The following is a 144,179-nucleotide window of genomic DNA, read 5'->3' as shown; positions in this document are numbered from 1 at the left end:
TTGTAGGTGTGTAAATACCCAAAACATAATAATATTATAGTAAAAATAGAAATGTTTAGCGTCCCGCCCGCTTCCTTTTTACAGGACACCTCTTTTTTTTCTTAAGTTTTTTTTATGCACTGAAAAAGGGTTATTTTAAATGATCTCAGCAAAAAAATAAAATCTGAATGTCTTGTCTGAATGCCCTTGACCAAACTGTTTCATTAATGTTTTGTGCATTTCAGCAGCAGAAAAACAGTTGATATTTGACATTCATGGCGGCCATCTTGAAATAAAAAATAAAAAGCCCCTCCTCCTTCCTTTTTTTGAGAAACCCAGACACTAAACATGTTTCTTATTTTTACTCGGCCTTATTGTAACAAGTGTAAGCCATCAACAAAAAAATACAGGATCAAAATTGTGGGTGTTTAATATTCACATTTTAGTTATGAAACGGATATTTAAAATAGGCCTACCTCTCAATTGCACCGCTTGCTTCAAAGAAGAAGAAATGGTCTAGGCAACCTTTTTCGCTGGCCATTTGTTTGCTGTAGTAAATTTCTCTGTAGTGCATCTGACCATGGATGTAGAAATTTCTACCTCCATGGTCTGACTTTGTGTTTACGGAGCTATTGGTCTGCGTTCAGACCACCACGTATTTAACAGAACTTTGTCACATCCTGCATGCACTCTCTGTAACCGCAAAACCACAACAAACATTTACCGCCACTACGATCGCGCGCGCGTTTCCACGCATTTTTCATGTTATAGTCCACATAGGGCCTACTGATATGAATAAAAGTTTCCTTTTTACGACAGCATTTTATGCAGCATTAAACGATTTATATATAAGGCCTATAAGAATATACTTATCTCTGATTTCATATGGGGGGGCAAGAGGGGGGGGGGGGGGCAAGGGTTCTGAGCGGGGGGCGGGCCCCCCCCCCGCCCCCCCCCCCCCCCCACCCCCCCCCCCCTGGTTACGCCACTGACAAACACATCGTACGAAATGACATTGAAATGAGGAAATTCTCACTCAGCGCGCACTTTTGCATGGTCTCACCAGGCCACCGTAGAATGCATTGCAACACAAAACGTATGGGGGTTTTCCAGTTGTGAGAAATTGCTACCATTGCATTGCGCACGGGATGCCGATCATTATACGTTGTACTGTATACATTCACATCGGTGTCGAGTTGGCAAAGAGTTACACTGCTTTTACGATTTGAACGTTTTTGTGAACGATCAGAATCCATTACTGTTGCAGGCAATCGTCCACTTCTGATTCACCAAAGAGGTTCAAGTGTACGCAGTGAGCATTAGTCACAGCTACAGCTTGAGGTAGGACTTTACTTGCTCCTTGCGGTACTAGGGTCCATAACCATCTATAGACGTGTAATATTAACTGACAAGTTCATCATCATTTATAATTAGGCGGTCGCAGCTTTAGTAGGACAAAAATGAGAAATGTTTTAGAATTTCATGTCTTTTTAGCAAATTTAAACTGTAGTGTATGACATCCCCTAAATAGTCTTTATTCATTCATTCATTCATTCATTCTTTCATTCTGTCATTCATTCATTCATTTGTCACACCAAGTTTCACGAGCCAGAGCTGTTCCTAATTGCCCTATGCACAAACACATCAGCCATTGACATGTGAGGAACACATTATGATGTAGCACACACTATTGCAATGGTTGAAATAGGCGCACCTATAATGCAATACGAACCTTTGTACCATCGAACCATGTCGAACACAATGTGTGGTTAGGGTATGTGGGGTTTTCCCAGTTGTAAGAAACTACTACTACAACCATGGAGGTAGAAATGTCCATGCTACAACGCATACCGGCCGCATGGCCGTGTGGTTTAAGCCCAACCATGGCCCAATTGCGGAAGTACAACATTTTGTGGATTGGCGAAGGAGGTGCACTGTTTTTGTTATGTAAACTTGAACGTTGTTTATCGTACAAAATCTATTACTGTTGCCAGTCATTTTCCACTTCCGATTCATCAAAGAGGTTCAAGTGTACGCAGTGAGCATTAGTCACATCTACAGCTTGAGGTAGGACTTCACTTGCACTAGGGTATTGTGTCTTAATGCACATGATCAATACTTGTGTGTGTATATGTAACAGTACATGAATCAGTTCACACAAACCTTTTTCGAAAGTTTTTTTTTCAGGATCAACACAAACAATGTCATTAACATCCTATTTACTAGAAGTCCTCTTTTTCATTCATTTGTTTATATTTAGTTTGTAATTGTTGTGAACAATTATGAAGTTATCCGTCTTGCAGTGTGCATAATTATAAGAATGGAAAAAATATATATTTTTCAATTCAATTCAAGAATACAATTATTTCCATACTCTCATAGAAGCATAACGGCAGTTACATTACGGAGTAAAGAAAAACATTATTTAAGTAATTGTATTGGTGTACAGTATCAATACTTCAGTTTAATATAAATGTAGCCTCCATTTTAAGAACCCAAATTTTTAAAATGTACTCATGGAAATTATAAATGCCTTGAAATACACGCAGGCCATGGTTTCAGTTGTCCCTGGTCATGGCCTTGGTGCCCCTTCAAAATATTTCAATAAACTTTTGAGACTTTCCAATGGAAGTGCCCTTTGTGAAATTTAAATGGACTTGCCCTCTCAACGATGAAACTCCAGGCTTGTATTCATAGATCACAAAAATACTAAAACAAGCTGCAAAACAAATAAATAAATAAATATAACCGACAGTGGACCAGCCAGTAAAGACTAAAGGAAAACTTCAACATTTTAGGCTTTGAAAACAAACAGCTTTAAAAACCATGCAAAGTGTCGTCTATTATCTTATGTACTTAAATTTATAATGATAGATAAAACGGATTTGCAAGTTTACGAGTTGTATTAGTTTGTGAGGAGAAAATTGACGAATCGTTTAAGATCACTGAGGCATGACAAGGGTGAGTTGAGTGGAACTTGACCAAAGTATTACCAAAGTAATAGTTGCATTGTTAACATCCCTGTTTAAAGACAGTGGACACTATTGGTAATAATTGTCAAAGACTACTCTTCACAGTTGGTGTATCTCAACATATGGATAAAATAACAAAGCTGTGAAAATTTGAGCTCAATCGGTCGTCGAAGTTGCGAGACAATAATGAAAGGAAAAAACACCCTTGTCACACGAAATTGTGTGCTTTCAGATGCTTGATTTCGAGACCTCAAATTCCAAATCTGAGTTTTCGAAATCAAATTCGTGGAAAATTACTTCTCTCTCGAAAACTGCGTCACTTCAGAGGGAGCCGTTTCTCTCAATGTTTTATGCTATCAACCTCGCCCCATTACTCGCAATCAAAAGTAAGGTTTTATGATAATAATTATATTGAGTAACTACCAATATAGTGTCCACTGCCTTTAATATTTAAGTCTGAATTCCGTAAAGGCCAAATCTAAAATATGGGGGTCAGTGGGTCGAATGTTCGAGTCAACATTAAACAATGATTAAACTCAGATACACTACAGTTGCATAATAGCTGGTCAGTTTGACCCTGATAACAAAAACTCACTGACTCGGGTCAGTGTAGAGTTTTGATCATGCTAAACACTGTGATTGCCCGCTGGGTGTTGTTGTTATTCTTGGTGTAAAGTATAAAGGAAAAGACAAGAGCAATTTTTTCAACACACATCGTGTCCATGATGGCATACAAATGCCACAATTCCTTTAAATGTATGTGAGTCGTAAGTCAACTGTTCTAAAATTATGGGCATGGGCACATTATAGGCCTACCGTACGAAGTAGCCTGAACGTATGACGTCACACTTCGGGGCTCGTAAATAACACCAGATATCAGCCTGACCGAATGTTGCCAGATGTACCTTTGACCTCGCAATCATTTCACACTGAGTTTCGCGGTCAACTCACACCTACATTATACCAAAATTAGCGATGTTTAGAGTTTGTGTGTTTTAGGATCAACACAAATAATGTCAGTGTCATCAGACCCTATTAGTTAGAAATCCACTTGTTCATTCATTTGTTTATTAGGTGTTCGGGCAACTCTTTGATATTGTTCGGGTTTTTTTCTTTTTGGTTTTTATTCTTCCTCTCGATTAAATTGTGCATGCAGGTAAACAATGAACAGTAGATGATACAAAAGTTGTTACGTCACGATGACGTCATCAGTTGTTTAAATATACTAATCCAAAGTTTATTATTTAAAAAAATCGTAACTCAAGAAGTACAAAAGCTATTACAACAATTTATACCTCATCGGAAAGGTCTTGTAAAGAGCTTTGAACGCTTCACAGACACGACCCCACTTTGACCTTCACTTCAGGTTCAAAACATTAGTTGAAGATTTAACAAATCTATAGCCGACGCCTGTAGTATGCGCCTACATATAGCACGAATGAAACAGTAATGAGAATGTCGTCTGTTTACACTGTTGTTGTGACTACGTGCGTATTTACTAAAGTGGCGTGATGCTGTATTCCGTTTTACGCAGTGCCGATGACCAATGCATATTATAAGTTATCACACAAGCGCGGGAGGAATACTGAAAAATATAGCGCTTATATCCAAGGTAGTGATATTAGCCGTGCAATATAGTTTTGTATCACCACTCCATTCTGCGAATCTGATTGGAGGATTAGCGCGTACTTGAAAATAACATAATATGGCGGAACTTACGCAACGGAAACGAATGCATGTTCGGCGTCAAATTGTTTCCTTTTTGCCCTTCTGATGGCATAATGGTGATGGTGGAGTTGAAGACAAAGTTTCGCTGAGATGGCCACCTACTTCAGTGGTTCGTAAGACTTTTAATTACGTGAAAAAATACAAGCGGTTGTGTTGATCAACGGGAATAAACAAAAATCAGAGGAATGGTTTTGGATCCATCGACAGACTTCCACTCGCTTTGTTGCATTCCTTATTTCCATGATACACCTTACAGGTAAAAGTAGTACTTAACTCAATATGTTTTTAGTCAAAATTCACGAGGGGCTTAGGTTTGCCGTTTCCTCGATATGCCTTCGTTTTACATTTTTATTAAAAACAAGTGCCCCTTTCAATAGTCTAAAGTTAACAGCCCGCTCGTCTGTAGGAAAATCATTATCTTAAAATAAAGCAAATATCCTTAAATTTAATGCACACACTATTCTTGACTTAACGATATCATTACTAGACATCAATGTTTCATGCACCGAAACTTGATGAATATTCAAAGTTTAAAAGCAACAGAACTTTATAATTGTCAACATATGGCATGGCTTATTTTGAAAAATATTCTATTATAGCTTCATTGAACGTGATACAATGTACATGTACTTGTGAGTAACCCTAAGGGCAGTTTCGAGATCTGCAGCGAAGATGATCAAAAGGAAGTCGAAAAAAATATTGCTCTGTATGATTTATGATTATATGGACCCTTTCAATTCTGAAGATAAATTGAACAAAATCTCCCGGCGCCTTGATGAGCGGTTTAAAGTATCTGGACTTCCGACAAGTTCGCACTGTATGAAATAAAGTTTGCCCCATCTTTTAAATTTACAGATATTGACGTGAACAAATTAATATTTGCTTTCGTCTGCTGACAACATTTTTTGTGTAAGTTTACTAAGTACGTAATTCAAATCAAATCTCTCGATAAGAACTTAGCTATGACGTCGTAAGTTAAGAATTCTGTTTATAACAAAAGTTCATTGTTTTGAAAAATTCTATCATGAGCAAAATGATTTTCAGCTTGGCTTTTTTGTGAATATTCGTTGTATGCATGTTGTTTATAGTTCCCGTTGAAACTATGGTGGAATGTATAAAAATGTATAAAAGTAATCCGTTTTCATTTTGATTTCTTTGCATTTTGACGAGCAATTAACAAGTTATTCTTTTCATCAATTCCAACATTGACCCGACGATACCCGAACACTATAGTGTTTGTTTATGAAAACACTAAATTCTAGTTTATTTGTCATTTTTGTTTTGAACAATATGAAGTTATTAGTCTAGCAGTGTGCATAATATTAAGAAAATAAATACATAAAACATCAATACTTGAGTTTTTTAATTTAGCCTCGAAGAAGTTTTAAAAATGTACTGATGGAACAAATACTAATCACATGCCTTGAATTACACGCATGCCATGACAGTGCCCGGTCATGGCCTTGGTGCCCCTTCAAAACATTCTCATAGACTTTTGAGATTTTCCACTGGAGTACCCTTTGTAAAATGAAAAAGGCCTTGCTAAACATTGTGATTGCCCGCTGGGCGTTGGTGTTATTCTTGGTGTAAAGTATAAAAGGGGAACAATTTAAGGAAATTATTGTTAACCTACTCATTTCCATCATACAAATACCACATCAAGTCGTGTTAGTCCATTGTTCAAAATTCCTGGGCATGGTCACTTGTTTTTGAGTATACATACGAACTAGCCTGTCTGACGTCACAATTCGAAAACACTGATCTTTATTAATTATACTGATCAGTGTTCGAGGCTCGTGAATAAGCCAAAATACCAGCCTGCACGGATGTTGCCTAATGCACCTTTGACCTCGCATGCATTTCAAAGGGAGATTCACAGTTAACTCACACGTACATGTACACATTACATAATAAATAAAACAACGGCGTACATACACTATGCACACTCGGAAGTGCAAGGATCGGAAGTGCAAGCTGACATACTAAATCACCTCGGACCATTGATAACACACTCATATCCAATGCTATCATGATATATAATGTAATCAATGGGTTTATAAGACCAATGCCTGTCTTTATCCTAGGAGGCAAATTACCCAGTTATTGTGCTGCCACCTAGCGTTTAAAAGTCTCCATCATTGTTCACTCCCTGATTGTAAAACGAACACGTCCTTGTTTTATTTCATCAGGTAACAGGAGCCCATTCTCATCAAGATGGCCGAAGCTGCTTTACACACTGAGACCACTTGCAAGATTAGACATGTACACATCGAATGCCCAATCTGCCTGAGTCGGTTCACCGATCCGAAGATACTGGACTGTCTTCACAACTTCTGCTTAAAATGTCTTCAGGAACTTATAGACAAACAGGATCCGAAGACGGATCTTATTATTTGCCCAATGTGTAAAAAGGAAACATCAATCCCAGATGGGGGATTGTCGGATCTTCTTAGCTGCTTTTTCTTGAGCTCGCTTATCGATGACGTAATCAATCTTGAAGGTCCGAAGGAGGACATTATTAACCCTCCTGTCTCGACATGCGAAGGATGTGACGAAGGTCTTGAAGCCGTCTCACGGTGTGTTGACTGTGATGCGAATTATTGCAAGACATGTCTGGATCAGCACTCAAAGTTAAAAGCTATCAGACATCATCAAATCATTGATGATGGCGGTTCTTCAAATGAGCGACCCAAAGGCAAGGACAAAACTGAAACACCAAATTGCCGGAAACACACTGACCAGGAACTGTGTTTCTACTGCGACACTTGTGAATTACTTGTATGTCCTAAATGTGCGGTGCTCGATCACCGAGCGTCCAACCACAATCTCTCTGAAATCAATGATTCCATTCGATCTTATCGTCGAGCTGTTGATGAAGCCTTGCAGAAGTTTGATGAGTGTCGCAAGCAATTCCAAAAAGTGGATGACTTTATCAAACACTCACAGCGAAGTTTGCAGCTCATGGTCGACCAGGCTCTTCGAGATATTGTGGCTAAAGAGGAAGAGGAAATCACTAAGATAAGAAATGCATCTCGCCTCCTTCAAGAAAGAGTCACCCAAATCGGTCAAGAAAGAGGTGAGGGATTTGAGAGCATACAGAGCAGCAATCACGATAAGATGAGCCGTGCAGAGCAGATCGTAGCTTCAGTCAATGACTTGATGCAACATGCTGATAACTTTGAGCTGCTGGACCTCAAGCCAAAAGTTATGCACAACTTAGACTTCCACAAAGAGCTTCAGTTTCAAACAGTGCAGCATAGCAAGACATTCATCCGGTTCAAAGGTCATGATATCGTCACTGATGCAGATCTCGGTAAAATACTAGAGGAAGAGAAATGGGAGGTGAAGACAGAGTTTGGTAAACATGGGTGGGGTGATGGGGTTTTCATTGTTGCAAGGGACGTTGCTTGTTTTAGCAACGGTAACATTGTCGTTATTGATTCAGCACGGTGTATATTATCCACATTTACATCAAAGGGTAGTTACAAATCTACAGGTGTTCAAAGTGGAACAGAGGACGGTAAACTAAAACAACCTTTTAGTGTTACCGTGACCTCTGATGACCTGCTTCTGGTTACTGATGGACAGGATGTAAAGGTTTATGATAGAGAACTGAGATACATTCGTCAGTTCAGACCCTCACAGAATCAAGTCGAGGGGCAGTCAAAGAGTCTACTTCGTGGTATTGCTGTGGACCGGCAAGATCGTATTGCAGTGGCTTACTGTAAGAGAAATGTAATATCTCTCCATAATATGGATGGATCCATCATTTCCACAATACATCATGACGATATTAGTAGCAACTGCTTTCTATCTGTAAGCAGCAAGGAGCGTCTGGTCTTCACAAACTACGACAAGAAGAAATTAGTTTGTGTGGATTTCATGGGAAACGAGGTGTTCAATATCAGCACCTCCTTTGGCCGTAAGCCTGCCAAACCTTGTGGTGTGTGCTGCGACGATGCTGGAAACATCTATGTGTCTGTTTATTGCGGTGGCTTAGTGGGAACCAATAAGATACATCATTACGATGCATCAGGTGAGCACATCGGCTGTGTAGCTCGTTGCTTGTGCAATCTTCAAGGCATGACGTTTACTCCTACCGGTGACCTCATCGTGGCTGGTTGGCACTCGGTCAAGGTCTTGCATCGTCTGTGAGTGTCGATGACGTCATGGTCGAAAACGATACAATAATCTGGATGACAACTTGAAATTAACAACATCCAATAATAAATAATGACTAACCAAAACCAAGACATTCTCATCAAGAATATGAACAATCTGTCATTCCAACAAATCCACAGTCAACTATTATTCTAAACGTACCAATAACTTTATACAAAAAAACAAATTGTTTGACTTTCGCTTTACATTGAGTCACCTATCGTCGCATTTTTCTCATAGTGACGAATCGGGAAAAAGTGCATTCTGAGTAAATCCACTTTGAAGTTTTGACGCGTATGCTTCCGTTGTTTTCATATTTTTGTATCATACATCATCACTTGCAAAATGGAAGGTATGTTTCTTAGAATGTATAGAAGTTATTTGTTTCTTTTATTTAAAATGAAACGATCTAAAATAAACATTTTGAGCCTTTTTAACCTATTCGTCAGTATGTAAAAAAACATTGTTCTCGTTTACGCGCGTATTCGTCACTTTTTGTGCCCGATGCGTCGGTATGTAAAACAATAAATCTACGCGCTTGGGCTTATTCGTCAGTAATATCACCATTAATGCACGTAACTTAACGTGTTCTTATTCTTCATTTGCGTTATACATGATATTTATCTGTAAAATCTCGAGTGATTCACTGGTCCATAATTCCTTCTGTTTTGGGGTGGAGAGGAGAGAATGGGGTGGATGGGGTCAGATGGGATGGGTGTTGTTGGCACTGTGTGGATCGTTGATTCAGACCGGGTTTATAAAAAAAACAAAAAACAAAAAAAAACAGAAAAAAACTTCCATCTATTAAAAGGGAGAACACATGAAATTTTTCATTCCATTTTTGCCTGGTTAACCTCCAGATATCACTTTAATTGGAAGGTATGTAATTTTTCCAAGTTATTCCTTGTACTAATCGGCATATGATTTTGTGTGCACTACTTTCGAAGGATTTCATTTAATATTCAAACTCTGTTTATGACACCAATAAATTATGGTATATGCTCCAAACATTTATTAGTAAAACCATTAATATTACTGTCGAATTGCTTTTATCCAGACTCTAGGCTTCACTCAATGTTGCTACTAATTGTAATTACAGTATAAGCATAATTTCATTCTCCAAGTAAAACAAATCCTGACTACAAAAAGTACTCATCATGAGCAAAATATTTTGGACTTGACCATTAAACGGGTATACAATGCCAACAATTCCCTTTTCTCGGCACGATAGGTTCCTGAATTACCAAGATTAGCTTGAAGATTGAACGGACTGAATAATACAAACTAATTTATTACGTCAGTTTATAATAATCTGTCTTTCAGAGCTATGCTTACCTAAAAATAATGTTCCTTGTATCTAAAATTACGTTTTAGCTTCGAATGACCGATGACCTCATATCAGAGAAACCGATGGTACCTGGCATACCATTGATACGTCACTCATAAATGGAGTGGTTACCAGCGCATTTGCCTATTCGTCACTATGTAAAAAACAAAACGGTATATTTATGTGTTTACGGAGTGGCGAATCACTTATTCGTCAGTATGTCAAGAAACATTGATTAGCCTGCAAAATATTCGCCAACTTTGTGTCTTTATATCTTAAAAAGGAGACATTATTTCGGTTCAAAACCTTCAGAAATGAATTCAGAGCACAAACTAACCCCAAAACTGCAAAAACCTCAATTTGCTCAAAATTGCTGATTCGCCACTATGAGAAAAACGCGACGCTATGATTTAAATTCCGCTGGGCTGGTTTACCAAACTAAAAGGTGGTATGATGTAAAATCATAACAATAGACCGATTGCACTACAGACGTCACGTGACCTGAGATAGGTATACATATGAACAAACACGGCGTACTGCGTATCAACGCGCGTTAAAAAGACATGGTTACTGTTGCAATCTGTTTGTTCAATCGAGGCTTTTCTTTCTCGAAATCACTGAAGAATATTTTGGAGCTGGTACCATGAGACCTTACCGGTGGCTGAACAATGCCAGTTGTAATGGTTACACAGCCCACCAATATAGGAAATTCTACGAGAATGTTCACCGATGTTATGTGTTTGTTCACGGAAAGTGTGGTTTTACATTGCCCCCATTGTAATGATTTTGCTGCCAATATTTTCAATAAAATTCTGAAGCTGCAAATTCCTTTATTTTCGCCCTCAAATTATTTGACTAGAAGGGGTAGCTGTCAGCTAGAGTCTGACAACTTCGTGGTCTCCCTTGACACAGCCCGACTTCACGCCGTGCACAACGCAAAATCCACGGCTCGTGAGCTCACTCAAACCACAGTAAATTAACGTAGTCTAACCATACTCTAAACCTCTTGTATATTGTAGTAGAAAACTTGGTCTATCAAACAGCATTTATTTAAATAATGTCACAACATTCAACTGAAAAGGGCTTCGTATTTTAGTGAACATGAACGTCAAAAATTGTGTTGTTGAGGTCACCACTTTGGGCATATTATTGGCGAGGTTTAGCTGCAAGCTGCACAGTACGCGGGCAAATACGTGAACGTGAATGTCATCAACTTGTGTTGTTTCGGGGTGACCTCGCCACTTTGGGCTTTAATAATTCATGCTCACGTATGACGTCTGTGCGCACGTTTGTACCTGACGTGAAAAGTGGTAACTGCACGTATGCTAAAACTTGAGATTTAACGACACAATTGTTTGACGTTCACGTTCACGTTGCTCGCGGAACGTGCAGCTAAACCTCCCTAATAGGTCTGAATCACATTTAAATTGTTGACAGCAAACTGTAGCATTGATACAAGGTACTAACAAGGTTGTAGGGATCCCGGATCCGAATATTGGCCGATGGTGTCAAGTTGGCATCGAATTTTTGAAAAGTGAACTGTGGAAAAAGAGATAATCAAAATTATCTTAAAAAGATTGCTATTCGCCAACCATTAGCTTTTTTGGAATAAACGTACTAGTGCTCTTCTACCCCCTTTATGGTTCACAGCGGATGGCCTCAGCATAAAATAAACTTGCCATGTGTTAAATCAAAAGAAAAATCTGTTGGTGATAAGTTTACATTTTAGAATTGAAGTAACTGCTGATCCAATTCTTCGAAATTTCGATATAATTTTGCATAAGGTACCGTTTGACTTCAGACATGTCGTGGGAAACAAGAGAAATGCTAGGCCACCACCTACAGACAGAACAATAAATTAGTCTAGATAGAATAAGGCTATCTATAATAAATAATATCAGCTATAATTTGTAATAAGCGGACTTTTGTAAAAGGCTTTTGTAAAATCTGGTAACTCTATAAAGAGCTTGTAAAATATTTTGTTTGCGCTACTATAAGTTTTGGACTAGTTGTATAACATGAACTAACGAATTTTCAAAGGAATTCAAATTAGTTTCATTTCAACTCTATATTGGGTGTTTGGTATAGATAGTGTCGGGCTTTGTTACAAAATGATTTTGTTTGATTTTAAATAAAAAACGGTATAAATACCCGCCTATTCTGTTTTGGTTAGTTTGGTAGACATAAGTATTTTCGTTGTTATACATAAAAGAGAAAAATTCCCAAAATCATCTTAATGGTTGCTACCCGAAAACTCTTTACGTATTTTTTGTAATCTTTCACAGCTTTTTTCAACTAAATAACAACAATTATTGCATACGTGCATGTTCAATAAGTGACAATTTTGCTTAAGACAATGGAAGATATTAACCATTCATAAATACCTAAGACAGTTTATGCATTCTGAATGGTCGAGGGGGCATCACGGATGATATAATTAACACCAGTAAAAAGTGTTTAAACATGGGGGTGACACGCGAGCTAGTCTTGGTGCAAGACGTTTCTCGTTTTCCTTTCACGCACAGTGCCGCCAACTCACCAACAGCGCCCGCACCGACTCACCTGACTTAGTCCACCCTCAGTAATTATCAGCATCCAGACTGCAACCGGTTTATTAACTGTGTCTACATGTAGGCCTGGTATTGCTTCGTTCAATCTGGACCCCACAACTGACTCTCTTTTGAAAAGAGAATAATAGAACCAGATGTTTGTTGGTACTCGATAAGGTACATGAATGTGCGAAAGGACGCTATCAGACGAAATTTCCATAAAATTCACTAAAAAGCCCGCTCATACTTCATGCAAATGCGAAGCGAATTTTGACGTCACAGCTCCCCACTCGATGCGAATATTTTGCGAGAGTTGAGCACATTCCAACCCTTGCAAAAAACCTTGCAAATATTGGCTACAAATTAAATCGTGACTTCACAATTTGCTTCGCATCCGCAGGAAGTATGAACCGGGCTTTAAGGATGGGGAAGAAGACAAATAATCTTTGCGCGACTGAATTTCCTGCCATACCGGCACGATTTTACAGGTTTGAATCCCTTTCTAGAAGTTGAGTTTTCTTTTCTCCGAAAATTGAATTGAAATTTACTTCTAGTCGGTGTCCCTTGTGCATTGTCCATTGTTCATTTGTTCCACTTTACTGCTTCTGCTACACTAGTAATAGTACACCCGTTTATCTAGTAATGAGTTGTCTTTATTAGCCTTCAAGAAAGACTCTGTTAGGGTCGAAACGTCAGGCCACTAACTATTTTTTCATTGTTTTATAGTACCATAATCCTTTTGGTGAAATCCCCTTTTTTCACCATTATGTCTTTTCGGTTGGTTTGAAATGTGCAACAGCTAATTATATTTTCCCGAGGATTTACTTCCTGAACGTCGGATGTTCTCATTTTTCCTGTAGAACAGAAACCGAATGGACATCACTTCCCGCTACAAAACTACAACAGCACCTATTAAACAGGCTGTCGCTAACAAGTATGACTATCGGGGGGGGGGGGGGGTTGAGTTGCGGAGTTTGAGTTGGCAAGCCAATTCTCATGAGAGTATAGGCCAATCCTGGCAGATGTTTGACGGCCACAATTATCTGCGTTGGAGGGATGCTTCCTCGGGATGGACCGCTCTCGTGACGCAGCATCCTCCTTATCTCTGCAGATTCTGCACTGGCATCCTCAGCTGACGCTGCCCCACTCTTGGTTAGTGAACGCCATGTGGGCCTCTCCTTGGCCATGTCTTCCCAGGTGATGGTTGGAATGCCAGCTGCTTGGAGATGACGTTTCAGACAGTACTTGAAACAAAGTTGAGGGCGGCTTATGATGACGAACCCCCCTCCGCCTGCCCAGTTCTCCGTACATCTCCTCACCTCAGCCTGATCCCGAAGGCCGGCGCTATGTGTTTATAGTGCAGCACACGTTAAGATGTAGCGACACTCTCTGGGACACTCTGGATTCGAGTGGTCTGTATCCAACGGAGAGCCTGGGCTCGACAGCTGGAGAACACAAGAACTGCCCCGCATGTAGTGTTCAGAAGACGGAAACCCCTTCCACTAAGGTAGTTCCAACCATGCCATTGACCAACGTACTAGTAGTTCATCTGCCATGAAGGGATACCAAAACCACTGCTGCCTGGTTTGGGGATTAATGAAAAGCATCATCCATCAAAATTAGAGCAGATAAAATCTTTCAACCAACTTCTTTTGGCGCAAATCGAACTTCCCCAAAAGATCATCACTCAATTTATCTAGCGCTCTCTTTGAAAACGAACACAACAAAGATTGGCTGGTTGGTTTCGAGACGACTCTATAGCTAAACACTCTTTTTAACTTTTGAGGAACCCGTCTAAAACAGGTGTTAATAGACCCTTTCTTGCAACGTCACTACTAGCCCGAACTGTTGTCAACCCAGGTTGGAAAAGTATGGAAAGTCATAAAATATGCAAATATAAAAACAGACTACTACTGTTAACTGCTAGTAACAATGTTACAAAAATATTCAAACCTTGTGTTGGTTTTGTTGAAAACAAACAATACGGGAGGTATTTTATTTAGTTAAACATAAGTATTGTTTGAAGTTTGGCATGGTGTGGAGAAATAAGATGAAACTATAAATAAATAGTAAACTTGCCGGGTACAATCATGTGTAAATCTCTTAGGGTGAGTGTTGGCTCTCGGTTAAAACATCCGTTTTACTTTAAAGACACTGGACACGATTGGTAGTTGTCAAAGACCAGTCTTCTCACTTCGTGTATCTCAACATTATGCATAAAATAACAAACCTGTGAAAATTTGAGCACGATTGGTCGTCGAAGTTGCGAGATAAATGAAAGAAAAAAACATCCTTATCACACAAAGTTGTGTGCGTTCAGATGCTTGATTTCGAGACCTCAAATTCTAAACCTGAGGTCTCGAAATCAAATTCGTGGAAAATTACTTCTTTCTCGAAAACTACTCCACTTCAGAGGGAGCCGTTTCTCACAATGTTTTATACCACCAAGCTCACCCCATTACTCGTTTCTAAGTAAGGTTTTATGCTATTTTGAGTAATTACCAATAGTGTCCACTGCCTTTAAAGGAACACGTTGCCCTGGGTCGCTCGAGTTGGTCTTTGAAAAGCGTTTGTAACCGTTTGTTATAAAATGCATATGGGTAGAAAGGTGTTGTAAAAGTAGAATACAATGATCCACACAAATATGCCTCGAAACTGCACGGTTTTCCTTTTACCTCGTCGACTAGCACGGTCGGCCAGTTATGGGAGTCAAATTTTTGACTCCCATAATGGCCGACCGTCTTAGTTCACAAAGTAAAATGAAAACCATGCAATTTCGAGGCAAATTTGTGTGGATCATTGTATTCTACTTTTACATTATCTTTCCAACCATTTTCATTTTAAAACAAACGGTTATAGACGTTTTTAATAGACCAACTCGTCCGGCAACGTGTTCATTTACATTTGAGGAGGAACGCTGTGCGGCTTCATTGCATTCTAAAAAAAAATCAAGCTCAATGCGGGACGCGTATTTTTTTCCCAGGACAGATGAGGCCACTTGCCATAAATGGGCGTGTTTTACCTACTTTTGGGTCTGTTTCCCACACAGATGAGGCCACTTAGCATTCGCCCATTATGGTAAGTGGCCTCATCTGTCCTGGGAAAAATACGCATGCCGGACGCCCAAGGGACGTCAACGAAGAACTTTAGCACCCTGTCAAAACCTCAAGGTAAAATAAACCACTGGTGAATGGTGTCAAAATAGTGGGGAGATCGCCAACATAGTGCTATAGAAAGCTCAGTTGAAAGAGCGCTGGCATGTTGATCCTGAAGTCGTTGGTTCAATTCCCGATCTAGTCATTGTTTTCTTTTATTCAACCCCAAATCAGATTCTGAACAAATAAACAAAACTAAGAAATGTATGGAATCGATCACAAGGAGTATGGTAAGAAATTTTAAAGTTTGTAAACAAAAGACCAAAGTATCTCCAAGTGGTTCAGCGTTGATATCAGCTGATGGTGTCCAAGAAGGAGGGTGATGATGATAATGTGAAATCTATTATTGGTAGCACAAAACGCACACTTAAGCCGTGTCCGAAACGGCGACTTCGGCTACAGCTACGGCTGGATCGCGCGCGTCTGCTATTCTTTAACACTGGTGGACGCGCTGATCTAGACGTAGCTGTAGCCGAAGTCGTCGTTTCGGACACGGCCTTTTGAAGATAATGATGATGGAAAGCTTTCCTTAAAATCTTACTTGCTGGGGTGCTAGAGTTTTTTAGAGTGAGAAAAGCAAGTCACAAATAATGTTGGTCTCATTTTCTCGACTGTTCAAAGATCTGAAACTGCTTAACATTATTATATCCACAACTCCAACAAAATATTTCATGTAGGCTACAGTCACAACGACTAGAATAAATATTGTCGTCTAGTTACTTAATCACAATTTCTTGATTAAATTGTGCAATTCATAGTCATAGACGTTAAACCAATGTTTGTATGAGAGAGGTTGGTTATTGCCAGCTTGGTGTTTATATCCCCTTGTGGGAGTTTGCCGAGTTCCCTTGATGGGAAGATCATCTAAACAAACAAACACTAACAAACTGCAACAAACAACTTCCTTATAGACCTTATGCATTGACGTCATCCAGCCGCCATCCTAGAGGAAAAACGGTGACGAAACAATCGAGACGCACGGATTTGTACGCGCGGCGCACATTATTGGCCAATGACGACCTCCTTTTGACCTCTAGGTGAGGGCGCCCTACTGAAATGACGTCATGTGCATACGGTCTATTACTGTCAAACTTTCTGTAAATTCGGTTATAATGTACATTAATTATTACAGTACTAGTACATCCTCAATAAAAGTACATCTCTCAATCTACAGGAAATTGTTTCAGCACAATGATTATTCTGAAATCATTCCCAATCTCTCAGCTCATTCTACGAATTTAACTCTCTAGATAGGCCTGCATAGTTTCATTACTACGTTTTCGTTATATTTTACTCGTAGCCATGCTGGGCCCAATTTCATAGAGCTGCTAAGCACACAAAATTGTTAAGCATGACACTTTTGCCTTGATAAAAATAGGATCACCAACCAAATTGTCACGTGATTTTCAGAATAAGCAAATAACAGCTGAGTATACCAGTAACAAGCAATATGCAACACATGGAAGTTTGGTTGGTAATCCTGTTTTTAACATGCTTCGCAGCTCTATGAAGTTGGGCCCTGATTGTTTGTTAAGTGTGTTTTTGTTTCTTGTTCCCGTTATATTTTGGTTAAGTCCAGTCATTTTTCCTAATTAGTAAGACTTACCCCAACCACAAGTAACTGCTTAATCAGGATTTGCCTTTATTTCTCTAATAAATGTTTTATTATAACTTGATTTAATGTTAATTGTATGCGTATCTTTATTGTATACCATGTATACCAGTGAAATGGAAATACATTTATGGAAAATTGAAAAGTCTCTGAATTTTAATTGAATTTTTGAGAAGATCGTGATGACCACCAACAAAACCTATCTAGCGCCCTCGTACGGTCGCCCTCATCAACAACAAACTGACAGGTTGGTGTCTAGACGAGTTGGGAGTAACTCTCATACGAACTAACCATTAACTTTAAAAGCACCCGACTAGTATATTTGGCCTGCGGATGCCATGTGGGCATCATTCTGCCTGCAACTGCAGGTGTTCGTTCATGATTTTATGTTTGCAGGGTTGGTTCGATACGACGAGTTTCAATCCTCTGCCCAAATAAAGCCTCAAAATGCGAAAACACCTAAAGTCTGAACTTCTTAAATGGCTGCTTTCTCTTCACGATAAAGTGAGTTGAGTGACTGTGAGGGGTGATGAACAGGTAACTGGAGTCTGGGACTGGAGTGGAAATGTACATGATTCGGTTCGCACAAACCAGTATTTTGTATTGCATGTACACGCTCTTGCATTGAAACTCGATCTACAATTGTTCGCAGCTAGCAGGTAGTGAGACAAACAAGATTGATGTTTTGTCTTGGAAAATCCCCTAAAAGGTTTGTATGTATTCATTCAGTCATTTATTTTGTCACATCAAGTTCCACGAATCATACAGCTGTTCCTATACCCTATGTTCCTTCAGCCATTGACACTATCGCAATGGTTGAAATAGGTGCACCTATAAAATATTGCAATGCGAACCATGGAACCATGACAAACACAATATGGTTAGGGTATGTGGGGTTTTCCCATATGTGAGAAACTACTACTTTTAACGCATACCGGCCGTGTGGTTGAGCCCAACTGGCCCCAAAAACCAACGATTTGCGGAAGTACAACTTGTAGGTTGGCGAAGGAGGTGCACTGTTTTTGTTATGTAAACTTGGACGTTGTTTATCGTGCAGAATCCATTACTGTTGCGGGCCATTTTCCACCTCCGATTCATCAAAGAGGTTCAGGTGTACGCAGTGAGCATTAGTCACATCTACAGCTTGAGGTAGGACTTAACTTGCACTGAGGGTCTATTGTGCCTTAATGCACATAGAACCATCAAAGAGGTGTAATCGGCGCGGTTCACACCAACAGTGTACATTTATCTAAACAGTACACGCTTTAGTTCCAATCCTGATCTGACAAACTGTTTGAACAAAGTTTAGCGATGTTTTTTAATGTTGTCTTTTTAGGATCAACACAAATAATGTCATTGCCAGTTCCTATTAATTAGAAGTCTTCATAGGCCTATTCATTTATTTGTTTATTTATTTTTCATGTTTGTGTTGAACAATGCGACGTTATTCGTCATGCAGTGTGCAGATTAGGAATCTAAACTATACATACAACATCAATACTTAAGTTATCAATACTTAAGTTAAGAAGTTTTAAAAATGTACGGATGGTCATAGTAATCACATGCCTTGAATTACACGCAGGCCATGACAGTGCCCGGTCATGGCCTTGGTGCCCCTTCAAAACTTTCCCAATAGACTTTGAAGATTTTCCACTGGAGTACCCTTTGCAAAATGAAAATGGCCTTGCTTAACATTGTGATTGCCGGCTGGACGTTTGTGTTATTCCTGGAAATAGAATGTTTGTTCTTCACAAACATAACAGTTATGTTTATAAACAATAAAACATGTTTTTATTAATTGTTTGTCACGATTTATATGCTTAAAAAACGGATAAAGTTGTTTGGGGTGTGGTGTGACTCCGCCCATACCCTTTTGTGACGTCAATCGAGGCAGACTTTGCCTAGATCAAACATCGACCCCCTCGAATTTGCCTGCAATGCGTAGAGTAAACATACGTGCAAGTACATGTAAGTCGTGAGTTTATACGTTTCGAAAAAAAGTTTTTTCTTGCATTTTTCCGACAATGCCGACCAGGTGTATTTCTGCTGGATGCAGCAAAATAACTAAAGATGGGGTCAGTTTGTATATGTTTTCTGCAGGTCCCAAGTATAGGTGGTTGTGGGCCGCGGTTGTTCCGACGTCTTTTTCAGCGCTGTGCAGCGAACACTTCGAGCCTTCGTGCTTCGAATCCGAAATACACCACACATTCATGAAGAGAAAGTTGTTCTAAAACATGACGCCAAACCAACAATTGTTCCAGCTAGTGGGAAGTCGAAGAAGGTACCTGAAATACGTGATGAACCTAGACGAGCATTTGCCAAACGTGAAAAAATTCGAGTAAAAAAGTTTGAACTTTGAGGGCATGTGTTTAGCTTGCCCCAAGCGTCACGGTTTTTGGTTGGCACTGCATGCGATTCACCGTCAGAGTAATCCGAGTGGACCGTCTTGCTGCTCCGTGACCGTAGTTCTGTACGTAGGCAGGCTAACACAATTTTACAACCCAATTGGTCACTGAAAGGTCACCTAGAAAATAACGGCAATAGCTTTTGTAAAAAATCACTAGGCATTCAAGTTTCAACGTACGTATGTGTGTGTATAATTTCTTAAGTAGAATCGTGTCTAAATTTGTTGTGATGTGCCGTGTTCGTCGAGACCTTGCTATAGCTTATGCACATACAGGTCCTGCACGCCACACAGCATACGCATCATACCGATCAGGTACCCAGACGTAGTGTACGGGCCCACACTACACATTTTCTTTTCGCGCCTCGATTGACGTCACGAACAGCGCCCTCTTGGTTTGGGGCCAACTCTTCAATTTGTATAAGTAAAATAAAATTTAGAACCTTTTAGTTAACTGTTTTTTCACATTCCACTCATTAAAACACAAATCTTAGTGACAAAAGCTTTATTCTTAGAAAATACCACTTCCAGGTGACTTATTTTCGAGTGTACGTACGAACTAGCCTGTCTGATGTCACACTTCGAAAACACTGATCTCTATTATACTGATCAGTGTTCGAGGCTCGTGAATAACCCCATACACCAGCTTGACCGGATGTTGCCTAATGCACCTTTGACCTCTCATTCATTTCACATTGAGATTCACAGTCAACTCACACGTACATGTACACAGTACATAATGAACAAAACAACAGCGTGCACACACTATGCACACACTGCATGCAGACGATCGGAAGTGCAAGCTGACATCACCTCGGACCAATTATAACGCATTCCTATAAATTATCCAAGGCTATCATATGATGGCCCTGAAGGGACATCGCACATCGCAAATATCTTTGCAAATATTTGCGATATCGCAAATATCTTTACAAATATCTTTGCAGATATTTGCGATATCGCAAATATCTTTGCAAATATTTGTGATGTCGCAAATATCTTTGCAAATATCTTTGCAGATATTTGCGATGTCGCAAATATCTTTGCAAATACCTTTGCAAATATTTGTGATGTCGAACATTTTATCGCATACCTTGTCGCATACTTTGTCGCATAGTTTGCATGGGGTTGTTTGGGTTCCAGCCTTCATTCCATTAACATGTACACACGGGTGGATAGTCGGATACAGTCCGCGCGTGTGTTTTTTTTTTTTTTTTTTTGTAATGCCATTACAACTTGCACTAGCCTTTTTGTTGCGGCAGCCATTAAATCCTCGGGATCGTTCAATAAAATTGACAAATTTGGCTCCTTTGAGGGCGTTTTACTATTAAGAACAACAGTCTTCACCTGATATATCACCCATGAGAAGGCGAACAGTTTGCATCAATGATATTAAGGTAAGTTTTGATATAAAATGTAATTTTTTTTATGACAATTTACTTCGCGTTAAAAATGACGGATACAAGTACGTGTGACCGATAAACTTAGTGCTGCATCTAATTCGTGAAAATTGTCTTTTGGTTTTATTCTCAACATTTACTGATAAAGATAAGCTACATTCGGGAATTATTTGACAGGATAATATTTGTGAAATAACTAATTTATGGTTTTATTTTTCGTTGGCAGACATCAAATTCTTTGTCTGCTGATTGAAAACGAACGTTTTTGATTATTAATAAATATAATCCCCAGGCCGCGAGCTGGATAGTGATAAATAATGCGGTTTCGTTTAAGCCGAACCGATTTTTTTTCCAACATTTCATTGAACACTGTTGTTATATACTTACGAATAATATTTCACTTTGTTTCCTTTTTTCAAGAAATGTTTTGTTGTAGGCCTAGGCCTACTATTTCAATAATAATATTTCATAATGTTTACTTCTGACTGGGTATTTAGTAATTTATTTAATTAGAGTTTTCTGAAGGAAAATACATTTCTTGGCAACTTAAAAAAGGTTACATGATTACATAAATTTAAATATTGCCCATGAATGAATGAATGATGATACATGTACACCTGCATCAATTTATCCAGCAGGGGCTATATGGGTTGGGTGTTGGGGTGGGGGGACTTTGCTAGAAGAATACCTTTTGCTTGTGAATTAAGGATTCCAACTTTTATTGTAGAAGAGGACTGGCATTCATCAACATTCTTACTTGTATTACCTCTCATTGTTATATTTTATCATGTAGGCCTACAAGTACAATGTAGAGTTGGAAGAGTGACTTTGATGTGAGGAAAATCACCAGGCCGAGGTTCAAGTCCAATAGGGGTAAAAGGATACTTGAACTTTGCCCATATCTGTCAGGTACGGTATGAATCACATATTTGGTTTTTACCCATATACACCGATGTGTGTTATATAAGCACTGTATACTCAGTACTTACCCAAGTTCTGTGAAGAAAAAAAAATCACAGGTAAATTACTCAGGTGGGATTTGAACCTCCAACCTTTGCAATTCTAGAGCAGTTTTATGCTAAACTAGACCACCGAGTTTGCCCAGAGGCTGAGGCAGTTCCAATCTCAAATTTTAGCAGAACAGCGGGTACTGCAAATGATTTAATCGATATTAAAATTGCACCGGGTTAACCGTTAAGAGTAGGTGTATATGGGTAAAAACCAAAATGATTACTATAAATATCAAGTCTGTGGCATTATTCACTCCCAAAAAGACGACGGTCTTAACCCACCGCATACACTGCGCGTAATGTGTAATCACACCGCACGACCCACCCGTATACACTGTCACATTGCTAAACACTCGTCATACGACTACTCTGCACAAGTCATCCGCACTCGTACCACTAACCGCATGCGGAGGCCGTATACGGAGGGCGTCGTGTCATGCGATGTGGTTAATTTTACGCACAGTGTACAATGTATACGGGTGGGTTTTTACAGCGGCGTTTTTTCGGAGTGAATAATTTGACTGCCTTAGCAAGGCTTAGCAAGGCTAAACCGACATCCCTTTGAGATGTTTCCGATAATCAGTACTGATCTGGAGTTTGAGAGACTTCCAAGTCGATCCCCCCTAGAATGTTAAGCTTTGTTTTTTTATATCTAAAGGGGGTGGGGGGGGTAAGAGAAAGAAAACTCTCTAAACCAACATTAAATCCCAAGAGCTAAAAATCAATTTTGTTTAAATACAATGATCACCCATATGGTGCTATAATTTTGCAATTTATAATGTTGCATTGATTATTTGATCGTACATGTACTCAAGCATTGATTATTTGATCATACTTAAGCATTGATTATTACTCGAGCATTGATTATTTGATCATACTAATAAGATTGTATCCTCTTCTCATTTCAGTTACAAGGATCTGCAGAAAAGCGTCAATGTGAGAAGCGTAACATCTGCTATCGCATCAAAGCAAAAGACATGTTAGTTCATTTCAGAACAAGATAAGAAGTCATTAGTAGGCCTGGGCATTAAGTGAAGTTTACTACTCATCTAGTGTCAAATACATTGTAGTCACGACTTTGACACTAGTCGCGACTATTGTAAACTCCTAGGACAGCTTAATGGGAGAACACAAACAATTATTTATTAGCACCGTCTTTGTAATCTTAAAAGAGTTATTTAAAAAAATGATACTTCTTTTGTTTTAAGGTAACTCAATTGATGATAAAATAAAGTTTTCATTGTAGTACAGTAATGCTTTTATGCAGTTTTTACTTGATAGTCAGAGTATGTTATTGTTTTCTAAAAGGATAGTTATCTGTATACTCCAGTTTTCAAATAACAGAACTTACCTTTCTAAATTTCCCTGCTTTCCAGTTTCAATGCAAGGCATGTTGTTACCATATTTTACAACAAAATAAAGTTCGTTTTGTTGTTGATGAAAACAACCATCATTTGTTGGCTTTCACTAAAATAAATCGTTTTTCAATCAAGTGAAGATAAGAAAAAAAAGAACAGTGAGCTGTTTTTATAATTATTACAAGTTATTGAGGTATTTTAACAAAATTAAATCATCAGCAAGCGAATATGCACGCGTATGTTACAATACAAATGGTATGATTATGTGTTTTGTGGTGGTGTTTAATTTTTTTATTTTTTTTTTTACAATCATAATAATTATTATGCCTCATACATAAAAAGCAGACGACGCCACGTTTGTTCTCGTGCATTATTTTTTTTCCCATGATCCACCACGCGGGCCACATGAACCCGAAGCCCGTGCAGCCGAAGTGTTCGAAACAAATTCGTCGCCATTTTGCTTATTGTGCAGCCTGAGCCTCACAGAGCCGGAGCCTGAAAATCCCAAGCCTGAAGCCTCAAGCTTGAGCCTTCGATTCGTAAACACTCATAGTACAACTCGCTGTGTACATAGTAATGGAATGAAGGCTGGAACCCAAATAACCTTCGAGGCTCTTGAAAAAATATCGGACACAAATATGCAAACTATGCGACGAAGTATGCGATCAAGTATGCAATAATATTTGCGACATCACAAATATTTGCGAAGATATTTGCAAACATATTTGCGACATCACAAATATTTGCGAAGATATTTGCAAACATATTTGCGATATCGCAAATATCTCCAAAGATATTTGCAAGGATATTTGCGACATCGCAAATATTTGCAAAGATATTTGCAAAATATCTGCAAAGATATTTGCAGAGATATTTGCGACATCGCAAATACCTGCAAAGATATTTGCGACATCGCAAATATTTGCAAAGATATTTGCGACAAAAGATATTTGCGACATCGCAAATATTTGCAAAGGTATTTGCAAAGACATTCGCGACATTGCAAATACCTGCAAAGATATTAGCGACATCGCAAATATTTGCAAAGATATTTGCGACAAAAGATATTTGCAAAGATACTTGCGACATCGCAAATGTTTGCAAAGATATTTACAAAGATATTTGAAACATCGCAAATATTTGCAAAGATATTTGCGATGTCCCTTCAGGGCCACCATACTATCTTGACATATAATGCAATCAATAGGTTTATAAGACCAATGCCTGTCTTTATCTTAAGAGACCAGTATACTTTTACGAACTTACCCAGTGCTGCCACCTAGCGTCTAAAAGTCTCAATGATTGTTTGCTCCCTGATTGTAAAACGAACACGTCCTTCTTGTTTTATTTCATCAGGTAACAGGAGCCCATTCTCATCAAGATGGCTGAAGCTGCTTTACACATTGAGACCACTTGCCAGATTAGACATGTACACATCGAATGCCCAATCTGCCTGAGTCGGTTCACCGATCCGAAAATCCTGGACTGTCTTCACAGCTTCTGCTTAAAATGTCTTCAGGAACTTATAGACAAACAGGATCCGAAGACGGATATTATTATTTGCCCAATGTGTAACAAGGAAACGTCAATCCCAGATGAAGGATTGTCGGATCTTCTTAGCTGCTTTTTCTTGAGCTCGCTTATTGATGACGTCATTAATCTCGAAGGTCCAAAGGAGGACATTAACCCTCCTGTCTCCACATGCGAAGGATGCGACGAAGGTCTTGAAGCCGTCTCACGGTGTGTTGACTGTGAGGTGAATTATTGCAAGACATGTTTGACAATCCACGCGAAATTAAAAAGTCACAGGCATCATCAAATCGTTAATGCTGTCGGCGTGTCAAATGAGCGACCCAAAGACAAGGACAAAACTGAAGCACAAAAATGCCGGAAACACACTGACCAGGAACTGTGTTTCTATTGCGACACGTGTAAATTACTTGTGTGTCTCAAATGTGCTGTTTTTGATCACCGAGCGTCCAACCACAATCTCTCTGAAATCAAGGATTCCATTCGATCTTGTCGTCGAGCTGTTGATGAAGCCTTGCAGAAGTTTGATGAATGTCGCAAGCAATTCCAAAAAGTGAATGACTCTATCAAGCACTCACAGCGTATATTACAGCTCATGGTCGACCGGGCTCTTCGAGATATTGTGGCTAAGGAGGAAAAAGAAATCACTAAGATAAGAAATGCATCTCGCCTCCTTCAAGAAAGAGTCACTCAAATCGGTCAAGAAAGAGGTGAGGGATTTGAGAGCATACAGAGCAGCAATCACGATAAGATGAGCCGTGCAGAGCAGATCGTAGCTTCAGTCAATGACTTAATGCAACATGCTGATGACTTTGAGCTGCTGGACCTCAAGCCAAAAGTTATGCACAACTTAGACTTCCACAAAGAGCTTCAGTTTCAAACAGTGCAGCATAGCAAGTCATTCATCGGGTTCAAAGGTCATGATGTCGTCACTGATGCAGATCTCGGTGAAATACTAGAGGAAGATAAATGGGAGGTGAAGACAAAAATTGGTAAATATGGGAAAGGTGATGTGATCTTCAAGTCTGCCGTGGACGTTGCTTGTTTTAGCAATGGTAACGTTGTCGTTATTGATTCAACACGGTGTCTATTATCCACATTTACATCAAAGGGTAGCTACAAATCTACAGGTGTTCAAAGTGGAACAGAGGACGGTAAACTAAAACAACCTTTTGGTGTTACCGTGACCTCTGATGACCTGGTCCTGGTTACTGATGGACAGGATGTAAAGGTTTATGATAGAGAACTGAGATACATTCGTCAGTTCCGACCCTCACAGAATCAAGTCGAGGGGCAGTCAAAGAGTCTACTTCGTGGTATTTCTGTGGACAAGAAAGATCGGATTGCAGTGGCTGACTGTAAGAGAAAGGTAATATCTCTCCATAATATGGATGGATCCATCATTTCCACAATACATCATGACGATATTAGTAGCTACTACCAGTTATCTGTAAGCAGCAAGGAGCGTCTGATATTCACAGACTATGGCAATAAGAAACTAGTTTGTGTGGATTTCATGGGAAACGAGGTGTTCAATATCAGCACCTCCATTGACGGCAAACCTGTCAATGTTTATGGTGTGTGCTGCGACGGTGCTGGAGACATCTTTGTGTCTGGTTATTGCCGTGGCTTTGGCTTTGGGATACATCATTACGATGCATCAGGTGAGCACATCGGCTGTGTAGCTCGTGGCTTGAACTATTATCAAGGCATGAAGTTTACTCCTACCGGTGACCTCATCGTGGCTGATTCGCACTCGGTCAAGATCTTGCATCGTCTGTGAGTGTCGATGACGTCATGGTCGAAAACGATACAGTATCGTGGATGACAATTGGAAATTAACAACATCCAATAATAAATAATGACGAACCAAAACCAAGTCACTCTCATCAAGAATATGAATAATCTGTCATGATTCCAACAAATCCACAGTCAACTATTATTCTAAACGTACCAATAACTTAATAAAAAAATTGTTTGATGTTCGCTTTACATTGAGTCACTTATGATTTAAATTCCGCTGGGCTGGTTTACCAAACTAAAAGGTGGTATGATGTAAAATCATAACAATAGACCGATTGCACTACAGACGGCATGGGTCATTCCATGTCAAATCAACCAAATTTCAGAAAATGTCCCAACTGATCCTCTCAGATTTTCTTAAAACTTTGTCAAACTCTGTTTCATACTCCATATCGTTTACGAGATATTGCCTCACGAATTTTGCCCAAACCTCCTTTTTTTCGTCGCGAAAACACGTCGTTGTGCTTTTATCAAACTTTAAGAGCCTATAATTTTAAAACGTAAACAGCTATAAGGCAGCAAGTTGTTTAAATTTGTGTACCAACTTACTTTTGGCCCTTGATTCATAATCTGACCTTAAATAGTACATATCTCATCTTATTTCAGAGTTAATTGTCCCCAAAGTGGGCCTTTTAATCAACGAGGAGTAACTTTTGATGATTTCCGGGGTATCGAATTTTTGAAGAGGGATCTGTGGGAAAAGAGAAATATTATCAAAATTTTCTTAATATGGTTGCTACACGCGGACTATTACTTTTGAATTATTTACATCTTTTAAATTTATGAGTAATTGCCTTTTGATTGATGTTATGCTTCACGTCGGATATCCTTTTTATTACAACCACTCCATGTTTTAAAATAAAAGTAAATCTTACTCGATATGTGAATATTTAATAACTGATTTACCTGTTGATATCATTTTTCGAAATATCAATATTTTGCAAAACGTGTAATTTTACTTCAAACATGCCGTCGGATACAGAGGTAATGCTAGGGCGCCACCTACAGACATGACAGTAAATAATGTTGTTTATAATAACATAATGTTACCTATTATCAGCTATTCATAAATACCTCAGACAGTTCTTGCTATTCCTTTTGGTGAAGAGCGCGTCACGTGGGTGTGTATAAACCTTTGTTTATGACCAGTTAAAAGTGTTGAAACATAGGCGTGACACGCGAGCTTGCACCTGTTCTTGTAAGACAGTTTCTTCATTCCTATTGGTCGAGAGCAACGGCTGAAACAGTTGTGCCACATCACGCGATACGCGCGACGCGCACAGCATTCCCTTATAATGAGTTGTTTACCCGAGGGTGGCGGAGGGCTTTTCCATTTCATATTATCTGGAGGGGTGTTGTGTTGAAAGAAATCATTGAAAAATTTTAATTTTTGCATTTATTTTACTTTTTGACCAAAAAATGTTGATGTTTTTGACCGAAAAGGTATTTATGAATGGGAATTAAAGTGTGTTGAATCGTTTTTCAACTTACTAGTGGTTTAAACCCGCCGAGGCCTGGTTCTTGATAATTTACCTCGACTGCGTCTCGGTAAAATTATCAAGAACCAGGCCTAGTTGGGATTAAACCACTAGTTGAAAACCTCTTCACACCATATTGATTCCCTGTTTTGTAATAAACAGAAAACTTGCTTACTATTGTAATATCAAGAGCTTGTAAGCTGCTTATTCGTTGCGCTTTTTTTTTTTTTTTGACTTACTATTCAAATGTAAATCACTCAATCGGTGATTAAGAGAATTTCATTTAAAATCTTGTTTTTTTTTAATTATAATACTGAAATTAATAGTTGTTTACTCTGTGTTTGGAAGTTGAGTATGGTATTTTCTCTTTTACTCTAAAGTCAAATCATTAAGCATAATGTAGTTATTTGTAAACTGGGAACATTTGTAAGAATCAACGGCAACTGTTTAATTCCCTTTATTTAAATTTTTAGCTTCAGATTTTAAGAATAAACCATCAAAGTAAGTGTTTTCGGGAAAAGTTTATTCTTCAATTCTAAAATCTTTATCGTGGTTTTCATAACTACGGCCAAAAATAATGATTAACACATTTGTTTTCCAACACATAGTGCGCTGAACCATGTATGAGTTCGTTGCATATATCTTGACTATTATGACAAAAGTAATAGAAGAATGGACTTTACTATATTATTATTAGTAAAATACAAAGGTTCAATTCAATGAAGTATCAACAATATTAAAACCATTTCCGGGGAAACCAAAGACACAAACCACCAACATACATTATTGTCTTATTCCCAAGTCTTCCTCAAAAGGATCAACTACTTCACTATACGTGACCTCTAATCCCATAAGTCAGAACCCCCCCCCCCCCGCCCATTAAAAAGGGGGAGGACCAATAAAGTAACATTACACATAAACGGGATTAATTAAACACACTCAACCCGTCACCGTCCACCAGTGGCATGAGACACTTGTTTCTATCAAACCAAAATGAAGCGAAGTATAATGGGCTTGGGTATTGTTTCAATCCGAATCCCTTATAGCACTGTGCATAAACAAATCTATTGAACATGCTGTTGAAGAGCGTTAGGAGTATGCCCAAATACTCGAGAATAATGGGCTGAAGATGCTTTAGGGTGGCCACACAAATTGATAGTCGGATTCAGGACAACCAAGGCTAACTGCAGATAAAACAACTGTCTCTCTAGCTTTTACACCTTCGAAGTATGGTTTGGTCAGCTGTGGGTGACGGTTCTTTCCGGCTGCTACTGTTTCGTTCTCAACACCCTTGGCCCTCGATCTCTCAGTGAAGTCTTCTGGGTGTCCTTTTTCCCCGGCCCCTCGTAACCTCATCCCATGGACCCAAACTACATTTCTAGAGAGCCCTTGAGTTTGGCTTTCAGACAGTCAGTGCCACAATAAAACCTAGTCGGTGATGTATGTTGTATTTCACTATTCACCTTCATATTTAGAGACGTGTTAGTATGATGTATATCCAGGAGCGTAACTAGGGGGAGGGGGGGGGGGGGGGGCAATGGTACGCGCTTGCACACTCATCTGTCACGCCCCCCCCCCCCCCTAGAAAAATGAGTATTTTTTTCTGGTTGCCTGGTCCTTTTGGGCATGTTGAAAGCAACAGCAACACGGATCTTCTGATTTCAAAGAACTGTTCTTTACAGTTGCCATAATGTAACCTTTCAAACAGGAATACAATACCCAATGCACGCAACGAAAAACTTGTACATCTCAATGGAATGCAAGGACGCCATTGAGAATGGGTTTCAAGAGAACATGTAGCGAAAGCAAACCAAACTGAGTTGTGCTTGTATTATCATTAGTCAAGTGGTTTACACCATTTAATTTATTTGCACAACAACAAACACGATTTTGGAAGGTCATGTTCAATGCACACAGTTCATGGCGTTGTGATGTTAGGTACGGAGACTAAAGTCAGAAGTTACGGGGTTTTATATATGCCACGTGCGCAGCAACAATTAAAAGGACAATGTAAAATGCGGTTTATAACAGAAAAGTAGTTTTTAAAAGATAATTTTTTTTTTTTTACCATTTCCATCGTTTTTCCTGAGCACTTTGTTTTTAAGTTCATTATAATTATTTATTTTGTTTTTTAAGAGTCACTTTTCCAGTCTTCCGTTTTTCTATAGAATGTATTTAAAAAAAAAAACAATCAAAATATTTAACAGATGTTAAATTTGCATCGGGGATAAAAAATATTAATGAGAGAAATCGATACCATTGCATTGCATTGCGCACGGAATGCCGATTAGATCAATACGTTGTACTGTATACATTCACATCGGTGTCGAGTTGGCGAAGGGGTGCACTGCTTTTACGATTTGAACGTTGGTTAACAACCAGAATATATTACTGTTGGAGGCAATCTTCCACTTCCGATTCATCAAAGAGGTTCAAATACAAGTACATGTAAGTCATGAGTTTATACGTTTCGAAAAAAAAGTTTTTTTCTTGCATTTTTCCGAACAATGCCGACCAGGTGTATTTCTGCTGGATGCAGCAAAATAACTAAAGATGGGGTCAGTTTGTATATGTTTTCTGCAGGTCCTAAGTATAGGCGGTTGTGGGCCGCGAAAATGGTCCGTTCCGACGTCTTTTTCAGCACTCTGCAGCGAACACTTCGAGCCGTCGTGCTTCGAGTCCGAAATACACCACACATTCATGAAGAGAAAGTTGTTCTAAAACATGACGCCAAACCAACAATTTTTCCAGCTAGTGGGAAGTCGAAGAAGGTACCTGAAATACGTGATGAACCTAGAGGAGCATTTGTCAAACTTGAAAAAAATTCGAGTAAAAAAGTTTGAACTTTGAGGGCATGTTTTTAGCTTGCCCCAAGCGTCACGATTTTTGGTTGGCACTGCATACCGTCAGAGTAATCCGAGTGGACCGTCTGGCTGCTCCGTGACCGTAGTTCTGTACGTAGGCAGGCTAACACAATTTTACAACCCATTTGGTCACTAAAAAGTCACCTAGAAAATAACGTCAATAGTTTTTGTAAAAAATCACTAGGCATTCAAGTTTCAACGTACGTATGTGTGTGTATAATTTCTTAAGTAGAATCGTGTTTAAAGTTGTTGTGATGTGCCATGTTCGTCGAGACCTTGCTGTAGCTATTGCACATACAGGTCCTGCACGCCACACAGCATACGCATCATACCGATCAGGTACCCAGACGTAGTGTACCTGGCCAGACTACACATTTGCATTATCGCGCCTCGATTGACGTCACGAACAGCGCCCTCTCGGTTCGGGGCCAACTCTTAAATTTGTATAAGTAAAATAAAATTTGATTTTTGGGGTTGAACAAAGAATTGACTAGAGTGGGATTCGAACCATCGACCTCCGGATTAACGTGCCGGCGCTCTACCAACTGAGCTATCTAGCCCTATATTGGCGGTGTCCCTATTTTGTCAATATCTTTGTTCGGGGGTGCCAGTCAGAAGCCATACAACCGTTAACCGTGTAGCCAGGGATCACACCCAAATTACGATACAACCTGGGAAGCGGCAGCCAGAGGATCACCTTAATAGTAACCCAAAATAAGCAATAATTGCAGCACATCTTGGAAAAAAATTGGAAAGAAGCTGATTTCAACTGATAATAGTAGGTATGGGTGTCAGTTACCACCAAAAAAAGTAAGGACCAATTGGGGTTGGGGAAATCGTGGGTTTTTACAGCGGCGTTTTTTTGGAGTGAATAATTTGACTGCCTAAGCAAGGCTTAGCAAGGCTAAACCGACATCCTTTTGAGATGTTTCCGATAATCAGTGTTGATCTGGAGTTTGAGAGACTTCCAAGTCGACCCCCCCCCCTTGAATGTTAACCTTTGTTTTTTATATCTAAAGGGGGTGGGGGGGGGGTAAGAGAAAGAAAACTCTCTAAACCAACATTAAATCCCAAGAGCTAAAAATCAATTTTGTTTAAATACAATTATCACCCATATGGTGCTATAATTTTTCAATTTATAATGTTGAGGGAAGCATTGATTATTTAATCATACTCAAGCATTGACTATTTGATCATACTCAAGCATTGATTATTACTCGAGCATTGATTATTTGATCATACTAATAAGATTGTATCCTCTTCTCATTTCAGTTACAAGGATCTGCAGAAAAGCGTCAATGTGAGAAGCGTAACATCTGCTATCGCATCAAAGCAAAAGACATGTTAGTTCATTTCAGAACAAGATAAGAAGTCATTAGTAGGCCTGGGCATTAAGTGAAGTTTACTACTCATCTAGTGTCAAATACATTGTAGTCACGACTTTGACACTAGTCGCGACTATTGTAAACTCCTAACATACATTGCGGCAAGTTGTTTGCCGCAGGCCCAATAAAGAAAAAATTGTGCTAAATAGATTGAAGTTGTTGGGAATAGTCAAGAGCGACACAATGGGAGACTTTCCAACGCTAGGTGGCAGCAGACTTACCGTGTGAATATCCATTGTTTACGTATTTCTGAGCTTGCGCATAATTCTGAGAACAATGGCTTTACCCGGTAAGTCTGCTGCCACTTATCGTCCTAGAAAGTCTCCTAGTGGTTCACCAAGCAGTAGTCGCGACTATTTTTGTAGTAGTCATGGTAGCACTTCGACTATCTGAGTAATTGAAAAATGGTATTTGTAACTCGACTAGGCAATAAATAGTCTCCACTTCGACACTTGCCACATTAGTCGCTCTGGCTTAGTCATCGGTAGAGGAAATATCACCTGTGATTCAGCAGAAGAAACTTCACCAGTGTCGATTAAGATATAAAGCTCAATTCTAACTCTGTAAAAGTAACATAAAGCAAACTGACGTACCTGTCCTTATTTGCTAATTTTTGCTAGCAACTATTCTACAGCTAAAAAATACATTTAGAAAAAGCTTGACAATTCCGAAATACTAACCTAACAGTTGACGAAATAATCGTGTTTCTTGACTTGAGTGGAGATCATCATAATTGCAATAAACTTAAAAGTTGTTAAGTAACTTAACAATTCGCCAGCTTAATGGGAGAACACAAATAATTATTTATAAGCACCGTCTTTTTAATCTTAAAAGAATTATTTAAACAATCAAGCTAATTAGCTGTTCCGACCGTCCGTCGGAACAGGTTTTGTTTTCGTCGAGATTTTTATTATTTTTATTAATATTAGCTGTTCCGACCGTCCGTCGGAACAGGTTTTGTTTTCGTCTAGATTTTTATTGTTTTTATTATTATTCTTTGTTTCTCCCCTAAATCCCATAGCGTTTGTACACGTTTTTGTGGCAGCCTAATCTCCTAAACCATAATACGAAAGAGTGAGTTTATTATACCAAATTGAAGCTTAGAACATAAGCTTAATTCTTATCGTAAAAAAATATTAATTTTTAATTTTTAGTTAGTAAGCCGTAATTAGGCTTATGAATATTTAATTAGCAAACCTAGTTAACACCATATCTCAAAAAGTAGATCGCCGATCCTGAAACTTTTTTCAGCTATCCACTAGTCAGGTCCTATTAATGTGATATCCGACATAAAATTCTGGACGACGTCACCATGACGTCATGTATTGTACGTTGTGTGTCTGTGCACAAACCAGTGGCTCTTGAAGTGTAAACAAACCCATGTTTCGGAAACATGATTTATTCGATTAAAATTAAATTACATGTTGTACACTTCCCAAAACTGCCTTAGATTAAGATATATTTTATTGATGGTCATTTTAAAAGCATCGGAACTTATAGAAACAGTGTAATTATTTTTAAAAACCTGTATTTCCGGGGAAGTTTTTTCAAAGATCATGGGTACGGCGTAAAACTTGATTTGAATAGTCAAAGTTGTAAATTGTTAACTTGACCAAGTCCTTTTTCCATTTTCGACCGGTGTTATTGCGTTTTTTTGTTCAATATGCATAGATTTCTTAAGGTCACCGACTAGCACAAGTCTAAACTTGTTCCCAAAATTTGACAAGCCTGAGCATGGTTCGTCGTAGACCGGGTTCGTTTCAGGCGACCAGCGTGGACGACGAAAATAGACCGCCCGGGATTTGGAGTTATTTACGGGTAAAGTCACCTTGTTCAAGCCGGGGACCATTTGCCTAAACTAATTCTAGTATTTCGCGTTACGTTCGGAAATTAGACCGTGACAAACAAAAACTCTTTGACAGGAATACAAAAGCAGAGATTTTATTATGGTGACGTTTCTATGGTGGTTGAGTGGCTCAGTTTAATAGAGCTGCTTATAATAAACAGGGAAAACATTTTGCTTTACAAAAAGTGCAGAAATTGAGCAGAACATCTGGATTCACAACTTGAACATGAGGCATGGTTAAGCTGCTTTTGTGTTTAAAAAGCTATTATGTAGTTTGGTCCAGGGCCAATGGCTTTTAAAGGAAAGAATTGCAGTGCTTACGTAATCAGGGAACTGTGCTTACGCTAAGCGTATTTTACAGCTTAGCAGGGAATGAGTTCCTCACGTCACAATTCGCATCAAAAAATTTGCTACAGTTGACCAATTGTGCTCAACTCCTGCGAAACTGTCACTGCGAAAACAGTGACTTAAAAATTTGATTTGCATTCGCAGGAAAAACCGTGCTTTACTTTAGACAAAAGTAGGCAGGGGCGACTAGTGTGCTTGGTGTTAAAGTCGCGCCTACAAATTATTATTTGAGTCGCGACTACTGTTTTTCTCTACTCCTGTTACAATCGTGTCCACACATCGAAATTTGTCCCGACTACCTTTTTGGTGAACCAGTTGTGTTGCTTAAATTAATATTGCCCTTGCGGCATGGCTGCACAAATCTTGAGAATCCGTACTTTATCTCGACGTGTCATAGTTAGGTTTGAAGTGCGGCTAGTCGAGTAGTAAATTTCACTAGTCACACCCATTCGCAACATAATTAAAAATTTGTCCCGACTACTTGTTTGGTGAACCAGTTGTGTTGCTTACTACTATTCGCAACATAATTGAAATCGCCCTTGCGGCATAGCGGCACAAATCTTGAGAATCCGTACTTAATCACGACAAGTGTCGTAGTTAGGTTTGAAGTGCGACTAGTCGAGTAGTAAATTTCATTAGTCACACCCATTCGCAACATAATTAATATTGCCCTCGCGGCACATAGCGGTACAAATCTTGATGAGAATCCGTATTTTATCTCGACAAGTGTCGTAGTCAGGTTTGAGGTGCGACTAGTCGAGTAGTAAAATTCACTAGTCACACCCATTCGCAACATAATTAATATTGCCTTTGCGGCACATAGCGGCACAAATCTTGAGAATCTGTATTTTATCTCGACAAGTGTCGTAGTTAGGTTTGAGGTGCGACTAGTCGAGTCATGATGCGAACTTGCTTAATGAAAAAGATTCAGTGCTCTGCAGAAGAATTGAATTTTGCGCTTACGTCAATCGAAATAGACTGCTTATAGCAGGGATTTCTTTTGTTTGTGTGCTTTCCAAGCTTGCATATTTCACAGCTTAGCAGGGATATTTTTGCTTGTGCGCGGGGAAGCTTTTCATATGTAATCTTTGCTTTGAACTAATTGCACAGATATTTCAGCGCCTGAACAGTAAGCGAAGAATGGTGGTTGTATAATAAATGGGCAGAGTTTGGTTGAAGCAGATAGAGCCATAAAACTGGGCCGTGTTCTATAGGGGAAATTGTAGCTTGACATTTTATGACAGTTTTGGGCTTTGCGACGTACACATACAAATACAGAGTCGGATACAGACATTACCGTGCACAAATCGTGCAATTGAAACGTCTCATAAGAGCGCCCCCTATCGGCAGGAGTAGGAAAATAAAGGAGTATCCTACAAATTAATTATGTGTTTTTAAACACGTAAAATAATATCAAATGGAAGCTTTAGGATGTTTAGCTTAATTCCTATCATAAAACATATTAAAATTCTTTATAAATTAACCACCAGTGACCCTCATTTGCATATTAATTAGGAAATCTTTGCAGCATCATATCTCAAGAACTTCACGGCCGACATTTCAACTGTTTGTTCTTAAAGATTGCTTGGGGGTTGGAGATTAATTTGAAAAAAACTGTGACCTCAAGTTGACCTCTACCTCCGCGTCAACCGGAAGTGTCACCATATCTCAAGAACTATACAGCAGATTTTCAAAATATTTTCAGTTATAAACTCCTTAGGCATAAAATATTAACTTTAAAAAACCGTGACCTCAAGTTGACCCCTTCTTCCAGGTCAACCGGAAGTGGGACCATATCTCAAGAACTATACAACAGATTATCAATTTTTGTTCAGTTATAGACTCCTTGGGCATTCATGATTAGTTGAAACAACTTTGACCCCATGTTGACCTTTACTTCCGGGTCAACCGGAAGTAAGCCCAAATCTAAAAAAGTAAAAAGCTAATGTTCAAACTTCAGTTATAGACTCTAAGGCAATAAATATTAGCTTTGGAAAACTGTGACCCTATGTTGACCTCTACTTCTGGGTCAACCGGAAGTGGGACTATATATCAAGATCTTCCCAACCGATTGTTCTCACTTTTTCATTTATAGACTCCTTGGCATTGCAGATTAGTCTTTGGTAGCTGTGGGCAATCATAATAATTATTTTACAATCATAATAATTATTATGCCTCATACACAAAAAGCAGACGACGCCACGTTTGTTCTCGTGCATTATTATTTTTCCCATGATCCACCACGCGGGCCACATGAACCCGAAGCCTGTGAAGCCGAAGTGTTCGAAACAAATTCGTCGCCATTTTGCTTATTGTGCAGCCTGAGCCTCACAGAGCCGGAGCCTGAAAATCCCAAGCCTGAAACCTCAAGCTTGAGCCTTCGATTCGTAAACACTCATAGTACAACTCGCTGTGTACATAGTAATGGAATGAAGGCTGGAACCCAAATAACCTTCTAGGCTCTTGAAAACATATCGGACACAAATATGCAAACTATGCGACGAAGTATGCGATCAAGTATGCAATAATATTTGCGACATCACAAATATTTGAAAGATATTTGCAAATATATTTGCGACATCGCAAATATCTCCAAAGATATTTGCGACATCGCAAATATTTGCAAAGATATTTGCGACTTCGCAAATATCTGCAAAGATATTTGCGTCATCGCAAATATTTGCAAAGATATTTGCGACAAAAGATATTTGCAAAGATATTTGCGACAACGCAAATATTTGCAAAGATATTTGCGACATCGCAAATATTTGCAAAGATATTTGCAAAGATATTTGCGACATCGCAAATATTTGCAAAGATATTTGCAAAGATATTTGCGACATCGCAAATATTTGCAAAGATATTTGCGATGTGCAATGTCCCTTCAGGCCACCATACTATCATGACATATAATGCAATCAATAGATTTATACGACCAATGTCTGTCTTTATCCTAGGAGACCAGTATATTTTTACGAACTTACCTAGTAAATGTGCTGCCACCAAGCGTCTAAAAGTCTCCATCATTGTTCACTCCCCGATTGTAAAACGAACACGTCCTTGTTTTATTTCATCAGGTAACAGGCGCCCATTCTCATCAAGATGGCCGAAGCTGCTTTACACATTGAGACCACTTGCAAGATTAGACATGTACACATCGAATGCCCAATCTGCCTTAGTCGGTTCACCGATCCGAAAATCCTGGACTGTCTTCACAGCTTCTGCTTAAAATGTCTTCAGGAACTTAAAGACAAACAGGATCCGAAGACGGATCTTATTATTTGCCCAATGTGTAAAAAGAAAACGTCAATCCCAGATGAAGGATTGTCGGATCTTCTTAGCTGCTCTTTCTTGAGCTCGCTTATTGATGACTTCATTAATCTGGGAGGTTCGAAGGAGGACATTAACCCTCCTGTCTCCACATGCGAAGGATGCGACGAAGGTCTTGAAGCCGTCTCACGGTGTGTTGACTGTGAGGTAAATTTTTGCAAGACATGTCTGACAATCCACGCAAAATTAAACAGTAACAGACATCATCAAATCGTTAATGCTGTCGGTTCGTCGTCAAATGTGCGACCCAAAGACAAGGACAAAACTGAAACACAACGTGTCGGACACACACTGACCAGGAACTGTGTTTCTATTGCGACACGTGTGAATTACTTGTGTGTCTCAAATGTGTGGTGTTCGATCACCGAGCGTCCAACCACAATCTCTCTGAAATCAATGATACCATTCGATCTTATCGTCGAGCTGTTGATGAAGCCTTGCAGAAGTTTGACGAGTGTCGCAAGCAATTCCAAAAAGTGGATGACTCTATCAAACACTCACAGCAAAGATTACAGCTCATGGTCGACCAGGTTCTTCGAGATATTGTGGCTAAGGAGGAAGAGGAAACCACTAAGATAATAAATGCATCTCGCCTCCTTCAAGAAAGAGTCACTCAAATCGGTCAAGAAAGAGGTGAGGGATTTGAAAGCATACAGAGCAGCAATCACGATAAGATGAGTCGTGCAGAGCAGATCGTAGCTTCAGTCAATGACTTGATGCAACATGCTGATAACTTTGAGCTGCTAGACCTCAAGCCAAAAGTTATGCACAACTTAGACTTCCACAAAGAGCTTCAGTTTCAAACAGTGCAACATAGCAAGTCATTCATCCGGTTCAAAGGTCATGATATCGTCACTGATGCAGATCTCGGGGAAATAGTAGAGGAAGAGAAGTGGGAGGTGAAGACAGAGTTTGGTAAATGTGGGGAAGGTGATGGGGAGTTCAAGGATGCAAGGGACGTTGCTTGTTTTAGCATTGGTGACATTGTCGTTACTGATTCAAAGAGGTGGCTATTATCCACATTTACATCAAAGGGTAGTTACAAATCTACAGGTGGTCAACGTGGAACAGAGGACGGTAAACTAAAACAACCTTTTAATGTCGCCGTGACCTCTGATGACCTGCTTCTGGTTACTGACGGACAGGATGTAAAGGTTTATGATAGAGAACTGAGATCACATTCGTCAGTTCAGACCCTCACAGAATCAAGTCGAGGAGCAGTCAGAGAGTCTACTTCGTGGTATTGCTGTGGACAATAAAGATCGTATTGCAGTGGTTGACTGTAAGAGAAAGGTAATATCTCTCCATAATATGGATGGATCCATCATTTCCACAATACATCATGACGATATTAGTAGCGACTGCTGTCTATCTGTAAGCAGCAAGGAGCGTCTGATCTTCACAAACTACGACGAGATGAAACTATTTTGTGTGGATTTCATGGGAAACGAGGTGTTCAATATCAGCACCTCCATTGACGGCAAACCTGCCTATCCTTATGGTGTGTGCTGCGACGATGCTGGAGACATCTATTTGTCTGTTCATTGCGGTGGCTTTGGAACCAATGAGATACATCATTACGATGCATCAGGTGAGTACATCGGCTGTGTAGCTCGTGGCTTGTACTTTCCTCTAGGCATGACGTTTACTCCTACCGGTGACCTCATCGTGGCTGATATGCACTCGGTCAAGGTCTTGCGTCACCTGTGAGTGTCGATGACGTCATGGTCGAAAACGATACAAAATCGTGGATGACAATTGGAAATTACCAACATCCAATAATAAATAACGACTAACCTAAAACCAAGGCACTCATCAAGAATATGATTAATCTGTCATTCCAGCAAATCCACAGTCAACTATTATTCTAACCGCACCATTAACTTCATACAAATTTGTTTGACTTTCGCTTTACATTGAGTCACTTATGATTTAAATTCCGCTGGGCTGGTTTACCAAACTAAAAGGTGGTATGATGTAAAATCATAACAATAGACCGATTGCACTACAGACGTCACGTGACCTGAGATAGGTATTACATATCAACAAACACAGTGTACTGCATATCAACTCGCGTTAAACAGACATGAATATTGTTGCAATTGTTCGTTCAATTAAGGCTTTTATTCTCTAAATCACTGAAGAATATTTACCGGTGGCTGAACAATGCCAGTTATAATTGGTTACACAGCCCACCAATATAGGAAATTCTACGAGAATGTTCACACGATGTCATGTGTTTGTGCACGGAAAGTGTGGTTAAACATTGTCCTCATTGTAATGATTTTGCTGCCAATATTTAAAAGACAAAAACTCTTGAAGAAGCTGCAAATTCCTATATTTTCACCTTCAAATTATTTGATAAGAAGGGGGAGCTGTCAGCTAGAGTCTGACAACTTCGCGGTCTCTCTTGGCACAGCCCGACTTCACGCCGTGCACAACGCAAAATCCACGGCTCAAGCCTCAGTAATTTACGTAGTCTAACCAAACTCTCAAAAGAAACCTATTTTGTAGTAGACAACTTGGTCTATCAAACAGCATTTGTTTAAATTAATGTCACAACATTCAACTAAGAAAGGGCTTCGTTTTGAGTTTAAACTGTTATTTATCGAAATTACAGCCGATTATGGTCCATCAGTACGAGTCTTCCCATGTCTTTACTGTGTAGCTGTGTTTTTCTATACCCATCTCAGGTCACGTGATCACATGTAAACAATGATGGCGCAATCGGTCTACTATTATTAGGTACATCACAGCCAGATACTGCTCAGAGGGAACTCCAAGCTCCTTGTTCAGATCCAGCTAGGAAAACGTGGTTTTAAGACTCCATGTTCTTGTGTTTCATAATCTCCACCTAGATTACAAAGAATGTAGAGCTATGCGTAGTGGTTAATGATTAGCAGCTCGTATGTAACATGTAAATACCGTACTATGAGAAGGCAACGGCTCCAGTAAGAACCGTAACGCGAGGTTTAGCTGCACGTTGGGCTTATTGCATGCTCACGTATGACGTCTGCGCGCATGTACCGGACGTGGAAAGTGTAACTGCACGTATGCTAATAACTTGAGATTTTAACGACAATTTGTTGACGTTCACGTTCACGTTACTGGCGGAACGTGTAGCTAAACCTCCCTATTAGTCTAACAAAAACTCTTGTAGATTGTTGACAGCAAACCGAATCATTGATACGAGATACTAACAAGGTTGTAGGGATCCTAGTAAATCAGTATCAGATTTGACTGACAATGAGGGAACTATTCCCCCGAGGGACTTTGAGTGACCAGAAGAGGGACCAAATTATCTAAAACTTGTTGCTACCCGCAAACTTACTTTTGAATCATTTGCAGCGTTTAAATTTATAATTTATTGCCCTTCAATTGTTTTTATGCTTCACTTCGGATGGCATTATTATTATAATCACGCCATTTTTTAAAATAAAAGAAAGATCTTTACTTGATACGTTGGATACAGAGGCAAGGCTAATATATAAGGCGCCACCTACAGACATGACAGTTTATAATGTTGAGTATAATATAACATAATGCTACATGTACCTATTGTCAGCTATTTGTGATATATTTTTAAAGTGGAAAAATTGCATGACTATTATAAAGAGCTTGTAAATTGCATTTGCTTGACGCTCACTCAATTGATGATCAATATATATTTTTTAAATATGTGTGTGTTTCGACTTTAAAATAAAAAATGAAAATAATAGCTGTTTACTCTGTTTTTGGAAGTTGATAGAGTATGTTTTTTGTTTCTCTTTTATCGTCCATCCATTGATCTCAAAATGCATTTTTTTTTTGTAAATTTAAAACATTTTGTAGATTCAATGGCAACTGTTTGATTCCCTAAAGCTTTTTCAAATTGAACTTCAGTGTTTTCAAAGAATAAACCATCAAGATAACTCTCCACGAAAAAAAGGTTGCTCTTCAATTCTTAAAGCTGTATCGTGGTTTTCATAAAAAGGGCCAGAATAATCAACATGTTTGTTTTCCTGCCCATAGTGCGCTGAACCATATATGAATTCGTTGCATATTATCTTGACTATAGGGACTTCACCATATTATTATTAGTAAAATACAAAGGTTCAATAATGAAGTATCAACAATAATGAAACTATTTCCGGGGAAACCAAAGACACGCATTACCATTGTCTTAATCCCAAATCTTCATCAAAACGATCAACTGCTTCACTATACTTGGCCTCTAATCACAATAGGTCAAAACCGACCCAGGGGGATAAACAAACTAAAAGATAAACAACAACAACAACATTGGTTGAACACATCACTTCGTAACTCCTCCCACCAGTGTCACTGATTCCATCGAGCTTTTGCTATTTCACACTAACTACAAAATAGCCCCAATAACAATGCATCTAATTCAAAGCTTTACGCGCGCGCCCCAGTATTTGCGAAAAGGTCTATTGACCCCTTGTACTGCATGATGACGTCACATGCAGCTACTGTCTTACACGCGAGCCATGTGGGGAGTCAAATTTCCCGTAATTTAAATTATGAGTATGATAACATACTGTTTAAGAACGTGATTCAAGTTTATGCCCACATAGGCCTACTGCAGAATATGAGCTGAAGATGCTTCAGGATGGCCACACAAATTGATTGTCGGATTCAGGACAACCAAGGCTAACTGCAGATAAAACAACTGTCTCTCTAGCTTTTATACCTTCGAAGTATGGTTTGGTCAGCTGTGGGTGACGGTTCTTTCCGGCTGCTACTGTTTCGTTCTCAACACCCTCGGCCCTCGATCTCTCAGTGAAGTCCTCAGGTTGTCCTCTTTTATTTCCCCGGCCCCTCATTACTTCTAGATTCGTCCCATGGACCCAAACTATACATTTCTAGAGAGCCCTTGAGTTTGGCTTTCCGACAGTGCCACACTTGTCCCAAACCCACCACGATAAAACCTATTCGGTGATGTGTTGTATTTCACTGTTCACCTTCATTTGAGAGACGTGCGAGTCTGATGTATAGCAAGTGGGACTAAGAGTGGGGGGGCAGCAATCCCCCACCAATGTTGATGTCATTCTGGGCCTTTAAGCGGGCCCCGAACCCCACGCCGCAATGGCTACGCGCTCGCATACTCCATCTAATTTCATCTGAAGTGCCCCCCCCCCCTCCCCCTAACATTTTTCTGGTCGTTTGTTTCTTCTTTGTTAAGCATGTTGTAAGTAACAACAACACGGATCTTCTGTTTTCAAAGAACTGTTCTTTTACAGTTGACATATAACTTGTGAAAATAGGAATAAAATACCGCACGCAACGAAAAAACTTGTAGGCCTATATCTCAATGGCATGCATGGACGCCACTTTGACAATTGGTTTGCCGAGAACATGTAGCGTAAAAAGCAAACCAAACTGGATTGTGCTTGTATTATCATAAGTCAAGTGGTTTACACCATTTGATTTATTTGCATAAACACGATTTAGGAAGGTTATGTTCAATGCACACAGTTCATGGCGTTATGATGTCGGAAGGTACGGTGTTCTATATATACCACGTGCACAGCAGCATTAAAAGCACAATTTAAATACAGAAAAGTAGTTTTTAAAAGATAGATATTGTTTCTGAGCACTTTGTTTTATGTTCACTATAATTATGTTTCTTGTTAATTTTTTTGAGTAACTTTTCCAGTCTTCCGTTTTTCAATAGAATGTATTAAAAAAAAAATCAAAATATAATTTAACTTTACAACACTTGACTCAAATACTTCCATGTAGTTGTTGTGTCATTTGCATTAATTGAGACCAGTCCTTTGTGCTGTGCAATTGTACTGCGATCTTAATTGATATTGTATAAAGTATTGTACAAACGGGATTTGTTTGATCTGCATCTACCCCTTCAGAATGCCCCGCCCCCTCCCCTCCCAAGAAATAAATTACCCCCACAATAACACATCAAGCACTCGGAGTGAAGTTTCTGCTTTGGTGAAAATTGAGAAGCTTTTCAATGAGTCTTTATACAGGAACAACAATCTTCAAACTTATATTTCAACAACAAGTAAGTGTTTCAAATAAATTTATATGTTCTACGTGGAATTTGCGGGGAGGGGTGATAAAAGAAAACGAAAACTGAAAGGTAACTGCCTCAATTAGCGTGCATGAAGCTAGAATTTTGATTCGTCGTGTCATGTTCATTTTGGAACCTAATCTGACTACAGCCAAACAATCAACCAGTTATTCAATGTTCAACCAACCAAAGTATTTAATATTTGGGGTCAATACTTCAGACTGCAAACGTGAAGTTCCACAAACACATTTCAGCTACGAAATGTCATTGAAATGACTAATTCAGCGCACACTATCGCAATGGTTGCAATAGGCCACCGTAGAATGCAGTGCAACACTATACGTGTGAGTTTTTCCAGTTGTGAGAAATTGTTACCATTGCATTGCGCACGGGATGCCGATTAGATCAATACGTTGTACTGTATACATTCACATTGGTGTCGAGTTGGCGAAGGGGTGCACTGCTTTCTACGTTTTGAACGTTGGTTATCTTACAGAATCCATTACTGTTGCCGGTAATCTTCCCCTTCCGATTCATCAAAGAGGTTCAAGTGTACGCAGAGAGCATTAGTCACATCAACAGCTTGAGGTAGGACTTTGCTTGTACTAGGGTCTATGTTGTCTTAATAAACATGACCAGTGTATATAACTGACAAGTTGACTGTGTGTAAACAAGGGAATAAAAGACAGGGTCGAATTGCCGTGTGATAAAGGCCCGAGCCGAAGGTGAGGGCCTTTAGCGCACGGCAACGACCCTGTAAGGTTTTAAACGGACGTTAACGAACGAGTCACTACTCTTTTATTCCCATTCATAAACGCCCTTTTGTTAAAAAACGTTAAAAACAAAAAAATTACAGACACTTTGACAGTTGAACTTTCAAGGTTTGAAATATTTTTGTTCAGACACGTTCTGAAGAGTCTGTTGCGCGTGGGTTGTGTGTACGCGCGCGCGCTTAGATATATATTACGTGCTGTTACTAATAGCTACGACTTGCGTTCCGTGTGATAAACTTGCGCGCCTGACACGCGGAAGCGAGCCGGTTATAAACACTGGTCATTATCTACCGTTTAAACACCCCCATGTGACGAGCTCTCCACCAATAGACGCGCACACCAATCTCCTTAGTTGTTTACCAGAGGGCCTTTCCATTTCATAGCTGGAGGGGTGTTGCGTTGAAAGAAATCAATGAACAATTATAATTTTCGCATTTTTTTTACTTTTTGACCAAAAAGTTTTGATGTTGTTTGACCGAAAAAGGTATTTATGAATGGGAATCAAAGTGTGTTGAATCGGTTTTAAACTATTGGTTTAAACCGCCGAGGCCTGTTTCTTGATAATTTAACTCGACTTCGTCTCGGTAAAATTATCAAGAACCAGGCCTCGGCGGGTTTAAACCACTAGTTTAAAATCTCTTCACCACACATTGATCCCCTTATTAGTCAGTTCTTACAAACCAGTATTTTGTATTACATGTAAACGCTCTTGTATTGAAACTCGATCTGACAAGTTGTATGCAGCTAGTGAGACGAAAATGAGCGTTGTATGTCTTTTTTAGGAAATATACTATAATGATAGTTTACGACATCCCCTAAAAAGTCTTCATTTATTCATTCATTCTTTCAATCTTTCATTTGTTTTGTCGCATCAAGTCTGTTCCACGAACCATAGAGCTGTTCCTAATTGCCCTATGCACAAACACATCAGCCATTGACATGTGAGGAAAACATCATATGTAGCACACACGCAAAGGTTGAAATAGGTGCACCTATAATGCAATACGCACCTTTGTACCATCGAACCATGACGAACACAATGTGTGGTTAGGGTATGTGGAGTTTTCCCAGTTGTGAGAAACTACTACTACAACCATGGAGGTAGAAATGTCCATGCTACAACGCATACCGGCCGCAAGGCCGTGTGGTTTAAGCCCAAACATGGCCCAATTGCGGAAGTACAACATTTTGTAGATTGGCGAAGGAGGTGCACTGTTTTTGTTATGTACACCTGAACGTTGTTTATCGTACAGAATCCATTACTGTTGCCGGCAATCTTCCACATCCGATTCATCAAAGAGGTTCAAGTGTACGCAGTGAGCATTAGTCACATCTACAGCTTGAGGTAGGACTTTACTTGCACTAGGGTAAATTGTGTCTTAATGAACACTTGTGTGTGTACGTGCAGTACAATAATCAGTTCACACAAACCTTTTTTGAAAGTTTATTTCAAGATCAACACAAATAATGTCATTAACATATCCTATTAATTAGAAGTCCTCTTATTCATTCATTTGTTGATATATAGTGTCATGTTTGTTTGGAAGTGCCCTTTGTGAAATTAAAATGGACTTATACCCTCTCAACGTTAACGATGAAACTCCCGGCTTGTAATCATAGATAACATCAATACTAAAACAAGATGCAAAACAAACAAATAATCAAATAACAACAGTTTGGGCTTTGAAACAAACAGCTTTAAAAACCATGCAAAGTGTCGCCAATTGCCTTCTGTACTTAAGATTTAAAATGATAGATAACACGAATTTGCAAGTTTACCAGTTGTATTGGTTTGTGAGGGGCAAATTGACGAATCGTTTATTTTACATTGCATCGATGCCAAAATAAAAATGAATAAAACGCTCACTGAGCGATAAACTCCAAATGCGAAGTAAGATTATTTATTTCTCATCAAATATGACATTTCAGACAGAAATATTTCAAGGGATGTTTTCTACTTACATCAATAATAATAACAATAACAATAACAATAACAATAACAATAACAGTAATAGTAACAGTAACAGTAACAGTAACAGTAACAGTAACAGTAACAGTAACAGTAACAGTAACAGTAACAGTAACAGTAACAGTAACAGTAACAGTAACAATAATAATAATAATAATAATAATAATAATAATAATAATAATAATAAGACTTGTAATGCGCACATATCCACCCTGCTGGGTGTTCAAAACACACAAAACAAAGAAAAACAGACACAACAAAATTAGTCATTGACAACTTTTTTTTGGGGGGGGGTTGAGCAAAGAATTGACTAGAGTGGGATTCGAACCAACGACCTCGGGCTTAACGTGCCGGCGCTCTACCAACTGAGCTGTCTAGCCCTATATTGGCGGTGTCCCTATTTTGTCAATATCTTTGTTCGGGGGGGGTGCCAGTCAGAAGCCATACAACCGTTAACTGCCGTGTAGCCAGGGATCACACCCAAATTACGATACAACCTGGGAAGCGGCAGCGAGGGGATCACCATAAGGGGATGCGACTTTTTGTTTCAGATATCAATATAAACCACAAGGGAAAATATAACCCCTAAGTTCCGAGCTTTCAGCGAGGGAGCTATCCGAGCATTGAAAAGTTGTGACCTAAGATAAGTTTTGAGAAGAGACTTGAATTTTGCCGTACAAAGACAAGATCGACGATTAAGAGGTAGAGAGTTCCAGATGCGTGGTGCGGCTGAAGAAAAAGACCTGTCACCCCATGAGTGTCGAGACTTGGGTTCAATGAGGAGAAGCACAGAACTTGATCGAAGATTCCTTGATGGAGTGTAAACTTGAAGCAGTTCAGAAATATAGTGGGGAGCCTTGCCATTAAGAGCTTTGTGGACAATGAGCATCAGCTTGAAGATGATTCGTTGAGAGATAGGGAGCCAGTGTAGTTGTTTCAGAATGGGGGTGATAGCACAGAATTTTCTAGACAGTGTCACAATGCGGGCAGCAGTTGAAGTCGGGAAATCTGGTTGTTAGGAAGACTGTAGAGAACAGTATTGCCGTTGTCAAGACGAGAAGTAACAAATGCGTGAATGACCTTTTCAGTGGCACTTTTGTCCAAGTACTTGCGAATCTTACCTATATTCCTGATGTGATATGATGATAAACGAACAATGTTGTTGATGTGTGGCTGAAGTGTCATCGATGAATCAAAAATAACCCCTAAGTTCCGAGCTTTCAGCGAGGGAGCTATCCGAGCAGCACCGATTGAGATGTATGGCACTGAAACCTTAGTTAACTGTTGACGTGACCCAAATAGAATGAACTCTGTCTTATCATCATTTAACTTCAGGAAGTTTTGTTGTGTCCAACGTCGAATCTCTTGGATGCAGTTCTCAAGTCGTGCAATAGATGCATTGGCGTTTTCTTGAGAAGATTTAAACGTGATGTATAGCTGAGTGTCGTCTGCGTACACATGATAATTCAGATTGATACAGTAAATCACGACATACTTGTCAGAAAATTGGAGCACTATGGAGTGAGAGGAACAGCCCTTGGCTTACTCAAAAGTTACTTGTGCAACAGAAAGCAATATGTATCATTTGACTCTGAAAGTTCTACCAGGCGTGACATAACGTGTGGAATAGTTTAAATGATTCTCTTAAATCTTCACCGTCTTTATCTATGTTTGTTAAAAACCTAAGAGCTCAGTTCCTTGACTCTTATTCATAGTCTCAAAAGGTGTAACTTGTAAGTTGTGATGGCCTTGTCTCATATTGTCTTGTCCGCTTCCTTTGTCCTTTGTCCTGTCACGGTTCCGTGGTTTTATGTTTGTTTGTCCATAGCTTATGGTACAAAAGCGTTCTGCTTCACCTTACTCCTAAATGTTGTAATTCTGCCGATTATTATTGATTCATTGTGCACCAAATATATTTATTATCTCATGTTACTGTGCTACTTGGGTAATTTCAACTTATTGTGCTTTTGTTGTAATGAATTGCAGCATTGAATAAATGTTACTGAATGAGATTAAATTTCAGGATGATGTCACGAATCGGTATTAGCGTAAACCACTGCGGGCCGAGTACCGACCCCTGTGGCACAGAGTAGTTCAAAACAACAGGGTCGGATATTGCGGTGCCAATACATACATACTGAGTTCTATTGTAGAGATACGATTTGCACGATGCTAGAGCTTAGACCGTGCAAGTTTTATGTAAATCTGTGATCTTCATTAATTTTGTTTCCTACCAATTCTGTAACGTTCCTTTAACATCACTGTTTAATATTTAAGTGTCAATTTTGTGAGGGCCAAATCTCAAATATGGGGGTCAGTGGGTCGAATGTTCGAGTCAACATTAAGCAATGATTGATCTCAGATACACTGCAGTTTTGCAAAATAGCTGGTCAGTTTGACCCTGAAAACAAAAACTCACTGACTCGGGTCAGTGTAGAGTTTGGTTCATGCTAAACACTGTTATTGCCCGCTGGGCATTAGTGTTATTCTTGGTGTAAAGTATAAAGGGAAATACAAGGGCAAAATCAATTACAACACACATCGTGTCTATGATGGCCTCCAAATGCCACAATTCCTTTAAATGTATGGGAGTCGTAAGTCAACTGTTTACAAAATTCTGGGCATGGACACATAATAGGCCTAGCGTATGAAGTAGCCCGAACGTATGACGTCACACTTTGACGTATGACGTGTACCTTTGACCTCACAATCATTTCACACTGAGATTCGCGGTAAACTCAAACCTACATTATACCAAAAGTATCGATGTTTTCAAAGTTTGTGTTTCTAGGATCCACAATGTCATTGTCATCAGACCCTATTAGTTAGAAGTCCTCTTGTTGATTAATTTGTTTATTGGGTGTTCGGGCAACTCTTTGATATTGTTCATTTTTTTTCTTTTTAGTTTTTATTCTTCCTCTCGATGAAATTGTGCATGCAGGTAGACAATGACCAGTAGATAATACAAAAGTTGTTGCGTCACGATGACGTCGTCAGTTGTTTAAATATACTAATCCAAAGTTTCAAAAAATCGTAACTCAAGAAGTAAAGCTATTACAACAATAGCTTTGGACACCCAGCAGGGTGGATACCTCCGCATTACAAGTGTTATTATTATTATTATTATTATTGTTGTTATTATTATTATTATTATTATCATTATCATTATCATTATCATTATCATTATCGTTATCGTTATCGTTATCGTTATCGTTATCGTTATCGTTATCGTTATCGTTATCGTTATCGTTATCGTTATCGTTATCGTTATCGTTATCGTTATCGTTATCGTTATCGTTATCGTTATCGTTATCGTTATCGTTATCGTTATCGTTATCGTTATCGTTATCGTTATCGTTATCGTTATCGTTATCGTTATCGTTATCGTTATCGTTATCGTTATCGTTATCGTTATCGTTATCGTTATCGTTATCGTTATCGTTATCGTTATCGTTATCGTTATCGTTATCGTTATCGTTATCGTTATCGTTATCGTTATCGTTATCGTTATCGTTATCGTTATCGTTATCGTTATCGTTATCGTTATCGTTATCGTTATCGTTATCGTTATCGTTATCGTTATCGTTATCGTTATCGTTATCGTTATCGTTATCGTTATCGTTATCGTTATCGTTATCGTTATCGTTATCGTTATCGTTATCGTTATCGTTATCGTTATCGTTATCGTTATCGTTATCGTTATCGTTATCGTTATCGTTATCGTTATCGTTATCGTTATCGTTATCGTTATCGTTATCGTTATCGTTATCGTTATCGTTATCGTTATCGTTATCGTTATCGTTATCGTTATCGTTATCGTTATCGTTATCGTTATCGTTATCGTTATCGTTATCGTTATCGTTATCGTTATCGTTATCGTTATCGTTATCGTTATCGTTATCGTTATCGTTATCGTTATCGTTATCGTTATCGTTATCGTTATCGTTATCGTTATCGTTATCGTTATCGTTATCGTTATCGTTATCGTTATCGTTATCGTTATCGTTATCGTTATCGTTATCGTTATCGTTATCGTTATCGTTATCGTTATCGTTATCGTTATCGTTATCGTTATCGTTATCGTTATCGTTATCGTTATCGTTATCGTTATCGTTATCGTTATCGTTATCGTTATCGTTATCGTTATCGTTATCGTTATCGTTATCGTTATCGTTATCGTTATCGTTTTCGTTATCGTTATCGTTATCGTTATCGTTATCGTTATCGTTATCGTTATCGTTATCGTTATCGTTATCGTTATCGTTATTGTTATTGTTATTGTTATTGTTATTGTTATTGTTATTGTTATTGTTATTGTTATTATTATTATTATTATTAATTTATACCTCATCGGAAAGGTCTTGCAAAGAGCTTTGAACACTTCACAGACATGACCCCCCCCCCCCCCGCGCCACTTTGACCTTCACTTCAGATTCAAAACATAAGTTGAAGATTTAACAAATCTATAGCCGACGCCTGTTGGTTGGATGCGCCTACATATAGTACGAATGAAACAGTAATGAGAATGTCATTTGTTTACACTGTTGTTGTGACTACGTGCGCATTCACTAAAGTGGCGTGATGCTGTATTCCGTTTTACGCTGTGCCGATGACCAATGCATATTAATAAATACCTTGGACGGTTTCAAGTCTCTGATTGGTCAAAACCCGGTCACGTGTGAGAGTGTTAACGGTGGTATAAAGACCGGCTTTGGAAAATAGCGAATAAGTGGCCACTAAATCAGCATACATTGTGTAAACCTTGCGCGTTGCACTGTATCGCACGCTTATTTATATCCCTGTAAGTTTCATTGCAACTTCGCGCACTTTTGCGTACGCGCGCTGAAAATGGTTCAATTTTTGAGTGCGCGCGTGTAACATGTGCGCGCGTATAAACTGACGCCGAGCTCATGCGCGCGTTTTAATGCACAAAGAACAGATATCGTCCAATCATTTGCCTCCTTTGACCCCAGTGAAGGCGCTGAACAGATCATTATTTAAAAGAGTCACTGGTCTCAAAGATCAGTAATGTGATTAACGCACGAAAGAGATGGGAACCATCAAAAGCTCAAATATGGCCCCTGAACATGTCTGGAAGTATCGCCAAGAGAAAAGTCACACAATTTGGACAATTTTAGCCGTTTAATTCGCCCAAAAAGGTATTTATTAATGGGAATAACAGTGTTCGTACACGGTCTTCACTGCGTGGTAATGACCACTGTTATTCCCTAATTATAAGTTATCACACAAGCGCGGGAGGAATACGGAAAAATATAGCGCTTATATCCATGCAAGGTAGTGATAGTAGCCGTGCAATGTAGTTTTTTATCACCACTCCATTCCATTCTGCGAATCTGATTGGAGGATTAGCGCGTAACATAATATGGCGCAACTTACGCAACGGAAACGAATGCATGTTCGGCGTAAAATTGTTTCCTTTTTGCCCTTGTGATGGCATATGGTGATGGTGGAATTGAAGACAAAGTTTCGCTGAGATGGCCACCTACTTCAGTGGTTCGTAAGACTTTTAATTACGTGAAAAAATCAGTTGTGTTGATCAACGGGAATAAAAAAATTCAGCGGAATGGTTTTGGATCGAGTGACAGACTTCCACTCGCCTTGTTGCATTCCTTATTTCCATGATACACCTTACAGGTAGAAGTAGTACTTCACTCATTACATGTTTTTAGTCAAAATTCACAAGGGGCTTAGGTTTGCCGTTTCCTCGATTTGCCTTCGTTTTACATTTTTATTAAAAACAAGTGCCCATTTCAATAGTCTAAAGCTAACAGCCCGCTCGTCTGTAGGAAAATCATTATCTTAAAATAAATCAAATATCCTTTAATTTAATGCACACACTATTCTTGACTTAACGACATCATTACTAGACATCAATGTTTCATGCACCGAAACTTGATGAGTATTCAAAGTTTTAAAGCAAAAGAACTTTATAATTGTCAACATATGGCACTTGTGAGTAACCCTTAGTGCAGTTTCGAGATCTGCAGCAAAGATGATAAAAAGGAAGTCGAACAAAAATATTGCTCTGTATGATTTATGATTATATTGACCCTTTCAATTCTGAAGATAAATTGAACAAAATCTCCCGGCGCCATTGTGAGCGGTTTAAAGTATCTGGACTTCCGACAAGTTCGCACTGTATGAAATAAAGTTTGACCCATCCTTTAAATTTACAGATAATGACGTGAACAAATTAATATTTGCTTTCGTCTGCTGACAACATTTTTTGTGTAAGTTTACTAACTACGTACTTCAAATCAAATCTCTCGATACGAACTTAGCTATGACGTCATATTATGTTATTTTCAAGTACGCGCTAATCCTGTTTATAACAGCTTTTTCTTGTGAATATTCGTTGTATGCATGTTTTTCATAGTTCCCGCTGAAACTATGGTGGTAGAAATACAAAAATTGAAATGTATAAAAGTAATCCGTTTTCATTTTTATTGCTTTGCATTTTGACGAGCTATTAACAAGTTATTCTTTTCATCGATTCCAACACTGACCCGACGATACCCAAACACTATAGTGTTTGTTTATGAAAACACAAAATTCTAGTTTATTTTTCATTTTTGTTTTGAACAATATGAAGTTATTAGTCTAGCAGTGTGCATAATATTAAGAATCTAAATACATAAAACATCAATACTAAAGTTTTATAATTTAGCCTCGAAGAAGTTTTAAAAATGTACTGATGGAACAAATACTAATCACATGCTTTGAATTACACGCAGGCCATGACAGTGCCCGGTCATGGCCTTGGCGCCCCTTCAAAACATTCCCATAGACTTTTGAGATTTTCCACTGGAGTACCCTTTGCAAAATGAAAAAGGCCTTGCTTAACAGTGTGATTGCCGGCTGGGCGTTGCGCGGTGTTATTCTTGGTGTAAAGTATAAAAGGGGAACATTTTAAGGAAATTATTGTTAACATACTCATTTCCATCATACAAATACCACAATAAGTCGTGTCAGTCCATTGTTCAAAAATCCTGGGCGTGGTCACTTGTTTTTGAGTATACATACGAACTAGCCTGTCTGACGTCACACTTCGAAAACACTGATCTTTATTAATTATACTGATCAGTGTTCGAGGCTCGTGAATAAGACCAAATACCAGCCTGAACGGATGTTGCCTATTGCACCTTTGAGATCTCATTTATTTCACATGGAGATTCATAGTCAACTGACACGTACATGTACACATTACACAATGAATAAAACAACGGCGTACATACACTATGCACACTCGGAAGTGCAAGGATCGGAAGTGCAAGCTGACATACTAAATCACCTCGGACCATTGATAACACACTCATATATCCAATGTTATAACACCCCTTGCAAGTATTGTGCCTGCTCATTGGTTTAGAGCGCGTCACATGACATGTCTTAGTTTTGCTAGACGACGGCCGTGTGATAGAGCGTCGGTTTGCCATGCGCTAGTCCGAAGACTAGCACATGGCGCCGTGCGCTAGTCCGACAGACTAGCACACGGCGTGCAGTACCCAGACGTCCGTTGCGTGTACGAGGATGATAAATTAATAGTCTGTAACCATTTCGGATTGTCCGACACTACATGCAACACAGTAGGTAAAAGTGTTTGCAATCTGTGTTCGCGTCGTCCGTGGATTGTAGCATTCAGGTCTGTAACTTAATAATAATAATACAGGTTTTAGAAATGTTTGGGGTGTTATAAAACAAATATTGACTGCTTTTACTCGTGCAATGGTTAAAAACTATGACTCCCTCGGTGATCCCCGGAGCGTTCTATTTTCCCTCGGCTTCGCCTCGGGAAAATAGAACGCTCCGTGGATCACCTCGGGAGTCATAGTTTTAACCATAGCACTCGAAGCAGTCAATATTTGTATACTATCATGACATATAATGTAATCAATGGGTTTATCAGACCAATGCCTGTCTTTATCCTAGGAGGCCAACTTACCCAGTTATTGTGCTGCCACCTAGCGTTTAAAAGTCTCCATCATCGTTCACTCCCTGATTGTAAAACGAACACGTCCTTGTTTTATTCATCAGGTAACAGGAGCCCATTCTCATCAAGATGGCCGAAGCTGCTTTACACACTGAGACCACTTGCAAGATTAGACATGTACACATCGAATGCCCAATATGCCTGAGTCGGTTCACCGATCCGAAAATCCTGGACTGTCTTCACAGCTTCTGCTTAAAATGTCTTCAGGAACTTATAGACAAACAGGATCCGAAGACGGATATTATTATTTGCCCAATGTGTAACAAGGAAACGTCAATCCCAGATGAAGGATTGTCGGATCTTCTTAGCTGCTTTTTCTTGAGCTCGCTTATTGATGACGTCATTAATCTCAAAGGTCCAAAGGAGGACATTAACCCTCCTGTCTCCACATGCGAAGGATGCGACGAAGGTCTTGAAGCCGTCTCACGGTGTGTTGACTGTGAGGTGAATTATTGCAAGACATGTCTGACAATCCACGCGAAATTAAAAAGTCACAGGCATCATCAAATCGTTAATGCTGTCGGCGTGTCAAATGAGCGACCCAAAGACAAGGACAAAACTGAAGCACAAAAATGCCGGAAACACACTGACCAGGAACTGTGTTTCTATTGCGACACGTGTAAATTACTTGTGTGTCTCAAATGTGCTGTTTTTGATCACCGAGCGTCCAACCACAATCTCTCTGAAATCAAGGATTCCATTCGATCTTGTCGTCGAGCTGTTGATGAAGCCTTGCAGAAGTTTGATGAATGTCGCAAGCAATTCCAAAAAGTGAATGACTCTATCAAGCACTCACAGCGTATATTACAGCTCATGGTCGACCGGGCTCTTCGAGATATTGTGGCTAAGGAGGAAAAAGAAATCACTAAGATAAGAAATGCATCTCGCCTCCTTCAAGAAAGAGTCACTCAAATCGGTCAAGAAAGAGGTGAGGGATTTGAGAGCATACAGAGCAGCAATCACGATAAGATGAGCCGTGCAGAGCAGATCGTAGCTTCAGTCAATGACTTAATGCAACATGCTGATGACTTTGAGCTGCTGGACCTCAAGCCAAAAGTTATGCACAACTTAGACTTCCACAAAGAGCTTCAGTTTCAAACAGTGCGACATAGCAAGTCATTCATCGGGTTCAAAGGTCATGATATCGTCACTGATGCAGATCTCGGTGAAATACTAGAGGAAGAAAAGTGGGAGATAAAGACAAAGTTTTGTAAATATGGGGAAGGTGAGGGGGAGTTCAAGTATACAAGGGACGTTGCTTGTTTTAGCAATGGTAACGTTGTCGTTATTGATTCAACACGGTGTCTATTATCCACATTTACATCAAAGGGTAGCTACAAATCTACAGGTGTTCAAAGTGGAACAGAGGACGGTAAACTAAAACAACCTTTTGGTGTTACCGTGACCTCTGATGACCTGGTTCTGGTTACTGATGGACAGGATGTAAAGGTTTATGATAGAGAACTGAGATACATTCGTCAGTTCCGACCCTCACAGAATCAAGTCGAGGGGCAGTCAAAGAGTCTACTTCGTGGTATTTCTGTGGACAAGAAAGATCGGATTGCAGTGGCTGACTGTAAGAGAAAGGTAATATCTCTCCATAATATGGATGGATCCATCATTTCCACAATACATCATGACGATATTAGTAGCTACTACCAGTTATCTGTAAGCAGCAAGGAGCGTCTGATATTCACAGACTATGGCAATAAGAAACTAGTTTGTGTGGATTTCATGGGAAACGAGGTGTTCAATATCAGCACCTCCATTGACGGCAGACCTGTCCATTTTTATGGTGTGTGCTGCGACGGCGCTGGAGACATCTATGTGTCTGGTTATTGCCGTGGCTTTGACAGTGGGATACATCATTACGATGCATCAGGTGAGCACATCGGCTGTGTAGCTCGTGGCTTGAACTATTATCAAGGCATGAAGTTTACTCCTACCGGTGACCTCATCGTGGCTGATTCGCACTCGGTCAAGATCTTGCATCGTCTGTGAGTGTCGATGACGTCATGGTCGAAAACGATACAGTATCGTGGATGACAATTGGAAATTAACAAAATCCAATAATAAATAATGACGAACCAAAACCAAGTCACTCTCATCAAGAATATGAATAATCTGTCATGATTCCAACAAATCCACAGTCAACTATTATTCTAAACGTACCAATAACTTAATAAAAAAATTGTTTGACTTTTGCTTTACATTGAGTCACTTATGATTTAAATTCCGCTGGGCTGGTTTACCAAACTAAAAGGTGGTATGATGTAAAATCATAACAATAGACCGATTGCACTACAGACGGCATGGGTCATTTCATGTCAAATCAACCAAATTTCAGAAAATGTCCCAACTGATCCTCTCAGATTTTCTTAAAACTTTGTCAAACTCTGTTTCATACTCCATATCGTTTACGAGATATTGCCTTACGAATTTTGCCCAAACCTCCTTTTTTCGTCGCGAAAACACGTCGTTGTGCTTTTATCAAACTTTAAGAGCCTATAATTTTAAAACGTAAACAGCTATAAGGCAGCAAGTTGTTTAAATTTGTGTACCAACTTACTTTTGGCCCTTGATTCATAATCTGACCTTAAATAGTACATATCTCATCTTATTTCAAAGTTAATTGTCCCCAAAGTGGGCCTTTTAATCAACGAGGAGTAACTTTTGATGATTTCCGGGGTATCGAATTTTTGAAGAGGGATCTGTGGGAAAAGAGAAATATTATCAAAATTTTCTTAATATGGTTGCTACACGCGGACTATTACTTTTGAATTATTTACATCTTTTAAATTTATGAGTAATTGCCTTTTGATTAATGTTATGATTCACGTCGGATATCCTTTTTATTACAACCACTCCATGTTTTAAAATAAAAGTAAAATCTTACTCGATATGTGAATATTCAATAACTGATTTACCTGTTGATATCATTTTTCGAAATATCAATATTTTGCAAAACGTGTAATTTTACTTCAAACATGCCGTCGGATACAGAGGTAATGCTAGGGCGCCACCTACAGACATGACAGTAAATAATGTTGTTTATAATAACATAATGTTACCTATTATCAGCTATTCATAAATACCTCAGACAGTTCTTGCTATTCCTTTTGGTGGAGAGCGCGTCACGTGGGTGTGTATAAACCTTTGTTTATGACCAGTTAAAAGTGTTGAAACATGGGCGTGACACGCGAGCTTGCACCTGTTCTTGTAAGACAGTTTCTTCATTCCTATTGGTCGAGAGCAACGGCTGAAACAGTTGTGCCACATCACGCGATACGCGCGACGCGCACAGCATCCCTTATAAGGAGTTGTTTACCCGAGGGTGGCGGAGGGCTTTTCCATTTCATATTATCTGGAGGGGTGTTGTGTTGAAAGAAATCATTGAAAAATTATAATTTTTGCATTTATTTTACTTTTTGACCAAAAAATGTTGATGTTTTTGACCGAAAAGGTATTTATGAATGGGAATTAAAGTGTGTTGAATCGTTTTTCAACTTACTAGTGGTTTAAACCCGCCGAGGCCTGGTTCTTGATAATTTACCTCGACTGCGTCTCGGTAAAATTATCAAGAACCAGGCCTAGTTGGGATTAAACCACTAGTTGAAAACCTCTTCACACCATATTGATTCCCTGTTTTGTAATAAACAGAAAACTTGCTTACTATTGTAATATCAAGAGCTTGTAAGCTGCTTTTTCTTTGCGCTTTTTTTTTTTGACTTACTATTCAAATGTAAATCACTCAATCGGTGATTAAGAGAATTTCATTTAAAATCTTGTTTTTTTTTTAATTATAATACTGAAATTAATAGTTGTTTACTCTGTGTTTGGAAGTTGAGTATGGTATTTTCTCTTTTACTCTAAAGTCAAATCATTAAGCATAATGTAGTTATTTGTAAACTGGGAACATTTGTAAGAATCAACGGCAACTGTTTAATTCCCTTTATTTAAATTTTTAGCTTCAGATTTTAAGAATAAACCATCAAAGTAAGTCTTTTCGGGAAAAGTTTATTCTTCAATTCTAAAATCTTTATCGTGGTTTTCATAACTACGGCCAAAAATAATGATTAACATATTTGTTTTCCAACACATAGTGCGCTGAACCATGTATGAGTTCGTTGCATATATCTTGACTATTATGACAAAAGTAATAGAAGAATGGACTTTACTATATTATTATTAGTAAAATACAAAGGTTCAATTCAATGAAGTATCAACAATATTAAAACCATTTCAGGGGAAACCAAAGACACAAACCATCAACGTACATTATTGTCTTATTCCCAAGTCTTCCTCAAAAGGATCAACTACTTCACTATACGTGACCTCTAACCCCAATAGGTCAGAACCCCCCCCCCCCCCGCCCATTAAAAAGGGGGAGGACCAATAAAGTAGCATTACACATAAACGGGATTAATTAAACACACTCAACCCGTCACCGTCCACCAGTGGCATGAGACACTTGTTTCTATCAAACCAAAATCAAGCGAATTATAATGGGCTTGGGTATTGTTTCAATCCGAATCCCTTATAGCACTGTGCATAAACAAATCTATTGAACATGTTGTTGAAGAGCGTTAGGAGTATGCCCAAATACTCGAGAATAATGAGCTGAAGATGCTTTAGGGTGGCCACACAAATTGATAGTCGGATTCAGGACAACCAAGGCTAACTGCAGATAAAACAACTGTCTCTCTAGCTTTTATACTTTCAAAGTATGGTTTGGCCAGCTGTGGGTGACGGTTCTTTCCGGCTGCTACTGTTTCGTTCTCAACACCCGGGGCCCTCGATCTCTCAGTGAAGTCTTCAGGGTGTCCTCTTTCCCCGGCCCCTCGTAACCTCATCCCATGGACCCAAACTACATTTCAAGAGAGCCCTTGAGTTTGGCTTTCAGACAGTCAGTGCCACAATAAAACCTAGTCGGTGATGTATGTTGTATTTCACTATTCACCTTCATATTTAGAGACGTGTTAGTATGATGTATATATCCAGGATATATAGGGGGAGGGGGGGGGGGGCAATGGTACGCGCTTGCACACTCATCTGTCACGCCCCCCCCCCCCCCCCCTAGAAAAATGAGTATTTTTTTCTGGTTGCCTGGTCCTTTTGGGCATGTTGAAAGCAACAGCAACACGGATCTTCTGATTTCAAAGAACTGTTCTTTACAGTTGCCATAATGTAACCTTTCAAACAGGAATACAATACCCAATGCACGCAACGAAAAACTTGTACATCTCAATGGAATGCAAGGACGCCATTGAGAATGGGTTTCAAGAGAACATGTAGCGAAAGCAAACCAAACTGAGTTGTGCTTGTATTATCATAAGTCAAGTGGTTTACACCATTTAATTTATTTGCATAACAACAAACACGATTTTGGAAGGTCATGTTCAATGCACACAGTTCATGGCGTTATGATGTTAGGTACGGAGGCTAAAGTCAGAAGGTACGGGGTTTTATATATGCCACGTGCGCAGCAACAATTAAAAGGACAATGTAAAATGCGGTTTATAACAGAAAAGTAGTTTTTAAAAGATAATTATTTTTTTACCATTTCCATCGTTTTTCCTGAGCACTTTGTTTTTAAGTTCATTATAATTATTTATTTTGTTTTTTTAAGAGTCACTTTTCCAGTCTTCCGTTTTTCTATAGAATGTATTTAAAAAAAAACAATCAAAATATTTAACAGATGTTAAATTTGCATCGGGGATAAAAAATATTAATAAGAGAAATCGATACCATTGCATTGCATTGCGCACGGGATGCCGATTAGATCAATACTTGTACTGTATACATTCACATCGGTGTCGAGTTGGCGAAGGGGTGCACTGCTTTTTACGTTTTGAAAGTTGGTTAACAACCAGAATATATTACTGTTGGAGGCAATCTTCCACTTCCGATTCATCAAAGAGGTTCAAATGTACGCAGTGAGCATTAGTCACATCTACAGCTCGAGGTAGGACTTTTACCTGCACTGAGGGTATATTGTGTCTTAATAATAACTGACATGATTGTTGGCTATGTGTAATAATGTACATGATTCGGTTCGCACAAACCAGTATTTTGTATTGCATGTACACGCTCTTGCATTGAAACTCGATCTACAAAAAGTTCGCAGCTAGCAGGTAGTGAGACAAAAAAGATTGATGTTTTGTCTTGGAAAATCCCCTAAAAGAATTGTATGTATTCATTCAGTCATTTATTTTGTCACATCAAGTTCCACGAATCATAGAGCTGTTCCTCTCCCCTATGTAATGTTCATTCAGCCATTGACACTATCGCAATGGTTGAAATAGGTGCACCTATAAAATAATGCAATGCGAACCTTTGTACCATCGAACCATGACGAACACAATGGTTAGGGTATGTGGGGTTTCCCCAGTTGTGAGAAACTACTACTATTAACGCATACCGGCCGTGTGGTGAAGCCCAACTGGCCCCCAAAAACCAAGTATTTGCGGAAGTACAACTTGTAGGTTTGCGAAGGAGGTGCACTGTTTTTGTTATGTAAACTTGAACGTTGTTTATCGTGCAGAATCCATTACTGTTGCCGGCAATCTTCCACTTCCGATTCATCAAAGAGGTTCAAGTGTACGCAGTGAGCATTAGTCACATCTACAGCTTGAGGTAGGACTTTACTTGCACTGAGGATCTATTGTGCCTTAATGCACATATAACCATCAAAGAGGTGTAATCGGCGCGGTTCACACTAACCAGTGTACATTTATCTCAACAGTACACGCTTTAGTTCCAATCCTGATCTGACAAACTGTTTGAAGGCTATTGAAAATAGGAAACAAAGTTTAGCGATGTTGTTTAATGTTGTCTTTTTAGGATCAACACAAATAATGTCATTGCCAGACCCTATTAATTAGAAGTCTTCATAGGCCTATTCATTTTTTAAGTTTTATATAAATGTAACCACCATTTTTAGAAGAAGTTTTAAAAATGTACTGATGGTACAAATACTAATCACATGCCTTGAATTACACGCAGGCCATGACAGTGCCCGGTCATGGCCTTGGTGCCCCTTCAAAACATTCCCATAGACTTTTGAGATTTTCCACTAGAGTACCCTTTGTAAAATGAAAAAGGCCTTGCTAAACATTGTGATTGCCGGCTGGGCGTTGGTTTTATACTTGGTGTTCAAGTCACCTTGAAATAAAATTTTTGTTCTTCACAAACATAACAGTTCTGTTCATGAACAATAAAAAAAATTTTTTAGTAATTGTTTGTCACGATTTATATGCTTAAAAACTGATAAAGTTATTTTGGGGTGACTCCGCCCATACCCTTTTGTGACAGACTTTGCCTCGATCGAACATCGACCCCCTCGAATTTGCCTGCAATGCGTAGAGTAAACATACGTGCAAGTACATGTAAGTCGTGAGTTTATACGTTTCGAAAAAAGTGTTGTTCTTGCATTTTTCCGACAATGCCGACCAGGTGTATTTCTGCTGGATGCAGCAAAATAACTAAAGATGGGGTCAGTTTGTATATGTTTTCTGCAGGTCCCAAGTATAGGCGGTTGTGGGCCGCGAAAATGGTCCGTTCCGACGTCTTTTTCAGCGCTGTGCAGCGAACACTTCGAGCCGTCGTGCTTCGAATCCGAAATACACCACACATTCATGAAGAGAAAGTTGGAAGTCCAATAAGGTACCTGAAATACGTGATGAACCTAGAGGAGCATTTGCCAAACGTGAAAAAATTCGAGTAAAAAAGTTTGAACTTTGAGGGCATGTGTTTAGCTTGCCCCAAGCGTCACGATTTTTGGTTGGCACTGCATGCAATTCACCGTCAGAGTAATCCGAGTGGACCGTCTGCCTGCTCCGTGACCGTAGTTCTGTACGTAGGCAGGCTAACACAATTTTACAACCCATTTGGTCACTAAAAGGCCACCTAGAAAATAACGGCAATAGCTTTTGTAAAAAATCACTAGGCATTAAATTTTCAACGTACGTATGTGTGTGTATAATTTCTTAAGTAGAATCGTGTCTAAATTTGTTGTGATGTGCCATGTTCGTCGAGACCTTGCTATAGCTATTGCACATACAGGTTCTGCACGCCACACAGCATACGCATCATACCGATCAGGTACCCAGACGTAGTGTACGGGGCCAGACTACACATTTTCTTTTCGCGCCTCGATTGACGTCACGAACAGCGCCCTCTCGGTTCGGGGCCAACTCTTAAATTTGTATAAGTAAAATAAAATTTAGAACCTTTTAGTTAACTGTTTATTCAAATTCCACTCATCAAAACACAAATCTTAGTGACAAAAGCTTTATTCTTAGAAAATACCACTTCCAGGTGACTTAAAGAATAATCGGGAATAATTAAGAAAATTGTTGTTAAAATTCTACTCATGTTCATCATACAAATACCACATAAGTCGTGTTAGTCCATTGTTCAAAAATCCTGGGCGTGGTCACTTATTTTCTGGTACCTTACGAACTAGCCTGTCTGACGTCACACTTCGAAAACACTGATCTCTATTATAATGATCAGTGTTCGAGGCTCGTGAATAACCCCATACACCAGCCTGACCGGATGTTGCTTAATGCACCTTTGACCTCGCATTCATTTCACAGGGAGATTCACAGTCAACTCACACGTACATATACAATACACATAATACATAGTGAATAAAACAACGGCGTATAACATACACTATGCACACACTGCATGCCACGAGCGGAAGTGCAAGCTGACATCACCTCGGACCATTCATTTCACATTCATTTATCCAATGATGACATAATGAAATCATTGTGCTTATAAAACCAATGCCTGTCTTTATCCTAGGATGCCAGTATACTTTTACGAACCAGTTATTGTGCTGCCACCTAGCGTCTAAAAGTCTCCGTCATTGTTCACTCCCTGTTTGTAAAACGAACACGTCATTGTTTTATTTCATCAGGTAACAGGAGCCCATTTTCATCAAGATGGCCGAAGCTGCTTTACAAACTGAGACCACTTGCAAGATTAGACATGTACACATCGAATGCCCAATCTGCCTGAGTCGGTTCACCGATCCGAAAATCCTAGACTGTCTTCACAGCTTCTGCTTAAAATGTCTTCAGGAACTTATAGACAAACAGGATCCGAAGACGGATCTTATTATTTGCCCAATGTGTAAAAAGGAAACGTCAATCACAGATGAGGGAATATCGGATCTTCTTAGCTGCTTTTTCTTGAGCTCGCTTATCGACGACGTCATCAATCTTGAAGGTCCGAAGGAGGGCATTAACCCTCCTGTCTTGACTTGCGAAGGATGCGACGAAGGTCTTGAATCCGTCTCACGGTGTGTTGACTGTGAGGTGAATTATTGCAAGACATGTCTGACAATCCACGCGAAATTAAAAAGTCACAGGCATCATCAAATCGTTAATGCTGTCGGTTCGTCAAAACAGCGACCCAAAGACAAGAATAAAACTGAAGCACAAAAGTGCCGGAAACACACTGACCAGGAACTGTTTTTCTATTGCGACACGTGTGAATTACTTGTGTGTCCTAAATGTGCGGTGTTCGATCACCGAGCGTCCAACCACAATCTCTCTGAAATCAATGATTCCATTCGATCTTATCGTCGAGCTGTTGATGAAGCCTTGCAGAAGTTTGATGAATGTCGCAAGCAATTCCAAAAAGTGGATGACTCTATCAAATACTCACAGCAGAGTTTACAGCTCATGGTTGACCAGGCTCTTCGAGATATTGTGGCTAAGGAGGAAGAGGAAATCACTAACATAAGAAACGCATCTCGCCTCCTTCAAGAAGCAGTCACCCAAATCGGTCAAGAAAAAGGCGAGGGTTTTGAGAGCATACAGAGCAGCAATCACGATAAGATGAGCCGTGCAGAGCAGATCGTAGCTTCAGTCAATGATTTGATGCAACATGCTGATAACTTTGAGCTGCTGGACCTCAAGCCAAAAGTTATGCACAACTTAGACTTCCACAAAGAGCTTCAGTTTCAAACAGTGCAGCATAGCAAGTCATTCATCGGGTTCAAAGGTCATGATATCGTCACCGATGCAGATCTCGGTGAAATACTAGAGGAAGAGAAGTGGGAGGTGAAGACAGAGTTTGGTAAAGAAGGGGAAGGTGAGGGGGAGTTCAAGTTGGCAGGGGACGTTGCTTGTTTTAGCAATGGTGACATTGTCGTTATTGATTCAAGAAGGTGGCTATTATCCACATTTACATCAAAGGGTAGTTACAAATCTACAGGGGTTCAAAGTGGAACAGAGGACGGTCAACTAAAACAACCTTGTAATGTCGCCGTGACATCTGATGACCTGCTTCTGGTTACTGACGGACAGGATGTAAAGGTTTATGATAGAGAACTGAGATACATTCGTCAGTTCCGACCCACACAGAATCAAGTCGAGGGGCAGTCAAAGAGTCTACTACGTGGTATTGCTGTGGACAAGAAAGATCGTATTGCAGTGGCTGACAGTAAGAGAAAGGTAATATCTCTCCATAATATGGATGGATCCATCATTTCCACAATACATCATGACGATATTAGTAGCGAATGCCATCTATCTGTAAGCAGCGAGCAGCGTCTGATCTTCACAGACTTCTATAATAAGAAACTAGTTTGTGTGGATTTTATTGGAAACGAGGTGTTCAATATCAGCACCTCCATTGACGGCAAACCTTTAAAACCGTTTGGTGTGTGTTGCGACGATGCTGGAGACATATATGTGTCTGTTTTTTATAACCATGATGTAACCCGTGAGGTACATCATTACGATGCATCAGGTGAGCACATCGGCTGTGTAGCTCGTGGCTTGTACAATCCTCTAGCCATGACGTTTACTCCTACCGGTGACCTCATCGTGGCTGATTCGCACTCGGTCAAGGTTTGTGTCGTCTGTGAGTGTCGATTACGTCATGGTCGAAAACGATACAAAATCGTGGACGACAATTGAAAATTAACAACATCCAATAATAAACAATGACTAACCAAAACCAAGGCATTCTCATCAAGACTAGAATAATCTGTCATTCTAACAAATCCACAGTCAACTATTATTCTAAACGACCAATAACTTAATAAAACAATTGTTTGACTTTCGCTTACATTGAGTCACTTATGATTTAAATTCCGCTTTGCTGGTTTACCAAACTAAAAGGTGGTATGATGTAAAATCATAACAATAAACCGATTGCACTACAGACGACACGGGTCATTCTATGTCAAATCAACCAAATTTCAAAAAAAGGTCCTAACTGACCCTCTTAGATTTTTTTAAAAACTTTGTCAAACTGTTCCACTGTGGCTAAAATGAACACACAACAAAAAATTGTTCCATACTCCATATCGGTTTCGAGATACTGCCTCACGAATTTTGCCCAAACCTCCCTTTTTTTAAAGCTCCGCCCCAGCGCCGCGTCGCAAAACACGTCGTTGTGCTTTTTTTCAAACTTTATGAGCCCATAACTTTAAAACGGTAACAGCTATACGGCTATAAGTTGTTTAAATTTGTGTACCAACTTACTTTTGGCCATATATTCATAATCTGGTCTTAAATAGTACATATCTCATCTAATGTTAAAGTTAATTGTCCCCAAAGTGGGCCTTTTATTCAAAGAGGAGTGACTTTTGATGATTTTCGGGGTATCGAATTTTTGAAGAGGGATCTGAGGGAAAAGAGAAATATTATCAAAGTTATCTTAATATGATTGCTACACGCGGACTATTACTTTTAAATCATTTACATCTTTTAAATTTAAAAATATAGACGGATTCAGGACAACCAAGGCTAACTGTAGATAAAACAACTGTCTCTCTAGCTGTTATACCTTCGAAGTATGGTTTGGTCAGCTGTGGGTGATGGTTCTTTCTGGCTGCTACTATTTCGTTCCATCTCAAACACCCTGGGCCCTCGATCTCTCATCAGTGAAGTCCTCAAGGTTTCCTCTTTCCCCGGCCCCTCGTAACCCTCAGAATTCATTTCTAGAGAGCCCTTTGAGTTTGGCTTTCCGACAGTGCCAAAACCTAGTCGGCAATGTGTGTTGTATTTCACTAATCATCAAATAATAATTGAGAGACGTGTTGATTCCTTAAGTTCTTTTAATCAAGTTAATAATAGCAACAGCAATAGGATCCTCTGTTTTTAAAGAATTTTCTTTCCACTTTTTCAATCTTGTCAAATGGGATTCAATGCACCCAATGCACACAACGAAAAACTATTTTATCTCAATGTCATACATGAACGCCATTTTGAGAAAGGGTTTCCCGAAAACATCGTAGCGTAAAAAGCAAACCAAACTGGATTAAGTTGTATTATCATATAAGTCAAGTGGTTTACACTATTTGATTTATTTGCATATCAACAAATGTTCAATGCACACACAACGTGGAGGTGATGTGGGTACGGAGACTAAAGTCGGAAGGTATAATATACCACGTGCACGAGATTATTTTGTTTCAACCATTTCTCTGGTTTTCCCTGAGCTCTTCATTTATGGGCTTCTGAAGTATCTGCTTTCATGAGCATTGTATCCGGTAGAAGCTTTTATGAGTCTAATCTCCATGTTTATATTTAAAAAGTTTTTTTTAAGGAAGTAGACACTATTGGTAATACTCAAAATAATTATTTATTATCATAAAACCTTTCTTGTTTACGAGTAATGGGGAGAGGATGATAGTATAAAACATTGTGAGAAACGGCTCCCTCGAAGTGCCATAGTTTTAGAGAAAGACGTAATTTTCCACGAATTTGATTTCGAGACCTCAGATTAAGAACTTGAGGTCTCGAAATCAACCATCTTAACGCACACAACTTCGTGTGACAAGGGTGTTTTTTTTCTTTCATTATTATCTCGCAAGTTCGACGACCGATTGAGCTCACATTTTCACAGGTTTGTTATTTTATGCTTATGTTGAGATACACCAACTGTGAAGGCTAGTCTTTGACAATTACCAATAAAGTCCAGTGTCTTTAACACAATTTATTCCTACAGTGAGTGGCATTAGAGGAGGGGTTGATTTAGAAAACTAAACTGAAAGATAACTGCCCCAATTAGCGAGCATGAAGCTAGCATGTTCGCACGGTCAATCGGTTCCAATCATTTTGGAACGATGTATAAATACTGCCATACGTTCCAAAATGAGTGTCAATAGTGACAGGAATTACGACAATTCTAGTATATGCTGTCGTTTAGCCAGATGTTCAATGTTCAACCAGCCACAGTACTCATTATTATGGTTAACATTTCGGGTCAACATGTCAGACTGAAAACATCAAGTTCCACAAACACATCGGTACGAAATGTCATTGAAAGAGGAAATTCTCTTTCAGCGCGCACTTTGCGATGGTCTTAACAGGCCACCGTAGAATGCGTTGCAACGTGTGGGGGTTTTCCAGTTGTGAGAAACTGCTACCATTGCATTGCGCACGGAATGCAAATCAATACGTTGTATGTACTGTATACATTCACATCGGTGTCGAGTTGGCGAAGAGCTGCTTTTACGATTTGAACGTTTTGGTTAACGATCAGAATCCATTACTGTTGCCGGCAATCGTCCACTTCTGATTCACAAAAAGAGGTTCAAGTGTACGCAGTGAGCATTAGTCACATCTACAGCTTGAGGTAGGACTTTACTAGGATCTATTGACGTGTAATATTAACTGACAAGTTTCATCATCATTTATAATTTAGCGGTCGCAGCTTAATAGTAGGACCAAAATGAGAGATGTTTTAGAATTTCATGTCTTTTTAGCAAATTTAAACTGTAGTGTATGACATCCCCTAAATAGTCTTTATTCATTCATTCATTCATTCTTTCATTCTGTCGTTCTTTCATTTATTTTGTCACACCATGGATGAGGAAAATACCTCAATGGTCACACCAAGTTTCACGAACCAAGAGCTGTTCCTAATTGCCCCATGCACAAACACATCAGCCATTGACATGTGAGGAACACATCATGATGTAGCACACACTATCGCAATGGTTGAAATTGGTGCACCTGTAATGCAATATGAACCTTTGTACCATCGAACCATGTATGGCAAGCCATATGCCCAATAATTCGATAAACACTGTTTATCACCGATAAACTAAGTTTATCGACGATAAACACTGTTTTTCGACCGATAAACACTGTTTTTCGAGATAAACATAGTTTATCAACTGATAAACACTGTTTATCGAAAAACTATGTTTATCAAGCGATAAACACAGTTTTTCGAGGTGATAAACAGAGTTTTTCGATAAACACTGTTTATCGACTGATAAACACTGTTTATCGAAAAACTATGTTTATCGAGCGATAAACAGAGTTTTTCGAGGTGATAAACAGAGTTTTTCGATAAACACTGTTTATCAAGTGATAAACAGTGTTTATCGAAAAACAGTGTTTATCGGTCGATAAACACAGTTTTACGCCGACGCCAAATGCCCAATAATTCGATAAACAGTGTTTATCGGTTGATAAACACTGTTTATCGAGAAAAACTGTGTTTATCAACTCATAAACACAGTTTCACGCCGACGCCAGATGCCCAATAATTCGATAAACACTGTTTATCAAGTGATAAACCTTGTTTATCAAGTGATAAACACAGTTTGGGCGATAAACATAGTTTGGGCGATAAACATAGTTTCACGCCGACGCCAGATGCCCAATAATTCGATAAACAGTGTTTATCAAGTGATAAACACTGTTTATCAAGTGATAAACACAGTTTGGGCGATAAACATAGTTTGGGCGATAAACATAGTTTCACGCCGACGCCAGATGCCCAATAATTCGATAAACAGTGTTTATCGGTTGATAAACACTGTTTATCAAGTGATAAACACAGTTTGGGCGATAACCATAGTTTGGGCGATAAACATAGTTTCACGCCGACGCCAGATGCCCAATAATTCGATAAACAGTGTTTATCAAGTGATAAACACTGTTTATCAAGTGATAAACACAGTTTGGGCGATAAACATAGTTTGGGCGATAAACATAGTTTCACGCCGACGCCAGATGCCCAATAATTCGATAAACAGTGTTTATCGGTTGATAAACACTGTTTATCGAGAAAAACTGTGTTTATCAACTCATAAACACAGTTTCACGCCGACGCCAGATGCCCAATAATTCGATAAACACTGTTTATCAAGTGATAAACCTTGTTTATCAAGTGATAAACACAGTTTGGGCGATAAACATAGTTTCACGCCGACGCCAGATGCCCAATAATTCGATAAACAGTGTTTATCAAGTGATAAACACTGTTTATCGAGTGATAAACACAGTTTGGGCGATAAACATAGTTTGGGCGATAAACATAGTTTCACACCGACGCCAGATGCCCAATAATTCGATAAACAGTGTTTATCAAGTGAAAAACCTTGTTTATCAAGTGATAAACACAGTTTGGGCGATAAACATAGTTTGGGCGATAAACATAGTTTCACGCCGACGCCAGATGCCCAATAATTCGATAAACAGTGTTTATCAAGTGATAAACACTGTTTATCAAGTGATAAACACAGTTTGGGCGATAAACATAGTTTGGGCGATAAACATAGTTTCACGCCGACGCCAGATGCCCAATAATTCGATCAAGTGATAAACACTGTTTGTCAAGTGATAAACACAGTTTGGGCGATAAACATAGTTTGGGCGATAAACATAGTTTCACGCCGACGCCAGATGCCCAATAATTCGATAAACAGTGTTTATCAACTGATAAACACTGTTTATCGAAAACCTATGTTTATCGCCCAAACTATGTTTATCGCCCAAACTGTGTTTATCAAGTGATAAACATAGTTTATCGAAAAACTCTTCATCAAGTGATAAACAGTTTTTATCGAATTAATGAGCATTTGGCGTTGGCGCATAACTGTGTTTATCGAAAAACTATGTTTATCAAAAAACCTTGTTTATCAAGTGATAAACTGTGTTTATCGAAAAACTCTGTTTATCGACCCGATAAACACTGTTTTTCGATAAACCGTGTTTATCACTTGATAAACAGTGTTTATCGAAAAACTCTGTTTATCACTTCGAAAAACTCTGTTTATCGCTTGATAAACACAGTTTTTCGATAAACAGTGTTTATCAGTTGATAAACTAAGTTTATCTCGATAAACTCTGTTTATCGGCGAAAAACAGAGTGTTTCTCGAAAAACACTATTTATCGGTCGATAAACAGTGTTTATCGGCGATAAACTTAGTTTATCGACGATAAACACTGTTTATCGAATTATTGGGCATATGGCTTGCCATAACCATGTCGAACACAATGTGTGGTTAGGGTATGTGGGGTTTTCCCAGTTGTGCGAAACTACTTCTACAACCATGGAGGTAGAAATGTCCATGCTACAACGCATACCAGCCCCATGGCCGTGTGGTTTAAGCCCAACCATGGCCCAATTGCGGAAGTACAACATTTTGTAGGTTGGCGAAGGTGCACTGTTTTTGTTATGTAAACTTGAACGTTGTTTATCGTACAGAATCCATTACTGTTGCCGGCAATCTAGCACTTCCGATTCATCAAAGAGGTTCAAGTGTACGCAGTGAGCATTACATCTACAGCTGAGGTAGGGTAAATTGTGTCTTAATGAACACTCGTGTGTGTACGTACAGTACAATAATCAATTCACACAAACCTTTTTCGAAAGTTTTTTTTCAAGATCAACACAAATAATGTCATTAACATATCCTATTAATTAGAAGTCCTCTTATTCATTCTTTTGTTTAAATATTATAGTGTCGATCATGTCTGTCCTGAACAATATTCAGTTATAAAGGTGTCCGTCTTGCAGTGTGCTTTAAGAATGTAAAAAATATATAAATTATCAATATTTAAGTTTAATAATGTAGCCTCCATTTCAAGAACCAGAATGTTTTAAATGTACTCTATAAAATTATCAATACTAATGACATGCCTTGAAATACATGCACGCCATGGCTTCAGTTGCCCCAGGTCATGGCCTTGGTGCCCCATAAAAATATTCCAATAGACTTTTGAGACTTTCCAATGAAAGTAAAATAGACCTACCCTCACAACGATAAAACTCCAGGCTTGTAACCATAGATAACATAAACACTAAAACAAGATGGATGCAAAACAAATAAATAAATAACCGGCAGTGGACCAGCCAGTAAAAAGTAAAGGAAAACTTCAAAATGTTAGGCTTTGAAACAAACGGCTTTAAAAACCATGCAAAGTGTCGACTATTACCTTATGTACTTAGATTTATAATGACAGATAAAACGGATTTGCAAGTTTACTAGTTGTATTGGTTTGTGAGGGGCAAATTGACGAATGGTTTAAGATCACTGAGGCATGACAAGGGTGAGTTGAGTGGAACTTGACCAAAGTATCAATTTCAAGATGACTGGTTGAAATCGTTGAATTGGTAACATCCGCTTTAATATTTAAGTCACAATTCCGTGATGAGGGCCAAATCTAAAACCATGGGGGTCAGTGGGTCGAATGTTCGAGTCAACATTGTGATTGCCCGCTGTGCGTTAGTGTTATTCTTGGTGTCAAGTATAAAGGGAAGACACATCGTGTCCATGATGGCCTCCAAATGCCACAACTCCTTTAAATGTATGTGAGTCGTAAGTCAACTGTTCTAAAATTATGGGCATGGGAACATAATAGGCCTACCGTACGAAGTAGCCTGAACGTATGACGTCACACTTCGGGGCTCGTAAATAACGCCAGATATCAGCCTGATCGGATGTTGCCAGATGTACCTTTGACCTCGCAATCATTTCACACTGAGTTTCGCGGTCAACTCACACCTACATTATAGCAAGATTATTGATGTTTTTTAAGTTTGTGTGTTTTTGGATCAACACAAATAATGTCATTGTCATCAGACCCTATTGGTTAGAAGTCTACTTGTTGATTCATTTGTTTATTAGGTGTTCGGGCAACTCTTTGATATTGTTCGGGGTTTTTTCTTTTTGGTTTTTATTCTTCCTCTCAATGAAATTGTGCATGCAGGTAGACAATGACCAGTAGATGATACAAAATTTATTACGTCACGATGACGTCATCAGTTGTTTAAATATACTAATCCAAAGTTTATTATTTCAAACAAATCGTAACTCAAGAAGTACAATAGCTATTACAACAATTTATACCTCATCGGAAAGGTCTTGCAAAGAGCTTTGAACGCTTCACAGACATGACCCCACTTCACTTCATGTTCAAAACATTAGTTGAAGATTTAACAAATCTATAGCCGACGCCTGTTGGTTGGATGCGCCTACATATAGCACGAATGAAACAGTAATGAGAATGTCATCTGTTTACACTGTTGTTGTGACTACGTGCGCATTCACTAAAGTGGCGTGATGCTGTATTCCGTTTTACGCTGTGCCGATGACCAATGCATATTATACAAATATTGACTGCTTCGAGTGCTATGGTTAAAACTATGACTCCCGAGGTGATCCACGGAGCGTTCTATTTTCCCGAGGCGAAGCCGAGGGAAAATAGAACGCTCCGGGGATCACCGAGGGAGTCATAGTTTTTAACCATTGCACGAGTAAAAGCAGTCAATATTTGTTTTATAACACCCAAACATTTCTAAAACCTGTATTATTATTATTAAGTTACAGACCTGAATGCTACAATCCACGGACGACGCGAACACAGATTGCAAACACTTTTACCTACTGTGTTGCATGTAGTGTCGGACAATCTGAAATGGTTACAGACTATTAATTTATCATCCTCGTACACGCAACGGACGTCTGGGTAATGCACGCCGTGTGCTAGTCTGTCGGACTAGCGCACGGCGCCATGTGCTAGTCTTCGGACTAGCGCATGGCAAACCGACGCTCTATCACACGGCCGTCGTCTAGCAAAACTAAGACATGTCATGTGACGCGCTCTAAACCAATGAGCAGGTACAATACTTGCAAGGGGTGTTATAATATAAGTTATCACACAAGCGCGGGAGGAATACGGAAAAAATATAGCGCTTATATCCAAGGTAGTGATATTAGCCGTGCAATATAGTTTTGTATCACCACTCCATTCCATTCTGCGAATCTGATTGGAGGATTAGCGCGTACTTGAAAATAACATAATATGGCGGAACTTACGCAACGGAAACGAATGCATGTTCGGCGTCAAATTGTTTCCTTTTTGCCCTTCTGATGGCATAATGGTGATGGTGGAATTGAAGACAAAGTTTCGCTGGGATGGCCACCTACTTCAGTGGTTCGTAAGACTTTTAATTACGTGAAAAAATACAAGCGGTTGTGTTGATCAACGGGAATAAACAAAAATCAGAGGAATGGTTTTGGATCCATTGACAGACTTCCACTCGCTTTGTTGCATTCCTTATTTCCATGATACACCTTACAGGTAAAAGTAGTACTTAACTCATTATGTTTTTAGTCAAAATTCACGAGGGGCTAAGGTTTGCCGTTTCCTCGATATGCCTTCGTTTTACATTTTTATTAAAAACAAGTGCCCCTTTCAATAGTCTAAAGTTAACAGCCCGCTCGTCTGTAGGAAAATCATTATCTTAAAATAAAGCAAGTATCCTTTAATTTAATGCACACACTATTCTTGACTTAACGACATCATTACTAGACATCAATGTTTCATGCACCGAAACTTGATGAGTATTCAAAGTTTTAAAGCAACAAAACTTTATAATTGTCAACATATGGCATGGCTTATTTTGAAAAATATTCTATTATAGCTTCATTGAACGTGATACAATGTACATGTACTTGTGAGTAACCCTGAGGGCAGTTTGGAGATCTGCAGCGAAGATGATCAAAAGGAAGTCGAACAAAATATTGCTCTGTATGATTTATGATTATATGGACCCTTCAATTCTGAAGATACATTGAACAAAATCTCCCGGCGCCTTTGTGAGCGGTTTAAAGTATCTGGACTTCCGACAAGTTCGCACTGTATGAAATAAAGTTTGACCCATCCTTTAAATTTACAGATAATGACGTGAACAAATTAATATTTGCTTCGTCTGCTGGAATTTTTTTTTGTAAGTTTACTAAGTACGTACATGTACTTAATATCAAATCTCTCGATAAGAACTTAGCTATGACGTCATCAGTTAAGAAATCTGTTTATAACAAAAGTTTATTGTTTTGAAAAATCCTATCATGAGTAAACAGATTTTCAGCTTGGCTTTTTCTTGTGAATATTCGTTGTATGCATGTTTTTTATAGTTCCCTATGAAACTATGGTGGTAGAAATAACAAATTTAATGTATAAAAGTAATCCGTTTTCATTTTGATTTCTTTGCATTTTGACGAGCTATTAACAAGTTATTCTTTTCATCGATTCCAACACTGACCCGAAGATACCCGAACAGCTAGTGTTTGTTTATGGTAACACTAATTTCTAGTTTATTTGTCATTTTTGTTTTGAACAAGATGAAGTTATTAGTCTTGCAGTGTGCATTTATAATATTAAGAATGTAAATACATACAACATCAATATCCTCCCCTTACCAGTTTTCACGCTATTATGTCTTTTTCTTAGAATTGGGAAAAAAATAATGATGCCTTATATCAACCGATGCCCTAATTACCTTCTTTTGTTAATATGAAGTATGCAAACATATATTAAAACTTGATGGACATTGAAATGTTCACACTACACACCGATCTTCGATGACTTCAACTGGCCCCATTTGTTTTGAGTTTTTCCTGTTTTCACGGCAAACAAGAAAGTATGGTTTCCCGGTGAAGCCATACATGGAAGAAACATCTGCAGTGACTACAAGTGTTCTTTGAGACTCTGTGTATGACTCTATAGCCAGCATTGGTCTTCGTTTTATTCAAAATATTTTTTAATGAAATTTTAAAATTACCATGGTAATTTGCAAAAAATAACAAAAATAAATAATTAGAAAAAAGTGTTAATAATCATTGGCTTTCAAATCTGAATTTTATTTATTTTCCCCCCTTTTTTCTCTTAAAATTTAGAATAAAGCGTATAAATAAACAGTGATAATTGAATCAACAAGCTGATCGTTTAAATTTTAATATTAATAATAATATTGATCGGAGGGTTAAAAAAAAAAATCTCCAAAAATATTAGAAAATGATATAAGGCACATGGCTTCTTTAAGCCTCTGTTTTTTTTGTTCCAGAATGCTCAGCAAAATATTCAGTCACATGGTTTAATCATCATGATTTGGGAATTGACATAGTGTTTGATGAAACTTTTTCGGTGGGCAAATATTTTTATATGGCCTCAACATTATGACATATTTTTGTACCTTGTAGAAATGCTTAAAATACCAAACTTTTTGCATTTACAAGTGCAAATATCCAGTGGAGCCTTACGTGTTTCTAAGTTTTGGTCAAGGGAGAGGAGACTCTTTGCTTGGCAAATAAAACCACACAATATTTATCTAGGGACTGTGTACATCGCGCACAGAGAGGTAAAAGATTTGCCACGATTTTAGGGACACCTCGAAAACAGGACCTCCTACGATACTTAAGTTTTATAATGTAGCCTCGAAGAAGTTTTAAAAATGTACTGATGGTACAAATACTAATGACATGCCTTGAATTACACGCAGGCCATGACAGTGCCCGGTCATGGCCTTGGTGCCCCTTCAAAACATTCCCATAGACTTTTGAGATTTTCCACTGGAGTACCCTTTGCAAAATGAAAAAGGCCTTGCTAAACATTGTGATTGCCGGCTGGGCGTTGGTGTTACCCTTGGTGTAAAGTACAATGTATAAAGGGGAACAATTAGGAACGTTATTGTTAACATTATACTCATGTCCATCATACAAATACCACAATAAGTCGTGTCAGTCCATTGTTAAAACAATCCTGGGCATGGTCACTTATTTTCGAGTACCATACAAACTAACCTGTCTGACGTCACACTTCGAGAACATTGATCTCTATTATACTGATCAGTGTTCGAGGCTCGTGCATAACCCCATATACCAGCCTGACCGGATGTTGCCTCATGCACCTTTGACCTCGCATTCATTTCACAGGGAGATTCACAGTCAACGCACACGTACATATACACATTACATAATGACTAAAACAACGGCGTACATACACTATGCACACACTGCATGCAGACGATCGGAAGTGCAAACAAAGCTGACATCACCTCGGACCAATCATAACACACTCATATATCCAATGCTATCATGACATATAATGTAATCAATGGGTTTAAAAGACCAATGCCTGTCTTCATCCTAGGATGCCAGTATACTTTTACGAATCAGTTATTGTGCTGCAACCTAGCGTCTCCCTAGTCTTGGCCCAAGACGATGGTGCTTGATTCTGGATAGTGTACTACGCGCGATTGAATCGCCAAAGCGCGCCCGCCACGGTATGATTTAGTTACGTGGACGGCTCGAAATCTAGACTACACTCTGCAAGCTACCATCGTCTTGGCAATCCTGCAGCGCTGTGTTAACTTTTTCATTGTTTTCTTCTACAGCTTTCTGTAGAACCAATCAGCGTGCGATCGTTGTAATAAATTAACATAATGTTTAGTTGACCCCGGGGTCATTCATGTTATGATTACACGGCATTGGCAGCTCCGTGTTTGTCGTGGAAGAAAAATCGTAAGAAAATAGGAAATATTCACGATTATGAATGTTAAAGATGAACAAGTGAGCCAAAGCTATATTGATCTGCTATCTAGATGGCAATTAATGAACGACTATGTCAAAATATACCAGCTAGTGCCCTCTCTGCGGACGGTCTGGTTTTGCGATAAACTCCGTCAGTTCTCGTGTGCTTTGTCTGCTGCATGCAGGCAGCAGTTGGACTATGGAGGTAGGATGTCCGGGTGTGAATAAACTATAGGGAACTAGAGCATGATACCACATACGACCAACGTTTGCAACTGAGCAAGTCATGGATGGATCCCAAGTCATTATGTAACTGCCAGTGTCACAAAGTGGTGAGTGGAGAGAATCTTGTTTATATTGATCGAATCTGTATAGAATTAGAAAACGTAAAGTCATACATTGTAAGTAGTCATTGTTTGTCATGTTTGAATACTTCAAAACTTGTTGTTATTTATGTAGGTAGACCTCCTTCCTGCTAAATAGCAGTGCTATTTCATGATGCGAAGCACAATTTTCTTGTGTCTCACTTATGGAAGGGCAGCTCGTAAAAGTATTGCCTCACCAAAATCCACTTTGCATTCACATTCGAAGGAAGTATGAGCCTACTCCTTGGTTTTGTTTCGGTTTGGAACGAACATAGCCCAGCTTTATGTGAGATTGGATTTGTCTGACTTGAGTCACCAACACTTCAACGCACACAGATTCATATCCCTCGATTTGAAAATGGCTCATTGGCTGACATTTTTTGTTTTAACTTACATTTTTCTTCTGTGCACAAGCAATTAACACTTGTTTGCAATTACTATAGTTGGGTTGATTGATGATCGTAATATTAATAATCAAAACAGATATACATTTTACATTAAGCTTGATGCAGAAAAAGTTTAGCACAATAAGACCCAATATAATCACTGAACTTATTCTATGATTTGTATTTGTTTCATTCTTCTGATAGGGCACATTTCCAGGAAAGGCTTTTAGAGAACTGCTGCATGCCCACCTTGGAGTACTGATACTTTTTAGGCCTCGTCAGATGAATGGGTAGTCGACTGCTCTGCAATTAAGGAATGGAGTTCTTGATTCAAGAGAGACAAATCTGTGACAGAATCAAGATTCAAGCGTATATAGTTGTGGAAGAGATATTTTGCTGTTTTGCAGAGGAAGTCTCAAGAGAAAAGGAAAAGATGGAACATCATATTAACTGTCAATCAAGAAAGACGTATGTGAAGAACTGTACTCTACATTTTGCTGCAAAGTTCCACCACTGTATCACAATTTATTGTCGACATGTATCATACCATACCAATACAGAGATTGACTTTCAAGATGAGTTTACATAGCTTTTTCAACACTGTGGGAACTGTGTGCATACTCTTAGCAACCGATGCTTTTGGACTGGGGTTGATGTTTGTCATTATTTTGAACACCAAGATGAAAATGTACAACTAAGTGGAAGAGTTGGGCGAGATGAGCAACATGGTCTTTCAACTGCCATAAACTATCTAAGACACAGAGAATCAGATGAAAACTGCATTGCACCCCACAATGTAGAAGAGTGGTCGTAGGCTCAGCCGCTCACACAAGTACATAGTACAAACAGTATTGTGTATAACTGCTGTGATACCTGTGCACTTTAAATGCTGCTGTGGGAAAGCCTGTGATAAAATAGTTGCGACTATTCCTGCTTGCTGAAAAAATTGTGTCGCTCACAGTCAAGACTTTTCATGACAACATAATTTACCTATGAAACACAACCAGACATCAGTAAGCCTTGGCCACTTGTGTAAGTTACTACTCGACTAGTCACACCTCAAAAAGTCATGACTACGACACTAGTCACGACTTGTTTGCCGCAGGGACAATATGGTAAATTTCATGCTTAGAGGATTGAAGGATTGTCACTGGTGTCACTGACTGTGTTTCGTAAGTAAATTATGTTGCCATGAATAGTCGTGAGCGATACAATAGACAGTTCACCGAACAGGAAGTTGTTACTATTTTTGGAGTACACGATTATTCAATTAGGAATTAAAAAAAGTAGTCGCAACACGACTAGTGATTTTAATAATCTCGACTGTGCGACAAGTTTAACACTGTGTCGCACTAGTCGCCCAGCCCTTGACATAAAGTGACACAATCCTTAAATCCTTTCAGCGTGAGTTTTACTCTATTGCACCTGCAGCAAATAATACGTTGCAATGCATTTTGGGGCATGAAAAATGACTAGGGTGTTGAAGTTGCGACTATTTGAGGCACGAATAGTTGAGAAGCAAATTTCACTAGTCGCTCAGGCTTTAATTGTGGGGTATCGTTGTTATAGCCTGTTTACAAACCTGATCATTTTAATAGCCACTGTTCTGTGAAGAATTTGTGTTTGGCAATAAAATAAAGAAATCAATTTTATGAACAAGTAATTTGTGTTGGCCTTTATTTAGAAATAATTTGAATTAAACTGTATCAATTGTTTTTAGACACAATACATCATTGTTAATTATAACATACTGACTATTAGGTATTCATGTGATTGTGACACAATTAGTAGCCCTAAAGTTTAATACATGTGCAAAGTCATATGAGTCGATGCCTCAGAACGACAATAAATTGTACATGTACAGTGAATAGTGTTTGCTGTAGTAAAACTACTATATACGGTAGTATCATGGAGGTTTCTACCTCCATGGTATAATATATGCACTGCGGGTAGTTCGTCTGTTTATCTGTGGTTCATGTGATCTGCCCACGACAAATCATTCGGGAAGTATAAAACCATAAAACAAACACGACACGTAACGAAGCATTTTGTTACTTAATTCCTCCTTAGTCAGTTTTCTCTCAGACATTCTGTAGTCAGCTATTCTTCAGAATAACGACAATAATTATTAATTGGTTTTCTGGGAAAAGGGGATGTAGAATTTAAATCCCTGCATTGCGTTCGTTTAGTATGGCTAGGCAAACCATACTATAGTATCACTCGTTCGTCCCGTACGTCCGACCGTGGCCCGACTTCATTTCATGCTGCTGGGCGCTGCCATGTTGTTCACATGTTGAATATGCATTACACAACCTCGACAACGGCCTTATTAACATAATACGGCAACGCCCACAGTGCACGCAGTGCTGCAGGATTGCCAAGACGATGGTAGCTTGCAGAGTGTAGTCTAGATTTCGAGCCGTCCACGTAACTAAATCATACCGTGGCGGGCGCGCTTTGGCGATTCAACCGCGCGTAGTACACTATCCAGAATCAAGCACCATCGTCTTGGGCCAAGACTAGCGTCTCCCTGATTGTAAAACGAACACGTCCTTGTTTTAATTCATCAGGTAACAGGAGCCCATTCTCATCGAGATGGCTGAAGCTGCTTTGCACACTGAGACCACTTGCAAGATTAGACATTTACACATCGAATGCCCAATCTGCCTGAGTCGGTTCACAGATCCGAAAATACTGGACTGTCTTCACAGCTTCTGCTTCAAATGTCTTCAAGAACTTATAGACAAACAGGATCCGAAGACGGATCTTATTATTTGCCCAATGTGTAAAAAGGAAACGTCAATCCCAGATGGGGGATTGTCGGATCTTCTTAGCTGCTTTTTCTTGAGCTCGCTTATCGATGACGTCATTAATCTTGAAGGTTCGAAGGAGGACATTGACCCTCCTGTCGTGAAATGCGAAGGATGCGACGAAGGTCTTGAAGCCGTCTCACGGTGTGTTGACTGTAATGCGAACTATTGCAAGACATGTCTAGAAAACCACGCAAAGCTAAAAGCTATCAGTCATCATCTAATCGTTAATGCGGTGGGCTCATCAAATGAGCAACCCAAAGTCAAGGACAAAACTGGATCACCAAAGTGCCGGAAACACACCGACCAGGAACTGCGTTTTTATTGCGACACGTGTGATTTACTTGCATGCCCTGTTTGTGTGGTGTTCGATCACCGAGCGTCCAACCACAATCTCTCTGAAATCAATGATTCCATTCGATCTTATCGTCGAGCTGTTGATGAAGCCTTGCAGAAGTTTGATAAGTGTCGCAAGCAATTCCAAAAAGTGGATGACTCTATTAAAAACTCACAGCAGAGTTTGCAGCTCATGGTCGCCCGGGCTCTTCGAGATATTGTGGCTAAGGAGGAAGAGGAAATCACTAAGATAAGAAACACATCTCGCCTTCTTCAAGAAAGAGTCACTCAAATCGGTCAAGAAAGAGGTAAGGGATTTGAAGGCATACAGAGCAGCAATCACGATAAGATGAGCCGTGCAGAGCAGATCGTAGCTTCAGTCAATGACTTGATGCAACATGCTGATAACTTTGAGCTGCTGGACCTCAAACCAAAAGTTATGCACAACTTAGACTTCCACAAAGAACTCCAGTTTCAAACAGTGCAGCATAGCAAGTCATTTATTGGGTTCAAAGGTCATGATATCATCACTGATGCAGATCTCGGTGAAATACTAGAGCAAGAGAAGTGGGAGGTTAAGACAAAGTTTGGTAAATATGGGTGGGGTGATGGGAAGTTCATTGATGCAAGGGACGTTGCTTGCTTTAGCAATGGTGACATTGTCGTTACTGATTCAACGCGGTGTCTATTATCCACATTTACATCAAATGGTAGTTACAAATATACAGGTGTTCAAAGTGGAACAGAGCACGGTAAACTAAAACAACCTTTTGGTGTTACCGTGACCTCTGATGACCTGCTCCTGGTTACTGACAGACAGGATGTAAAGGTTTATGATAGAGAACTGAGATACATTCGTCAGTTCCGACCCTCACAGAATCAAGTCGAGGGGCAGTCAGAGAGTCTACTTCGTGGTATTGCTGTGGACAAGAAAGATCGTATTGCAGTGGCTGACTGTAAGAGAAAGGTAATATCTCTGCATAATATGGATGGATCCATCATTTCCACAATACATCGTGACGATATTAGTAGCAACTGTCATCTATCTGTAAGCAGCAAGGAGCGTCTGATCTTCACAAACTACGACAATATGAAACTAGTTTGTGTGGATTTCATGGGAAACGAGGTGTTCAATATCATCACCTCCATTGACGGCAAACCTGTCAATCCTTATGGTGTGTGCTGCGACGATGCTGGAGACATCTATGTGTCTGTTTATTGTGGTGGCTTAGTGGGAACCCATGAGACACAACATTACGATGCATCAGGTGAGCACATCGGCTGTGTAGCTCGTGGCTTGTACAATCCTCTAGGCATGACGTTTACTCCTACCGGTGACATCATCGTTGCCGATAGGCGCTCGGTCAAGGTCTTGCGTCGTCTGTGAATGTCGATGACGTCATGGTCGAAAATGATACAATAATGTCAAATGTGGATGACAATTGGAAATTAACAACATCCAGTAATAATAGTGACTAACCAAAACCAAGGCATTCTCATCAAGAATATTAAAAGATAATCATCCTCGGCTCAAGTATGAATCACTGAACAATGCCACAATTTTGTTATGCGCATGTGTACATTTTATGGAATGGGCGCAATATAAATGAATAAATTATTATTTATTTAATTAATATGAATAATCTGTCATTACAACAAATCCACGGTGAACTATTATTCTAAACGTACCAATAACTTTATTATAAAATTGTTTGACTTTCGCTTTACATTGAGTCACTTATGATTTAAATTCCGCTGGGCTGGTTTACCAAACTAAAAGGTGGTATGATAGACCTTATCGCAAATACCAATGCGCAGGCGCAGACTGTTGAATGAGGTGCATTGTGGGATATATATGGATCGAATTTGGATACCAGCAAGACCACAATGCACCTAAATCCAAGCTTTACGCGCGCGCCCCGGTATTTGCGAAAAGGTCTATATCAACAAACATGGCGTACCGCGTATTAGCGCGCGTTAAAAATGACATAGACCTTTTCGCAAATACTGGGGCGCGCGCGTAAAGCTTGGAATTAGGTGCATTGTGGTCTAGCTGATTACAAATTTGATTCATATATATCCCACAATGCACCTCATTTAACAGTCTGCGCTTGCGCATTGGTATTTGCGATAAGGTCTATGAGTATTGTTGCATTTGTTTGTTCAATCGAGGCTTTTCTTTCTCTAAATCACTGAAGAATATTCTGGAGTTTGTATTGAGACCCTAACGGTGGCTGAACAATGCCAGTTGTAATGGTTACACAGCCCACCAATATAGGAAATTCTACGAGAGTGTTCACACGATGTTATGTGTTTTTACACGGAACGTGTATTTTTACATTGCCCCCATTGTAATGATTTTGCTGCCAATATTTTCAAAAAAATCTCCTGAAGAAGCTGCAAATTCCTTTATTTTCACTTTCAAATTATTTGATTAGAAGGGGTGGCTGTCAGCTAGAGTCGGACAACTTCCCGGTCTCCCTTGACACAGCCCGACTTTCACGCCGTGCACAACGCAAAATCCACGGCGCGTGAGCTCGCTCAAACCTCGGTAATTTACGTAGTCTAACCATACTCTCAAATGAAACCTCTTTTGTATTAGTAAACTGTATCTATCAAACAGCATTTATTTAAATAAATGTCACAACATTCAACTTACAAAAAGGGCTTCGTTTTGAGTTTAAACTGTTATTTATCGAAATTACAGCCGATTATGGTCCATCAGTGCGAGTCTCCCCATGTCTTTACTGTGTAGCTGTGTTTTTCTATACCCATCTCAGGTCACGTGATCACATGTAAACAATGATGGCGCAATCGGTCTACTATTATTAGGTACATCACAGCCAGATACTGCTCAGTGGGAACTCCAAGCTCCTTGTTCAGATCCAGCTAGGAAAACGTGGTTTTAAGACTCCATGTTCTTGTGTTTCATAATCTCCACCTAGATTACAAAGAATGTAGAGCTATGCGTAGTGGTTAATGATTAGCAGCTCGTATGTAACATGTAAATACCGTACTATGAGAAGGCAACGGCTCCAGTAAGAACCGTAACGCGAGGTTTAGCTGCACGTTGGGCTTATTGCATGCTCACGTATGACGTCTGCGCGCATGTACCGGACGTGGAAAGTGTAACTGCACGTATGCTAATAACTTGAGATTTTAACGACAATTTGTTGACGTTCACGTTCACGTTACTCGCGGAACGTGTAGCTAAACCTCCCTATTAGTCTAACAAAAACTCTTGTAGATTGTTGACAGCAAACCGAATCATTGATACGAGATACTAACAAGGTTGTAGGGATCCTAGTAAATCAGTATACACATTTGACTGACAATGAGGGAACTATTCCCCCGAGGGACTTTGAGTGACCAGAAGAGGGACCTAATTCCAAATTATCTAAATCTTGTTGCTACCCGCAAACTTACTTTTGAATCATTTGCAGCGTTTAAATTTATAAGTAATTGCCCTTCAATTGCTGTTATGCTTCACTTCGGATGGCATTATTATTATAATCACGCCATGTTTTAAAATAAAAGAAAAATCTTTACTTGATACGTTGGATACAGAGGCAAGGCTAATATGTAAGGCGCCACCTACAGACATGACAGTATATAATGGTGAGTATAATATAACATAATGCTACATGTACCTATTGTCAGCTATCTGATATTTTTTTAAAGCAGAAAAATTGCATGACTAAAATCAAGAGCTTGTTAATTGCATTTTCTTGACGCTCACTCAATTGATGATCAAGATATATTTTTTTTAATTATGTGGTTCGACTTTAAAATAAAAAAATGAAAATAATAGCTGTGTTTTGGAAGTTGATAGAGTATGTTTTTCTCTCTTTTATCGTCCATCCATTGATCTCAAAATGTAGTTTTTTGTAAATTTAAAACATTTTGTAGATTCAATGGCAACTGTTTGATTCCCTAAAGCTTTATTCAAATTGAACTTAAGTTTTTTCAAAGAATAAACCATCAAGATAACTCTCTACGAAAACAAGTTTGCTCTTCAATTCTTAAAGCTTTATCGTGGTTTTCATAAAAAGGGCCTGAATAATGTGTTTCCTGCCCATAGTGCGCTGAACCATGTATGAATTCGTTGCATATATCTTGACTATTAGGGCCTATGACAAAAGTAATAGAAGAAGGGACTTCACCATAATATTAGTAAAATACAAAGGTTCAATTCAATGAAGTATCAACAAAAATGAAACCATTTCCGGAGAAACCAAAGACACGCAACACCATTGTCTAAATCCCAAATCTTCATCAAAACGATCAACTGCTTCACTATACTTGGCCTCTAATCACAATAGGTCAGAACCACCTCGGGGGGGGGGGGGTAAACAAACTAACAGATAAACAACAACAACAACATTGGTTGAACACCATCACTTCGTAACTCCTCCCATCAGTGTCACGAGACACCCCCAGCCCCGCCCACCCTCGGGACAGCTCGGGATCACTATTTCCATCGAGCTTTGCTATTTCACACTAACTACAAAATAGCCCCAGGACCCACCACCCACTCTCCGGTCTTTTAAAAGTCAAAAGAAATCCAGCACCAATAAATGGTTCCTTTTAGCGAACTAACTTTGAGACGTACTATTGGCAGCAAAAGGATAACTCCGCCCATAGACTTTTTCGCAAATACCATTGCGCAAGCGCAGACTGATGAATGAGGTGCATTGTGGGATAGATATGTATCAAATTTGATCACCAGCTAGACCACAATGCATCTAATTCCAAGCTTTACGCGCGCGCCCCAGTATTTGCGAAAAGGTCTATTGACCCCTTGTACCGCATGATGACGTCACATGCAGCTACTGTCTTACACGCTAGCCATGTGGGGAGTCAAATTTCCCGTAATTTAAATTATGAGTATGATAACATACTGTTTAAGAACGTGATTCAACTTTAGTATAGTATGCCCACATAGGCCTACTCCAGAATATGAGCTGAAGATGCTTCAGGATGGCCACACAAATTGATTGTCGGATTCTGGACAACCAAGGCTAACTGCAGATAAAACAACTTTCGAAGTATGGTTTGGTCAGCTGATGGGTGACGGTTCTTTCTGGCTGCTACTGTTTCGTTCTATCTCAAACACCATGGGCCCTCGATCTCTCAGTGAAGTCTTCAGGGTGACCTCTTTCCCCGGCCCCTCGTTACTTCCAGATTCATCCTATGGACCCAAACTATACATTTTTAGAGAACCCTTGAGTTTGGCTTTCTGACAGTCAGTGCAACACTTGTCCCGAACCCACCAAAATAAAATCTAGTTGGTGAAGTGTTTAATTTCACTGTTCACCTTCATTTGAGAGACGTGTGAGTCTGATGTATAGCCAGTGGAACTAAGGGGGAGGGGGGGGGCAATCCCCCCACCAATGTTAATGTCATTCGGGGCCTTTAAGCGGGCCCCGGACCCCACGCCGCAATGGCTACGCGCTCGCATACTCCATCTAATTTCATCTGAAGTGCCCTCCCCCCTCCCCCCTAGACAAACATTTTTCTGGTCGTTTGTTTCTTCTTTGTTAAGCATGTTGTAAGCAACAGCAACACGGATCTTCTGTTTTCAAAGAACTGTTCTTTTACTGTTGATATATAACTTGTCAAAATAGGAATAAAATACCGCACGCAACGATAAACTTGTAGGCCTATATCTTAATGGCATGCATGGAAGCCACTTTGACAATTGGTTTGCCGAGAACATGCAGCGTAAAAGCAAACCAAACTGGATTGTGCTTGTATTATCATAAGTCAAGTGGTTTACACTATTTGATTTATTTGCATAACAACAAACAAGATATTGGAAGGTTATGTTCATTGCGTTATGATGTCGGAAGGTACGGTGTTCTATATATACCACGGGAAGCTACAATTTTGATTAGTTGTGTCATGTTCGTTTTGGAACCTGCTGATGAACTCTTAGCCAAATAATCAACCAGTTATATTCAATGTTCAACCAACCAAAGTATTCAATATTTGGGGTCAATATTTCAGACTGCAAACGTCACAATACACGTTCCACAAACACAGTACGGAATGTCATTGAAATGACTAACTCAGCACACACCATCGCAATGGTTGCAACAGACCACCGTAGAATGCAGTGCCATACTATACGTGTGGGGTTTTCCAGTTGTGAGAAATTGATACCATTGCGTTGCGCACGGGATGCCGATTAGATCAATACTTGTACTGTATACACTCACATCGGTGTCGAGTTGGCGAAGGGGTGCACTGCTTTTACGTTTTGAACGTTGGTTAACGACCAGAATCCATCACTGTTGCCGGCCATTACCACTTACGATTCATCAAAGAGGTTCAAGTGTACGCAGTGAGCATTAGTCACATCTACAGCTTGAGGTAGGACTTTACTTGCACTGAGGGTCTATGTTGTCTTAATGAACATGACCATCTAAGACGTGTAATAACTGACACGTTGGCTATGTGTGTATCCTGGTGTCATGGGTTTTCAGTAACAGGAAAACTGTTCAAAATAAAAAAACAAATTATTTTTTTAAGTCATCCATCCAACCTTTTTACAATGACACTTGCACTCCATCGTGTGTTGAAATCTTAAAAGCTTTGGTTTTACGTTGCGAGAGATAGTCCGCCATTTACAGTGTTAATGCATACACGACATTGGAGCGGCGTCATATGTTTTCAAAGCTTTCATTGTTGGCATTTTATTGAATAACAGAAACTAGTATGGCGTGCAAAATAAGTCAACAATCTCATTCAATTAATATTAAACAAATATAATTACATTTTTGTCCTAAGACATATGGCTACTAGATTATAATCCAGAGATATCACAAGGCACGACAGTAAAACACCCCATCCCCCTTGAAGCACAAACACTTCATTACAATCGGTTTTCCCCTATTTCAGACCAGCATTTTTTTGTTTCAGGAGATAAGAAACGAATCTGTTATGTTTTGTCTTTAATTTAAACATATTATTTGTTACGTTTGTCAGAATTTATTACAGTCTGCAGTTAATAAAAAAAAATAAATCATTTTCACTTAAAAAAATACTTAAATTTTTCCCCCATATTGGCACGCTTTAGAATCACGAGATGATATATTTGTTTTGAACTTTCAAGGATGGATGATGTTTCTTTGACTCATTTGATTGTTGGCATATTAAAGGCAGTGGACACTATTGGTAATTACTTAAAATAATTATTAGCGTAAAACCTTTCTTGGTGACGAATAATGGGGAGAGGTTGATGGTATAAAACAATTAATGCATTAGTGATTTGTACCAAAATATAGTAATTTTATAAATGTTTGAGCATAACTTACGACAGGAAACTTTATTCTCAGCATGATTACGCCTGACGAAAATACAGACCGTTAGTCACCGGTGGAGCTTGCACAGTCTTGCGGTAAACGGGAATCAAAGTTTGGGGGTCGAAAACATATGAGGGTCGAAAACATATGACCCTACAATAAATGTACATGAATCGGTTCAAACAAACCAGTATTTTGTATTGCATGTACACGCTCTTGTATTGAAACTAGATCTGAGAAGTTGTACCACTGATCTCTACTATACTGATCAGTGTTCGAGGCTCGTGAATAACCCAATATACAGCCTGACCGGATGTTGCCTAATGCACCTTTCACCTCTCATTCATTTCATATGGAGATTCACAGTTAACTCACACGTACATAATCACATTACATTTTGAATAAAACAACGGCGTACATACACTATGTACACTATGCCTGCAGACGATCGGAAGTGCAAGCTGACATACTACATCACGCCGGACCAATCACAACACATTTCCATATCCAATGCTATGAAGGCATATAATGTAATTAATGGGCTTACAAAACCAATGCCTGTTTTTATCCAAGGAGGCCAGTATACTGTTACGAATCAGTTATTGTGCTGCCACCAAGCGTCTACAAGTCTCCATCATTGTTTACTCCCTGATTGTAAAACGAACACGTCCTTGTTTTATTTCATCAGGTAACAGGAGCCCATTTTCATCACGATGGCCGAAGCTGCTTTACACACTGAGACCACTTGCAAGATTAGACATGTACACATCGAATGCCCAATCTGCCTGAGTCGGTTCACCGATCCGAAAATCCTAGACTGTCTTCACAGCTTCTGCTTAAAATGTCTTCAGGAACTTATAGACAAACAGGATCCGAAGACGGATGTTATTATTTGCCCAATGTGTAAAAAGGAAACAACAATCCCAGATGGGGGACTGTCGGATCTTCTTAGCTGTTTTTTCTTGAGCTCGCTTATTGATGACGTCATTAATCTTGAAGGTCCGAAGGAGGACATTAATTCTCCTGTCTCGACTTGCGAAGGATGTGACGAAGGTCTTGAAGCCGTCTCACGGTGTGTTGACTGTGATGCGAATTATTGCAAGACATGTCTGGATCAGCACACGAAGCTAAAAGCTATCAGTCATCATCAAATCGTTAATGCTGCCGGCGCATCAACTGAGCGACCCAAAGACAAGGACAAAACTGAAGCACAAAAGTGCCGGAAACACACTGACCAGGAACTGTGTTTCTATTGCGACACGTGTGATTTACTTGTGTGTCCGAAATGTGCGGTGCTCGATCACCGAGCGTCAAACCACAATCTCTCTGAAATCAATGATTCCATTCGATCTTATCGTCGAGCTGTTGATGAAGCCTTGCAGAAGTTTGATGACTGTCGCAAGCAATTTCAAAAAGTGGATGACTCCATCAAACATTCACAGCAAAGATTACAGCTTATGGTCGACCAGGCTCTTCGAGATATTGTGGCTAAGGAGGAAGAGGAAATCACTAAGATAAGAAATGCATCTCGCCTCCTTCAAGAAAGAGTCACACAAATCGGTCAAGAAAGAGGTGAGGGATTTGAGAGCATACAGAGCAGCAATCACGATAAGATGAGCCGTGCAGAGCAGATCGTAGCTTCAGTCAATGACTTAATGCAACATGCTGATAACTTTGAGCTGCTGGACCTCAAGCCAAAAGTTATGCACAACTTAGACTTCCACAAAGAGCTTCAGTTTCAAACAGTGCAGCATAGCAAGTCATTCATCGGGTTCAAAGGTCATGGTATCGTCACTGATGCAGATCTCGGTGAAATACTAGAGGAAGAGCAGTGGGAGGTTAAAACAGAGTTTGGTAAATGTGGGGAAGGCGAGGGAGAGTTCGAGCTGGCAGTGGACGTCGTTTGTTTTAGCAATGGTGACATTGTCGTTATTGATTCATTAATGTGTTTATTATCCACATTTACATCAAAGGGTAGTTACAAATCTACAGGTGTTCAAAGTGGAACAGAGGACGGTAAACTAAAACAACCTTTTGGTGTTACCGTGACCTCTGATGACCTGCTTCTGGTTACTGATGGACAGGATGTAAAGGTTTATGATAGAGAACTGAGATACATTCGTCAGTTCCGAACCTCACAGAATCAAGTCGAGGGGCAGTCAGAGAGTCTACTTCGTGGTATTGCTGTGGACAAGAAAGATCGGATTGCAGTAGCTGACTGTAAGAGAAAGGTAATATCTCTCCATAATATGGATGGATCAATTATTTCCACAATACATCATGGCGATATTAGTAGCTACTGCTATCTATCTGTAAGCAGCAAGGAGCGTCTGATCTTCACAAACTACGGCAAGATGAAACTAGTTTGTGTCGACTTCCTGGGAAACGAGGTGTTCAATATCAGCACCTCCGTTGACGGCAAATATTTCAATGCTTATGGTTTGTGCTGCGACGATGCTGGAGACATCTATGTGTCTGTTCGTTGCATTGGCTGGGGAACCGATGAGATACATCATTACGATGCATCAGGTGAGCACATCGGCTGTGTAGCTCGTGGCTTGTTCTATCCTCTAGGCATGACGTTTACTTCTACCAGTGACCTCATCGTGGCTAATTGGTATTCGGTCAAGGTCTTGCGTCGTCTATGAGTGTCGATGACGTCATGGTCGAAACTGATACAATAATCTGGATGACAATTGGAAATTAACAACATCCAATAATAAATAATGACTAACCAAAACCAAGCGGCCTCATCAAGAATATGAATAATCTGTCATTCCAACATATCCACAGTCAACTATTATTCTAAACGTACCAATAACTTAATAAAAAAATGTTTGACTTTCGCTTTCCATAGAGTCACTTATGATTCAATCTGCGCTGGGCTGGTTAAACAAGCAAAAGTAGGTATGATGTAAAATCAAAACAATAGACCTATCGCACTACAGACGACATGGGTCATTCTATGTCAAATCAACCATTTTTTCAGAAAATATCCCAACTGATCCTCTCAGATTTTCTTAAAACTTTGTCAAACTTCGTTTCATACTCCATATCGTTTACAAGATATGACTTCACGAATTTTGCCCAAACCTCTCCTTTTTTTTAGCTCCGCCCGAGCGCCGCGTCGCGAACACACGTCGTTGTACGTTTTTCAAACTTTAAGAGCCCATAATTTTAAAACGGTAACAGCTATAAGGCTGCAAGTTAAATAACACATATCTCATCTAATTTTAAAGTTAATTGTCGTAGAGTGGGCCTTTCATTCAACGAGGAGTGACTTTTGATGATTTTCGTGGTATCGAATTTTTGAAGAGGGATCTGTGGGAAAAAAGAAATATTATCAAAATTATCTTAATATGGTTGCTACACGCGGACTATTACTTTTGAATCATTTACATCTTTTAAATTTATGAGTAATTGCCTTTTGATTGGTGTTATGCTCTACGTCGGATATCCTTTTTATTACAACCACGCCATGTTTTAAAATAAAATAAAAATCAAAGAATGAATAATATTTAACAACTGATTTACCTGTTGATATCATTTTTCGAAATATCGACATTTTGCAAAATGTGTAGTTTTACTTCAAACATGCCTGCCGTTGTAATATCAAGAGCTTGTAAGTTGCTTTTTCTTTGCGCTTTTTTGTTTGACTTACTATTCAATGTAAATCACTCAATCAGTGATTAAGAGAATTTCATTTTAAATCTTTGTTTTGACTTCAAAGTTATAATACTGAATTTAATAGCTGTTTACTCTGTGTTTGAAAGTTGATAGAGTATAATTTTCTTTTTTACTACAAAGTCAAATCATTAAGCATAATGTAGTTATTTGTAAATTGAAAATATTTGATAAGAATCAACGGCAACTGTTTAATTCCCTAAAGCTTTATTCAAATATTTGGCTTCAGTTATTAAGAATAAACCATCAAAATAAGTCTTTTCGGGAAAAGTTTATTCTTCAATTCTAAAATCTTTTTCGTGGTTTCCAAAAATAATGATCAACATATTTGTTTTCCAACACATAGTGCGCTGAACCATGTATGAGTTCGTTGCATATATCTTGACTAATATGACAAAAGTAATAGAAGAATGGACTTTACTATATAATTATTAGTAATATACAAAGGTTCAATTCAATAAAGTATCAACAATATTAAAACAATTTCCTGGGGAAACCAAAAGCAAAAAACCACCAACGTACATTATTGTCTTATTCCCAAGTCTTCCCAACCCCCCCCCCCGCCCATTTAAAAGGGGGAGGACCAATAAAGTAACATTACATATAAACAGGATTGGTTATACAAACTCAGCCCGTCACCGTCCTCCAGTGCCACGAGACACTTGTTTCGATCAAACCAAAATCAAGCGAAGTATAATGGGCCTGGGTATTGTCTCTATCCGAATCCCTTATGTGCATAAACAAATCTATTGAACATGCTGTTGTCCAGAAGAGCGTTAGGAGTATGCCCAAATACTCGAGAATAATGAGCTGAATATGCTTTAGGATAGACACACAAATTGATTGTCGGATTCAGGACAACCAAGGCTAACTGTAGATAAAACAACTGTCTCTCTAGCTTTTGTACCTTCGAAGTATGGTTTGGTCAGCTGTGATGACGGTTCTTTCCGGCTGCTACTGTTTCGTTTATCTCAAACACCCTGGGCCCTCAATCTCTCAGTGAAAAGTCTTCAGTGTGCTTTTTCCCCGGCCCCTCGTAACATCCCGATTCATTTCTAGAGAGCCCTTGAGTTTGGCTTTCCGACAGTGCCAAAATCTAGTAGGCAATGTGTGTTGTTTTTCACTGATCATCAAATAATAATTGAGAGACGTGTTGATTCCTAAGGAATCCTTAAGTTCTTTGAATCAAGTTAAAAGCAACAGCAATAGGATCCTCTGTTTTTAAAGAACTTCCCTTCCACTTTTTCTATCTTGTCAAATATGATTCAATGCACCCAATGCACACAACGAAAAACTATTTTACCTCAATGTCATACATGAACGCCATTTTGAGAATGGGTTTCCCGAAAACATCGTAGCGTGAAAAGCAGACCAAACTGGATTAAGTTGTATTATCATAAGTCAAGTGGTTTGCACTATTTGATTTATTTGCATATCAACAAATGTTCAATGCACACATAACGTGGAGGTGATGTGGGTACGGAGACTAAAGTCGGAAGGTATATACCACGTGCAAGAGATTATTTTTGTCCAACCATTTCTATGGCTTTCCTTGAGCTCTTTATTTATGGGCTTCTGAAGTATCTGCTTTCTTAGCATTGTACCCGCTATAGAAGCTTTTATAGTCTTACACTTTTTTATGAAAAACATTTTTTAAAGGCAGTGGATACTATTGGTAATTACTCAAATTAATTATTGGCATAAAATCTTACTTGGTGACGAGTAATGGGGAGAGGATGATGGTATAAAACATTGTGAGAAACGGCTCCCTCTGAAGTGACATAGTTTTAGAGAAAGACGTAATTTTCCACGAATTTGATTTCGAGACCTCAGCTTTAGAACTTGAGGTCTCGAAATCAACCATCTAAACGCACACAACTTCGTGTGACAAGGGTGTTTTTTTTCTCTCGCAAGTTTGATGACCGATTGAGCTCAAATTTTCACAGGTTTGTTATGTTATGCTTATGTTGAGATACACCAACTGTGAAGGCTAGTCTTTGACAATTACCAAAAGTGTCTACTGCCTGTAACACAAATTTATATTTCCTACCTGAGTGGCATTAGAGGAGGGGTTGATTTAGAAAACAAAACTGAAGGATAACTGCCCAAATTAGCGTGCATGAAGCTAGCATGTTCGCACGGTCAATCGGTTCCAATCATTTTGGAACGATGTATAAATATAGCCATACGTTCCAAAATGAGTGTCAATAGTGACACGAATGACGACAATTCTACTATGATGTCGTTTAGCCAGATGTTCAATGTTCAACCAGCCACAGTATTAAATATTAAGGTTAATATTTCGGGTCATATGTCAGACTGAAAACATCAAGTTCCAAAAACACATCGGTACGAAATGTCATTGAAATGAGGAAATTCTCATCCAGCGCCCACTTTTGCATTGGTCTCAGCAGGCCACCGTAGAATGCATTGCATTACTATACGTGTGGGGGTTTTCCAGTTGTCCGAAATAGTTATCATTGCATTGCGCACGGGATGCCGATCAATACATTGTACTGTATACATTCACATCGGTGTCGAGTTGGCGAAGAGCTGCACTGCTTTTACGATTTGAACGTTCGATCAGAATCCATTACTGTTTGCCGGCAATCGTCCACTTCTGATTCACCAAAGAGGTTCAAGTGTACGCAGTGAGCATTAGTCACATCTTCAGCTTGAGGTAGGACTTTACTTGCACCTTGCGGCACTAGGGTCCATATCCATCTATAGACGTGTAATATTAACTGACAAGTTTCATCATCATTTATAATTTAGCGGTCGCAGCTTTAGTAGGACCAAAATGAGAGATGTTTTAGAATTTCATGCCTTTTTAGCAAATTTAAACTGTAGTGTATGACATCCCCTAAATAGTCTTTATTCATTCATTCATTCATTCATTCATTCATTCATTCTTTCTTTCATTCTGTCGTTCTTTCATTTTTTTGTCTCACCAAGTTTCACGAACCAAGAGCTGTTCCTAATTGCCCTATGCACAAACACATCAGCCATTGACATGTGAGGAACACATCATGATGCAGCACACACTATCCGCATTGGTTGAAACAGGTGCACCTATAATTGCAATACGAACCTTTGTACCATCGAACCATGACGAACACAATGGTTGGGGTATGTGGGGTTTTCCCAGTTGTGAGAAACTACTACTACAATCATGGAGGTAGAAATGTCCATACTACAACGCATACCGTCCCCATGGCCGTGTGGTTTAAGCCCAACCATGGCCCAATTGCGGAAGTACAACATTATGTGGATTGGCGAAGGTGCACTGTTTTTGTTATGTAAACTTGAACGTTGTTTATCGTACAGAATCCATTACTGTTGCCGGCAATCTTCCACTTCCGATCCATCAAAGAGGTTCAAGTGTACGCAGTGAGCATTAGTCACATCTACAGTTCGAGGTAGGACTTTATTTGCACTAGGGTAAATTGTGTCTTAATGAACACTTGTGTGTGTACGTACAGTACAATAATCAGTTCACACAAACCTTTTTTGAAAGTTTTTTCAAGATCAATACAAATAATATCATTAACATTTCCTATTAATTAGAAGTCCTCTTATCCATTCATTTGTTGATATATAGTGTCACGTTTGTTTGTTTGTTTGTTTGTTTTTTGTTTTTTGTTTGTTTTTAACAATATTCAGTTATGAAGTTATCCATCTGGCAGTGTGCAAATAAGAATGTAAAACATATATACAATATCAATAATCAGTTTAATATAAATGTAACCTCCATTTTAAGAACCAGAATTTTTAAAATGTACTCGTGGAAATTATAACTACTAATGACATGCCTTGAATTACACGCAAGCCATGACTTCAGTTGTCCCTGGTCATTGCCTTGGTGCCCCATAGAAACATTCCAATAGACTTTTGAGACTTTCCAATGGAAGTGCCCTTTGTGAAATTAAAATGGACTTATACCCTCTCAACGATGAAGCTAAACACTGTGATTGCTCGCTGGGTGTTAGTGTTATTCTTGATGTAAAGTATAAAGGGAAAGACAAGGGCAAAATCAATTACAACACACATCGCGTCATTGATGGCCTCCAAATGCCACAATTCCTTTAAATGTATGGGAGTCGTAAGTCAACTGTTTACACAATTCTGGGCATGGACACATAATAGGCCTAGCGTATGAAGTAGCCCGAACGTATGACGTCACACTTTGACGTATGACGTGTATCTTTGACCTCACAATCATTTTACACTGAGATTCGCGGTAAACTCACACCTACATTATACCAAAAGTATCAATGTTTTCAAAGTTTGTGTTTCTAGGATCCACACAAAATGTCATTGTCATCAGACCCTTTTAGTTAGAAGTCCTCTTGTCCATTCATTTGTTTATTAGGTGTCCGGGCAACTCTTTGATATTATTCATTTTATTTCTTTTAAGTTTTTATTCTTCCTCTCGATGATATTGTGCATGCAGGTAGACAATGACCAGTAGATAATACAAAAGTTGTTACGTCACGATGACGTCGTCAGTTGTTTAAATATACTAATCCAAAGTTTATTATTTCAAAAGATCGTAACTCAAGAAGTAAAGCCATTACAACAATAGCTTTGGACACCCAGCAGTGTGGATACGTGCGCATTACAAGTGTTATTATTATTATTATTATTAATTTACACCTCATCGGAAAGGTCTTGTAAAGAGCTTTAAACGCTTCACAGACATGACCCCACTTTGACCTTCACTTCAGGTTCAAAACATTAGTTGAAGATTTAACAAATCTATAGCCGACGCCTGTTGGTTGGATGCGCCTACATATAGCACGAATGAAACAGTAATGAGAATGTCATCTGTTCACACTGTTGTTGTGACTACGTGCGTATTCACTTAAGTGGCGTGATGCTGTATTCCGTTTTACGCTGTGCCGATGACCAATGCATATTATACAAATATTGACTGCCCGCGCTTGTGTGATAACTTATATTATAACACCCCTTGCAAGTATTCTGCCTGCTCATTGGATTAGAGCGCGTCACATGACATGTCTTAGTTTTGCTAGACGACGGCCGTGTGATAGTGCGTCGGTTTGCCATGCGCTAGTCCGAAGACTAGCACACGGCGCCGTGCGCTAGTCCGACAGACTAGCACACGGCGTGCAGTACCCAGACGTCCGTTGCGTGTACGAGGATGATAAATTAATAGTCTGTAACCATTTCGGATTGCACGACACTACATGCAACACAGTAAGTACAAGTGTTTGCAATCTGTATTCGCGTCGTCCGTGGATTGTAGCATTCAGGTCTGTAACTTAATAATAGTACAGTATTTAGAAATGTTTGGGGTGTTATAAAACAAATATCGACTGCTTTTACTCGTGCAATGGTTAAAAACTATGACTCCCTCGGTGATCCCCGGAGCGTTCTATGTTCCCTCGGCTTCGCCTCTGGAAAATATAATGCTCCGGGGATCACCTCAGGAGTCATAGTTTTAACCATAGCACTCGAAGCAGTCAATATTTGTATATTATCACACAAGCGCGGGAGGAATACGGAAAAATATAGCGCTTATATCCAAGGTAGTGATAGTAGCCGTGCAATACAGTTTGTTATCACCACTCCATTCCATTCTGCGAATCTAATTGGAGGATTAGCGCGTACTTGAAAATAACATAATATGGCGCAACTTACGCAATAGACTTGATTCAAGTCCCATTCTCGTGTGAGAGGTCCCTAAGCTATTACCTCAACTTACTATGAAACAACCCCGTAGCATACAGTACAGTGCGCGCTCGCCGTCAAAATGTGGTCCCGAGAATGGGACTTGACGAAGTCGTTTCTTGCTCTGCACGTTGTTATTGGAAAATCTCCCAAATGGGGAGATGTACAAAACCAATGGGAGCGTGGAAGCGCTGCCCTGCCGGTAAAATATTCATTATACTCTGTGACATCACAGTAGAAGACGTTGTAAATGCACGCGTCTATACGCGGCACGCACGTGGGGCGGGTAAACTCATTAGCAGGCAAGGGGGTGTCGGTGTCATAAGTCGTCTTATTGCTCTTCCCAAAATTCAAATTTTGCAAACGAAACCGACCCCAGTGTATGTTACAACGTATTACTTAAATTCAAATGAACATGTAGTGCTTTCTGTTTCATAATTAATTGGTTATTAACAAATGTATTTCAATCATCAACTAAGTACTTAACCCACAAGTGACAAATGAACTAGTCTTCTTTTTGGGTGCGTTTGATTGGTCAAAACGTATCACGTAACAATGTTACATTATTCATAAGTGAATATATTTACATGCCAAGCGACTGCGACATCGTCAAGTCCCTGTCCCGCATGCGGAACAGGTTTTGGAATGCAGAGCATCACAAAACAGTAGTTTTCTGGGGATGGCACGGGATTGGGACTTGAGTCAAGTCTACTTACGCAACGGAAACGAATGCATGTTCGGCGTAAAAATGTTTCCCTTTTGCCCTTCTGATGGCATATGGTGATGGTGGAATTGAAGACAAAGTTTCGCTGAGATGGCCACCTACTTCAGTAGTTCGTAAGACTTGTAACTACGTGAAAAAATACAAGCAGTTGTGTTGATCAACGGGAATAAAAAAAATTCAGCGGAATGGTTTTGGATCCATTGACAGACTTCCATTTGCTGTGTTGCATTCCTTATTTCCATGATACACCTTACAGGTAGAAGTAGTACTTAACTCATTATATGTTTTTAGTCAAAATTCAAGAGGGGCTTAGGTTTGCCGTTTCCTCGATTTGCCTTCGTTTTACATTTCTATTAAAAACAAGTGCCCCTTTCAATAGTCTAAAGTTAACAGCCCGCTCGTCTGTAAGAAAATTATTATCTTAAAATAAAGCAAATATCCTTTAATTTAATGCCAACACTATTCTTGACTTAACGACATCATTACTAGACATCAATGTTTCATGCACCGAAACTTGATGAGTATTCAAAGTTTTAAAGCAACAAAACTTTATAATTGTCAACATATGGCATGGCTTATTTTGAAAAATATTATATTATAGCTTCATTGAACGTGATACAATGTAGATGTACTTGTAAGTAACCCTAAGGGCAGTTTCGAGATAAATTGAACAAAATCTCCCGGCGTCTTGGTGAGCGGTTTAAAGTATCTGGACTTCCGACAAGTTCGCAATGTATGAAATAAAGTTTGACCCATCCTTTAAATTTACAGATAATGACGTAAACAAATTAACATTTGCTTCGTCTGCTGGCAATTTTTTGTGTGTAAGTTTACTAAGTACGTACTTCATATCAAATCTCTCGATAAAAACTTGACGTCATAAGTTAAGAAATCTGTTTATAACAAAAGTTTATTGTTTTGAAAAATCCTATCATGAGCAAAAAGATTTTCAGTTTGGCTTTTTCTTGTGAATATTCGTTGTATGCATGTTTTTTTTTATAGTTCCCGTTGAAACTATGGTGGTAGAAACAAAAAAATTAATGTATAAAAGTAATCCGTTTTCATTTTGATTTCTTTGCATGTTGACGAGCTATTAACAAGTTATTCTTTTCATCGATTCCAACACTGACACGAAGATACCCGAACACCTAGTGTTTGTTTATGGTAACACTAATTTCTAGTTTATTTGTCATTTTTGTTTTGAACAAGATGAAGTTATTAGTCTTGAAGTGTGCATTTATAACATTAAGAATTGACGAAACATACAACATCAAAACTTCAGTTTTATAATGTAGCCTCGAAGAAGTTTTTAAAATGTACTGATGGAACAAACACTAATGACATGCTTTGAATTACACGCAGGCCATGACAGTGCCCGGTCATGGCCTTGGTGCCCCTTCAAAACATTCCCATAGACTTTTGAGATTTTCCCTTGGAGTACCCTTTGCAAAATGAAAAGGGCCTTGCTAAACAGTGTGATTGCCGGCTGGGCGTTGGTGTTATTCTTGGGGTAAAGTACAATGTATAAAAGGGAACAAATAGGTTCATTATTGTTAACATTATACTCATGTCCATCATACAAATACCACAATAAGTCGTGTTAGTCCATTGTTAAAAAATCCTAGGCATTGTCACTTATTTTCGAGTACCATACAAACTAACCTGTCTGACGTCACACTTCGAGAACACTGATCTCTATTATAATGATCAGTGTTCGAGGCTCGTGAATAACCCCAATATACCAGCTTGACCGGATGTTGCCTAATGCACCTTTGACCTCTCATTCATTTCACATGGAGATTCACAGTTAACTCACACGTACATGTACACATTACATTTTAAATAAAACAATGGCGTACATACACTATGCACACTATGAAGGCAGAGGATCGGAAGTGCAAGCTGACATACTACATCACACCGGACTAATCACAACACATTTCTATATCCAATGCTATGAAGGCATATAATGTAATTAAAGTCACCTGGAAGTGGTATTTTTTTTTAAATAAAGCCTTTGTCACTAAAATATGTGTTTTTATGAGAGGAATGTGAATAAAAAGTTGATTGTATTTACAAATTTACGAGTAGGCCCCGACCCGAGAGGGCGCTGTTCGTGACGTAATTCAAGGCGCGATATTTGAAGAGAAAATTTGTAGTCAGGCCCCCGTACATTACGTCTGGGAACATGGCACATCAAAACAAATTTAGACACGATTTTACACACATACGTACATTGAAACTTGAACATGTTGAACGCCTAGTGGTTTTTACAAAAGCTATTGCTGCTATTTTTATTTAACTATGCGATTTTTTAGTGACCAAATGGGTTGTAAGATGTGGGTCTGCCTACGTATTATTATAGAAATACGGCCACGGAGCAAACTGCACGCACGCACTATGGCTGCTGTATAATGTGCGGACGGTCACATAGGATCTGCACGCACGGTGAATCGCATGCGGTACCCAAAAAAAATCGTGTCACTTGGCAAAAGCTAAAAACATACCCTCAAAGTTCAAACTTACCCGAATTTTTTCACGTTTTGCAAATGCTCTTCTGGGTTCGTCACGTCTTTCAGATACCTTCTTCGACTTTCCACTAGCTGGAAAAATTGTTGGGACGGCGTCGTGTTTAAAGTCACCTGGAAGTGGTATTTTTTCAAAATAAAGCTTTTGTCATTAATATATGTGTTTTGATGAGTGGAATGTGAATAAACAGTTAACTAAGGTTTAAAAAAATCAGTTCTTATGTTATTTACAAATTTAAGAGTAGACCCCGACCCGAGAGGGCGCTGTTCATGACGTAAATCGAGGCAGACTTTGCCTGTAATGCGTAGAGTAAACACAATTGCAAAGTACATGTACGGACCAAGTCGTGAGTTTGTACGTTTCAAAAACAAATGTTTTTTTTTTTTTTTCCGGCAATGCCGACCAGGTGTATTGCTGCTGAATGCAGAAAAACACTTTTTGAAATGTACCAACTCACGACTTGGACGTACATGTACTTTGTATGCCTCGATTGACGTCACAAAAGGGGTAGGCGGAGTCAGCCCTCCAAACAACTTTATATATATATTAAACATATAAATCGTGACAAACAATTACTAAAAAAAATTGTTTTATTGTTCGTAAGCATATACTCCTATGTTTGAAAGAAAACAAATTCTATTTCCAGGTGACTTTAAGAATGGCTCTTCTCGTTATGTCAAATGAGTGGTGTATCCAGGATACGAAGCACGACGGCTCGAAGTGTTCGCTGCATAGCGCTGAAAAAGACGTCGGACAGGACCACTTTGCTCTAGTTAATATGACTTTTGCAGCCCACAACCGCCTATACTTGGGATCTGCAGGAAACAGATGAAGACTGACCCCATCTTTAGTTGTTTTGCTGCATCCAGCAGCAATACACCTGGTCGGCATTGCCGGAAAAATGCAAAAAAAAAAAAAAAAATCTTTTTCGCAGCGTACAAACTCACGTCTTAGAATTACATGTACTTTTGCACGTGTGTTTATCTACGCATCGAGGGGGGTCTAGTTTGATCGAGGCAAAGTCTTCCTTTTCCCACGTCACAAAAGGGGTAGGCGGAGTCAACCCCACAAGCACTTAAGTAATTTTTTTTACATATAAATCGTGACAAACAATTACTCCAAAAATTGTGTTATTGTTAATAAACATATACTCTTATGTTTAAAAAAAAAAAAAACTATTTCCAGGTGCGTTTAATGGGCTTACAAAACCATTGCCTGTGTTATTTATCATAGGAGGCAAGTATACTCTTACGAACTAACCCAGTAATTGTGCTGCCACCTAGCGTCTAAAAGTCTCCATAATGTTACCTCCCTGATTGTAAAACGAACACGTCCTTATTTTATTTCATCAGGTAACAGGAGCCCATTCTCATCAAGATGGCTGAAGCTGCTTTACACACTGAGACCACTTGCAAGATTAGACATGTACACATCGAATGCCCAATCTGCCTGAGTCGGTTCACCGATCCGAAAATCCTGGACTGTCTTCACAGCTTCTGCTTAAAATGTCTTCAGGAACTTATAGACAAACAGGATCCAAAGACGGATATTATTATTTGCCCGATGTGTAAAAAGGAAACATCAATCCCGGATGGGGAATTGTCAGATCTTCTTAGCTGCTTTTTCTTGAGCTCGCTTATAGATGACGTCATTAATCTTGAAGATCAGAAGGAGGACATTAACTCTCCTGTCTCGACTTGCGAAGGATGCGACGAAGGTCTTGAATCCGTCTCACGGTGTGTTGACTGTGAGGTGAATTTTTGCAAGACATGTCTGACAATCCACGCGAAATTAAAAAGTCACAGGCATCATCAAATCGTTGATGCTGTCGGTTCGTCACTCGAGCGAACCAAAGACAAGGATAAAGCTGCAGCACAAAAGTGCCGCAAACACACTGACCAGGAACTGTGTTTCTATTGCGACACGTGCGATTTACTTGTGTGTCTCAAATGTGCTGTTTTTGATCACCGAGCAACAAACCACAATCTCTCTGAAATCAATGATTCCATTCGATCTTATCGTCGAGCTGTTGATGAAGCCTTGCAGAAGTTTGATGAGTGTCGCAAGCAATTCCAAAAAGTGGATGACTCTATCAAGCACTCACAGCAAAGATTACAGCTCATGGTCGACCAGGCTCTTCGAGATATTGTGGCTAAGGAGGACGAGGAAATCACTAAGATAAGAAACGCATCTCGCCTCCTTCAAGAAAGAGTCACCCAAATCGGTCAAGAAAGAGGAGAGGGATTTGACAGCATACAGAGCAGCAATCACGATAAGATGAGCCGTGCAGAGCAGATCGTAGCTTCAGTCAATGACTTGATGCAACATGCTGATAACTTTGAGCTGCTGGACCTCAAGCCAAAAGTTATGCACAACCTAGACTTCCACAAAGAGCTCCAGTTTCAAACAGTGCAGCATAGCAAGTCATTCATCGGGTTCAAAGGTCATGATGTCATCACTGATGCAGATCTCGGTGAAATACGAGAGCAAGAGAAGTGGGAGGTTAAGACAGAGTTTGGTAAATGTGGGGGAGGTGATGGGGAGTTCATTGATGCAAGGGACGTTGCTTGTTTTAGCAATGGTGACATTGTCGTTACTGATTCAAAGAGGTGTCTATTATCCACATTTACATCAAATGGTAGTTACAAATCTACAGGTGTTCAAAGTGGAACAGAGGACGGTAAACTAAAACAACCTTTTGGTGTTACCGTGACCTCTGATGACCTGCTTCTGGTTACTGACGGACAGAATGTAAAGGTTTATGATAGAGAACTGAGATACATTCGTCAGTTCCGACCCTCACAGAATCAAGTCGAGGGGAAGTCTGAGAGTCTACTTCGTGGTATTGCTGTGGACAATAAAGATCGTATTGCAGTGGCTGACTGTAAGAGAAAGTTAATATCTCTCCATACTATGGATGGATCCATCATTTCCACAATACATCGTGGCGATATTAGAAGCTACTGCCAGTTATCTGTAAGCAGCAAGGAGCGTCTGATCTTCACACGCTACGACAAGATGAAACTAGTTTGTGTGGATTTCATGGGAAACGAGGTGTTTAATATCAGACCCTCCATTGACGGCAAACCTGTCAATCCTAATGGTGTGTGCTGCGACGATGCTGGAGACATCTATGTGTCTGTTTATTGCGGTGGCTGGGGAACCAATGAGATACACCATTACGATGCATCAGGTGAGCACATCGGCTGTGTAGCTCGTGGCTTGGACTGTCCTCTAGGCATGACGTTTACTCCTACTGGTGACCTCATCGTGGCTGAGACGTACTCGGTCAAGATATTGCATCGTCTGTGAGTGTCGATGACGTCATGGTCGAAAACGATACAAAATCGTGGATGACAGTAGGAAATTAACAACATCCAATAATAAATAATGACTAACCAAAACCAAGGCACTCTCATCAAGAATATGAATAATCTGTCATTCCAACAAATCCACAGTCAACTATTATTCTAAACGTACCAATAACTTAATAAAAAAATTGTTTGACTTTCGCTTTACATTGAGTCACTTATGATTTAAATTCCGCTGGGCTGGTTAACCAAACTAAAAGGTGGTATGATGTAAAATCATATCAATAGACCGATTCCACTACAGACGACACGGGTCATTCCATGTCAAATCAGCCAAATTTCAGAAAAGGTCCTAACTGACCCTCTGTCTTAGATTTTGTTTTACTTTGTCAAACTGTTCCACTATGGCTAAACTGGACACACATCAACAAATTCGTTTTCGAGAAATGGCCTCACGAAATTTGCCCAAACCTCCCCTATTTTAAAGCTCCGCCCGGCGCCGCTCGCGAAAACACGTCGTTGTGCTTTTTTCAAACTTTAAGAGCCCATAATTTTAAAACGGTAACAGCTATACGGCTATAAGTTGTTTAAATTTGTAAACCAACTTACTTTTGGCCATAGATTCATAATTTGGCCTTAAATAGTACATATCTCATCTAATGTTAATGTTAATTGTCCCCAAAGTGGGCCTTTTATTCAACGAGGAGTGACTTTTGATGATTTTCGGGGTATCGAATTTTTGAAGAGGGATGTGAGGGAAAAGAGAAATATTATCAAAATTATCTTTAATATGGTTGCCACACGCGGACTATTACTTTTGAGTTATTTACATCTTTTAAATTTATGAGTAATTGCCTTATTGATTGATGTTATGCTTCACGTCGGATATCCTTTTAGTACAACCACTCCATGTTTTAAAATACAAGAACAATCTTACTCGATATGTGAATATTTAACAACTGATTTACCTGTTGATATCATTTCGAAATATCGACATTTTGCAAAACGTGTAGTTTTACTTCCAACATGCCGTCGGATACAGAGGCAATGCTAGGGCGCCACCTACAGACATGACAGTAATTAATGTTGAGTATAATAATATAATGCTACCTATTATCAGCTATTTGTAATAAACGGAAAACTTGCTCACTATTGTAATATCAAGAGCTTGTAAATTGCAATTTCCTGACGCTCACTCAATTGATGATCAAGATATTTTTTTTTCAAATGTGTGGTTCGACTTTAAAATAAAATAATGAAAATAATAGCTGTGTTTTGGAAGTTGAGAGAGTATGTTTTTTTCTCTTTTATCGTCCATCCATCGATCTCAAAATGTAGTTTTTATTTTTTTATTTAAAATATTTTGTAGATTCAATGGCAAATGTTTGATTCCCAAAAGCTTTATTCGAATTGAACTTCAGTTTCAAAGAATAAACCATCAAGATAACTCTCCACGAAAACAAGTTTGCTCTTCAATTCTTAAAGCTTTATCGTGGTTTTCATAACTAGGGCCAAAATAATCAACATGTTTGTTTTCCTGCCCATAGTGCGCTGACATGTATGAATTCGTTGCATATATCTTGACTATAGGGCCTATGACAAAAGTAATAGAAGAAGGGACTTCACCATATTATACGAAAATACAAAGGTTCAATTTAATGAAGTATCAACAATAATGAAATCATTTCCGAGGAAACCAAAGACACGCAACACCATTGTCTTAATCCCGAATCCTCATCAAAACGATCAACTTTTTAAACAATTTGATTTCTACTTTGTAAATATTTGTCTCTCCTTAACAATTTTTTTCTTAAATTTGTAATAGTGTGTTTTTTTTCTTCTAATTTTAATCTCTGTATATTTTCCTGTAATTCGACCTCCGGTCGCCATGGGATTTTGTTTTTTAAAGAATAAACCAATAATGAATGAATGAATGAATGAACTGCTTCACTATACAGACCTCTAATCACAATAGGTCAGAACCACCCCGAGGGGATAAGCAAACTAAAAGATTAACAACAACAACATTGTTTGGACATCATAACTTCGTAACTCCTCCCATCAGTGTCACGAGACACCCCCAGCCCCGCCCACCCCTCGGGACAGCTCGGGATCACTATTTCCATCGAGCTTTGCTATTTCACACTAACTACAAAATAGCCCCAGGACCCACCACCCACTCTCCGGTCTTTTAAAAGTCAAATGAAATCCAGCACCAATAAATGGTTCTTTTTAGCGAACTAACTTTGAGACGTACTTATTGGCGGCAAAAGGATAACCATTATACTTTTTTCGCAAATACCATTGCGCAAGCGCAGACTGATGAATGAGGTGCATTGTGGGATAGATATGGATAAAATTTGATCACCAGCTAGACCACAATGCATCTAATTCCAAGCTTTACGCGCGCGCCCCAGCATTTGCGAAAAAGGTCTATTGACCCATTGTACTGCATGATGACGTCACATGCAGCTACTGTCTTACATGCTAGCCATGTGGGGAGTCAAATTGCCCGTAATAATTGTGAGTATTAAATGATAACATACTGTTTAAGAACGTGATTCAACTTTAGTATATTATGCCCACATAGGCCTACTCCAGAATATGAGCTGAAGATGCTTTAGGATGGCCACACAAATTGATTGTCGGATTCAGGACAACCAAGGCTAACTGCAGATAAAACAACTGTCTCTCTAGCTTTTATACCTTCGAAGTATGGTTTGGTCAGCTGTGGGTGACGCTTCTTTCCGGCTGCTACTGTTTCGTTCTCAAACACCCGGGGCCCTCGATCTCTCAGTGAAGTCTTCAGGGTGTCCTCTTTCCCTGGCCCCTCGTAACCTCCAGATTCGTCCCATGGACCCAAAACTGTACATTTCTAGAGAGCCCTTGAGTTTGGCTTTCCGACAGTGCCACACTTGTTCCAAACCAACCAAAGTAAAACCTATTCGGTGATGTGTGTTGTATTTCACTATTCACCTTCATACTGAGAGACGTGTGAATCTGACGTATAGCCAGTGGAACTAAAGGGGAGGGGGGCAATTCCCCCCTCTGTGATATCAGTCTGCCCCCCCCCCCGTGCCCCAACCCCATTTGAAAATTGAAAAATTGATATGACAATAACCAGAAAAAAATTTCAGTTTTACAAACCGTCGGTGTTCGCACGAAGTAGCACTCTACGTACTTGAGGATTTTTTCTTTACATTTTTATTTGTTTACATTTCTGTTGATAATGCATGAAGACCTACAATAGCATGAAGTTTCAAAGCTCAGACAGCTTTACTTTTTTAATTAAGCTCATTTAGTGTTTTCATTTTTTGCACAAACGTGGCAATTTAGATTTCACGAAGTAGCACCCGAACCTCTGTTTACCGTTGTTATGCAGCACTCGAGTTAAAGTTGTCAGATTTTTGGCCGATTTACCCGCAAATTTTAATTTAAATTTGAAATAGCTATTTAAAAAGATTATAAAAAGTTCTTAGCTTTCATTTGATGTATTGCACGACAAAATTCGCCAATGATTAGTGAATTATTGTCGGGATCCCGACAATAATTCACGTCACTGCTGAAAAATGCATTTTTTCATAAGAAAAGTTAGTTGTTATGCATATTCATAAGTTCCAGTGTATGTACTATAATACATGTACATATGTACATGTGACAAGCGCGCGCCATTATGTACGCGCGCTGAATATGAAACACACGTTGGAGTCATAGTGAACGCTACGCGATGCTTTTTTGTTCAACTTAGGCCGTGTACGAATGTTTCGGCTGTGGCCGCTGGCTGCGACCGCGGCTTTGGCAGCGTCTAGCGGCCATGGCATGACGCGGTCAACAAAAACATTCGGACGCGGCTGTGACTTCGTGTGCCGCCCTCAAGCGGTGAAATTAGTGTTTTGCATACGTACATGTGTTGTTTCGTCTGCTAATGCAAACAAATAACATGCACGATTGGACTGAGTGATGTGAACGGCGTAAATTTTGAAGTTGGGAGGGGGGGGGGGGGCTCAACATTTCTCTATTTCTACCTCTCAAGTAGAATTTTTGTTTAAATCTATTTGTTGAAGTATAGTGTCATGTTTTATTTAGGGATTTCAACATTGAAAAGTGAACAATTAACACATTTTTTTTATAAACACCAAAATAAAACAACCTTTTTAAAATAAACTTATTGGTTGACCCAACCATGCCCAACTGGTGTGTAATCTATACTATTAAAAGCGTAACCTGCGCCATCTTGGAATGAAAATTAGAAGGTCCAGTGGTATGGCATCCTTGTGGAATCCAACACGGTTGTTTGTGTGGAATTCAATACGTTTGTGTGGTTTCAGACGTCGGGTTGCAAGTCTGCAAAACCCGGATCCAAACTCGCACTTACAAGTCATGTGATTGGAGGAAGTTTGGGCGGCGACCGTGCGTCAACCACTGGTCGATGTTGTTACCAGACTTCCTAGAAATCTTTCTGACAGGTGACTCATTGGACAGTGTTTCGCAGATGGTGCTCCGGATTGGTTCATTCATTGCCCCTTGACCGCCCACCCGCCATTCGATCCGCCCTTTTTGGTCAGGTTACTTTCGTGTTGTACTAAGCATGGTTCTCCGGATTGGTTCATTCATTGTCGCGCAGGGTCGAAAGGGTCGAAGAGGCTGGGTGCCAGGACAAACCCGAAACAATCTCACGAATTTGACCGAATTTGCATTGAATGGATGAAGTACCGTAGATTGATGTTTCGCAGGCGACCATGTGTCAACCACTGGTCGACGTTGTTATCAGACTTCCTAGAAATCCTTCTGCGGGTGACTCATTTGTTGAAAAGATTAAATGGATAATATTTATAAAAAAGCATTCACTTCCAAACGGCGTGAGAATTATCATGATGAACAAGGTTGGGATCAAACGGAAGCTTAATAATTTGGAAACATTGGGTAGGGCCGGCTATAGGTTGGAAGGTGTCTAAGGGAACTTTACAATTAATAACATTTTGGGGTTGGAGGGGGGGGGGCCTTACACAAAGAGCCATTCTGGTCAGTGTATTGTGAGTGGTGTGTTGTCTGGTTTGAGACAGGCCACCTGTTGCTTGGTGAAGAAGGTCGCCGTGGGACCACTTTAGGTTGACAGTGGGTGGCGACCTTGGACCTTTTGCCAGTAAACTCAAATGGGTACATGAATTACGTTTTAGAATACGGTCTGTTCATGGAGGTATAATGTTGCAGTTTCAGAGTTTAACCATGGAGGTAGAATTGTGAAACCATTCCTTACTCTATGGTGAAACTTATACACGTACGTCAAAGGCATGTTTTGAAGCTGTAAAAAAAGAACTTTGCTTTGCATTTGGTCAAAGTTGTTAAGCAAAACGACATTAAGTTTCCTTTTGAATAAGTCCATTCACAAAATTGGTTAGAGCAGTGTGTCGGTCAGGTCTCAGAATGTACATTTTGCCAAATCCATTTTGAAGCCTAATTTAGCCATCGGCCCGTCGGGTTGGTTACTCATGGAGATAATATTAACAAAAGAGACCTCGTGCGGCTGAATGGGGTACATTTCTAGGAGTTTGTCTATTGACCCAAACTGGACGTAACAAACCTTAAACATGACTTGACATGCTTTCTGAAAGTGAAATAAGTTAGAGAAAATGGAGTGGGGACGAGTTTATCGTTTTTATTTAGTTTGTACGATATAGGGTTCCAGAGATATGGGATGTATGGAGGTTTGTTCCTAGAGCAGCGTGAACATGAACGCGGTCAGAAATTGTGTCGTTTGTCGTTCAAATTTCGCGAGATGCAATAAGCCCAAAGTGACAATAAAAATATAGAAAAAAACCAGACCTCCCAAGTCTCACGCATTAGGAGTGAGACTCACGCATTTGGGCTCTGTCTCACGCTCACACGCACATCAACCATTATTGGGGCGAGATCGGGGAAAAAAAATTAACGACATTTTTTGTACAAAATTTGTACAAACAGAGCGCAAATATGCAGATTGCGCACGCTTTTGCTCATCCAGTAGGTTCAGCTCAAATTCGGCAGAGCGCAAAACGCTTATTGCGCACAAGTTTGTTCCGATTCTTTTAGCAAATTCGTTGAAATGCGCTCCACTAGCGAAGACACAACAGGCAGAAGAAGTGAGCGATTGATTTTGGACATCATTTTTAGTCTATTTTTTTCAAGTTTGGAAGGATATAATCTGACACAATCGAACCTCCACATTAACCATCAACATCTCCTGTGTACCTCAAGTGAGTTTTAATTATTCTGAGGAGGCTTTTGATGCATTTTGAAACACCTTTTGTCCACATTCACATTGTTTTATTTATTGATAAAAAAAAAAGTTGGGCGGCGATTTAAAAAGGCCTTCTTAAACTGGCAATTTTTTTTCCGGGGGGATGGGGGTTGAGCTTTGAAAAATCTCACACATAGCTGGCCTCTGGACTTGGCATCTCTGCCTGCAAAACACTTTTTTGACGTTCACGTTAAGTGCTCCCGTTATACATGCAGCCTATTGACCAGAAAGTTTACAAGACCAATTCAGATGAGAATAAACTAAACAGAGGCCTACGCTCTTACCGCCCCCGCCCCCCCCCCCCGAAAAAAAAAAGAAAAAAAACAGTAGATAAATTAGATTTGTGGCACACAGCATGTTCCAAAAACTCGCTTTACTTATAGTGCTGTAGCAACGCTATGTATCGTGGGACGTAAAAATGTCATTTTTGACGAAATTTTTAAAAAGGAAATCAAGCATTATGAATGTATATTGAGTGTGTGGAGAAAGTTTTGGTAGTGTAGTACAAAAGAAACTTTAGTTATTGCTGGCTAACGGTCAGTTTCACCTATCAACGCTGATTTGAAAAACGTGTAACGTTAGGGAGGCCCAACTTATTAGACCCCTATAAGGCTCACGGGGGAGCCTTATAGTTTCTAGATGCATAAGGTACGTGACACGAGGTGGGTACAGCCACTGCAAGTAGTGGTGGACGTGCGAAATAGCTTCATTTTGGGTTAGAATTATGACGCCATGCATAAATATTGAGAGAGGCGTATAACACCCTCACCCACATTTCGAAATATTTGTGTAAAGGATTTTTATATCCTAGCGGGGTGCCGCGCGAAGCGCGGCATCCCGCTAGTGATAATCAAGCACTGTTATACTAGATGCCTTCTGAGTCTTGCAGGAAAGAATTCACAGGCTTACTACTCGGGTGAGTTTAACCCAAGACCTCCCGCATACTATTAGAGCAGATCTACACCATATGTCAAGAGACCAGTTCAATAATAATGTTTATTGACAATGGGTACAGCAAACAATTTAAAATAAATGTAATCCTACCTCAGTAATTACTTAGCCTGTGGATTTTTTCCCCCTGCAGAACTAAGAAACCCCCGACAGTGCTTTCATCAGTGTTCTAATATTCTTGCAAAACCAAGTATTACATCTATTTTAATTAAACAATATTGTAAAAAATATAGCCAAGCAACCTCTGGTTTGGCCAGTAGGTCCAATGGGTGGGTAGGGCGATTGGGTGGGAATTGATGTGGATTACTGTGGAGCACACCCCTGTCCAAGACTACCAATAATCACACAATCAACAATTAATTAAGACACAGGAGATAAGTTTAACTTTTGAGACGTGAGGTTTATTTTCACCAGCTCTGCCTTTTATAGGCCAACATAATACAAGTTTATAAAGCATTGCCCATAGTTTAACCAATTAGGGAATAACAGTGCGAGGACACAGTATTCACTGCGCGTAATGACCGGGTTAGTAGCTGGTGCTGTTAACGGTCTTTGCACTGTTATTCCCATTAGTAAATACCCTTTTAACGAAATAAACAGCTTAAGTGTCAATACGTCACGCTCTGCATATGATCAGTCAGTTCAAAAATTACATTGTAAACTTTGCGTGTGCAAAACCCGAGAGTGCAATACAGAAAAATATAGTGCATCTGCGTCCTATCAGCCTGGTAGGATATGGAACGCATATAAGGAAGTGCTATATTTATCTGTATTCTACTCATGCTTTTTTGATAACTTGAAACTATCATCCGTTAAATAATACATCCCATCGTGATCAGATTTTGACCAATCAGTACCTGGAAACTGTCCAAGGTATTTATTAATCAAACTAAAAGGCCAACTTAAAGACACTGGACACCATTGGTAATTGGTGTACTTCAACGTTTGATAAAATAACAAATCTGTGAAAATTTGAGCTCAATTGGTCTTCGAAGTTGCGAGATGATAGAAAAAACACCCTTGTCACACAAAATTGTGTGCTTTCAGATGCTTGATTTTGAGACCTCAACATAATAATAATAATAATAAGACATTTGTAAAGCGCCTAATGCAAAAGCCTCTAAGCGCATTAAAGAAAACAATAAAATAAACAATTAGAGAAAGATACAAGATACAAATAGGCAAACTACAAAAAAAGAAGCTTTAAACAAATGAGTTTTCAACAAGGACTTAAAACATTGTAAAGTATTAGCTTGGCGAATATGCACAGGAAGACTATTCCAAAGAAACGGTGCGGCGTAAGAAAAAGATCTGTGGCCATAAAAAATGGAAGAAGCACTAGTAGCAGAAAGCAATGACTGTTGAGATAATCGTAAAGTCCGAGTAGGGGAATAATGATGAACAAGTTCAGATAAATACGCAGGAGATTGACATGTTTGAGCCTTGAAAGTTAACAGAAGAATTTTGTAAACTGTTCTAAACTTAACATCTAGTTCTAAGGTCTCGAAATCACATTCGTGAAAAAATTACGTCTTTCTCAAAAACTGAGAGAGCTGTTTCTCACAATGTTTTATACTATCACTAGCCTTGCTCAAGGCAGTCGTACTATTCACTCCGAAAAAGACGCCGTTGTAAACCCACCCGTATACACTGTGCGTGGTGCGTGTAATCACACCACACGACCCACCCGTATACAGTATCACCCTCTCCTCATTACTCGTTACCAAGTAAGGTTTTATGCTAATAATTATTTTGAGCAATAACCAATAGTGTCAACTGCCTTTAAAGCCGGTTTATAGTCGTTGGAAATGTTGACGTCGGAAATGTTGACGCATGATTCTAAAAAACACGGTTTATAGACATCATCACTAAGGCATATAAACTGTGAAGACGTAAGGACGCATCTAACCCATCCTAGGACGAGTAAGAGATAGGATAATCGTACCGCTTTGTGAAATCGGCTACTGGAGTTGTTCTGCTCCATCCATCATCATGTCATATAATACAGAAGCTTTGGTTTTTTTGGGTGGCTGTTCCTCCATCTGTACTGGTCTTACCATAAAGATCTTACTGGTCATCCTCGTACTCCTCCAAACACCAAAGATGACAGTACACCGGGCATGGAGAGGTCATGTCTTCATAAAAGGGCCATGATATAGGCCTACGACTGCACGTTTCATCTTCCATCCTTCCCTGGTTGAGGGGTGTTTTAATTCCTGAAGTTAAAGTATGAAAGTAATTTTCAGTTACCACCAAGACAATTGTGTTTTATTTTTACCATAGCAAATATTACCAGTGAAACTAGAAAGCCCAACCAGCCCTTCAATCTCAGCTCAACCATGGGAGATAAAAATAGACCTACAAAGCTGGTTACCGCTCGATAGTCCGAAGGTTCGATGGTCCGAAGGTTCAATAGTTCGAAGGTCCGTTAGTCCGAAGGTTCGTTAGTCCGAGGGTTCAATAGCTCGAAGGTCCGACAGTCCGAAGGTTCGATAGTCCGAATGGACTGTTAGTCCGAAAATAGGATAAGGTTAAATATTCCGAAGGTTCGGCAGTCCGAATTGACAATCAGGTTCGATAGTCCAAATTGACAATAAGGTTCGATAGTCCGAATCAACAATAAGGTTCGACAGTCCGAATTGACAATAAGGTTCGACAGTCCGAATTGACAATAAGGTTCGATAGTCCGAATCGACAATAAGGTTCATTATTCCGAATCGACAGTAAGGTTCGATAGTCCGAATCGACAATACACACGCGCCATTGCCTGTGTAGAATTTATTTTGGTTCGCCATGGACGCGGTAACGATTTCACGTTCGAAAACCGACGCGCAGAAAATGCACACGGGAGATAAGCTTTGGACGCGCTAAATGTCACGTGCCGACGGCAACAAGTCACGTGACCACGGCAACGCACAGAAAGTGAACAGGGGAGATACGCCAATGGTGGACCCATGCCAGAACCCGTGTATGTACGCGCGGCCGATCTAGTTATTTCAGTTATTTTAATTTATATCTATGAACAAAACGAACTTCTTATTTAAATTTCCCTACGGTGTGCGTCTTTCAAACCTTAATCGAACCTTATTATCGATTCGGACTATCGAACCTTATTGTCAGTTCGGACTATCGAATCTTCTTGTAAATTCGGACTATCGAACCTTATTGTCAATTCGGACTACCGAACCTTATCGTCGATTCGGACTACCGAACCTTATCGTCGATTCGGACTATCGAACCTTATCGTCGATTCGGAATAATGAACCTTCGGACTGTTGAACCTCGTTTTTGTTTCGGACTATCGAACCTTCGGACCAACTAACCTTTTTTAAATTCGGACTACCGAACCTTCGGATCGATGAACCTTCGGATCGATGAACCTTCGGACTAATAAACCTTCGGACTATCGCATCATATGTTCGGATTAACGAACCCTATTACATTTTCGGACTAATGAACCCCCTCTTATGGAAAATTTGCGCGTTCGGACTATCGAACCTTCGGACTATTGCACCTTCGGACTAACGGACCTTCGGACTATCGGGCGGACCCCACAAAGCTCACCCATCATGACCCAGTTCCATGGTCCTACAGTTAACTAAAATATTCTTAGAGTAAGACCAATAACCACAAGCCCCCCCCCCAAAAAAAAAAAAAAAAAAAAATAATAATAAGAATAATAAATAAATAAATAAAATAAAATAAACAAAAATGAAAATTACATTTAACACAATTTTGCCTAAGTTTATCATGTTTATTATTAAAAACCCAATCGTTATGTCACGACTGTTTGTTCGCGATTGCAATAAACAGATGACAGGAATCCCAGGATGATGATAATTTCGTACAAAACGAAACGAGCAACGCTAGGATAGGTTTGGGTGGTCGTGAGTTATTGTCAAAAACAAAAAACATAAACAAAAACATTAAATGCAGGATAAAAACACACCCGAAATAGCAATACAACACGAAAAGTGTGACATTATTATCACAGGTCGTCTTCTTCTTTATCTAAACATCACTTACACTTGAAGGTTTCACCTGTACTTAGCAGAAGTATGTAGTACAGTTTCTAGTCCCATCGTAAATATATGTAGCACTCACGTAGCAGCAGACGACAAACCACACGCCACACACACACAATATCAATAAAATGGCGTCCCGGCCACAAGCAAGTCACCTCCGCTTGTGGCTTGAAATCTTGTGGCTTGAAATCTGGTCGCGGCCGCAGCCACGGCCGCAGCCAAAAGAAAAAAAACATTCGGACACGACTTCAAAATGGCGCGCACTGCCAGCGGCCGCAGCCGCAGCCGAAGTCGAAACATTCGGACACGGCCTTACAAAATGCCAGTTTTGTCAACTAAGAAAATGGCCGCCTGCGCGCATGCCGGAGCGCGTATATAGGCCAGTGCGCCCTCTAGTTCTTATATATAACTATGTGGTGTACTTCGCGATCGCCGTGTGTCATGTGAAAAATTAGTATTCATCATGAATTTTCATTAACTTGCTTATCCTTCTGATTGGCCGCCAGATTTGCCAGCAGTCAGCCAATCAGAATGAAGTCCTCGGAATGCAAAATTTAAAAGTGTTATAACTATAGTTCCTGACGTCACAAATTTTCATTTTTTTTATTTTTCGTTACACAAATATATATCCTTTCTAAATTCGTTCACTATTCAAAATTGATTTTTGACTCCACATCGGCAAAAAATCTGACAATGCAACTTTAAAGTGTGGTAAAAACGTTTTCACGAAGTAGCACGCAAGTTGTGTGAGCGCGCGCGCGCTGACCTCGTTTCATAAAGTAATACAAAATGCTGTGTTGTAGCATAGGCGAGTGCTACTTCGTGAAAACGCAAAAAAACATATTTTGCACTTTTTTGGTTTCACGAAGTAGCACGGATCTTCTCTCGTGTCTAGTTTCATAGTTAATTATGCAAATGAGTCAAAATAAGATTAATTGTTAAGTTCAAGTCATCAAGTATCTGCATTCAAAAATTTAAATGGAAATACTTTGAAGTTTTGAAGGGAGGCTGGTTTCTAAAAAGTGTTCAGCTTCAGAGGCCGTTTTCTCTGATTGTTATTTTTTGCTGGTAAAGCAGTGAGTGCTACTTCGTGAAAACGCTGACGAAACTTGTCACCAGGGACACTTGTGGCGTATAACTCAGTGTTTCAAACTATTGTTTTATTCATACATAATTATTGTAATGGACAGGTTTTTTTCACCAACGTCTTCGGACAACGTTAAATAACGTCCCAAACTGTATGATACCACTGCCCGCGCGCGCCCATTCTGCAACAGTCAGCCACGTTGTACGGTACGGTAGTGTCACACTATGGAGCTGTGAAGCGAGCATTGTTCTAAAATATCTGCTTCATTTTAAGACATTACTTTGTTTTTCAATAATTCAATACAATAGTTTGTCAATATATGTACAAATCGTAATTCAAAGTTTGATTCAAACTGCTTTATAGTTTCTTAGATGGGTCTGAGATGACTTGTGTACGAAGGAACGTGGGTATTGTGAAGGTGCTTGTTCAATCGCAGCGTGATCGGAGACGAACAATTTCACAAACCGCTCAGATTACTTTAAGATTAATTATGTACTATTTTTCTAACTGTGGTATACATGCATTTTGAAAGAATCTGATACGCCACTATGTCTCGCACACTCATATTTTTTATCTTTGTTCTGAAGTGCCCCCCCCCCCCCCCCCCACTCTTTAAAAAAAAAAAGTTTTTTTTTTCTGGTTGCCTGGTCCTTTTAAGCATGTTGAAAGTAACAGCAAACGGATCTTCTGATTTCAAAGAACTGTTCTTCTGCAGTTGCTATATGTAACTTGTCAAACAGGAATAAAATACCCAATGCGTGAAACGAAAAACTTGCACGCATGAACGCCATTTTTGAGAATAGGTTACCCGAGAACATGTACTATGTAGCGTAAAAAGCAAACCAAACTGGATTGTACTTGTATTATCATAAGTCAAGTGGTTTTCACTATTTGATTTATTTGCATATCCAACAAACACGATATTGGAAGGTCATGTTCAATGCTCACAGTTCATGGCGTTATGATGTATAGGTACGGAGACTAAAGTCAGAAGGTACGGGGTTCTATATATACCACGTGCACAGCAAAGATTAAAAGGACAAGGTAAAATGCGGTTTATAACAGAAAAGGCGTTTTTAAAAGATAATTATTTTTTACCATTTCCACCGTTTTTCCTGAGCACTTTGTTTTCACATTCATTTTAATTATGTTTTTTGTTAGAGTCACTTCTCCAGTCTTCTGTTTTTCTACAGAGTGTATTTAAAAAAAAAAAATCCAAAATATACCTGACCTTTACAACAATTGTAAAAATACGTCCATGTAGTTGTTGTATCATTTGCATCAATTGAGACCAGTCCTTTGTGCTGTACAATTGTACTGCAGTCTTAATTGATATTGTATAAAGTATTGTACAAATACGGGATTTGTTTGATCTGCATCTATCCCTTCAGAATGCCCCGCCCCTCCCCCTCCCAAGAAATAAATTACGCCCACAATAACACATCAAGCACTCGGAGTGAAGTTTCTGCTATGGTGAACATTGAGAAGCTTTTCAATGATTCTTTATACCGGATCAACAATCTTCAAACTTATTCAACAAATAGTAAGTGTTTCAAACAAATTTATATTTTTCTACATGAGTGGAATTTGCGGGGAGGGTTGATAAGAGAAAACAAAATTGAAAGGTAACTGCCCCAACTAGCGTGCATGAAGCTAAAATTTTGATTCGTCGTGTCATGTTCATTTTGGAACCTGATAACTGAATACAGCCAAGCAATCAACCAGTTATTCAATGTTCACAAACCAAAGTATTCAATATTTGGGGTCAATATTTCAAACTGCAAACGTCAAGTTCCACAAACACATTTCAGCTACGTCATTGAACGCACACGATCGCAATGGTTGCAACAGGCCACAGTAGAATGCAGTGCAACATTATACGCGTGGGTTTTTCCAGTTGTGAGAAATTGCTACCATCGCATTGCGCACGGTATGCTGATCAATACGTTGTACTGTATACATTCACATCGGTGTCGAGTTGGCGAAGGGGTGCACTGCTTTTACGTTTTGAACGTGGTTAACGACCAGAATCCATTACTGTTGCCGGCAATCTTCCACTTCCGATTCATCAAAGAGGTTCAAATCTACAGCTCGAGGTAGGACTTTACTTGCACTGAGGGTCTATTGTGTCTTAATGAACATAGAACCATCTAAGACGTGTAGGCCTAATAACTGACATGATTGTTGGCTATGTGTAAAATGTACATGATTCGGTTCGCACAAACCAGTATTTTGTATTGCATGTACACGCTCTTGCATTGAAACTCGATCTACAAAAAGTTCGCAGCTAGCAGGTAGTGAGACAAAAAAGATTGATGTTTTGTCTTGGAAAATCCCCTAAAAGGTTTGTATGTATTCATTCAGTCATTTATTTTGTCACATCAAGTTCCACGAATCATAGAGCTGTTCCTATCCCCTATGTAATGTTCATTCAGCCATTGACACTATCGCAATGGTTGAAATAGGTGCACCTATAAAATAATGCAATGCGAACCTTTGTACCATCGAACCATGACGAACACAATGGTTAGGGTATGTGGGGTTTCCCCAGTTGTGAGAAACTACTACTATTAACGCATACCGGCCGTGTGGTGAAGCCCAACTGGCCCCCAAAAACCAAGTATTTGCGGAAGTACAACTTGTAGGTTGGCGAAGGAGGTGCACTGTTTTTGTTATGTAAACTTGAACGTTGTTTATCGTGCAGAATCCATTACTGTTGCCGGCAATCTTCCACTTCCGATCCATCAAAGAGGTTCAAGTGTACGCAGTGAGCATTAGTCACATCTACAGCTTGAGGTAGGACTTTATTTGCACTGAGGATCTATTGTGCCTTAATGCACATATAACCATCAAAGAGGTGTAATCGGCGCGGTTCACACTAACTAGTGTACATTTATCTCAACAGTACACGCTTTAGTTCCAATCCTGATCTAACAAACTGTTTGAAGGCTATAGAGTATAGGAAACAAAGTTTAGCGATGTTGTTTAATGTTGTCTTTTTAGGATCAACACAAATAATGTCATTGCCAGACCCTATTTATTAGAAGTCTTCATAGGCCTATTCATTTTTTAAGTTTTATATAAATGTAACCACCATTTTTAGAAGAAGTTTTAAAAATGTACTGATGGTACAAATACTAATCACATGCCTTGAATTACACGCAGGCCATGACAGTGCCCGGTCATGGCTTCGGTGCCCCTTCACAACATTCCCATAGACTTTTGAGATTTTCCACTGGAGTACCCTTTGTTAAATGAAAAAGGCCTTGCTAAACATTGTGATTGCCGGCTGGACGTTGGTTTTATACTTGGTGTTCAAGTCACCTTGAAATAAAATTTTTGTTCTTCACAAACATAACAGTTATGTTCATGAACAATAAAACATTTTTTTTAGTAATTGTTTGTCACGATTTATATGCTTAAAAACTGATAAAGTTATTTTGGGGTGACTCCGCCCATACCCTTTTGTGACAGACTTTGCCTCGATCGAACATCGACCCCCTCGAATTTGCCTGCAATGCGTAGAGTAAACATACGTGCAAGTACATGTAAGTCGTGAGTTTATACGTTTCGAAAAAAGTGTTGTTCTTGCATTTTTCCGACAATGCCGACCAGGTGTATTTCTGCTGGATGCAGCAAAATAACTAAAGATGGGGTCAGTTTGTATATGTTTTCTGCAGGTCCCAAGTATAGGCGGTTGTGGGCCGCGAAAATGGTCCGTTCCGACGTCTTTTTCAGCGCTGTGCAGCGAACACTTCGAACCGTCGTGCTTCGAATCCGAAATACACCACACATTCATGAAGAGAAAGTTGGAAGTCGAATAAGGTACCTGAAATACGTGATGAACCTAGAGGAGCATTTGCCAAACGTGAAAAAATTCGAGTAAAAAAGTTTGAACTTTGAGGGCATGTGTTTAGCTTGCCCCAAGCGTCACGATTTTTGGTTGGCACTGCATGCAATTCACCGTCAGAGTAATCCGAGTGGACCGTCTGCCTGCTCCGTGACCGTAGTTCTGTACGTAGGCAGGCTAACACAATTTTACAACCCATTTGGTCACTAAAAGGTCACCTAGAAAATAACGGCAATAGCTTTTGTAAAAAAACACTAGGCATTCAATTTTCAACGTACGTATGTGTGTGTATATTTCTTAAGTAGAATCGTGTCTAAATTTGATGTGATGTGCCATGTTCGTCGAGACCTTGCTATAGCTATTGCACATACAGGTCCTGCACGCCACACAGCATACGCATTATACCGATCAGGTACCCAGACGTAGTGTACGGGGCCAGACTACACATTTTCTTTTCGCGCCTCGATTGACGTCACGAACAGCGCCCTCTCCGTTCGGGGCCAACTCTTAAATTTGTATAAGTAAAATAAAATTTAGAACCTTTTAGTTAACTGTTTATTCAAATTCCACTCATCAAAACACAAATCTTAGTGACAAAAGCTTTATTCTTAGAAAATACCACTTCCAGGTGACTTAAAGAATAAAGGGGAATAATTAAGAAAATTGTTGTTAAAATTCTACTCATGTTCATCATACAAATACCACATAAGTCGTGTTAGTCCATTGTTCAAAAATCCTGGGCGTGGTCACTTATTTTCTGGTACCTTACGAACTAGCCTGTCTGACGTCACACTTCGAAAACACTGATCTCTATTATAATGATCAGTGTTCGAGGCTCGTGAATAACCCCATACACCAGCCTGACCGGATGTTGCTTAATGCACCTTTGACCTCGCATTCATTTCACAGGGAGATTCACAGTCAACTCACACGTACATATATAATACACATAATACATAGTGAATAAAACAACGGCGTATAACATACACTATGCACACACTGCATGCCACGAGCGGAAGTGCAAGCTGACATCACCTCGGACCATTCATTTCACATTCATTTATCCAATGATGACATAATGAAATCATTGTGCTTATAAAACCAATGCCTGTCTTTATCCTAGGATGCCAGTATACTTTTACGAACCAGTTATTGTGCTGCCACCTAGCGTCTAAAAGTCTCCGTCATTGTTCACTCCCTGATTGTAAAACGAACACGTCATTGTTTTATTTCATCAGGTAACAGGAGCCCATTCTCATCAAGATGGCCGAAGCTGCTTTACAAACTGAGACCACTTGCAAGATTAGACATGTACACATCGAATGCCCAATCTGCCTGAGTCGGTTCACCGATCCGAAAATCCTAGACTGTCTTCACAGCTTCTGCTTAAAATGTCTTCAGGAACTTATAAACAAACAGGATCCGAAGACGGATCTTATTATTTGCCCAATGTGTAAAAAGGAAACGTCAATCACAGATGAGGGATTGTCGGATCTTCTTAGCTGCTTTTTCTTGAGCTCGCTTATCGACGACGTCATCAATCTTGAAGGTCCGAAGGAGGGCATTAACCCTCCTGTCTTGACTTGCGAAGGATGCGACGAAGGTCTTGAATCCGTCTCACGGTGTGTTGACTGTGAGGTAAATTATTGCAAGACATGTCTGACAATCCACGCGAAATTAAAAAGTCACACGCATCATCAAATCGTTAATGCTGTCGGTTCGTCAAAACAGCGACCCAAAGACAAGGATAAAACTGAAGCACAAAAGTGCCGGAAACACACTGACCAGGAACTGTTTTTCTATTGCGACACGTGTGAATTACTTGTGTGTCCTAAATGTGCGGTGTTCGATCACCGAGCGTCCAACCACAATCTCTCTGAAATCAATGATTCCATTCGATCTTATCGTCGAGCTGTTGATGAAGCCTTGCAGAAGTTTGATGAATGTCGCAAGCAATTTCAAAAAGTGGATGACTCTATCTAATACTCACAGCAGAGTTTACAGCTCATGGTCGACCAGGCTCTTCGAGATATTGTGGCTAAGGAGGAAGAGGAAATTACTAAGATAAGAAACGCATCTCGCCTCCTTCAAGAAGCAGTCACCCAAATCGGTCAAGAAAAAGGCGAGGGTTTTGAGAGCATACAGAGCAGCAATCACGATAAGATGAGCCGTGCAGAGCAGATCGTAGCTTCAGTCAATGATTTGATGCAACATGCTGATAACTTTGAGCTGCTGGACCTCAAGCCAAAAGTTATGCACAACTTAGACTTCCACAAAGAGCTTCAGTTTCAAACAGTGCAGCATAGCAAGTCATTCATCGGGTTCAAAGGTCATGATATCGTCACCGATGCAGATCTCGGTGAAATACTAGAGGAAGAGAAGTGGGACAGCATCCAATAATAAACAATGACTAACCAAAACCAAGGCATTCTCATCAAGACTAGAATAATATGTCATTCTAACAAATCCACAGTCAACTATTATTCTAAACGACCAATAACTTAATAAAACAATTGTTTGACTTTCGCTTTACATTGAGTCACGTATGATTTAAATTCCGCTTTGCTGGTTTACCAAACTAAAAGGTGGTATGATGTAAAATCATAACAATAAACCGATTGCACTACAGACGACACGGGTCATTCTCTATGTCAAATCAACCAAATTTCAAAAAAAGGTCCTAACTGACCCTCTTAGATTTTTTTAAAAACTTTGTCAAACTGTTCCACTGTGGCTAAAATGAACACACAACAAAAAATTGTTCCATACTCCATATCGGTTTCGAGATACTGCCTCACGAATTTTGCCCAAACCTCCCTTATTTTAAAGCTCCGCCCCAGCGCCGCGTCGCAAAACACGTCGTTGTGCTTTTTTTCAAACTTTATGAGCCCATAACTTTAAAACGGTAACAGCTATACGGCTATAAGTTGTTTAAATTTGTGTACCAACTTACTTTTGGCCATATATTCATAATCTGGCCTTAAATAGTACATATCTCATCTAATGTTAAAGTTAATTGTCCCCAAAGTGGGCCTTTTATTCAAAGAGGAGTGACTTTTGATGATTTTCGGGGTATCGAATTTTTGAAGAGGGATCTGAGGGAAAAGAGAAATATTATCAAAGTTATCTTAATATGATTGCTACACGCGGACTATTACTTTTAAATCATTTACATCTTTTAAATTTATGAGTAATTACCTTTTGATTGATGTTATGCTTCACGTCGGATATCCTTTTTATTACAACCACTCCATGTTTAAAAAAAAATAAAAATCTGTACTCGATATGTGAACTGATTTACCTATTGATATCATTTTTCGAAATATCGATATTTTGCAAAACGTGTAGTTTCACTTCAAACATGCCGTCGGATACAGAGGCAATGCTAGGGCGCCACCTACAGACATGACAGTAATTAATGTTGAGTGTAATAATATAATGCTACCTATTATCAGCTATTTGTAATAAACAGAAAACTTGCTTACTATTGAAATACCAAGAGCTTGTAAATTGCTTTTTCTTTGCGCTTAATTTTTTTGACTTACTATTCAATGTAAATCACTCAATCGGTGATTAATGTTAAGAGAATTTCATTTAAAATCTTGGTTTTGACTTTAAAGTTATAATACTGAAATTAATAGCTGTTTACTCTGTGTTTGGAAGTTGATAGAGTATGGTATTTTCTCTTTTACTCTAAAGTCAAATCATTACGCATAATGTAGTTATTTGTAAATTGGAAACATTTGTAAGAATCAACGGCAACTGTTTAATTCCCTGAAGCTTTATTCAAATTTGTAGCTTCAGATTTTAAGAATAAACCATCAAAATAAGTCTATTCGGGAAAAGTTTATTCTTCAATTCTAAAATCTTTATCGTGGTTTTCATAACCAGGGCCAAAAATAATGATCAACATATTTGTTTTCCAACACATAGTGCGCTAAACCATGTATGAGTTCGTTGCATATATCTTGACTATTATGACAAAAGTAATAGAATAATGGACTTTACTATATTATTATTAGTAAAATACAAAGGTTCAACTCAATGAAGTATCAACAATATTAAAACCATTTCCTGGGGAAACCAAAGACACAAACTACCAACGTACATTATTGTCTTATTCCCAAGTCTTCCTCAAAAGGATCAACTGCTTCACTATACGTGACCTCTAATCATAATAGGTCAACCCCCCCCCCCGCCCATTAAAAAGGGGGAGGACCAATAAAGTAACATTACACATAAACAGGATTGGTTAAACACACTCAGCCCATCACCGTCCTCCAGTGCCACGCAGTGGCGTAACTAGACATTTTCATTTGGTGGGGCAAGTGGGGGCAAAGATTAAATTTGGGGGGCCAAAGAAGTGCAAGATTATTATTAAATATGTTAACTGATATATAGTTGATACACACCAATGCAGTTCTAAAACAGTCTATAGTCAGCATGTAACAAAAGATTGCGAAAACAACAAAATCTTAGAGAACATGTCATTTTGTATAAGATAAAACTTTTTGACTGTATAAAAGGATTAAATTACCAACTGTGGTCAACAAGTACCAATTTAGAGTTGTACACGGTATTCTCAACTAGGCTTTGTGGGTGTGTAAATACCCAAAACATAATAATATTAGGCCAAGTAAAAATAGAAAAATAGAAATGTTTAGCGTCCCCGCCCGCTTCCTTTTTACAGGACACCTCTTTTTTTTCTTAAGTTTTTTTATGCACATTTTTTTTTTCTTTTTTTTTTTGAAAAAGGGTTATTTTAAATGATCTCAGCAAAAAAAAAAAAAAATCTGAATGTCTTGTCTGAATGCCTTGACCAAACTGTTTCATTAATGTTTTGTGTATTTCAGCAGCAGAAAAAAAAACAGTTGATATTTGACATTCATGGCGACCATCTTGAAATAAAAAATAAAAAGCCCCTCCTCCTTCCTTATTTTTGAGAAACCCAGACACTAAACATGTTTCTTTTTTTACTCGGCCTTATTGTAACAAGTGTAAGCCAAAAATACAGGATCGAAATTGTGGGTGTTTAATAATCACATTTTAGTTACGAAACGGATATTTAAAAATAATAGGCCTACCTCTCAATTGCACCGCTTGCTTCAAAGGAGAAGAAATGGTCTAAGCAACCTTTTTCGCTGGCCATTTTTGTGCTGTAGTAAATTTCTCTGTAGTGCATCTGACCATGGAGGTAGAAATTTCTACCTCCATGATCTGACTTTGTGTTTACGGAGCTATTGGTCTGCGTTCAGACCACCACGTATTTAACAGAACTGCACTCTCTATTTAACCTGCACTCTCTGTAACCGCAAAACCACAACAAACATTTACCGCCAATACGATCGCGCGCGCGTTTCCACGCATTTTTCATGTTATAGTCCACATAGGGCCTACTGATAATGAATAAAAGTTTTCCGTTTTACGGCAGCATTTTATGCAGCCTTAAACGATTTATATATAAGGCCTATAAGAATATACTTATCTCTGATTTCATATGGGGGGGGCAAGAGGGGGGCAAGGGTTCTGAGCGGGGGGGGGGGGGGGGGGGGGGCGCCGGCCCCCCCTGCCCCCCTCTAGTTACGCCACTGCACTGGTGCCACGAGACACTAATTTGTTTCGATCCCACCAAAATCAAGCGAAGTATAATGGGCTTGGGTATTGTTTCAATCCGAATCCCTTATAGCACTGTGCATAAACAAATCTATTGAACATGCTGTTGAAGAGCGTGAGGAGTATGCCCAAATACTCGAGAATAATGAGCAGAAGATGCTTTAGGATGGCCACACAAAGTGATAGACGGATTCAGGACAACCAAGGCTAACTGTAGATAAAACAACGTCTCTCTAGGTTTTGTACCTTCGAAGTATGGTTTGGTCAGCTGTGGTGACGGTTCTTTCCGGCTGCTACTGTTTCGTTTATCTCAAACACCCTGGGCCCTCGATCTCTCAGTGAAAAGTCTTCTGTGGGCTTTTTCCCCGGCCCCTCGTAACATCCAGATTCATTTCTAGAGAGCCCTTGAGTTTGGCTTTCCGACAGTGCCAAAATCTAGTCGGCAATGTGTGTTGTTTTTCACTAATCATCAAATAATAATTGAGAGACGTGTTGATTCCTAAGGAATCCTGAAGTTCTTTGAATCAAGTTAAAAGCAACAGCAATAGGATCCTCTGTTTTTAAAGAACTTCCCTTCCACTTTTTCTATCTTGTCAAATATGATTCAAAGAACCCAATGCACACAACGAAAAACTATTATATCTCAATGTCATACATGAACGCCGTTTTGAGAATGGGTTTCCCGAAAACATCGTAGCGTGAAAAGCAAACCAAACTGGATTAAGTTGTATTATCATAAGTCAAGTGGTTTACACTATTTGATTTATTTGCATATCAACAAATGTTCAATGCACACATAACGCGGAGGTGATGTGGGTACGGAGACTAAAGTCGGAAGGTATATACCACGTGCACGAGATTATTTTTTTCCAACCATTTCTATGGTTTTCCTTGAGCTCTTTATTTATGGGCTTCTGAAGTATCTGCTTTCTTAGCATTGTACCCGCTATAGAAGCTTTTATAGTCTTACACTTTTTTATGAAAAACATTTTTTAAAGGCAGTGGATACTATTGGTAATTACTCAAATTAATTATTGGCATAAAATCTTACTTGGTGACGAGTAATGGGGAGAGGATGATGGTATAAAACATTGTGAGAAACGGCTCCCTCTGAAGTGACATAGTTTTAAAGAAAGACGTAATTTTCCACGAATTTGATTTCGAGACCTCAGATTTAGAACTTGAGGTCTCGAAATCAACCATCTAAACGCACACAACTTCGTGTGACAAGGGTGTTTTTTTCTCTCGCAAGTTTGATGACCGATTGAGCTCAAATTGTTACAGGTTTGTTATTTTATGCTTATGTTGAGATACACCAACTGTGAAGGCTAGTCTTTGACAATTACCAAAAGTGTCTACTGCCTGTAACACAAATTTATATTTCCTACCTGAGTGGCATTAGAGGAGGGGTTGATTTAGAAAACAAAACTGAAGGATAACTGCCCAAATTAGCGTGCATGAAGCTAGCATGTTCGCACGGTCAATCGGTTCCAATCATTTTGGAACGATGTATAAATATAGCCATACGTTCCAAAATGAGTGTCAATAGTGACACGAATGACGACAATTCTAGTATGATGTCGTTTAGCCAGATGTTCAATGTTCAACCAGCCACAGTATTCAATATTAAGGTTAATATTTCGGGTCATATGTCAGACTGAAAACATCAAGTTCCAAAAACACATCGGTACGAAATGTCATTGAAATGAGGAAATTCTCATCCAGCGCCAACTTTTGCTTTGGTCTCAGCAGGCCACCGTAGAATGCATTGCATCACTATACGTGTGGGGGGTTTCCAGTTGTGAGAAATAGCTACCATTGCATTGCGCACGGGATGCCGATTATTACGTTGTATGTACTGTATACATTCACATCGGTGTCGAGTTGGCGAAGAGCTGCACTGCTTTAACGATTTGAACGTTGGTTAACGATCAGAATCCATTACTGTTTGCCGGCAATCGTCCACTTCTGATTCACCAAAGAGGTTCAAGTGTACGCAGTGAGCATTAGTCACATCTACAGCTTGAGGTAGGACTTTACTTGCACCTTGCGGCACTAGGGTCCATATCCATCTATAGACGTGTAATATTAACTGACAAGTTTCATCATCATTTATAATTTAGCGGTCGCAGCTTTAGTAGGACCAAAATGAGAGATGTTTTAGAATTTCATGCTTTAAAGCAAATTTAAACTGTAGTGTATGACATCCCCTAAATAGTCTTTATTCATTCATTCATTCATTCATTCATTCATTCTTTCATTCTGTCGTTCTTTCATTTTTTTGTCACACCAAGTTTCACGAACCAAGAGCTGTTCCTAATTGCCCTATGCACAAACACATCAGCCATTGACATGTGAGGAACACATCATGATGTTGCACACACTATCCGCATTGGTTGAAACAGGTGCACCTATAATTGCAATACGAACCTTTGTACCATCGAACCATGACGAACACAATGGTTGGGGTATGTGGGGTTTTCCCAGTTGTGAGAAACTACTACTACAACCATGGAGGTAGAAATGTCCATGCTACAACGCATACCAGCCCCATGGCCGTGTGGTTTAAGCCCAACCATGGCCCAATTGCGGAAGTACAACATTACCACCTGATAAATATACACAGACACAAGGATTTGTTGTTGTAGTGAACTCTGCCAAGAGTTAATTTATTCCGTACTCTGAATTCGGTGGTAAAACGCCCATTCATAATAATATAAGGGATTTCCCTTTATTTAATTCCATCCAGTGATATCCACACTCATAAAGAAGTATACCAGTTCCCATTATAATACACTTTGCGACCAATTCGCAAAGGGTCCCAATCCCTCACTTTGCGAACGGTAAATTTCCAATCCGCAAAGGTTCCCACTTCTCGGCGATTTGCCAAAGAAGGTACCAGACTAATTACAATTATTATAATTATAAATGCACTCATTGACTGGAGAAAACTCCGGGTCAATGAGGTTCCCACTTCCAGCGAGTTGCCAAGAAGGTACCAAATTAATCTACTTCTTTATATACAATCACATCATTTTATTACCACCATATTTATCCATATCAATTCACATAAATGAATTTACCACTTCCTCACAGGCTACAATGCCTATTAGCTTCTTGTTTATAGGAACAACCTAAACTTACCGCCAAAGCAAATTTTGATATAAAAATTTGCCCAAACACCCCCCCCCCCTTTTTTTTTTTTTTTTTTTTTTTCTTTTTTTTTTTACAAAACTTTCTCCGAGTGTCAACCCGTCTGATAAATTTTGATGGAACCAAATGAATCAGGTCTTGCCAGTACGCACCTTCCGGGAAGGGTTAATGAGATGGGGGTGTTTTATAACAGGTGCGTTTTGCATCTCCCGAAGTATCTTCTTAGCATACATATTTAAATCCCAAGTGCAGCGTTTTTCTGCCCTCCTTTACCTTGATACTTCACCCTTAACAAAATGTCTGACCAAATTAACCGTGTGTTGGGTAGGATGTTCCTAATTACCTTTAGGCTCTCTTTACCCTATGTCTACTCTGTCCCGAACTTTCCGTCAAGATATCTTTGGTCCTTAGATATAACACTATTGTCGTCGGGACCTCGCCTTTTGCCAGGAGTCTCCTGAGCCTAGTCCCAGCCGTCCAGGCGTGCCCCAGACACGCCTTTCCATGTCACTGTACCTCCACCGTGCCACTGCTGTGGCGAATGATACTGTCCCGGTACCCACGTTCTTGCATCGGATTGATGAACATCTTTAGGCTCCCTTTTACCCTATGTGTTATCTGTCCCGAATTTTCCTTCAAGATATCTTTGGTCTCTAGATGTAACACTATTGCCGTCGGGACCTCGCCTTTTGCCGTATCTCCTGAGCCTAGTCCCAGCCGTCCAGGCGTGCCCCAGACACGCCTTTCCATTTCACTGTACCACCACTGTGCCGCTGCTGTGGCGAATGATACTGTCCCCGATAAACATCTGTATAAAAACAAATTCAAAGAAAAACAGCCTGGGTAATCTGTTCTGACCAATATTTTATCTTGTCAAAGTCTTGTATGTAGTTGAAAATGTTGTACACAATTTGTTAACAACCAACTCAACATTCACCAATCTTGTAAATGTTTATTTATCTTAAACGGCAATATGCTAATTAAAGAAGCGGTTGTCTACACTGCTTATTTATGACCTTGCTACAAGCTACCCCCTTTTAGACAATTGAAAACATTAAGTCTGGCCTAATGTAGGATTCAAGTGCTCCAGACTTCCATCTCCCCATACTTTTGATTTGTTCCTCCCGAACCCCAAACATATCCTGCAACTATGAAATGAAAAGGGTGTGGGGTTTACCTGAAGGCCTTAATCCCTACTTTAAGATGTGATTAACTTGTCTGGCTGACATAGGGTCCCCCCTCAATGTACAAACGGTGAAGTATTGGCATTCCTGTCAATAGAAATGATTGAACTTTACCCACTTGATCCGTTTTTGAATATCTTAGAACTACTTGCAAATTCCCTTCCTGATTAAAGGAAATATCACCAATACGCAACGCCCGGGAATTTGCCATCGTGAGTTGTAAACTCACTCACCCTCAGAATAACCGAAAAGGGCAACCAAGAATGCTGCTTTTAACAGCAGAGCTTCATATGCTGATTATACTTTAAACATTAACTATGCTACTTTAATAAAGGTCATATAAGTCAAATATGGTATGTCTGCAAGCTATGCTGCAACCGGATGAAGATGTCTGCAAGCTATGCTGCAACCGGAGCAACTGATTCCTTTTTAATCATTCATCTTCTCTTTTCATCTTCACACTCTTCTACGTTTGCATCGAACATTTTTGTCTTCACTGTAAAAATTACACCCTGTAATTGAACCTATTTTTAATCATGCATCTTGTCATTTCATGAGTATGCTCTGTTACATTTTAATCCAACATTATAATGGGTTACTTTTTGTAACCACTTTACGAATTGTTATCTTCACTGCCAATAATTACACCCTGTAACTTGAATAACCGGATCACTCGATCATTTTTAATCATGCGTCTTCTCATCTCATGTACATACTCTGTACGTTTAGTCCCACATTATAATGTTTGTTACTTTTTGTAACGACCGAATTTTCGTCTTCACTGACAATAATTACACCCTGTAACTTGAATAACCGGATCAACTGATAATTTTTAATCATGCGCCTTTGTTGTTCAAATACGTAAGCTTTACGGTTTAGCCCGCCTCCATTGTTCGTTACATTTTGTACCGACATTTTTACGACACAACGTGTCATTGCCATGGAACATCAGTGCTGTGTTGACCGCCAGATACGAAAAACCAACCGATATTGGAAACGTACACCTGATCTATGCAAATCAACGCTTTCAGGTTCAAGCTAGTACTGACCTCCCTGCTAAGCTATGGTAGCTGCTACTGTTACCGATGATACTTAAACTATATAACGACTAAAAAAAGATTAAATTAACAAAGCTTTAATGTGTATATTGATAGCATAGCCAGATAAGCCTTACCCTGGGTACCGCACCCAGTCCTATTCAATGTTCCCGCCAAACCATTGAACCGTGTAACTCTTTATACTTAACAAGTATAAAGCAGATTTATTCTAATTCGCCTCAGGACCCAACCGAATAATTCAATATTTTGCAGACTGGCGGTAAAAACTAACCAGACTGCTCAGCACTGGAAATGTAATGGAACATCTTGAATCTTGCCGAGGGTCCAAGCGTCTACAATGCTCTTTCATCTTAGAAACAATGAAACTACCCTTGGGATCCTCCCATTTGTGCAATTTATGAACATATGAAATATAACTGCAAGCATAGAGAATCACACTGGATTCACCAACTCAAGACAGTCAAGTCCTTTGGACTAAACATAAACACTGGTGTTAAATAAATTCCCGTTACCCCCACTTCACTTCTGCTTGAGAACTATAATGTTGTTTATATTCTGTAACTCAAGTATAAGTTAATTTTTTAAAGTTGTTCCTATATATTTGTTACTATAACTATCTCATGTAAGTAACCCCCCTTTTTTTCCACAGGTCCCTCATACCTATTTTTAATACCATCGTACTTTTGATCTTGCTTTTCTCTATTAATTGACCATTGTTAATTGCATCATGATGCAACTTGTTCTCTAATTCTACCCTTTCATGTTTCCCTGCATTGTTAACGAACAATGCATTTACCACTTTTATGGTCCAGTAATCCATCCTTTCATATGAAACCTCCTTTGTCCTCGCCACTCTACTCGTATTGGTTCATAGCCACCAATTGTTTCTGAAATAGAAACTTTGATTGGCTGTTATTTTCCCGCTTCTTTCTTTCCCGCTTCTTTCTTCCTTTAATCCATTTCCCCTCTCTTTTTCTATGAATGGATATGTATTTGTTTGTACTTGTTTTATGCCTCTGAACTAGGTCCGGTTTGGATCGAAAGCTAAGGCCATCTATACCACCCTATTCATTAAACATATGAAATACCAGATACGTATGTACAAATGGAAGAAGATGCAAAGGTCTTTAATTTTAATATTATGCAATAGGCTACCCCTTGATTTATGGAAGCTGGCCATTTAGTGCCTAATAATGATCAATCATTCCGAAAGGTCATAATGAAACTTGGTATTGCCCTTCTATTCTTTATGTACACTTTGTTCTAGAGCTTGATTAACACATGGTGCTGTGACGTGCAATGCCCATAATTCATCGTCAATTATGCCCATGATCTAACTGGTGTTAATTGCTGCCTCATTCTAAAAGTGCGCCATCCCCCCTTATTGGACGAGCTGCTGCTCTCTGTGCGTACGATCTGACACTATTTCAATAATTCTATGTGTTCTATGGAGATGAGCTCGCAAATACACTGCTACATAAGTCAAAAATGCAGAGGTCCATGTAATGTATAGAAGTAATTGGACGCCTGTGTTTATTATCTTTCCATATTATAAAACCCCCCTCGTTTACAGCCAGCAAGAATTATTGTGTCTTGACCGCTATTTGTACTAATATAGGGTCACTCTGCTTTATAAGATCACAGCGAAATCCACAAACTCGCTATGAATAATCTTAAAAATTTTAAGGTTAGCGGTAGGCTATTTGTACTACTATAGGGTCACTCTTCTTTGTAAGATCACAGCAAAATCCACAAACTCGCTATGAATAATCTTAAAAATTTTAAGGTTAGCGGTAGGCCCTCGCCCAATTCGCTACAAACCGATATCAATGGATTAAAGGGAGTTGATGGTTAATTCATATGCTGCATGTTATCCGCCATCGGTATGCTTCAAGAGCCCGCTGTGCAATCAATGGACCCCCACATGCAACTGCTCCCTACTGTACTTATTTTGCACCCTGCATTTGAAAGTTGGGCACCACCCAGTTCTATTGAAGATGATGTCCCTCCTAACCTACTCAATGCCCCATCCCTGTTATGTATGGAATACCCTGAATATTGACTAGAGTTTGCCAAGTTGTACACTAAACTACTAGGCTTACTTATTCCTGATTGGCCTGACTGACACAAGCTCTGACTAACTTTCATATTAAACGGCAAGCTGCCAGAAAAATTATGATTGTCCGCCCTTTCTTGTCCTTGTGTACCTGTACTCATGCTTTGAGAATGTTGGTCCGTTATACCCCGAGTTACGTGTAAAGGCCATGAAATATCCTGACTATTAATCTGTGGGATGTTCGCAATTATTGGCCCTTTATACATACTAGATGTTTGAAACCTTTCCGTATTCACGGTACTCGTGTTACCTACTAGCGTTACTGTTGGGGCTGTACTTGCCCCAGCATTAGGTCTGAAAATGTAGCGACTCACCCGATTTGCCCGGCTAGTAAGCCATCGGCTTCACCACTCTCTGTAGCCGCCCATCTTCGCCCTCATCATCAGGTATCACTTGGATTTCTTCAATGCGGTTCCCACTTCCAGCGAGTTGCCAAGAAGGTACCGAATTTTGCGAAACTATACAATCTATCTTAACTCCTCGGTAGCAGAATATTCAATGACGGTTCCCAGAAAGACAAGCACCCTTTCCCAAAATGCATTGCTTTGGTTGGTTGAAAAGAACAATGGAACCACGTCTGAATGCGCCCTGACAATCCCAATCGCTTATAGCCCCGACTGTGCAACCTGACTATAATTATGCATATTTCCTGGTGTTAAATCGGTTTACTGCGTTACGCATTAAACCCTATTATGTGGATTGGCGAAGGTGCACTGTTTTTGTAATGTCAACTTTAACGTTGTTTATCGTACAGAATCCATTACTGTTGCCGGCAATCTTCCACTTCCGATCCATCAAAGAGGTTCAAGTGTACGCAGTGGGCATTAGTCACATCTACAGTTCGAGGTAGGACTTTATTTGCACTAGGGTAAATTGTGTCTTAATGAACACTTGTGTGTGTACGTACAGTACAATAATCAGTTCACACAAACCTTTTTTGAAAGTTTTTTTCAAGATCAGCACAAATAATATCATTAACATTTCCTATTAATTAGAAGTCCTCTTATCCATTCATTTGTTGATATATAGTGTCACGTTTGTTTGTTTGTTTGTTTGTTTAATTTTGGTTTTTGTTTGTTTTTAACAATATTCAGTTATGAAGTTATCCGTCTGGCAGTGTGCAAATAAGAATGTAAAACATATATACAATATCAATAATCAGTTTAATATAAATGTAACCTCCATTTTAAGAACCAGAATTTTTAAAATGTACTCGTGGAATTTATAACTACTAATGACATGCCTTGAATTACACGCATGCCATGACTTCAGTTGTCCCTGGTCATTGCCTTGGTGCCCCATAGAAACATTCCAATAGACTTTTGAGACTTTCCAATGGAAGTGCCCTTTGTGAAATTAAAATGGACTTATACACTCTCAACGATGAAGCTAAACACTGATTGCTCGCTGGGCGTTAGTGTTATTCTTGATGTAAAGTATAAAGGGAAAGACAAGGGCAACATCAATTACAACACACATCGTGTCTTTGATGGCCTCCAAATGCCACAATTCCTTTAAATGTATGGGAGTCGTAAGTCAACTGTTTACACAATTCTGGGCATGGACACATAATAGGCCTAGCGTATGAAGTAGCCCGAACGTATGACGTCACACTTTGACGTATGACGTGTATCTTTGACCTCACAATCATTTTACACTGAGATTCGCGGTAAACTCACACCTACATTATACCAAAAGTATCGATGTTTTCAAAGTTTGTGTTTCTAGGATCCACACAAAATGTCATTGTCATCAGACCCTATTAGTTAGAAGTCCTCTTGTTCATTCATTTGTTTATTAGGTGTTCGGGCAACTCTTTGATAATGTTCATTTTTTTTCTTTTTAGTTTTTATTCTTCCTCTCGATGAAATTGTGCATGCAGGTAGACAATGACCAGTAGATAATACAAAAGTTGTTACGTCACGATGACGTCGTCAGTTGTTTAAATATACTAATCCAAAGTTTATTTTTCAAAAAATCGTAACTCAAGAAGTAAAGCTATTACAACAATAGCTTTGGACACCCAGCAGGGTGGATACGTGCGCATTACAAGTGTTATTATTATTATTATTATTAATTTATACCTCATCGGAAAGGTCTTGCAAAGAGCTTTGAACGCTTCACTATGGTGGCCCTGAAGGGACATCGCACATCGCAAATATCTTTGCAAATATTTGCGATGTCGCAAATATCTTTGCAAATATTTGCGATGTCGCAAATATCTTTGTAAATATTTGCGATACCGCAAATATCTTTGCAAATATCTTTGCAGATATTTGCGATGTCGCAAATATCTTTGCAAATATCTTTACAGATATTTGCGAGCAAAGATATTTGCGATGTCGCAAATATTATTGCATACTTGATCGCATACTTCGTCGCATAGTTTGCATATTTGTGTCCGATATTTTTTCAAGAGCCTAGAAGGCTTCATGACGTCAGTGTCGTGATGATAAATGTTTTTTCTTGCGGCAGCCATTTAAATCCTCGGTTTCCGTTCAATAAAATTTACAAATTCGGCTCTTTTGAGGTCATTTTACTATTAATAACAACAGTCTTCACCTGACATAACACCCACCGAGAAGGCGAACAATCTGCATTAATGATATTAGGGTAAGTTTTGATATAAAATGTAATTTTTTTATGATAATTTACTTCGTGTTAAAAATTACGTTTACAAGTACGTGTGACCGACAAACTTAGTGCTGCATCTAATTCGTGAAAACTGTATTTTGGTTTTATTCTCCACATTTACTGATGAATATATAAGTTCCACTCGGGAATTATTTGACAGGATAATACTGTGAAAGTAGGGCCTGTCATCTTAACTTGTTTGTGGTTTTATTTTTCGTTGGCAGTCATCAAATTCCTTGTCCGCTGATTTGAAAAAAAAAATAAAGAATTGTTATTGTTTATTAAATAACAGGTCCCCAGGCCAGGCCGAGAGCTGGATAGTGATATAAATTATAAACATTGTGGTTTCGTTCAAGGTAAAAGTATTTTTTTTAAATAAACATTACATTAAACACTGTTGTTACTTCGCTTTGTTCTTTTTTCGAGAAAGATTTTGTTTTAGGCCTACTCTATTTATAATAATATTCTGTTTAGCTAACTGATCATGCTGATGTACCACTATAAGGTATTTAGTAATGAGTTTATTTAATTAGAGTCTTCTAATGGAAATACATTTCTTGGCAACTTAAAAAAGGTAACATAATTCTAAATTATTACATAAATTTAAATATTGGCCATGAATGAATGATAAACCTGCATCAAGCAGGGGCTATGGGTTGGGGGGACTTTGCTAGAAGAATATCATTTGCTTTGTGGATTAAGGATTCTAACTTTTTTGTAGAAGAGGACTGGCATTCATCAACATTACTTGTATTAACTTTCATTGTTTTATTTTATTATGTAGGCCTACAAGTACAATGCACAGCTGGAAGAATGACTGTGCGGTGTGAGGAAAATCACCAGGCCGAGGTTCAAGTCCAATCATCCAATAGGGGCAAAGGGATACTTGAACACTGCATAAATCTATCAGGTATGAATCACATAATTGGTTTTTACCTAGAACCAGTAATTGATGGGGCGCTGTACTCCTTGTCAAAATTTTGACATCCGACCGATGATGTCAAAATTTTGAAAAAAGGAAGCTAGTCCGACCGATAATGTCAAAATTTCGAAAAATGGAGTACAGCGCCCCAGTTCCTGGGTCTAGTTTTTACCCACATACACCGATGTGTGTTATTAGCACTGTATATTCAGTACTTACCCGAGTTCTGTGAAAAAAATCACAGGCAAATTACTCGGGTGGGATTCGAACCCATGCATGACCTTTGCAATTCTCGAGCAGTTTCATACTAAACTAGACCACCGAAATTGCCCAGTAGCTGAGGCAGTTCGAATCCTAAATTTTAGAAGCGGATACTGCAAATGATTTAATAGAATATTAAAAGTTTTTACTCGGGTAAGTTTTGAGTATAAAGTGCCAACACCACATCAGTGTATGGGTAAAAACCAAAATGAATACTATAAATATCAAGGCTGTGGCATTATTCACTCCGAAAAAGACGCCGGTTTAAACCCACTTGTATTGTGCATAGTGACTAATTATACCCAACGACCCACCCGTATACACTGTCACATTGCTGAACACTCGTCGTACGAAGAGTGTGCACAAGTCATCCACACTCATACCACTAACGGCATGCCGAGGCCGTGAACAGGTGGCGTCGTGTCGTGCGATGTGGTTATTTTTACGCACAGTGTACAATGTATACGGGTAGTTTTTTACTAGTTTTTACAGTGGCGTTTTTTCGGAGTGAATAATTCGACTGCCTTAGCAAAGCTTAGCAAGGCTAACCTGACATCCTTTTGAGATGTTTCCGATCAGTGGTGATCTGGAGTTCGAGAGACTTCCAAGTCAACCCCCCTTGAATGTTTGTTTTTTATATCTAAAGGGGGGGGGGGGGTAAGAGAAAGAAAGCTCTCTAAACCAATATTAAATCCCAAGAGCTAAAACACAATTTTGTTTAAATACAATGATCACCCATATGGTGCTATAATTTTTTTAATTTATGATGTGGAGGGCTGCATTGACTATTTGATCATCATGTACTCGAACATTGATTCATTGATCATACACAAGCATTGATTCATTGATCATACTCAAGCATTGATTATTTGATCATACTCAAGCATTGATTATTTGATCATACTCAAGCATTGATTATTTGATCATACTCAAGCATTGATTATTTGATCATACTCAAGCAAAGATTATTTGGTCATACTAATAAGATTGTAATTGTATCCTCTTCTCATTTCAGTTACAAGGATCTGCAGAAAAGCGTCAATGTGAGAAGTGTAACATGTGCTAACCAGTTCCGCATCAAAGCAAAAGACATGTTAGTTCATTTCAGAACAATATAAGAAGCCATCAGTAGGCCTGGACAACAAGTGAAGTTTACTACTCATATCAAATACAGTGTAGTCACGACTTTGACACTATTTGCGACCAATTTTAAACTCCTAAGATTGCGGCAAGTGGTTTGTCGCAGGCCCAATAGAGTAAAATTTGTGTTAAAACTAAAAAGGATTGAAGTTGTTGGGAATAGTCAAGAGCGACACAATTGGTTCACCAAGCAGTAGTCGCGACTTATTTTGTAGTAGTCATGGTAGCACGTCGACTATCTGAGTACTTGAAAAATGATATTTGTAACTCAACTAGGCAATAAATAGTCACCACTTCGACACTAGTCACACTAGTTGCTCAGGCTTAGTCATCAGTAGAGGAAATATCACCTGTGATTCAGCAGAAGAAACTTCACCAGTGTCGAATAAGATTTTAAGCTCAATTCTAACTCTGTATAAAAAGCAAACTGATCTGTCCTTATTTGCTAATTTTTGCTAGCACCTAACTACAGCTAAAAAATACAGGTTAAAAAAAGCTTGACAATTCCGAAATACTAACCTAACAGTTGACAGAAACAATCGTGTTTCTTGACTTTAAAGGGGAGATCATCATTAGTGCAATGAGTGGGTTAAGTTGTTAAGTACACTAACATTTTCCCAGCTTATAATTGGGGAGAACACAAACAATTATTTATTAGCACCGTCTTTGTAATCTTAAAAGAATTATTTAAACAAGCAAGCTAATTGATACTTCTTTTGTTTTAAGGTAACTCAATTGATGATAAAATAAAGTTTTCATTGTAGTACAGGGATGCTTTTATGCAGTTTTTACTTGATAGTCAGAGTATGTTATTTTTATTCTAAAAGAATAGTTGTCTGAATACCCCAGTTTTCAAATAACAGAACTTGCCTTTCGAAATTTCCAGTTTCTGCTTTCCAGTTTCAATGCATTAGGCATGTTGTTGACATATATTACAAAAGTTATGTTTTCAGACCATTTTTGGTCCGTTTTGTTGTTGATGAAAACAACCATCACGATGGCTTTCACTAAAATAAATCGTTTTTCAATCAAGAAGCTAAAACAAAACACTAAAGCACACAAAATTGAACAGTGAGCTCTTTTTAAAATTATTATAAAGTTGTTGAGGTATTTAAAAAAAATTAAATCATCAGAAAGCGAATTTGAGTATTTTACAATACAAATGGTGTGGTTATGTGTTTTGTGGTGGTGTTTATTTTTTTTATTATTTTTTTACAATCATTAAATATAATGCCTCACACACAAAAAGCAGACGACGCACGTTTGTTCTCGTGCATTATTATTATTGTTTTCCCATGATCCACCACGCGGGCCACATGAAGCCGAAGCGGTAACACAGGCCGACTAGGCAGACCACGGACGTCAACCTCTCTTTCGTCTCATGTAACTAGTGCAAGTTGTAATGGCATTAAAAAAAAAACACGCGCGGACTGTATCCGACTATCCACCCGTGTGTACATGTTAATGGAATGAAGGCTGGAACCCAAACAACCCCTTAGGCTCTTGAAAAAATTCTCGCCACAAATATGCAAACTATGCGACAAAGTATGCGACAAGGTATGCGATAAAATGTTCGACATCACAAATATCTGCAAAGATATTTGCAAAGATATTTGCGACATCGCAAATATCTGCAAAGATATTTGCAAAGATATTTGCGACATCGTAAATATTTGCAAAGATATTTGCAAAGATAATTGCGACATCGCAAATATCTGCAAAGATATTTGCAAAGATATTTGCGACATCGCAAATATTTGCAAAGATATTTGCGATGTGCGATGTCCCTTCAGGGCCACCATACTTCGCAGACATGACCCCCCCCCCCCCCCCCCCCCCCGCGCCACTTTAACCTTCAATTCAGGTTCAAAACATAAGTTGAAGATTTCAAAAGTTTATAGCCGACGCCTGTAGTATGCGCCTACATATAGCACGAATGAAACAGTAATGAGAATGTCATCTGTTTACACTGTTGTTGTGACTACGTGCGTATTCAAAAGTGGCGTGATGCTGTATTCCGTTTTACACTGTGCCGATGACCAATGCATATTATAAGTTATCACACAAGCGCGGGAGGAATACGGAAAAATATAGCGCTTATATCCAAGGTAGTGATAGTAGCCGTGCAATATAGTTTTTTATCACCACTCCATCCCATTCTGCGAATCTGATTGGAGGATTAGCGCGTACTTGAAAATAACATAATATGGGGCAACTTACGCAACGGAAACGAATGCATGTTCGGCGTCAAATTGTTTCATTTTTGCCCTTCTGATGGCATTATGGTGATGGTGGAATTGAAGAAAAAGTTTCGCTGAGATGGCCACCTACTTCAGTGGTTCGTAAGACTTTTAATTACGTGAAAAAATACAAGCAGTTGTGTTGATCAACGGGAATAAAAAAAATTAGCGGAATGGTTTTGGATCCATTGACAGACTTCCACTCGCTTTGTTGCATTCCTTATTTCCATGATACACCTTACACGTAGAAGTAGTACTTAACTCATTATATGTTTTTAGTCAAAATTCACGAGGGGCTTAGGTTTGCCGTTTCCTCGATTTGCCTTCGTTTTACATTTTTATTAAAAACAAGTGCCCCTTTCAATAGTCTAAAGTTAACAGCCCACTCGTCTGTAGGAAAATCATTATCTTAAAATAAAGCAAATATCCTTTAATTTAATGCACACACTATTCTTGACTTAACGACATCATTACTAGACATCAATGTTTCATGCACCGAAACTTGATGAGTATTCAAAGTTTTAAAGAAACAGAACTTTATAATTGTCAACATCTGGCATGGCTTATTTTGAAAAATATTCTATTATAGCTTCATTGAACGTGATACAATGTACATGTACTTGTGAGTAACCCTAAGGGCAGTTTCGAGATCTGCAGCGAAGATGATCAAAAGGAAGTCGAACAAAATATTGCTCTGTATGACTTATGATATTGACCCTTTCAATTCTGAAGATAAATTGAACAAAATCTCCCGGCGCCTTGGTGAGCGGTTTAAAGTATCTGGACTTCCGACCAGTTCGCACTGTATGAAATAAAGTTTGACCCATCCTTTAAATTTACAGATAATGACGTGAACAAATTAATATTTGCTTCGTCTGTTGGCAATTTTTTTTGTAAGTTTACTAAGTACGTACATGTACTTAAAATCAAATCTCTCGATAAGAACTTAGCTATGACGTCATAAGTTAAGAAATCTGTTTATAACAAAAATTTATTGTTTTGAAAAAATCCTATCATGAGCAACAAGATTTTCAGCTTAGCTTTTTCTTGTGAATATTCGTTGTATGCATGTTTTTTATAGTTCCCGTTGAAACTATGGTGGTAGAAACAAAAAATTTTATGTATAAAAGTAATCCGTTTTCATTTTGATTTCTTTGCATTTTGACGAGCTATTAACAAGTTATTCCTTTCATCGATTCCAACACTGACACGAAGATACCCGAACACCTAGTGTTTGTTTATGGTAACACTAATTTCTAGTTTATTTGTCATTTTTGTTTTGAACAAGATGAAGTTATTAGTCTTGAAGTGTGCATTTATAACATTAAGAATTGACGAAACATACAACATCAAAACTTCAGTTTTATAATGTAGCCTCGAAGAAGTTTTAAAAATGTACTGATGGAACAAATACTAATGACATGTCTTGAATTACACGCAGGCCATGACAGTGCCCGGTCATGGCCTTGGTGCCCCTTCAAAACATTCCCATAGACTTTTGAGATTTTCTAATGGAGTACCCTTTGCAAAATGAAAACGGCCTTGCTATACATTGTGATTGCCGGCTGGGCGTTGGTGTTATTCTTGGGGTAAAGTACAATGTATAAAAGGGAACAATTAGGAACATTATTGTTAACATTATACTCATGTCCATCATACAAATACCACAATAAGTCGTGTTAGTCCATTGTTCAGAAATCCTGGGCATTGTCACTTATTTTCGAGTACCATACGAACTAACCTGTCTGACGTCACACTTCGAGAACACTGATCTCTATTATAATGATCAGTGTTCGAGGCTCGTGAATAACCCCAATATACCAGCTTGACCGGATGTTGCCTAATGCACCTTTGACCTCTCATTCATTTCACACGGAGATTCACAGTTAACTCACACGTACATGTACACATTACATTTTGAATACAACAATGGCGTACATACACTATGCACACTACGAAGGCAGAGGATCGGAAGTGCAAGCTGACATACTACATCACACCGGACCAATCACAACACATTTCTATATCCAATGCTATGAAGGCATATAATGTAATTAAAGTCACCTGGAAGTGGTATTTTTTTTAAATAAAGCCTGTGTCACTAAAATATGTGTTTTTATGAGAGGAATGTGAATAAAAAGTTAACTAATGTTTAAAAATATTAGTTTTGATTGTATTTACAAATTTACGAGTAGGCCCCGACCCGAGAGGGCGCTGTTCGTGACGTAATTCAAGGCGCGATATTTGAAGAGAAAATTTGTAGTCAGGCCCCCGTACATTACGTCTGGGAACATGGCACATCAAAACAAATTTAGACACGATTTTACACACATACGTACATTGAAACTTGAACATGTTGAACGCCTAGTGGTTTTTACAAAAGCTATTGCTGCTATTTTTATTTAACTATGCGACTTTTTAGTGAGCAAATGGGTTGTAAGATGTGGGTCTGCCTACGTATTATTAAAGAAATACGGCCACGGAGCAAACTGCACGCACGCACTATGGCTGCTGTATAATGTGCGGACGGTCACATAGGATCTGCACGCACGGTGAATCGCATGCGGTACCCAAAAAAAATCGTGTCACTTGGCAAAAGCTAAAAACATACCCTCAAAGTTCAAACTTACCCGAATTTTTTCACGTTTTGCAAATGCTCTTCTGGGTTCGTCACGTCTTTCAGATACCTTCTTCGACTTTCCACTAGCTGGAAAAATTGTTGGGACGGCGTCGTGTTTAAAGTCACCTGGAAGTGGTATTTTTTCAAAATAAAGCTTTTGTCATTAATATATGTGTTTTGATGAGTGGAATGTGAATAAACAGTTAACTAAGGTTTAAAAAAATCAGTTCTTATGTTATTTACAAATTTAAGAGTAGACCCCGACCCGAGAGGGCGCTGTTCATGACGTA

The 144,179-nt window shown here is 39.1% G+C and overlaps 7 protein-coding genes and 1 pseudogene across 7 annotated transcripts; all 8 read left to right on the top strand.

The window, feature by feature from the left end:
• The first annotated feature begins 6,893 nt into the window (after nt 1–6,893).
• On the top strand, nt 6,894–12,348 carry LOC139936615 (E3 ubiquitin-protein ligase TRIM45-like). Its single transcript, XM_071931462.1, has one exon. The coding sequence runs from the start codon at nt 6,894–6,896 to the stop codon at nt 8,832–8,834; it is 1,941 nt and encodes a 646-aa protein (XP_071787563.1). The 3' UTR covers nt 8,835–12,348.
• A 12,688-nt stretch (nt 12,349–25,036) lies between these two features.
• Nucleotides 25,037–26,968, top strand: LOC139935875 (uncharacterized). Its single transcript, XM_071930488.1, has 2 exons — nt 25,037–25,895; nt 26,127–26,968. Exons 1-2 carry the CDS (start codon nt 25,037–25,039, stop codon nt 26,966–26,968), a joined length of 1,701 nt encoding a protein of 566 aa, XP_071786589.1.
• An 11,043-nt stretch (nt 26,969–38,011) lies between these two features.
• On the top strand, nt 38,012–39,949 carry LOC139936586 (uncharacterized; annotated as a pseudogene).
• Nucleotides 39,950–55,095: 15,146 nt separating this feature from the next.
• LOC139936360 (uncharacterized) lies at nt 55,096–57,314 on the top strand. The gene has a single exon (XM_071931166.1). The coding sequence runs from the start codon at nt 55,096–55,098 to the stop codon at nt 57,025–57,027; it is 1,932 nt and encodes a 643-aa protein (XP_071787267.1). The 3' UTR covers nt 57,028–57,314.
• Nucleotides 57,315–63,980: 6,666 nt separating this feature from the next.
• LOC139935874 (uncharacterized) lies at nt 63,981–69,262 on the top strand. Its single transcript, XM_071930487.1, has 2 exons — nt 63,981–65,897; nt 69,239–69,262. Exons 1-2 carry the CDS (start codon nt 63,981–63,983, stop codon nt 69,260–69,262), a joined length of 1,941 nt encoding a protein of 646 aa, XP_071786588.1.
• Nucleotides 69,263–80,958: 11,696 nt separating this feature from the next.
• LOC139936540 (uncharacterized) lies at nt 80,959–82,896 on the top strand. Its single transcript, XM_071931372.1, has one exon. It carries the CDS (start codon nt 80,959–80,961, stop codon nt 82,894–82,896), a length of 1,938 nt encoding a protein of 645 aa, XP_071787473.1.
• A 6,633-nt stretch (nt 82,897–89,529) lies between these two features.
• Nucleotides 89,530–91,464, top strand: LOC139936578 (uncharacterized). Its single transcript, XM_071931420.1, has one exon. It carries the CDS (start codon nt 89,530–89,532, stop codon nt 91,462–91,464), a length of 1,935 nt encoding a protein of 644 aa, XP_071787521.1.
• An 11,360-nt stretch (nt 91,465–102,824) lies between these two features.
• Nucleotides 102,825–104,759, top strand: LOC139936343 (uncharacterized). The gene has a single exon (XM_071931142.1). The coding sequence runs from the start codon at nt 102,825–102,827 to the stop codon at nt 104,757–104,759; it is 1,935 nt and encodes a 644-aa protein (XP_071787243.1).
• Nucleotides 104,760–144,179: the final 39,420 nt, after the last annotated feature.

The sequence above is a fragment of the Asterias amurensis genome, chromosome 4 (assembly GCF_032118995.1).
Source record: "Asterias amurensis chromosome 4, ASM3211899v1".
Taxonomy (NCBI): Eukaryota; Metazoa; Echinodermata; class Asteroidea; order Forcipulatida; family Asteriidae; genus Asterias; species Asterias amurensis.
Note: the sequence above shows the minus strand (reverse complement) of the source record. Positions and strands in the feature narration are given on the sequence as shown.

What these genes read in the sequence shown, in the direction of transcription:
- LOC139936540 (XM_071931372.1), top strand. Translation starts at nt 80,959, where the DNA reads ATGGCTGAAGCTGCTTTGCACACTGAGACCACTTGCAAGATTAGACAT.
- LOC139936343 (XM_071931142.1), top strand. Translation starts at nt 102,825, where the DNA reads ATGGCTGAAGCTGCTTTACACACTGAGACCACTTGCAAGATTAGACAT.
- LOC139936360 (XM_071931166.1), top strand. Translation starts at nt 55,096, where the DNA reads ATGGCCGAAGCTGCTTTACACACTGAGACCACTTGCAAGATTAGACAT.
- LOC139936578 (XM_071931420.1), top strand. Translation starts at nt 89,530, where the DNA reads ATGGCCGAAGCTGCTTTACACACTGAGACCACTTGCAAGATTAGACAT.
- LOC139935874 (XM_071930487.1), top strand. Translation starts at nt 63,981, where the DNA reads ATGGCCGAAGCTGCTTTACAAACTGAGACCACTTGCAAGATTAGACAT. An exon ending in CTGATTCGCACTCGGTCAAG is followed by an intron (nt 65,898 to 69,238) that starts GTTTGTGTCGTC and finishes CAGTTTTTCGAG; the next exon opens with GTGATAAACAGAGTTTTTCG.
- LOC139936615 (XM_071931462.1), top strand. Translation starts at nt 6,894, where the DNA reads ATGGCCGAAGCTGCTTTACACACTGAGACCACTTGCAAGATTAGACAT.
- LOC139935875 (XM_071930488.1), top strand. Translation starts at nt 25,037, where the DNA reads ATGGCTGAAGCTGCTTTACACATTGAGACCACTTGCCAGATTAGACAT. An exon ending in TCAAATCGGTCAAGAAAGAG is followed by an intron (nt 25,896 to 26,126) that starts GTGAGGGATTTG and finishes TCACTGATGCAG; the next exon opens with ATCTCGGTGAAATACTAGAG.